Source organism: Lotus japonicus, chromosome 1, assembly GCF_012489685.1.
Source record: "Lotus japonicus ecotype B-129 chromosome 1, LjGifu_v1.2".
In the NCBI taxonomy this organism is placed as follows: Eukaryota; Viridiplantae; Streptophyta; class Magnoliopsida; order Fabales; family Fabaceae; genus Lotus; species Lotus japonicus.
The window spans coordinates 78,748,170-78,889,336 of NC_080041.1; the positions used below are offsets into that span (position 1 = coordinate 78,748,170).

At 37.3% G+C, this 141,167-nt stretch overlaps 13 protein-coding genes, 1 long non-coding RNA gene and 1 other non-coding gene across 22 annotated transcripts; 9 read left to right on the forward strand and 6 right to left on the reverse strand.

Annotated features, from left to right (window-relative positions):
- The first annotated feature begins 2,741 nt into the window (after nucleotides 1-2,741).
- Nucleotides 2,742-3,380, forward strand: LOC130747394 (uncharacterized). The gene has a single exon (XM_057600335.1). The coding sequence runs from the start codon at nucleotides 2,742-2,744 to the stop codon at nucleotides 3,378-3,380; it is 639 nt and encodes a 212-aa protein (XP_057456318.1).
- A 14,912-nt stretch (nucleotides 3,381-18,292) lies between these two features.
- Nucleotides 18,293-24,921, forward strand: LOC130715946 (ribonuclease TUDOR 1-like). Of its 2 annotated transcripts, XM_057566118.1 has the most exons (18): nucleotides 18,293-18,561; nucleotides 18,860-19,038; nucleotides 19,198-19,272; nucleotides 19,380-19,493; nucleotides 19,595-19,699; nucleotides 20,065-20,271; nucleotides 20,347-20,556; nucleotides 20,629-20,736; nucleotides 21,380-21,550; nucleotides 21,636-21,833; nucleotides 21,914-22,276; nucleotides 22,369-22,599; nucleotides 22,673-22,861; nucleotides 22,943-23,020; nucleotides 23,105-23,299; nucleotides 23,919-24,296; nucleotides 24,395-24,602; nucleotides 24,740-24,921. In XM_057566118.1, the coding sequence occupies exons 2-17, from the start codon at nucleotides 18,880-18,882 to the stop codon at nucleotides 24,584-24,586; spliced, it is 2,973 nt and encodes a 990-aa protein (XP_057422101.1). In that variant the 5' UTR covers nucleotides 18,293-18,561; nucleotides 18,860-18,879; the 3' UTR covers nucleotides 24,587-24,602; nucleotides 24,740-24,921. The 2 variants fall into 2 exon arrangements, with proteins under 2 accessions (XP_057422101.1, XP_057422094.1); XM_057566111.1 differs by having other exon boundaries at nucleotides 24,395-24,921.
- Nucleotides 24,922-34,205: 9,284 nt separating this feature from the next.
- LOC130715966 (ribonuclease TUDOR 1-like) lies at nucleotides 34,206-40,926 on the forward strand. The gene is made up of 17 exons (XM_057566135.1): nucleotides 34,206-34,596; nucleotides 34,856-35,034; nucleotides 35,185-35,259; nucleotides 35,364-35,477; nucleotides 35,575-35,679; nucleotides 36,095-36,301; nucleotides 36,376-36,585; nucleotides 36,660-36,767; nucleotides 37,389-37,559; nucleotides 37,645-37,842; nucleotides 37,923-38,285; nucleotides 38,378-38,608; nucleotides 38,682-38,870; nucleotides 38,951-39,028; nucleotides 39,113-39,307; nucleotides 39,953-40,330; nucleotides 40,429-40,926. Exons 2-17 carry the CDS (start codon nucleotides 34,876-34,878, stop codon nucleotides 40,618-40,620), a joined length of 2,973 nt encoding a protein of 990 aa, XP_057422118.1. The 5' UTR covers nucleotides 34,206-34,596; nucleotides 34,856-34,875; the 3' UTR covers nucleotides 40,621-40,926.
- Nucleotides 40,927-43,118: 2,192 nt separating this feature from the next.
- On the forward strand, nucleotides 43,119-44,087 carry LOC130747404 (protein MAINTENANCE OF MERISTEMS-like). The gene is made up of 2 exons (XM_057600346.1): nucleotides 43,119-43,802; nucleotides 43,890-44,087. The coding sequence occupies exons 1-2, from the start codon at nucleotides 43,119-43,121 to the stop codon at nucleotides 44,085-44,087; spliced, it is 882 nt and encodes a 293-aa protein (XP_057456329.1).
- Nucleotides 44,088-47,296: 3,209 nt separating this feature from the next.
- Nucleotides 47,297-54,075, forward strand: LOC130715974 (ribonuclease TUDOR 1-like). Of its 2 annotated transcripts, XM_057566155.1 has the most exons (18): nucleotides 47,297-47,499; nucleotides 47,766-47,954; nucleotides 48,095-48,169; nucleotides 48,273-48,386; nucleotides 48,488-48,592; nucleotides 49,003-49,209; nucleotides 49,285-49,494; nucleotides 49,578-49,685; nucleotides 50,299-50,469; nucleotides 50,555-50,752; nucleotides 50,833-51,195; nucleotides 51,288-51,518; nucleotides 51,591-51,779; nucleotides 51,860-51,937; nucleotides 52,029-52,223; nucleotides 52,870-53,247; nucleotides 53,492-53,696; nucleotides 53,835-54,075. In XM_057566155.1, the coding sequence occupies exons 2-17, from the start codon at nucleotides 47,796-47,798 to the stop codon at nucleotides 53,678-53,680; spliced, it is 2,970 nt and encodes a 989-aa protein (XP_057422138.1). In that variant the 5' UTR covers nucleotides 47,297-47,499; nucleotides 47,766-47,795; the 3' UTR covers nucleotides 53,681-53,696; nucleotides 53,835-54,075. The 2 variants fall into 2 exon arrangements, with proteins under 2 accessions (XP_057422138.1, XP_057422132.1); XM_057566149.1 differs by having other exon boundaries at nucleotides 53,492-54,075.
- A 4,547-nt stretch (nucleotides 54,076-58,622) lies between these two features.
- On the reverse strand, nucleotides 58,623-61,960 carry LOC130715997 (calnexin homolog). The gene is made up of 6 exons (XM_057566174.1): nucleotides 61,703-61,960; nucleotides 61,552-61,621; nucleotides 59,527-60,656; nucleotides 59,350-59,421; nucleotides 59,130-59,246; nucleotides 58,623-59,015 (listed from the first exon to the last, which is right to left on the reverse strand). The coding sequence occupies exons 1-6, from the start codon at nucleotides 61,814-61,816 to the stop codon at nucleotides 58,881-58,883; spliced, it is 1,638 nt and encodes a 545-aa protein (XP_057422157.1). The 5' UTR covers nucleotides 61,817-61,960; the 3' UTR covers nucleotides 58,623-58,880.
- Nucleotides 61,961-64,383: 2,423 nt separating this feature from the next.
- Nucleotides 64,384-64,465, reverse strand: TRNAS-AGA (transfer RNA serine (anticodon AGA)). Its single transcript has one exon. It is a non-coding gene; the product is annotated as a tRNA-Ser (tRNA).
- A 1,696-nt stretch (nucleotides 64,466-66,161) lies between these two features.
- LOC130716015 (uncharacterized) lies at nucleotides 66,162-68,102 on the reverse strand. Its single transcript, XR_009011838.1, has 2 exons — nucleotides 67,337-68,102; nucleotides 66,162-67,239 (listed from the first exon to the last, which is right to left on the reverse strand). It is a non-coding gene; the product is annotated as an uncharacterized LOC130716015 (long non-coding RNA).
- A 1,178-nt stretch (nucleotides 68,103-69,280) lies between these two features.
- LOC130716024 (calcium-dependent mitochondrial ATP-magnesium/phosphate carrier protein 3-like) lies at nucleotides 69,281-73,615 on the reverse strand. Of its 3 annotated transcripts, none has more exons than XM_057566204.1 (5): nucleotides 73,413-73,615; nucleotides 72,632-73,130; nucleotides 70,835-71,617; nucleotides 70,612-70,702; nucleotides 69,281-70,207 (listed from the first exon to the last, which is right to left on the reverse strand). In XM_057566204.1, the coding sequence occupies exons 2-5, from the start codon at nucleotides 73,005-73,007 to the stop codon at nucleotides 70,015-70,017; spliced, it is 1,443 nt and encodes a 480-aa protein (XP_057422187.1). In that variant the 5' UTR covers nucleotides 73,008-73,130; nucleotides 73,413-73,615; the 3' UTR covers nucleotides 69,281-70,014. The 3 variants fall into 3 exon arrangements, with proteins under 3 accessions (XP_057422187.1, XP_057422182.1, XP_057422195.1); XM_057566199.1 differs by having other exon boundaries at nucleotides 72,632-73,326; XM_057566212.1 differs by lacking the exon at nucleotides 73,413-73,615 and having other exon boundaries at nucleotides 70,835-71,631; nucleotides 72,632-72,770.
- A 6,650-nt stretch (nucleotides 73,616-80,265) lies between these two features.
- On the reverse strand, nucleotides 80,266-81,128 carry LOC130732079 (uncharacterized). Its single transcript, XM_057584202.1, has 2 exons — nucleotides 80,745-81,128; nucleotides 80,266-80,566 (listed from the first exon to the last, which is right to left on the reverse strand). The coding sequence occupies exons 1-2, from the start codon at nucleotides 81,064-81,066 to the stop codon at nucleotides 80,421-80,423; spliced, it is 468 nt and encodes a 155-aa protein (XP_057440185.1). The 5' UTR covers nucleotides 81,067-81,128; the 3' UTR covers nucleotides 80,266-80,420.
- Nucleotides 81,129-91,190: 10,062 nt separating this feature from the next.
- Nucleotides 91,191-93,409, forward strand: LOC130716081 (succinate dehydrogenase assembly factor 2, mitochondrial). Its single transcript, XM_057566272.1, has 5 exons — nucleotides 91,191-91,385; nucleotides 91,474-91,575; nucleotides 91,675-91,801; nucleotides 92,852-92,920; nucleotides 93,032-93,409. The coding sequence occupies exons 1-5, from the start codon at nucleotides 91,291-91,293 to the stop codon at nucleotides 93,176-93,178; spliced, it is 540 nt and encodes a 179-aa protein (XP_057422255.1). The 5' UTR covers nucleotides 91,191-91,290; the 3' UTR covers nucleotides 93,179-93,409.
- A 1,900-nt stretch (nucleotides 93,410-95,309) lies between these two features.
- LOC130716122 (uncharacterized protein At4g14100-like) lies at nucleotides 95,310-97,294 on the forward strand. Its single transcript, XM_057566322.1, has 2 exons — nucleotides 95,310-95,918; nucleotides 96,750-97,294. Exons 1-2 carry the CDS (start codon nucleotides 95,432-95,434, stop codon nucleotides 96,935-96,937), a joined length of 675 nt encoding a protein of 224 aa, XP_057422305.1. The 5' UTR covers nucleotides 95,310-95,431; the 3' UTR covers nucleotides 96,938-97,294.
- A 1,346-nt stretch (nucleotides 97,295-98,640) lies between these two features.
- LOC130716097 (chromophore lyase CRL, chloroplastic) lies at nucleotides 98,641-102,382 on the forward strand. 4 transcript variants are annotated; one of them, XM_057566290.1, is made up of 9 exons: nucleotides 98,641-99,108; nucleotides 99,178-99,227; nucleotides 99,353-99,413; nucleotides 99,568-99,603; nucleotides 99,701-99,751; nucleotides 100,516-100,611; nucleotides 101,712-101,816; nucleotides 101,906-102,001; nucleotides 102,118-102,382. In XM_057566290.1, exons 1-9 carry the CDS (start codon nucleotides 98,941-98,943, stop codon nucleotides 102,256-102,258), a joined length of 804 nt encoding a protein of 267 aa, XP_057422273.1. In that variant the 5' UTR covers nucleotides 98,641-98,940; the 3' UTR covers nucleotides 102,259-102,382. The 4 variants fall into 4 exon arrangements, with proteins under 4 accessions (XP_057422273.1, XP_057422286.1, XP_057422278.1 ...); XM_057566303.1 differs by having other exon boundaries at nucleotides 101,909-102,001; XM_057566295.1 differs by having other exon boundaries at nucleotides 100,519-100,611.
- A 522-nt stretch (nucleotides 102,383-102,904) lies between these two features.
- LOC130716132 (uncharacterized) lies at nucleotides 102,905-104,635 on the reverse strand. The gene is made up of 4 exons (XM_057566334.1): nucleotides 104,302-104,635; nucleotides 104,120-104,178; nucleotides 103,286-103,403; nucleotides 102,905-103,172 (listed from the first exon to the last, which is right to left on the reverse strand). The coding sequence occupies exons 1-4, from the start codon at nucleotides 104,526-104,528 to the stop codon at nucleotides 103,094-103,096; spliced, it is 483 nt and encodes a 160-aa protein (XP_057422317.1). The 5' UTR covers nucleotides 104,529-104,635; the 3' UTR covers nucleotides 102,905-103,093.
- Nucleotides 104,636-126,398: 21,763 nt separating this feature from the next.
- Nucleotides 126,399-128,027, forward strand: LOC130716182 (uncharacterized). Its single transcript, XM_057566387.1, has one exon. It carries the CDS (start codon nucleotides 126,514-126,516, stop codon nucleotides 127,888-127,890), a length of 1,377 nt encoding a protein of 458 aa, XP_057422370.1. The 5' UTR covers nucleotides 126,399-126,513; the 3' UTR covers nucleotides 127,891-128,027.
- Nucleotides 128,028-141,167: the final 13,140 nt, after the last annotated feature.

Consider the following 141,167-nt stretch of genomic DNA (forward strand, 5'->3'; position numbering starts at 1 on the left):
GCGATGAAAAGGAAAAAGCGATTCAACAAGAGGTTAACAAATTGCTGGCGGCAGACTTTATGTGAGAACCCTTCCAACATGGCAGTGGAACTAGACTTGTTATCTGAAACGCGAGACGAGGCTCGTATCAGAGAGGCTGCAATGAAGCAGCGAGCTGTAGCGAAATATGACACAAAAGTTCGCCCAAGGGCGATGCAGGAGGGGGATCTGGTGCTTAAGAAACGAACCGGGAACACGGGAAACAAGTTAAACTCGATCTGGGAAGGCCCTTACAGGATTTTGAAGGTATTAGGGAAGGGGGCCTATCACGAAGCTTAGATGGGAGGCGGGTGCCACGGTCTTGAAATGTGGCGAGTTTGAGGTACTATTATAGTTGAAGCTTAAGGAAGAGCCCAGCTTGGCATGAGGGCGAGCAGCTAAGTGCGACTCACAAAGACTGACGGATTAAAAACAAAGACATGTTCTTGTTCTCCATCTCGGGAGTTTGTTGGAAAATAACGCCTGAATAGTAAAAACAAAGACACGTTCTTGTTCTCAATCTCGGGAGTTTGTTGACTATAACGTCTGATTGAAAATACAAAAATTGTATCCAGCCATTTCAATCACACTGAATTGCGGCAAGAGCTAGGTGGGAAAAATACCCTGAAGGTGGCGATCCCAACACGACCTTGATGTCTGGGGATCGCTCCGGAAAGGCCGACGCAACTTGCCGTCACTCGTCGGCGATGTGTGCGGATAAGCTTCTTATCCATACAAACTCCCCGAAATATGGGCGAGCGAACCTAACTAGGCTAAGTCTCTGGCAACCTATATGGCCATTGGGACCCGAGCGACTGTATGTCCTCGCCAAGCAAAGCTGGCCAGGCCACACCTGATCTTACGAGAAATATGGTGTAAACAAAGTCTCAATTCAAAAACTGAGCAAAAGTCCTAGTTAAACCCAGCACACCACCAATGTCGTTGAACGTAATTCAGAAACAAAGAAACTAAAAGGGGGTGCGGAAGAGAGCGAGAAAAAACGTTGGGAAGCGTTAAAACAGACATAGGAAGTAAAACTTAACTGATTAATTAAAAGATGAAAGTACGACGATAACGATCAAACAAAGTAAAAAGAAGTAACATTACAATTATTCAAAGTAAATTAACACATTATATCTTCTTCTCTTGTTCCACAGCATCCCCGAGATCAACGTCAGCAACTTCCGGTGGGTCTTGCGGACCCTCTAACCCAGCAGGAGTAACCCTTTTAAAAGCACCCAAGGGGTCAAGGTTGATAGTAGGATGAAGGTGCTTGACTTGTGCTTTGGCGATCAAGGAGCCGCGAACACGCTCCTTGGCGGCCGCATGGGCGGCTTCACTCCTTATCTTCTCTTTCAGGGTGGCGGCTTGAGCCTCGTAGTCAGCCAAAAGTTTACACTTGAATGTCAGATCCGATTGGGCCTCAGCAAGTGCCTCATTCTGGCCCTCCAGTTCCTCACGCAAATCAGCAATCTCCTTGTCTTTGGCGGCGAGGAATTTTTCCTGAGAGGCAACAGTGATCTCCTTTGCATCAAGGTCCCGCTGGAGCTCCTCGACCTAGGCCTCAAGTTTTTCTTCCTTCTCGTTCGCCTTTATCATCTCAAGTTTTGCATCCTTAAGCTTCTGTCGCATCTTCTCTGTCTTACTCTCCTCCGCCGCCAACTGGTTGGACAGCTTGGAGCAGGTGTCATTGGCCCGAAGGTTATCAGAACGCAGCTTCTCTACCTCTTGGCGAAGTCCGACAATTCCAGTAAGAGGTCGCACCTGCCAAGCCACCTGAGCGAACAGGCAGCCGGCGCGAAGGAGATTTAACACAGCTTCCTGAGCAACGTCTTGTGGGTTCTGGCTGGGAGCCCCCTTTAATTTTTCAAGATAAGGGTGGGAGAGGAGAAAGGAAAAAGGATATGGGGGAGAGCTGCTGGAAGGACCCGTGGGCTGGGCTGCAGAGAGATTCTCCCCCTCGCCACCAACCCCGGGAGAATTAGGGGCCGATGGACCGAGGGTCACCTTGACAGGCGAAGGAATCGGCGGGCGGATAGAAGAGGGTGATCGCTGACCTTCCGCCAAAGTCACGGGGCGAGGAGCATCTGGCGTCTGGGAAGCATTAACCTCGCTAGGATGGTCGGACGCCAAGGGGTCGCAAGCGCTATCCGTGACAACAGGGTCAGGCGCGACGAACCCTCCGCCTGTGCCGGTCAAAGGAGTGGTTTGGGGGTCTGGCTCGCCCACTTTGCTCCTCTTGGGTGAGCAGGCGCTCACTGGTGAACTCTGTCTTTTTCCTCCAACTTCAGCAACTCGTGGTTTAACAGACATCTTCGTGCGCACGACCCCTCATCAGATAATAAGACATTGCGCGTTTCACCCTGAGACTGTATGCGCTTCTTCTCCAAAGAGTCCATCTCCACAGTGCTTCCCTATAGTCTGTACCCCTGTTCAGGAACCGTTTTATGCACCTGAGAATCCAGAAGAGAAGAAATCACCAAAAACAAATTCCTCCAAGAAGAGTTCTCAGCGGGGACGCCCAAAGGGAAGTAAAAACAAACCTATCCCTCTTCCGACAGGTTTTTTAGAGCCCGTGCAGGGGGAAGATAAAGTGACAACCAGAGCTCAGAGAACTTGGCTACTTGGCAAACAACTGGGTTTGAAACCACGAGGGTCGGAGGCTTTAATGCTACGTGGATTAGATGCTCAAATCCGTCAAAATCACCCCCATCTCAACTAATATGTCTGGACCTTGGTTAACTTGGAATGTCCGCGGGCTAGGAGGTTCAACAAAACGTGAGGCAGTGAAAAAATCAGTGATGCAATTGAAACCGGAACTTTTGCTGATACAGGAAACAAAACTGAATGAGCAACAACAACGTACAATAACTCTATGGACTCAAAGTTTTAATATGCAGCATGTTGAGTCTTATTCTGTGGGAATAGCAGGTGGATTGATGTGTTTATGGAGGGAGAGCTCTTTGCAGGTCCTGACAGCGGCTGTAGAAACCTGGTTTATTCTTCTGACTGTGAAACTTCCTAATCTGAATCAGTCATTTCTAGTAGGCAATGTATATGGTCCTCATTCGGAGGCTGATCGCAGACTATGTTTTGAAGCTTTGAAGAATCGTGTTATGCGCTATGGTGGCTTGGTGAGTCTTGGGGGTGATTTTAACGCAGTCCTGCTTGGTTCAGAACGATCCTCAGGAGGAGTCTTACATGTGGGTGATTTATCGTGTCAGCAGTTTGTGCAGGACAACAATTTAGTGGAGCTGCCTTTGAACAACGGTGATTTTACTTGGTTTTCAAGCCGTAATGAAGGTCTGTGGAGTCGTCTGGATCGCTGGTTGGTGTCTGATGAGAAGCTGTTTGGGCCATGAAAGTGCTTGGAATTTTGTTCTGCTCATTTAAATATTCAGAATCATTATTAATGTGGGGCATGATTGCTTGTTCAGTTGCAGAATGGCTTTCCCATGTTGGTGGTACTCTTTTTCCTTGCTAGGTTTTTATCCCATTGGATTTTTCCTAACAAGGTTTTAATGAGGCTCCTTCATGGGATTCGTTTAGCGGCCATTCTGTGGGTTGGTGGTGGGTTTAGTGCACTTCTCAGCTTTGCACTTTGTTCTCATTTTTATTTCTTGGTCAGTTTGTACTATACTGAAGTATTTTGGCTCAGACTTCCATATTAATAATATTCATTTCGTGTTTAAAAAAAATATTTTTATAATTTCTGAATAATATTTTAGTAATACAATCATATAGTAATATTTTAACATTTATAATTAGTTTGACATGAAGAAACTTTCATATTTCAATTAATTCTATTATGAAAATAATCTAAATATAGAGTTTTCAATATATGGTTCAGCATTGAACAAAATTTATGGTTTTTAATATCATTTCTATAAAGTAGAATGTCATATTAGATAATATCACCCGATGCATCACACTGGTGTATACACTTGTTTTAATATGTATTTGTTGCTTACTTTTTGTCATGTTGGTAACTTACTACTAATGATTAGTATAACTTTAGTATTTAATATTTATAATAAACGTATTAATAGTATAAAATAAAATTAATTTAAATTATTTTAACTTTGGTCATATTTAATTCTTTATCTAGTAACTTTTCCTAATTTTATCATTAATTTTAATAATTTAAAGCATATTTATAAATTAATTTGAAATAAAAATTAACTATTTTTAATTATTATTTTAACATTATCATAAATAGGTTTTTTAAAACTTTTTTATAATATTACTGTTATACAAAAGAATTTGTATATCACATTTTGATTTATAGTTTAAAGTGTCATTTAATTATTTTCAAGTATTATTTTTCAATTTTAACTTTCCAATTTATTTTAATATTTGACATTTCAATCATATATACAATCAGATTTATATTTGTTTGTCAAAGAGTCTTATTAGCAAGGACAAGACTACATTAAGTGCAAATGGGGCAATCACCCCTAAAGAGAAAGAAATTATTAATAGAGTAATATTTCCGCCCCCTTGATATTTTTTCCGATACATCATTTAATTAGTGAATGTTGACTTTGTTGAAATATGGTAAATCTTGCCCTGTTATCATTTTTTCCTTGTTTTGTTTTATTTATTAGCATAAAATATCATTAAATGTTAATATTATTTTCATTATAAATATAGCTCGGTAAAACTCAAATTTGTATTCTAGCCAGCAAAATATATTGATTCTCAAACTTACTCTATTCTTAGGCGTACGATGGCAAGAGCTTCATTTCTGTTTCTTTGCTTTGCAGTTTTATTTCTCATAGTATCTGAACCAGGTATTCCCCTCTATTGTTTGTTTCTCACACAAAACCAAATTAAAATATCACTTAAGATTGTGTACAATGAGTATTTGCTTTCATAAAATGAACATCATTTAAGATTTTGACAAGGGGATGAATTTTGCAGGTTTTAAGGCACAAGTCAATGCATCACTCAACTGCAACTCTAATAAAGATTGTGCTTATTTAGGTTGCTTAGAGCCTCTCTTTGCGATTTGCTTATTTGGAAAGTGTGGTTGCCATTCTCCACCCAGTAAATTTTGATAAAAAGTAAAGGAAAATAAAAGTTAAATTGAGGCTGATTTTATGGCTCGAAATAAGAATTCAATGCCACTAGGATTGTTTATTTGTAATAAGAGATTGAAATCATGAGATAAATAAATATCATCAACAACATTTTTGTCTTAATATTTGAGTTTTTCTTTATCTTTTTAAGTGTTTTTATTTAAATCGTAGATTTTCCTCATCAATACGAGAAATGAAAGTATGAATGAGGGAAAGAAACGTGATTTTAGTGTCAAATAATTCAACTCTAATAGTTGAACTGTAAATTGTGAAGACATGAATATAAATCCAAATTCATAATTTGAAGTTAAATATTGAATGAAAAACTATGAAATTTTTTAACTGGTCTTTCTTTTAATTTATTTTATTTGTTTTGATTCATATTACCAACAACACCAAAAACTAAGAAGCTTATTTAATCTTATAAAAAACTATTTAACTCGATTTACTTATTAATTTTTTATTTTGGAAAGGCTTAATCCTCAAATTAGTCCCTGTTTTTGTGTCGTCGTCTGAACTAGGTCCCTCACCGGAAAAATTTGTGTAAATGATCCTCTTCTTTATAAATCGTTTGGAGCAGGTCCTCGCCGGAGCTCCGGGGCTCCGGCGAGGGATGAAATGGTCTGCTGACTGTGTAAATGGTGGCCACATGGAATTTAAAAAAAAATTAAAAATTACACATCAGGAAAATAAATCAATTAAAATATCCAAAGTTAATTAAAAAAAAAAACTCACTTTCCACCATAAATTTATTAAAGTTAAAAAAACAAAAAATATTAAGCTAAAAATTATAACTGTAATTAAACACAACCAAACTTGAACCCAGAATAATTAATCATCTTCCCTTACATTCTTCATGTTCTTCAACAAACAACTAAACCTAGAAATCAAGATCTACCCTTCAATTAACATTTTCCAAAACAACGACCAACCCACATAATAAAACCCCAGAATCCATAAAATCAGAAAAATATGAACTTAAATCAGCAAGCACAGTATTCCCAAAACCCCATCTGCTTCATCTCCTCCCCCTTCATCTTCTTCTTCTTCTCCAACCAACCCACACCTGCAATCGGAACCCCAACCCCACCCCACTTGCAACTGAAGGTTCAGAGCGTCCAGAACCATAGCGTGCGATGGAGATGACGATGGAGCAAGGGCGTGGGCTCGAAGGAGATCCCCAACTCAGATCTCCATCGATCTGCTCCTTTCCAGTTTGAGAGAAGACCCATTGTGCTTTCGGAAGTGGTGGTGGTGGCCAAGCCGTGAGTGGTGGTGGTGGCCATGGAAGAAGAAACTGAGGAGATTGAGACCCATAAGTGGTGGTACTACGTCGATCCCCTATTTCTGCGTGGTACTGCGTCGATCCCCCTGTTTTTCTCTCGCCCAACTCTCTGTTTCTTCCTGAATTGTTTCTCTTTGTGAAATCTGAAAAATCTAGGTTTGGGTTTTTTCTTCTTGTGGGATGAAAGGAAATAGAATTAGGGTTCTTTGTGATGGAGATGTTGAAAGGGTTTGTGAAAGGATCAAAGGAGCAGCCTCATCGTCAAAATTAAGGCCCTGAGTATGAAGAAGAAGCAAAGGAAGTAGCTATCTGGAGCAATCAGAACGTGGAGGAGCAATGGGGAAATTGGGGAAAAATGATAATTTTTCCAATAAAATGATTTTTGTGATCTTTTTTCTCTAATTGGTTTTAGTTTTTTAATTCAATTAAAATTTATGATGTATAATTTTTAATTTTTTTTTAAATTCCACGTGGGCACATTGACACAGTCAGCATGCCATTTCATCACTCGCCGGAGCTTCGGGCTCCGGCGAGGACCTGCTCCAAACGATTTATAAAGAAGAGGATCATTTACACAAAATTTTCCGATGAGGGACCTAGTTCAGACGGCGACATAAAGACAAGGACCAATTTGAGGATTAAGCCTTTTGGAAAATAATAAAAATGAATCATGTGAATTTATTATATAGTCTATCATCAAAGGTATCCAAATCACTTTTGGTAGCATGTACAACTTTACTAATTTTTTATGATATGAGAAATAAAAGATAAAAATTTACAAATTAATTGGTGGAAAAATAATAATAATAAATCTTAATTGACATCTTCGTTACACTGACACTGAAGAGATAGAAAGAGAAGTAAGTTAAATGAGATATACGATTTGTGATGTGATATCTCTAGGATACCAGTATATTCTTCATGCCTATTTTCACTTATCACTTATCTCTTGATTCTCCATTTTAAATATTTATAAATTAAAAATTAATCATGATATGAAAAATTGATGGATTCTAATTGCATGACAGTGTAATTTTTTTACATTATTAGTGTATTGTAACTAAAATCTGATTAAAATTCGTGTACAATAACTCAAAAATTGATAAACGTGTAAGAGCATGACTACAGTCGTCCCCTATGTAGGTCGAGTTAAGGCTGGGTGGATAACGTATGAGTCGATTTGTATACTGAAACGATCTTCATTACAACCGGACCGACCAAAGGTCTGGTTTTTAGTCTGACCGACCACACTGGTTTTAAGAGCAATGCTCTCTCTCTCTCTCTCTCTCTCTCTCTCTCTCTCTCTCTCTCTCCTCTCTCTCTCTCTCTCTCTCTCTCTCTCTCTCTCTCTCTCTCTCTCTCTCTCTCTCTCTCTCTCTCTCTCTCTCTCTCTCTCTCTCTCTCTCTCTCTCTCTCTCTCTCTCTCTCTCTCTCTCTCTCAGTAAGTTTTTTAACTCTCATCTCCTTACCAAAAAGTATTTCCTTTTAATATATTATCTTTGTTTGGGGGGGGAGGGTAGCTCTCTTGGTGAGCTAAGGGAATGAAGGGATTTGCAGGGTGAAGGGTCAGGGTTCGAATTCTGGTGAAGGAACTAATTTACTAACAATTAACAACTAACATTGGCCTATAAAAAAAAATATATTATCTTTGTTTTAAAATAATTGTCCACTTAGAAAGAAAAAAAATAATTCCATGATAACTGTCCACATATATTTTCAAGGGAGCAATAATTGATGTTTTTCCATATAATGCTCATATGAGAAGCAAAAATGAGGAGAGATAACATACATTCTAAAGCGTAAAATAGAAAAAATAAAGGCTTAATTGCACTTTTCATCCCTGATCTATACCCCTTGTGCAATTTCGGTCCCCTTTGTTTAAAAGGAGCAATTTTAGTACACAAAATATCAAATTGTGGCAATTGAGTCCTTTCCGTCAATTTTCCGTTAAATTGTTAACGTCGTTAGCTCAGCTGGACAAAATAAGTGACCTGGAATTACAATTTGCACCCTAAGAGAAAATTAAAATAGTAAAAACATATTATTCATGTTTTTCTTCATCAGGTACCCCTCCTCTCACCTGTTTCTCATCGTCATCTTCTTCATTTCCATGCCCACCATCCCCATCATCTTACCACCACCACTACCATTCTCTTCTCAACCCCGCTTCTTGTTATTCTTCATAACGATTGGTTAGTACCCATAAATCAACAAACAAACAATACCTATATATAGAAGAACCATTCCCAATCCATCAAAAACCACAAATCGAACACTGTCTGGTTGATTAAACAAGAACAAAACCCCATCTTCAAATAACAAAACCCTACCTTCAAACCCCCAATTTCAATTCAAACACTGTATGGGATCGAATTTTTTAAGCAAAGGGAAAGCATGTTGGACAACCCCACCCAAATCATGCTGTTCACGGCGCCATCTTCTCATGCAACCAAGAAGCAATTTTGGGTTTCTAGTAAGATAATGGGTTTGAGCTTCCTCTTTTCCCCTTTCTTTTGATTGTTTCAGATCTGGGGTTTCTGGAAAGATTTGCAATTTTGGGTTTCTGGGAAAGATAATGGGTTTTTGAAATTCAGGGTTCCTGTGTGGGTTGAAAGAAGAAGAAGGTGAAGGTGGGAAGGAGGGATCGGTGATAGTGAATGAAAATCTGGATGGTTCTATTCATCTCCTTTCATGGCTGATTTGGATGTTGGGTCGGTGGCGTAAGTGTTTTCGGTGGGGTTGAAAAAGGAATGGTGAGTCGGAAGAAAAAGAGAGTGTGGCGGTGAGATGATTGAGTGGAGGTGGTGCGGTGGAGAAAGGAGGAGAAGAAGAAGAAGGGGTGGCGGGGTGGTGGTGATATCGAAGATGAAGAACGACCATTGTCATCTTTTTTTTTAAATTCCAACTTTTTTTAATTACGTGGATGCCTATCTGGAATCTTAGTGGCAGTAGTGTCAGTGGCACGTCATTAATAAACGACACGTATGCCAATTTAGACGGAGAATTGACGGAAGGACATGATTGTCACATCCCGATCCTTGGTGTACCAAAATTGCTCCTTTTAAACAAAGGGGATCAAAATTGCACAATAGGTATAGATCAGGGATGAAAAATGCAATTAAGCCAAAAATAAAATGACATGTTCTAAAAAGTTAACAATAATTTTTTTTTGGTACATAAAAAGTTAACAATAATAATTGCATTTCTTAATATATGTTTCTTCTCTTTTTGGATAATTATTTTGAAATAGGGGAAAGTACTTAATTTCTCTATCTGTATACTTTTACTGCTATTTTAAGTAATGGCGGTTTGATTACAACTCCATTTTTTAAAAGAGAGCAATAATGAAGAGAGATAGTGGACTAACGATTTGACTGGTGGTATGGTAGTAATGTTGGTGCTGGCTTGTCATGTGTTGATGGAAGGGTAAATTTTTTCTTGTAATTAAGCTTTTATGGTATTGATCCTGCTCAACCATTTAAATTAAATAATAATATATCCAAAAAGGTTTAATGAAATTGGATTATGCGATCCCTTAAGCAAATGAAGGGACTCGCTCAGGAAGCAAGTAGGTTTATGACATATTTGTTGGCGGAGCAGGGCGTTCTTTATCAGGGCAGTTGTGGCTATGGTGAGAGGAGAAACCTATCTGGCAGATCAAGCGACGCACACTTCACTAAGGGGCAGACGAGAAAATGTGAGCTCAAACTATGTATGGACCCTTTTATGGTTTTGAGCACCCACTACAAAAGAGAAGGTCTAATCTTATATAGATGTCTTTATCACCATTTTACATATAGCGTCTATACTATTACAAGATCCAACTTCCGCTAGGATTTTGGATCTACATCATTCTCATTGCTCACTAAGTGTGAACATAAATTATCTCATGTAAATAACTTTTTTTAGTTTCATAATTTTATATCAGACAACATTCGTCCACACAAGTGTCAGTTTTAGGCGTAAAAGTAGTTGTTTGAATTTTTAAACTAATAGTTTGATTTTTATAAGCCGCGTTTTAGATAGAAATTTAATATTCAAGACACCTGAATCAAAATTGTGAGAGCCTAAACCTACCTAGAAAGATAACCAATCTTATTTATTTTGCAAATTCTGAGGGAATGGTGAAGATGTTAAGTTCGAACGCTAGTTATATCATTTATCATATTTTGAATGATAATAATTTCAATGGTATGAGTGTAACAGTTAAAAATTTCATATGAATTGCATTTCAGAAAATATCACTTATGAATTATGCCTTCTACTGTCTGATGATAAATGCAAGACAAAGCTACAAGACAGTCTACACCAGAGAAGAATGGTCAAAACTACAAAGACAGTTGTTGGTCAATCTGCAAGTGTAAAGAATCCGCCCGATTTTAAATATCGAATCCACATGGTTTGTGAGTGAGAATCGTTGGATTAAGCCTAAAGCTTGTGAGTTTGGAAATCAATTGAAATTCAGTTTTAGAGTTGATTGTTTATGACAAGACAATGTCAACGTAGCAATGGTGATAACGTGAAATAGATCAATTATAAAGGTGATTTGGGTTGTCGGTCATCTGTTCCATCTTAGTAAACCTATCCTATGCATGCGAAACCTTGAATTTCTCTTTGATGCTATAGCCTAACCAATTACCTATCGATGTCTCGTATAAGCAATTCTTTCAAACTAAAAGATAAGCTCAATTCCTTGCGTACTTAAACATTCATTTGAAGCATTAAGCATGTTATATTCAGGCCAACAAAACCCAACCCTTCCTCTATTCCTAGTAGCAAGCCTAAAATGGTTAATCTCAATTCAAGTCCCTAAGCTACAATGTAACTTCCGTTATGATTATAGCCTAGCCTTTAGCAAACGTGCACTCAAGCTAATCATGCAATACAAAATTAAGACTCAAAGACAAGTACACATGCATAGAGATATGATTAACAACTAAGACTTCATAGAATCACTTAAACTCAAAGCAAAAGAAAACTAGCCAAGCATGGCTAGAGAATTCATACACACAAAGTAAAAGAACCTGAGATTACAAGGTGGAAGCCTCTTACAAGTCCCAAAGTTCCTTCTCAGCTCCAATACTTAGACAAAATATGAAAAATCACAAGTGTTTTCCAAATCTCATGAAATCTCTTGATCCAAGCTTCTGTTGATGGTGGCGCTCAGGCGCCAATTAGGGGGGCTTGAGCTCTAATTGTACGCCTTAAACCCCCTTGAAATTCATCTTTACTCCACTTCAATGCAGCTTTTAAGCCTCCAAGTTCCTTGGCTTTCCCTCTTCAGTTGTTTTCACCTGATTTCTTGAACAACAAGACTAGGAAAATATCTAGAAACTCAAAGGTCAAATTGCACAAAGGCCCCAAAACAAGTGGAAATTCTAAAAGACTCCTATACTTAACTAAAATGCAATAAAAGACCCTATAAAGACACAAAATTACCTAACTAATGCAAATGCATAAATAAAAGTACAAATGCATGAAAATGCATGAAACACTACATGAGACAAAGAAAAAGACTCAAAATTAGCAAAGAAATGACCCTAAAAACTAGAACAAGAAGAGGGTCATCAACAGTCTGCACAAGAGAAGAACAGTCAAAACTGCTAGATCGTTTGTGTGACTCCCCGACTTTCAAGGGTCACACTTAGTAACCTGCTAAAGTATATTTTTTTCTTTTCAAAGTATTTAGAAAACATGTAATTCATACTCCTAACTACAAATAGATTCACGTCCAGCTTTGAACCAGGCAAGTACCTGAAGGTAGGGACGAAAGAATACAACATACAAAACCTAACAATTAGAGTCATATTCAACAAATAACCTATTATCCAAGGACACCATAAATCCGATATACTCCCTACGATTTTCACATCGGGGAACAGCAGGAAAGCAATGTACCAGAACCTACCTGAAACCTCAATATAAATTTATAAGATCATTATGCAAGCTTTAACCAATAATGTAAGCTCTCTTTCCCAAGGTTCTAGCCTTACACTCGACTCTACTCTTTGAGTCTTCCATTGTTTTTCAAGTTCTCATCTCTGACTCGTACATAGGTCGAGCTTCATCGAAGATTATCCATCGCCTAATAGCTTTAAGCGCCCAAACAACAAGTAGCAAAATAGAAAGGGATAACTCTATGCAATTACTTCACATAAAGGAAAAGCATGTCATTCAATTCCAAATACCTTACATGTTAGATCAGCTAACAACTTAATTCATGATAGATAACAACATATATCCAACAACATGAAATCAAACCAAATTCAATATAAGTGCCCTGTAGTGCGACTTAACGCTACTACTAAGATGGGCCGATCAAGAACGTCCTTAAGATGGGGCAATCACGTGGGACAACACCACCTCATCGCCACTTTATAACATCTCGAAAGACGGGAAAATCACGTGAGACAACACCACCTCATTGCCACTTTAAGTAATCCAAAGAATTTCGATAAATAAGCAAACAATATAAGCCAAAATAGATATCAACACAATCAACACATAGAATCAAAACAGATATCAACAAAATTAACAAATAGAATCAAATCAGATATCCACAAAATCAAATGTTAGTGCCCTATAATGCGACTATATGCTGCTACCAAGATGGATCGATCAGTAACGTCTCGCAAGATGGGACAATCAGGTGGGACAACACCACCTCATTGCCACTTTATGACGTCTCAAAAGATGGGACAGTCACGTGGGACAAAACCACCTCATTGCCACTTTAGGACGCCGTGAAAGACGGGAGAATCACGTGGGACAAAACCACATCATTGCCACTTTATTACGTCTCGAAAGACGGGAAAATCACGTGGGACAAAGCTACTTCATTGTCACTTTAGGACACCTCCAAAGACGGGACCATCACGTGGGACAAAACCACCTCATTGCCACTTTATACGTCTCGAAAGACGGGCAATCACGTGGGACAAAACCACCTCATTTCCACTTTATGTTCAATCCCTATATGCCACGGTTAATCAACAATTTCAAATCCAATAATCAATGTCAGGATAATCACATGTTATTCCAAATTTCAACAACATACTTCAAATCAAATATGCTTAAGAATTCATCAAATCAATATTAATCACAAATAGATTCTCATATAATTCACAACAAGTAAATTATTGAGCAGTTCGTGTTATATACACAACAACAAAAAATTAAGCCACAATATTACCCAAGAACCCAGCAAATATATAACATAGTAAAGCATGCCAAATTCATTATCAAACGACAATCAACTGAACACCTTCATCTCAAACGCAAGAAGTTCAATTAAAGCATGAAACACTCAATGACATTTCTATACTGAGTTACCCTTACCTTCGTGAGTAGTAGTTAAAACAAGTTCTACAAGAAGCAACCAAACCCCAACCTCCAAACTCAACTTAGTTCATGCATCAATTCTAAGGTTTCGCGAAAAGGATTTTCTCCCCTCACACTATGGGTTCTCACAGCCACCAGCCCAAAAATAGGGTTCCCGAACTTTTTCTTCGATCGAATTTAATTCATAGGTATTTTTAAGTGATATCTAGGGTAGGAAAGCATTCAGAACAATTACAGGACCGAAAACTAGAATAAGAGCATTTTGGTCCACTTTAACAGTTCAAAAACTCAAAGTTCATTTTTTCGAAACGAGTTTTGAATAGCTATAAACAAGACATTTACCAACAACAAATCCTACATGCGCTAAGCAAGGTCAAGACTTTAAGTGTTAAAAAGCAACGGTTGATTAAATATGGGTTTATGGCTCATATTTCATATCTACGACACCACGGCGAGAATATAAGTGCATGGATCATGAATATGAAATGTATAGAAGGTATATAAGATATTTGAAAGAAGAAACGAAGCTAATCTGACATTTATCTAAAAGCTCCAAAATTTGAGCACAGAAAGACATGAGATAGTAGAAGAGGTTGCAAGGATGGTGATCCTTACCTCTGTGCCTATCCAATGCAACTAAAATCACGTCAATCGGTTGAGGAACGGACGAACGGGCGTGAACACCTCCTCTACCTCTCTCTAGCTTGCGACTTCTCTCTCTAATTGTGAGGGGAATAATGTTTTCCCTTCCTTTTATAAGGGAGGAAAAAGAAGAAAAAGAAAGATTTTGCGGGTCCGGTTGTTTTGGTACATTCATCTGTTCATTTAAAGTAAGTATTCGGCGAAAGAATATCGAAACTTATTTTAGAGCTCATTTAAAATGAGAAAATGACTTAAACACAGTTTGCTTAAAAAACGCCGCAAAACTACTTTTTGCAATTGACATCGGATGAGAAAACTTCCTTCACAAGAAAGATTCCTAGCAGCGAAAGAAGCTACGAATGGAAAAACCTTTTAAACAAGGTCTCGCTTGAGTCCCTACGGAGATAAAGTCTAACTGTATCGAGTTTCCGGAAAGCGAAAACTATCGACCTTACAGTCGAAAGTTATGTATTGGAACACTAGTCATCAGAAAAATACCCTAAGGGCCCGTTTGGTGACCAGGACAGGATAGGATAAGACAGGATAATAATCATATCCTGTTGTTATCTGTTGTTTGTTGCGCCAGCAGGATATGATAACACTATCCTGTCTCCTATCCTATCCTGTCAATCATGTGTAAAAGTTATCCTGAGGGGGGAGCTAGGATAGAGCAGGATAGGATACCAGTTATATATTTTCTTTCAGTATCCTAACTCCAAATTAATTTATTTTAATATTATATAATTTATAATTTATAATAATATTAATTAATAAATATAAAAATATTAATTTAACTAAAATAAAAATAAATAAAATTATTATTCATAAATAGTAAAATAGACTACTCACTTACAAATATTGATTTATTAATAATAATAGATTAATTTAATATTTTCATATCCTATTATCTAAAAATTATTTATCTACTTATATAATAATTTAAATATAAATTATTTTTGAAATAATAATATTTTTAATTTAGTTAATTTTTATTGTTTATCACGTGTCACAACTAAGTGAAAAACATTGATTACAAATATTGATTTTTTAATAGTAATAGATTAATTTTTTATTTTCATCTCCTATTATTTAAAACTACTTATCTACTTATATAATAATTTATAATTCAAATATAAAGTACTTTTGAAATAATAATATTCTTAATTTAGTTAACTTTTATTGTTAATTATCACGTGTCACAACTAAGTGAAAACCAATCGGTTAACTGCATAATTTTATTTAACATATAGGGCATCTTCAAAACAATAAAATAGGCTAATTAATAAAATTTAAATTAATTTTATTTATTTTAAAATATAGACTCATTCACGAAAATGTAAAGAAATTAAATTTAATAGAATGATCAATTTTAAATGTATTTTTTATTCAAATATAAATCTGATTCATTTTTCCTTATCATATCCTGTTCTTATCATGTGCACCTCAAACACAGGATATGATAAGATTCTATCCTGCTCTTATCCTATCTTGTTGATATCCTATTCACATATCATATCCTATCATATCCTATCCTGACCACCAAACGGGCCCTAAGGGTCTAATCTTTCTACCAATTTGAAATATAACTTAAACAGTGTTCTAGGAGTGGAAATGGCATTTTTCAGACACTCCTAACCATATTCGGGTGCGAAAATGACTCGTGCTAACATTCAAACTGACTATAGTGGCATAATCAAACATATTCTGAAATCAATTATCATTTAAATAATATCCATGACTCGCAATTAAATTCGAGTCAGGAATATAACATAGAAATAATATAATATAAACATTCAATTGATTAATACAATGAAAATAAATAATTAAGCTAGTTATTGATTTCAGGGTCTTACAGTTTACCCAAGAGAAGACTACACTGTCTAAATGCATCCGACGTCTATCTCAAAGCTGACCAATAAAAGTGTTGTCCAGAGAATGAGCGTCATCTTTAAATTGAAAAACATCTCTGACATTCTTGGAGAGAAAGTCAAGCGAAAAAGGATCACGTGATACTCTAGAAGCACACTGACTAAGGAAACAAGTACAATGTTGTCACATTCGAGTTTCCTCTTTCTCTCTCTCTAAAGGAATGGAGCAAAGCTCAAGTGCTACCTACCAGATGACAAGATACATATTGTGGTAACAAGTCTCAATCAAAGGGTACAATGTATTTAATGCACCTAACGAAAGGACTGTTTGATCAAACAACTAGAATTTGTTGTGCTCTACATTCTCCAACGGCTTGTTGTAGAAGCTTCTACGTGTATTTCTGGAAATATATCAAGTGAAATCAAATCTGCTGAAGAAGATTTGATTTGGTTTAAATTGTAGAAGATCATATATTTTTGTGTCCAAATCTTATTTCATAAGATTTGTTACTGGTTTAAAAGATTTGTTCCAGATTTGTTTTATGGACTCAGTATTCGTTCAAGCCCATTGAAGATCAAGGCCCGCATAAGAGCGACTATTTAATGAGTTTTTACCCTAGTTGTAGGGTGTGCGTTGGGCACCAAATAATTGTGTTTTTAGGGTTGTATGTTGTGAGTCCTTATTGTGTTATTTATACACCACTCTACTGCCACCATTGATCATCATGAGGCATAGAGTTGGCTTGTTTTAGTTGAGTTGTAATCTCTTCAATCTCTTATCGTTATTGTAATGCTTCAATCACTATGGCAGTGATTGAGAGAAAGCGAGAAGGGCTCTCATACTTAGGGGGATTAAGTATAAAACACTGGGTAGTATTAGGTAGGAAGGCTTTGAACAAGGGGCTTGTTCATCTAAGACCGGGTGTACCAATATTACTATTAGTGGATTTACTTTCTCGAGTGAAAACCCCCCAGATGTAGGTGACGTTGCATCGAACTGGGTTACCAATTCTTTGTGTTCTTCTTTATTGATTTTACTGTTTTTACTGTGTTATTCGTGGTGGCTTAATTTTCATGTACATTGAACACATTGTCCGGGACATTGTGTAGAACATTTATCTAGCGAGAACAAGAATTTCAATAAACATTTTGATGTTTGCTTCCATGCGAAACAGGCTAGGACTTATTTTGTTCTTAGTGACAATAGAGCAAGTTTCATTTTTGAACGGGTTCACTGTGATTTGTGGGGTCCTTTTTGAACTGCAACTTTTTGTGGTGTTATCTATTTTTTACTATTGCTGATGATTGTTCTCTTGCTATTTGCGTTTACTTATTGAAAGAGAAATATGAAGTGCCTCAACTTCTCAAGATTTTTTTTTCATTGACTGAACGACAATTTGGAAAACAAGTAAAAACAATTCGTAGTGATAGTGATACTGAATTTACTTGTCTTGCTAAGTTTTTTAAGGAAAATGAAGCAACCTACAATGTCTCGTTTCTCCGCAGAAGCTGAGTATCGCTCTATGGCCACTACCACTTGTGAGTTAAAATGACTCAGAGGGATCTTGCTAGAACTTGGTGTGTCTCATTCTACTCCTATGTGCTTATTTTGTGATAGTTAGTATGCTCTTTATATTGCTAATAATTCGGTTTTTCATGAACGTACTAAGCACATTGAGATTTATTGTTATCACTTTGTTCAGGATGAGACCATTCGAGGAAAAATTTAATCAAGTTATGTTCATACTTCTGATCAGCTGGCCGACATTCTTAGCAAGTTGTGCATATCGAATCTACATGTTGAGAGGGGGTAATTATTAGCGATTACCGATTGTGAATATTTATTGTATATTTCATTCTTATTTAGTTAGTATATTTTAGGTAATAAGATAAGTGTAGGATAGCTTTTCCTTATTTAAGATATTTCATTCTTTATTTGGTAAGTCTTTTATGTAAAAGTGATTTCTTCCTTATTAGGTAATTACAATTTACAATTGATTGGGGATTTGGAGAATATTTCCTTTCCCTCATAACTAGTATAAATATGTGATGAGATCAATGGAATCAGGCAGGTTACACGGTTGTGTCTCGTGTCTCTTATCTCTTTCTCTTTTGCGTTCTGTTACACTTCCACTACCACGTGTTTCGGAACCTCCGCCGCAACTGTTACACTGAAAACTCTTGCTCCGCCGCGCTCGTGTTCCGGCGACGGATCAATCTCGCGTAACACAAGAACCCTAAAAACCTCGTTAGAATTGTCCTGTTTTCCACATTCGGATTCAACTGGTTATTGATCAAGTAGATCCGAACTGAGAACCGTTTCAAGGTACCGCCGCTGAAACTCGATTGCATTCCTATTTGATTATCCGATCCGTTTCATTCCGATAATTCCATTCAGTTTTGCCAGAATCTCAAGTTTTCATGGATCTGAGTTTTTATACAGAGATTTTTGAATTTGAATTTCCTTCACCGTGTTTTGCATTCCGTTTTGCACCGGTTGCATGACGTCAATTCCTGAAATCGTGTTGTGTTTGTCTTTTTTAATTTAATGGCGCTTTGAATTGCGTTGAAGTTTGCTGAATCATTTTCGGTTCGTGTTTGGTATTGGTTTGACTTTGTTGCAGATCGTGCGGTGCGGTGAAGAATGGCATCGGCTGCGACTGGAGCTACAGGATGGTACAGGGGAAGGGTGAAGGCGGTTCCTTCAGGGGATTGCTTGGTCATTGTGGCCGTTGCTAGCTCCAAGCCTGGTCCTCTGCCTGAGAAATCAATCACTCTGTCTTCTCTTATTGCTCCTCGGCTGGTAATTTCACTCATTTCTCTGTTTTCGATTTGGTTATGAGGTTGTGAGCTAGAACTTTGAATGAAGATTTTGAGACTCTGTGCTGAGTAGTTGCATTTCTCTGTTTTGATTTTAATTGCATTGGTGTTCTGTTGTTTGGATTTGTGGGAATTTCGCTAGGCGCGGAGAGGCGGTGTGGATGAACCATTTGCATGGGAAAGCAGAGAGTATCTGAGGAAGCTCTGCATAGGGAAGGTGGGAAGCATTGAGTTGGTGCTTACTATGATAATTTGATTGACGGTTGCTCTGGTTTTGTCTTCTTCTGACTGTGTGTTTGGCGTGATGTGTTGTTATGTGAACAGGAGGTAACTTTTAGAGTTGATTACAGTGTGGCATCCATCAATCGAGACTTTGGAACTGTTTTTCTTGGTGACAAGAATGTTGGGGTGTTGGTTGTTTCTCAAGGGTGGGCAAAGGTTGAAATTTGATACCGTGTGATTTCCCATTTAGATGTTCCGCATTTGATTACTTTATGCTTTGCTTAATTGCATTGTTAATTGTGAACTTGTTCATGCAGGTCAGAGAACAGGGGCAGCAGAAAGGAGAAGTGAGTCCATACCTGGCAGAATTGTTGCGGTTAGAAGAGCAAGCTAAACAAGAAGGTCTTGGTCGCTGGAGCAAGGTTTGTTTGGGTTTTATTCTCTTTAAGTATAAAAAGATTGTAATTAAGGTGTGTGCTTTTTCAAACATACTGCTATTACTGTGATGCAGTACCTCAATTCTGCAGTTTCATCACATGATGCAATCCCCAATTTGAATCTAGAAATCCCTATTGTCATTATATCAAAATCGTCCTGATTACATGTGACATTTAATAATTCTCTTTTCTATTGCTGAGATCACCATTTGAATTTACTTTCATATTTCAAATTAACATGTAATAGAGAATGTAATTGATCGAAAATGGACACTTGTAGTTACTACTTCCTGTTTATTTTATTGTAGTACCTCATGAGTGTAGCATATATGATTTTATGGTTATTGCAGGTTCCTGGTGCTGCTGAGGCATCCATCAGAAATCTACCACCTTCTGCCATTGGTGACGCTAGTAACTTCGATGCTATGGGTTTATTGGCTGCAAACAAGGGATCGCCTATGGAGGCAATTGTTGAGCAGGTTCGTGATGGCAGTACTCTTCGAGTCTACTTGCTCCCAGAGTTTCAGTTTGTCCAAGTTTTTGTTGCTGGAATTCAGGTATGTTACATCAATTCTGCTGCTATTGCTACCATTTATTTATACATGCCACTCATTGTTTTCTCTTCACACTAGTCCCCACAAATGGGAAGAAGAGCTGCACCTGAAACGGTAGTTGAAACAGAGTTAACAGTTGATGACAATGGTGGAGATGTTCCTGGGGAACCTAGACCTCCACTTACATCTGCCCAAAGACTTGCTGTTACAACGACTACTGAAACTGCAGCTGATCCTTTTGGACCTGATGCAAAATTTTTCACTGAGATGCGTGTATTGAATCGAGATGTAAGTGACATATTTCTGTAAGTATTCCTTGTGAATTTGTGAAAATTTTAATAATTCCAAACTGATATGCAGGTTCGGATTGTTCTAGAAGGCGTGGATAAGTTTAGCAATTTGATTGGGTCTGTGTATTATCCTGATGGGGAATCAGCTAAAGACCTGGCACTGGAACTTGTGGAAAACGTATGTCACTGACCTCTGTTGGGTGATCTTGCCATGATTTATTTCGTCTTAATCAATTCTTGATGAGCCTGACTTGTTTGCTTCCATTGTTTTATACTGTAGCATTGCCTCACTGGTTTATTTGAGATTGAATCAAATTTGTATTCTTTTATTTTTGTGCTTAATTTCAGGGGATCCATTGAGGGGGCATTGTCATTACTTGGGAGTATATTATAATATTAAATATATGACTAGCATGATACAATACAATTTGTATGGAAATTCCAATTGAGTATTTAATTAAGTAACCAAGTACCAGCTAAATAGATTTGAAAAGGGAAACATTGTACTTGTTATCCCTGTTGGCTTTATTTGCTTGAGTGGACTATCATATCCAAACATCGGTGATTCTTTTTCTTTTGACAAAAAGAGTAGACACAATAATGTATGAAGGTTTTATGATTCAACAACTGTTATTTGTTGTATTATTTTGTATCCTAGGTTTACGCAATATCTATATTGCACGACATTTACTGAGTATGAATTCCCTGGTCTCTCTTCATGGACATATAGAATGTTTATTCATTCAATGTCTTTTAATCTGATGAAATATCAGTCAAAATATTATTAAACATATTTCTCAATATTTTTTCCCGTTATATAGGGTTATGCTAAATATGTTGAATGGAGTGCAAATATGATGGAAGAAGAGGCAAAGCGGAGGCTGAAGACTGCTGAGCTCGAGGCTAAGAAAAGCAGGTTAAGAATGTGGACAAACTATGTACCACCAGCTTCAAATTCAAAGGCAATTCATAACCAGAATTTTACTGGAAAGGTGAAATATTCTTCAATCATTTGTTCGTGACAAAATGGTCAATCTTCAGTTATACAAGCATATCAACTTAACTTGATTTTTACAGGTGGTTGAGGTTGTTAGTGGAGATTGCATCATTGTCGCTGATGATTCCATTCCGTATGGCAGCCCACTAGCTGAGAGGCGAGTTAACCTTTCAAGTATTAGGTGTCCGAAAGTAGGCAATCCTCGTCGAGATGAAAAACCAGCTCCCTATGCCCGTGAAGCAAAGGAGTTCCTAAGAACACGCCTCCTTGGTCGTCAAGTATGAAAATATCTTAAGTACCTTCTTTTAATATCATTACTGAGTTCATTATAATTTATTACTTCTGTTATGTTTCTCAGGTGAATGTAGAAATGGAATATTCTAGAAAGATTGTTCCTACAGATGGATCTGCAGTTCCTTCCCCAGCTGCTGATTCCAGAGTAATGGATTTTGGATCAGTCTTCTTATTGTCTGCTACGAAAGCTGACAGTGATGATACCCCTTCATCTGTTCCTTCAGCTGGAAGTCAGCCAACTGGTGTCAATGTTGGTGAATTGGTTGTTGGTCGTGGCTTTGGAACTGTCATTAGACATCGTGACTTTGAAGAGAGATCTAACTACTATGATGCCCTTCTTACTGCTGAATCGCGTGCCCTTTCTGGAAGGAAAGGGATCCATTCTGCCAAGGATCCTCCAGTGATGCATATAACTGACTTGACCACCGTGAGAAAATTTATAATTATGCTATAATTTCTTTTTACTCAAAGGTTCGTAAAATTTAACTCCATAATAACTTCTCTGTTGATTCATATCAGACATCAGCCAAGAAAGCCAAAGACTTCTTGCCTTTCCTACATCGAAGTAGAAGGGTTCCTGCTGTTGTGGAATATGTCCTCAGTGGCCATCGTTTCAAGTTGTTAATTCCAAAAGAAACTTGCAGCATTGCTTTTGCACTCTCTGGTGTCAGGTGTCCTGGTCGTGGTGAGCCTTATTCTGAAGAAGCAATTGCACTGATGAGGCGAAAGATAATGCAGAGAGATGTAGAGGTAATTCAGTTGCTTAATGAACTTAAGGTTCCTTAATATTGCCTTCCTTTGTTAAATGTTTTAATTCTTGCAGATTGAGGTGGAAACTGTTGATAGAAATGGAACGTTCTTGGGATCCTTATGGGAGTCAAGAACAAATGTGGCACTCACACTTCTTGAAGCTGGTCTTGCAAAACTTCAGACTTCCTTTGGCAGCGACAGAATTCCTGAATTTCACCTTTTGGATCGAGCTGAACAATCTGCTAAGAAGCAAAAACTTAAAGTAAGAATAGGGTCCCAATAATGTTTGTAATTACCACTTTTCTTTCCCGGTTATCTGTTCTAAAGTTAAACTGTTTTCCAGATCTGGGAGAACTTCGTTGAAGGAGAGGAAGTATCCAATGGCGCAAATGTTGAAAGCAAACAGCAAGAAGTACTTAAGGTGCTTAGGACAATATCTTACTATGACACATTTCTTTGTTTAAAATTGTGTGGAATGACTTATCCCATTTTCATGCTTCCACAGGTAATTGTTACAGAAGTCTTGGGTGGTGGTAAATTCTATGTCCAGACAGTTGGTGATCAAAAGATAGCATCCATTCAGCAACAGCTTGCTGCTTTGAACCTGAAGGAAGCTCCTGTGCTTGGTGCATTTAGTCCGAAGAAGGGTGACATAGTCCTTTGTTATTTTCATGCTGATAAGTCCTGGTACCGGGCAATGGTGAGTTCCAACCTGAAATCTTTCTTTTGTTTTCTTTTGTCTTTTCACCCTTGCTGGTGTAGGTATTGCATTCCATGGCTGAAAACATGTTGCTATTGATGATTAAGTCACAGTGACCTGTTTCTTTGATATCTTTCCTCCTTTTTTCTGGATCTTTTGGTGTCCCCGCCCCCAATCGAAGCCTTTGTTATTGATCTTCTATCCCTTAATATGTTTTGAAGTTTAAATCAGTCTGTTTATAAACCCTTTTGCACATGTGAAGCAAGCTGCTTGAGTTTTAATTTAAGCTCATGATATTAATGTGTAGTTTCAATCTCTTTAAACCAGGTAGTTTTGTATAAATATGATTTCTTTTCATTCCATAAAATGATTGACCTGAGATGATTTGATATTTCATTATATGCGCCAACACCTTATGCACCCCTTCTTTATGACTACTTGTTGCAATTTCCGGTATTGTAAATTTTAGGGTCAGAGTTTATGAGATGCTAAATAGGCAGTGCATCACTTGTAAATTACCTTGTCTGTTTCCATACTTATTTCTTTTTCTTTATGAAACGATGTGTGCTGCAACATTCCCTCGTTTTGTTTATGCTGATCATTCATAAATGATTTGTAGGTTGTCAATACACCTCGAGGACCAGTTGAATCTCCTGAGGACATATTTGAAGTATTCTACATTGACTATGGAAATCAAGAACAAGTAGCTTACAGTCAGTTACGCCCTCTTGATCCGTCCGTGTCTGCTGCACCTGGTCTTGCTCAATTGTGCAGTCTAGCATACATTAAGAGTCCAAACGTGGAAGAGGATTTCGGCCAAGAAGCTGCCGAGTATTTGTGTGAGCTCACTTTAAACAGTGGGAAAGAGTTCAGAGCCCAGGTTGAGGAGAGAGATACTTCCGGAGGAAAATTGAAAGGGCAGGGAACTGGGACAATTCTTGCAGTAACTCTTGTCGCTGTGGATGCTGAGATCAGCGTTAACGCTGCCATGCTACAGGTGATTATTCCTGCTCACTTTTGCTTCAAATACTCTCATAGTTTGGTTCCCTGTGCAGACACTTCTCTGAACTTTTTGTTTTCATGTGGAATTTTCAGGAAGGACTTGCCAGGATGGAAAAAAGGAACCGGTGGGACAGAAAAGAAAGAAAGGTGGGTCTTGATAGTCTGGAAAAATTCCAGGACGATGCACGCAAGGAACGGCGTGGAATGTGGCAGTATGGAGATGTCGAGTCAGATGATGAGGACAATGCTCCTCCGGCGAGAAAAGCCGGTGCTGGCCGCAGATGAGTGTAACAGACAGGAGGTAAATTATGTTATAGACATCATGAGAGAATGGTTCAAGTTATAGGCATGAGTTGGAGAGAAATAGAAGGAAATGCCGTGCATATTCCTTTGTAAGTTTTGTTTTATTTAATCTTTGTTTTAACATTTTTGTGTTAGGTTTATGGACAATTGTTTTCTCTAGATGTCACAATAAGGCGCATGCGGCAGGGTTCTTTGTTACAATTAGGACAGAAGAGACGTTTTGGTTTTTTTAAGAAATTCTCTTACCTTTTCCCCTATGGTGTGTTTGGTTTCGGATTGAAGATTTTTTATAATAAGAATACCCGGGGTTAGATCCAGTCCCTACTAACAATAAGATTTTTCATTATGAAATCACAAGTAAGTGTATTTTTTAACTCAAGCCCATTCAAACTTTTCAACCAGTACTCTTTCTCAATCTCAAATACAACTAAAGATAAAATGGTATACTATAATGATAAACAACTCACAACACTCAGAATGGATAACCTTTTAGTTTATAACTAAAAATCCCTTCAAATGATGTGGAACCACTGGAAAAAAAAAAAATTGGAGGACTAGTTTGAGTAGAAAATAATGGACATCATTTTGTTAAATGATCGCTTTGCAACACTTCAACTTACTGCGCACATCATTTTGTTATCCTTTCTTTTTGTACTTGAATTTTAAGGGAATTAGTCGTTAGAAGACCATTGGGTTGTTTTAAGGAAGTTTCAGAGCCTTTTTTGCACGTATCAGTTTTTTTTTTGCACGTGTCCGTTTTAGAGTTTACATTTATCATTTTCTTTCTAGGATTTGACGAAATGCATCTTTTGAAAGTCTTAGATAATTTAAGCTTGACATATTTTAAGGTTATTCGCTTCTAATGTGGATCTTTGTCCATGATTACTATCCTTAGAAATCACTTGACTATCCAATCAAGCTTGGTAGAATGTGATCCTGCTTAGCTTCACCCTTCTCATGGGCTTCTTTTTTTTTTTTTTTTTGAAAGAGGGCTTCTTGATCTTCTAAGTTCTTATTTTTTGGGGTTCGCCTTGTTTTTTTAATCCTAACGTGTTCTCAACTGCAAACATCTCGGTTTTTTAACACTTGTTGTAGGACATAAAATTTGATCATAAAGTTTGTTGTCATTAAAACATGTACTTAAGAGAATTTTGGTGTTAAAAACCTCCACAATCCACATCCAACAAACATTTGCTCATGAAAAAATTAAGGCTTCATCAGTAGACTTAGTGCTTGTTTGGATAGTCACCAAACGCACATTCAGAAGCTTTGGAAATCGGGATCCCGATTTCCTTTGCAGCAAACGTGAAAGGGGAAAAAAGCTTCGATAACGTTGGGCTGAAAGTAACCAAAAAAACAAAGAGAGCTTTACACACTATTATATATGTCCATTATGATTGTCAACATCCTAAGCTATAAATACATATACGGGGAAAAAATATTTACAATGTCGCAAGTACTTCACAGCTCACTATGTCACATTTATAGACTAGACGGGAACAAACAAAAAGCTTCCATAAATATGAATTCCTATATTATGCATGGCAATGTTACTCAAATGCGATGTACTATAGCAACTAGTTAGGTTACTTTTTTGGGTACAAGCAACTAGTTAGCTTATTATGATATCTTTTGGAAATAGTAATATTTTTCAATATAAACTAATATCAAATAGCTACAAAGAAGTGCTACTATTTGAGGAATATCAATCCCACACACTAGTGACACTACCATCTTTCTAATATTAATGTCCAACAAAGTACTTGGGACTTTACTTCTTATATCTTAATTAAAGGAACTTACAGAACTCAAGAATAATCCATCCAATATATAATAGAAAAGATAAAAAGAGCACCGACGTCACAATTTACAACCGTTCACCTATTTATAGAAAAACCGTTCTAGTTAGTAGTTAATAGTTACACTGGTTTTCACCAATTTTACTGCATGTTATAGATACGTACTGACACTGCGATCTAATAAACAGCTTGGACATGTCCTATACATAACCTGTCTTTATCAGACCAGTTCAAATGGAGTAATCTTGAAAGGCATACATGCCACGAAAGTACATGTGATGATGACACTTGCGGAAATTTCAGTTTAAAGCTCGGAGAGATGAAACTGAGTGTTCGTTAATGAATTAATAAATTTATAAATAACAAATAATTATTTTAAATATTTAGTCATTTATATTAAATATTTTAAATATCATTGAATCATTAACCTTGAATAAAGTTGGGAAGTGCTATTTGTTAGGAAATAACACAGCTGAAGAAGTAAAATAAACAAGGAACACAATCAACAACACAAGAATATAACGTGGAAACTCCAAAACCGGAGAAAAAATCACGGTCGTTGTCAAAACCGACAACCAAAGAATAAACACTATGTGAAAATTGTTACAACACATAGACTTCACTCTCAACCACCCCATGACCCCAGTACACCCACACTCTCCAAAGTGAATATTTGAACTACATCTCACAATACTCTAAAACAAGAGCATAAGAGAATAAGAAAACACAAATATAAACTTAAAATGTTTTCAGGTGCTACTACATGGTGTTTTTGGTGTGTTGAAACAAGGAGCTTGAGATCCCTATATATAGTCTTGGACCTTCCCACCCCTCACTAATCTAGGCGATGTGAGACTTCTCCAAGATGCATAACTTGATCTTTTTTTCTCCTTTATTAGCAATGTGGGACTTACACTTCAATTAACCCCAACACTATTGGCCACAACCCAAACACCCATCCTTAAAGTTGACAAGCTCATCAAGTTCTTTAAGGTATGTTTGATTTCTATTTTCAATCAGCAAATACAGCTGAAAACACGTTTTTCTAATATTTAGAAAATAGTTTCTTTGAAAATATGTTTTCTAAAGTATGACCAAAATAGAAAAAAAAAAAGTCGCAAAATTGAAAACGAGTTATCATTGCCGCCACCACCATCGCTGCCTCTACCACCACCGTTGTCGCCGCCATCACCACTGACACTACCACCACCACCTAGTGAGATGAAAAAGGTAATGGTGAAAGTTGTTGTGGTGGTGATGTTGGTGGTGGCAACGACGGTGGAGGCGGAGGAGGTGGTGGGTGGGGAAGACGTGAAGGTGGTGGCATGGATGAAGTTGGTGTTGGTAGTAGCTATGGTGGTGGTGGCGACGGCGGTGAATGTGGTTGCGGCAACGATGGCAACAACGAAAATAAAAACAGAAAGTCAAAACAAACATATTTTCTAAATTTAAAGATGAAAACTATTTCCTTGCTATTTTTAAACCAAACAGGCCCTTAACTACTGCATATTTCCTTGCTGGTTCACTAACGAGAAGTCCATGATCATCATGCCCCTCACACTTAGCATGCTTCCAGACACCTATAAACCAAATTGAAAATAAAAAAATTGATCAAATTTTTAGGGATAAAACTACCTATCTTACCACCAGGGGATGTAATTTGGGTCTTTGTAGCTAGCAAGAGGTGTTAAGTTTAAACCTACAAGTTCATTGTACCAGCAACAAGAAAAAGAGGACAAATATGTTTTGCTTACCGTGGGTCAGTTTTAAAAGTGGATCACGGTGATCCTCTTTTGAAAATTGATTTATAGCCCTTAAATATAATATTTAAATACGTAATTGCTCAGGTCAATTGGTGTTCAAAATAGTTATTTATTGAAATACCCTTTTTTTATGTTCCATACTCCACCACCATAAGTCCTTCGACGTCGTCCTCCTCCACACATCTACATCGCCGACCAATGTCACCACCACAAACGACGAAGCAACCGCTTGAAGTCACTACCCGCTTCTGGATGTTGCAGACGACTGACATCTAGATCTTTGTGACCAGCTTCTCTATGATAATTGATTTTGTTGCAGATATCTCCTCCTCACATCTACATCGCCAACCACCGTCGCCACCACAGACGACGAAGCAACCGCCTGAAGCCACTACCAGCTTCTCCATGATCATCGATTCTGTTGCATACCTCATATTTGGATCTTCGTGACCAGCTACTCCTCCTTGCATCAACATCGTCGACGAACAACGTGAAGCAGGCAACACGGCGACGCTTCTGTACTCGTCTACGACCTCGGGTGTAAGCAAGAGCGTGATGTTGACCCACATGAACTTCATCACCGTCAAAGGAGTACTTCATCATCGCTGCTACCTCACGCTTTTCCCGGCCAAAAGCGATCAATCAATTGGAGGAATTAATATAGACCAAATGCATTCATCTTTGCTTAGCTTGGTTGAATAAATACAAGGCTTTCGATGCTAACCAGGACCACCACCTTTTCCCAGCCGCAATCTAACTAAACAAGGCCCTCTCAAACACCATGCCCAAACAAAGCAATAATATGGAGAAGATGAACAATATTTAGGGCTAAGGACATTTGTGTAAAATTATAATTGAAGCAAGGACATTGCAGTATTGTCTTTTTTTAAAAGAAAGAAAAATAATCTCATATAAATCAGGCTGGCATAGAAGCCAAAACATCATCCAACAACAAAGGAAATAAACCGGCGGACCATCCTCAACCCAAACCTCATTAGTTAAGGTAGAGGCGTTTCGCGCTAAATAGTCAGCCCTGCATGATTGCCCTCGCGGTGAACAAAAAAAAGATCAACAAAATCAAAAAAATTACAAAAACGAAAGCAATCCTAAATAACAATAAATGGATAAGAAGCACCAGAAGTCTTCAATAAATAAATAAATAAATAGGTAAAATGTACCGTGATGGACCAGTTTTTTACCAACCCACCGTAGGCGCAGACACAAAAGTATACTCTACTAGTATTTTTACCCGTGCGATGCACGGGGTTATTTTGTGTTTTTTATGTTTATTAAAATAAAATTTATTATGAATTAAAAGAATAAAATTAATTTTAGACATCAAACATAAATTTGTATCTTTTCAAGTGATGAATGTATTGTTTTTATTTTGTAGAAGCAATATAATTTTATTTTTTTATGGTTTTTGTACTTACTTATTTTTGTATGAGTTTTGATTAAAAATGTACTCACAACTACGTTGCATAATAAGTCTTTGTTTATATAAAATACCATCACTACTTAAATACTCTCAGGTTTCTTTCCAAACAAATTATGCCCTTAAAAGCTGATATGATAAGAGTAAAGTAGCAAAAAGTCTTCTAAGATTGTTTGCAGTACTGCAATTCAAAGCTTCTATTACTTCATCAATGTATTATTTATCATCGTTTAGTAAACTCATTGTATAGCACACATCCTTGAATGTGTCATATGTAACTTCATATACTTTTCTTATGTCTGAAAATTAATGAGCCCTTATGTAAAATTTAGCAATAACCTCAGATAATATTCGTTTTTTATAGCCTATAATTTCTCAAAATCTTTGTTATTTTTGTTACTTTTATCAAAATAAATTTTAAGAATTAAAATCATAAAATTAAATCTAGATAGAGGAAATCATAATTTTGAAAGTTTTTTTTACCGTGAAAAAAAAAACATGAAATAAAAAACCAATTTGTAGACCAAGGAAGATGTCGAGTATAAAAAGTAGGATTGAATCAAGAGGAAATCATTACAAAATTAAAGAGAAATTATAGCACATTTAGACATTCTAAGCTAAAACATCAATATCTAATCTCCGGTGTATATGTAGCTGAGTTTGAGCCTTAATTCAATGCAAATACGTCAACTCACGCTATATGAAGTGCACAATTTGAATGAGCGGTGTTACTAATTTATATAGTTGTAGGGATGGTTAGTGGAAAATTTATTTTTTGGAGTGATGTCATATTTAGTATTAAAACCACCACATTTAACTTTTATGTATTAATATTAATATTAATTAATAACTAATTAATAATTCTCTAGACCAAAACATATTAATTGTGTCCTATGGAATTCTCTAAATTATATGAACTAAATAATAATGAGCTAAATAATAATAAACTCATTTGCAGAAAATTTGAGGTAAATAATTAAAGTTTTAATAGAATTAAAAACTATTTACTTCATTACTTATATAGTTGTAGGGAAAAAAGATAATGAGAAGGTTATCTTCTGCATTAATATAATATTAAATCCACCACCATCTTTATCTTTTATGAATTAATATTAAAATTAATTATTATTTAACTAATAATTCAATAACCTAAAACTAACTTTGTGTGCCCTATGGAATTTCCTAACTCATATGAACCAAATCATGATAAACACTTTTTTTTATATTTTTGAGGTAAATAGAAGAAAGATATAGCATGCCATTAATAAGAGGATTGAAACTGTCAAGTAGAATTTCAATGGGAAGTGATAGTGACAAGGTTATTTTTTTGAAACGATACATATTTAATATTAAAATCACCTCCTTCAACTTTTAAGGATTAATATTAATATTAGTTTTTATTTAATTAATTATTCTATAAATTAAAACTAATTATGTGTGTCTCAGTGTATGTGACACCCTTAGTGTATGTGTCGCTCTTGGTCTTGGTTCTAGGTCTTCCGCTTTGCTTCCTTGAGTTCTTTCTTTCATATAAGGTGGTTTTTTGTTGTTTTCTTTTTTTAGGGTGATTAAGCGATTGTGTAGTCTTGTGGATGGTTACGGTTTTTTTGTTTTTGTTATTCCCTCTGTCTTTCCGAGCTTAGTCTCTTCACTCTCATCACTCTTTTTTATTTGGTGTGTAACTAATGTTAACTATGATCTTACAAACAAAGTTTGGTGAAAGTGAAAGGTTATTCCTATGTTTATTTTGGCATTCATATCAAATTTAATGCTGAAACTCCTACCTTTAATTATTAAAGATTAATATTAATACTAATTAAAATATTCAACAAATAAAATTGTATTTACCATGTCTCATGGAATTCTATAACTAATGTTAACTTATTTTATTTAGTGTGTAATTAATATTAAATAAAAATAAAATAAAATAAAAAATATGTAGGTGAATAGGCCTTGAATTTTTAAATATTAATTTTAGTTTTATTTATAAATTAAATTTTTATTTATAAACTATTTTATTCTTGAATTTAATATTTTTTTAATTTATAAAAAAATAAGTACGATGTAAAGAATATTAAACAACATGTATATAATAGTAAGAATATGTGAATGGAATCATAGAAGTACAAAAGTCTGTAGAGTAAACTCTCTATTTTTGTGTTATCATTAGACACTTTAAAGTGAGATTTGAATTAAATTAATCTTTAAAGTTTGAATTTTCTTACTCCTTTATAACCCCGAAAGTATATTAATGAGTTTTCTTCATATTCACCTTTGTTTTTCTCCCACATGCTTAAGATTTTACTTTTGAATGTTTTATTGGATAGTAGTTGCTTTTTTTTTTGAAAAGGATAGTAGTTGGTGATAGTGACTAAGAATTTCAATGAAACATTTTTCAATAATAAACACAATCATCTTATTCAATTTTTATTTGTAATTATAAGAAATCAACCCTAAAAAGAAAATAAGCCAAATATTCTTCAATTTTTGGTCTAGAAAATTTCGTTAATAAAAAATTGTAAATAATAAATCACTTATTATGAAAATCTAACTTGAAATTAGAAATTCTTTTGTCATATAATCATTCAAACAAAAATGCCTTCATGATAGATCTACATTCTAAGTGGACTTTTCCAAAAGCATAAATTTTTATTCATTAAGAAGATAAAAATTGAGGAACAATTTTTCTTAATTTGACAAAAAAAGCTAAAATATGACATAAAAATATATCTATCACGCTGAACATACCTTCACAATTGACAAAGAAAGTCAAATAAAAGGGATGCCGACCTACAAAACAATCTTTAAAAAATTATCCAATGATAATTTAGATGTTAAATGATATATGGATGAATAATTGGGCCACTGAAAAGCAATTTTGCAGGTGCTTCCAGCCTCTAGAGGATGTCCACAAAAGCTTCTCCATGCCATATACCAAATTTCTTAAGGATGATAAATATACAATGGAAAGACTGAATCAAACTAAGAATAATGATATAAAGAAACTATATAAAAGATGAGAGTTCATAAACTTTAATTAGTTGGCTACCTTGAGATGTACAACTTTTTAATAGCTAAAACCAAGCCTAGGATGAGAAACTTCACATTGGTTACATTATAGCTTCAAGAGGATATTGACTTAACATCTTGGATTAGTTTTTGAACCAAGAAGAATGCATATTAGAAACATATTGACACGAAGATAGAAAAATAAATCACACAAAAATGAAATCGATAAACATGAACTTCTCCTATTTTCTATGGTCGTAACATTAAAGATTTCAAGGTTTCAACCAAATTTAAGTCATTGTTCAGAAAATATTGACATCTTACATCCTTATAGAAAAATCTAGAAAAAATAAAGAACAAAACAGAACATGAACACTACCTAAAAACCGCATTGATGTTCTGTACATGATTTACAAAACTTGAAACCTAAAACATAAGCTAGTAGCTCACCAATTTCACAGCAACAAAACAAACCCTGCATTGTGTTATGATTTTCTGTCACTGACAACTCTGGAGCTAAAAAATGTAGATGAAATTAAAGAAAAGATGCAGACAAACCAAATAGATGAAGAATATTTATACCTAGAGACTAAACCATGAAGGATATGAAAAGCCTCAAAAATTATCTTCCTCGTTCCATTCATTGAATATTATTCATTTTAGAATTAATTGAAATTGGGAATATGAGTTTTGGACAATGAAAAGTCATGAATAATTCATTTAGAAAAGTTGAAACAATTAGAATATTGAAAGGTCAAGAATTTTTTTAAAGTCATAAAATCATTAGTGTTATCAAATTTTAAAATCAATTTCATAAGAGATGAATTAAAAATATATTTTTTTAGAAAATGTATAAAAATATAAATAAATATTTAATTAGACAAATGGAGAAATTGGAATGGAAAAAATACATAAATTATAAAAATTTAGAATAAATAAAAAACTATGTGCTAATAAAATAACATATTTATATAACTACCAAAAATCACATAATAATTAAAAATATTTTTTTAAAATTAGTATGCATGCTTGTTAAAATTCACACATGTGTTTCATTCTGATTATTCTAATGGAATAGGAAAAATCAATGTTATTAAAATTCACACATTAATTAATATTTAAATTTAAAACGTTAAATTTATTAGGAATATAAACATTTATTACATTAAAGTAGTATGATAAATTTAATGAGATGGAATGCCAAAAATCACCTATGTGTAGATATAATAATTTGAAGAGTGTTCAAAACTTGTGGCCAAGATTGAAAGAGGATGCTAAGTTCAAAACCAACGAACGGTCCTGATTGATTTCTAATTTAACAAGAAACATAATTACACTAATGACCATGAAAAAAAATACAACAATGTGTAATAATAAAGTGAATTACAAAATTACCCTCTAGACTGCAAAAACTTCTCTTTTATATATATATTATATATTATATATTATATTATTATATTATTATATTATATTATATATATATTATATATTATAGATAGATAGATTATAGATTATAGATAGATTGGCTTCAAATTCTAGGAAGCTATTGTCTCTCACTCTCTCTTTTTCTTTTTTCTTTTTTCTTTTTTTGAAAAGGTCTCTCTTCTTACTCTTTGCTAAATCTAGGATGATGGAGAATTAGATATGGGTGTGACCGTGTGACTTGTTTAGTTGTCTTAAGGATTCTCATTTCTCAGGGGCATTTATCGTAATTACTCTACAAAACGAGGGGTACAATCTCAACCAGCATTCAACAGTTTATACAAAAACCCGTTTCCTCCGAGTTCCACTTTCTTCCACGACCACCACCGTGTTTCGCAACCTCCGCCTCGTAACTGTAACACTGAAAACTCTTGCTCCGCCGCATCGTGTTCCGGCGACGGATCCATTTCGCATAACACAAGAACCCTAAAAAACTCGTGAGAATTGTTCTGTTTTTCACATTCGGATTCAGCTAAGCAGATCCGAACTGAGAACCATTTCAAGGTACCGCCGCTGAAACTCGATCGCATTTCCTATATGATTATCCGATCCGTTTCATTCCGATAATTCCATGCAGTTTTTCCAAAATCTCAAGTTTTCATGGATCTGAGTTTTGATTTTCTTCACTGTTTTTTGCATTCCGTTTTGCACCGGTTGCATGACGTTATTACCTGAAATTGCGTTTGTCTTTTTGTATTTAATGGCTTTGAATTACATTGAAGTTTGCTGAATCGTGTTTGGTATTGGTTTGACTTTGTTGCAGATCGTGCGGTGCGGTGAAGAATGGCATCGGCTGCGACTGGAGCTACAGGATGGTACAGGGGAAGGGTGAAGGCGGTTCCTTCAGGGGATTGCTTGGTCATTGTGGCCGTTGCTAGCTCCAAGCCTGGTCCTCTGCCTGAAAAATCAATCACTCTGGCTTCTCTTATTACTCCTAGACTGGTAATTTCACAATATTTCAATAAATTATGAGATTGAAAACTAGAACCGTCAATGAAGATCTTGAGACTCTGTGCTGAGTAATTGCATTTCTCTGTTTTGATTTTAATTGCATTGGTGTTCTGTTGTTTGGATATTTGGGAATTTCGCTAGGCGCGGAGAGGCGGTGTGGATGAACCATTTGCATGGGAAAGCAGAGAGTATCTGAGGAAGCTCTGCATAGGGAAGGTGGGAAGCCTAGAGTTGCGCTCTAGTGTGATAACTTGGTTGAGTGCTCTGGTTTTGTCTTCTTCTGACTGTGTGTTTGGCGTGATGTGTTGTTATTTCAACAGGAGGTGACTTTTAGAGTTGATTACAATGTGGCGTCCATCAATCGAGACTTTGGAACCGTTTTTCTTGGTGAGAAGAATGTTGGGGTGTTGGTTGTTTCTCAAGGATGGGCAAAGGTTGAAATTGAATTGTGATTTCCCATTTAGATGTGCTGTGTTTGGATTACATTCTACTTTTTGAATTGCATTGTTGATTGTGAACTTGTTCATGCAGGTCAGAGAACAGGGCCAGCAGAAAGGAGAAGTGAGTCCCTACCTGGCAGAATTGTTACGGCTTGAAGAGCAAGCTAAACAGGAAGGCCTTGGTCGTTGGAGCAAGGTTTGTTTGGGTTTTCCTCTATAAACTAAAATGAATTTTCAAAAAGCTGTAATTAAGGTGTGCTTTTTCAAACACACTGCTATTACTGTGTGATGCAGTACCTCAATACTGCAGTTCCATCACATGATGCGATCCCCAATTTGAATCTAGAAATCCCTATTGTCATTATATCAAAATCGTCCTGATTACATGTGACATTTAATAATTCACTTTTCTATTGCTGAAATGACCATTTGAATTTTCTTTCATATTTCAAATTAACATGTAATATAGAATGAACTCGTGCTTGCTTATATTTTATAGATATCATCTTCTACTCCCATTTAAATTGATCGAAAATGGACAGATGTAGTTGCTAATTCACGTTTACCGTGACCTCATGAGTGTAGCATATATGATTTTATGGTTATTCCAGGTTCCTGGTGCTGCTGAGGCATCCATCAGAAATCTACCACCTTCTGCCATTGGTGATGCTAGTAACTTTGATGCTATGGGTTTATTGGCTGCAAACAAGGGATCTCCGATGGAGGCAATTGTTGAGCAGGTTCGTGATGGCAGTACTCTCCGAGTCTACTTGCTCCCGGAGTTTCAGTTTGTCCAAGTTTTTGTTGCTGGAATTCAGGTATGTTACATAAATGTGTTGCTATTGCTACCGTTTATTTATACACGCCACTAATTGTTTTCCCTTCACACTAGTCCCCACAAATGGGAAGAAGAGCTGCACCCGAAACTGTAGTTGAAACAGAGTTAACAGCTGATGAAAATGATGGAGATGTTCCTGGGGAACCTCGACCCCCGCTTACATCTGCTCAAAGACTTGCGGTTTCATCTTCTACTGAAACTGCAGCTGATCCTTTCGGACCTGATGCAAAATTTTTCACTGAGATGCGTGTATTGAATCGAGATGTAAGTAACATGTTTCTGTAAGTTATATTCCTTGTGCATTTATCAAAATTTTAATAATTCAAATGGGTATGCAGGTTCGGATTGTTCTAGAAGGCGTGGATAAGTTCAGCAATTTGATCGGGTCGGTGTATTATCCTGATGGCGAATCAGCCAAAGACCTGGCACTGGAACTTGTGGAAAACGTACGTCACTCACCTCTGTAGAGTGAGCCATGACTTTTTTTGTCTTAATCTATTCTTGATGAACCTGACTTGTTTGGTTCCATTGTTTTATACTGTAGAACTGCCTGACTGGTTTATGTGAGATTGAATTAAGTTTGTATTCGTTTGTATTTGTGCTTAATTTCAGGGGATCCAGTGAGGGGGCATTGTCAATACTTGGGAGTATATTATATATATGATTAGCATGATACACAATTTGTATTAAAATTCCAATTGAGTATTTAATTAAGTAACCAAATACCAGCTAAATAGATTTGAAAAGCGAAACATTGTACTTGCTATCACTGCTGGCTTTATTTGCTTGAGTGGACTATCATATGAAAATATTGGTGATTCTTTTTCTTTTGACAAAAAGAGTAGACCTACTAATTATGAAGGTTTTATGATTCATCAATTGTTATTCATTGTTTTATTGTGTATCCTAGGTTTACGCAATATCTATATTGCATGACATTTACTGATTTCCCTGGTCTCTCTTCATGGACATTTAGAATGTTTATTCATTCCATGTCTTTTAATCTGATGAAATATCAGTCAAAATATTCTTAAAAATATTTCTCAATATTTTTTCCTGTTATATAGGGTTATGCTAAATATGTTGAATGGAGTGCAAATATGATGGAAGAAGAGGCAAAGCGGAGGCTGAAGACTGCAGAGCTCGAGGCTAAGAAAAGCAGGCTAAGAATGTGGACAAACTATGTACCACCAGCTTCAAATTCAAAGGCAATTCATAACCAGAATTTTACTGGAAAGGTGAAATATTCTTCAATCATTTGTTCGTGACAACATGGTCAATCTTCAGTTATACAAGCATATCAATTTAACTTGATTTTTACAGGTGGTTGAGGTTGTGAGTGGAGATTGCATCATTGTCGCTGATGATTCCATTCCGTATGGCAGCCCACTAGCTGAGAGGCGAGTTAACCTTTCAAGTATTAGGTGTCCGAAAGTAGGCAATCCTCGTCGAGATGAAAAACCAGCTCCCTATGCCCGTGAAGCAAAGGAGTTCCTAAGAACACGCCTCCTTGGTCGTCAAGTATGAAAATATCTTAAGTACCTTCTTTTAATATCATTACTGAGTTCATTATAATTTATTAGTTCTGTTATGTTTCTCAGGTGAATGTAGAAATGGAATATTCTAGAAAGATTGTTCCTACAGATGGATCTGCAGTTCCTTCACCAGCTGCTGATTCCAGAGTAATGGATTTTGGGTCAGTCTTCTTATTGTCTGCTACGAAAGCTGACAGTGATGATACCCCTTCATCTATTCCTTCAGCTGGAAGTCAGCCAACTGGTGTCAATGTTGGTGAATTGGTTGTTGGCCGTGGCTTTGGAACTGTCATTAGACATCGTGACTTTGAAGAGAGATCTAACTACTATGATGCCCTTCTTACTGCTGAATCGCGTGCCCTTTCTGGAAGGAAAGGGATCCATTCTGCCAAGGATCCTCCAGTGATGCATATAACTGACTTGACCACCGTGAGAAAATTTATAATTATGCTTTAATTTCTTTTTACTCAGAAGTTCGTAAAATTTAACTCGATAATATATTCCCGGTTGATTCATATCAGACATCAGCGAAGAAAGCCAAAGACTTCTTGCCTTTCCTACATCGAAGTAGAAGGATTCCTGCTGTTGTGGAATATGTCCTCAGTGGCCATCGTTTCAAGTTGTTAATTCCAAAAGAAACTTGCAGCATTGCTTTCGCACTCTCTGGTGTCAGGTGTCCTGGTCGTGGTGAGCCTTATTCTGAAGAAGCAATTGCACTGATGAGGCGAAAGATAATGCAGAGAGATGTAGAGGTAATTCAGTTGTTTAATGAACTTAAGGTTCCTTAATATTGCCTTGTTTTGTTAAATGTTTTAATTCTTGCAGATTGAGGTGGAAACTGTTGATAGAAATGGAACGTTCTTGGGATCGTTATGGGAGTCAAGAACAAATGTGGCACTCACACTTCTTGAAGCTGGTCTTGCAAAACTTCAGACTTCCTTTGGCAGCGACAGAATTCCTGAATTTCATCTTTTGGATCGAGCTGAACAATCTGCTAAAAAGCAAAAACTGAAAGTAAAATAGGATCCCAATAATGTTTGAAATTATCGCTTTTATTTCCCTGTTAACTTTTCTAAAGTTAAACTCTTTTGCAGATCTGGGAGAACTTCGTTGAAGGAGAGGAAGTATCAAATGGCGCAAATGTTGAAAGCAAACAGCAAGAAGTACTTAAGGTGAGGGACACTATCTTACTAATGACACATCTTTTTTGTTTAAAACTGTGTGGAATGACTTATCCCATTTTCGTGCTTCCACAGGTAATTGTTACAGAAGTCTTGGGTGGTGGTAAATTCTATGTCCAGACAGTTGGTGATCAAAAGATAGCATCCATTCAGCAACAGCTTGCTGCTTTGAACCTGAAAGAAGCTCCTGTGCTTGGTGCATTTAGTCCTAAGAAGGGTGACATAGTCCTTTGTTATTTTCATGCTGATAAGTCCTGGTACCGGGCAATGGTGAGTTCCAACCTGAAATCTTTCTTTTCTTTTGTCCTTTCACCCTTACTGGTGTAGGCATTGCATTCCATGGCTGAAAACATGTTGCCATTGGATAAGGGCTGATGAAAAATATATGACTTGATGATTAAGTCACAGTGACCTGTTTCTTTAATATCTTTCCTCCTTTTTTCTGGATCTTTTAGTGCCCCCGCCCCGATCGACAACTTTGTTATTGATCTTTTATCCCTTAATCTGGTTTGAAGTTTACATCAGTCTGTTTATAAACCCTTTTTGCATATATGATGCAAACCTGCTTGTGTTTTAAGCTAATAATATTAATGTGACGTAGTTTCAGTCTCCTTAAACCAGGTATTTTTATATAAATATTATTCCTTTTCTTTCATGAATATGATTGACCTGAGATGATTTGATATTTCATTATATGGGCCAACTCCATATGCATCTCTTCTTTATGACTTCTTTTTGTAATTTCCTATACTGTAATTTGAGGGTCAGAGTTCATGAGATGCTAAATATGAAGTGCATTACTTATATTTCACCTTCTCTGTTTCCACTCTAATTTCCTTTTTCCTTATGAAATGATGTATGGTGCCACATGCCTTTGTTTTCGTTATGCTGATAATTCATAATTGAATGTTGTAGGTTGTCAATACACCTCGAGGACCAGTTGAATCTCCTAAGGACATATTTGAAGTATTCTACATTGACTATGGAAATCAAGAACAAGTAGCTTACAGTCAGCTACGGCCTCTTGATCAGTCCGTGTCTGCCGCACCCGGTCTTGCTCAATTGTGCAGTCTTGCATACATTAAGAGTCCAAGCTTGGAAGAGGATTTCGGCCAAGAAGCAGCTGAATATTTGAGTGAACTCACTTTAAGCAGTGGAAAAGAGTTCAGAGCCCAGGTTGAGGAGCGAGATACTTCCGGAGGAAAAGTGAAAGGGCAGGGAACTGGGACAATTCTTGCAGTAACTCTTGTTGCCGTGGATGCTGAGATCAGCGTTAACGCTGCCATGCTACAGGTGATTATAGTTGCTCACTTTTTGCTTGAATATTCTCATAGTTTGATTCCCTGTGCAAACACTTCTCTGAACTTTTTATTTTCTTGTGGAATTTTCAGGAAGGACTTGCCAGGATGGAAAAAAGGAACCGGTGGGACAGAAAAGAAAGAAAGGTGGGTCTTGATAGTCTGCAAAAATTCCAGGACGATGCACGCAAGGAACGGCGTGGAATGTGGCAGTATGGAGATGTCGAGTCAGATGATGAGGACACTGCTCCTCCGGCGAGAAAAGCCGGTGCTGGCCGCAGATGAGTGTAACAGACAGGAAGTAAATTATATGTTATAGACATCATGAGGGAAGGTTTAAATTATAGGCATGAGTTAGAGAGAAAAAGAAGGAAATGCCGTGCTTATTCCTTTGTAAGTTTTGTTTGATTTAATCTTTGTTTTAAAAATTTTGTGTTAGGTTGATGGGACAATTGTTTTCTCTAGATGTCACAATAAGGTGCTTGCGGCAGGGTTAAGAACCCTCCTCAACTCATGTCATCAACTCTTACTACTTGAGGTGTCATTCGGGACTAAGTAATAATTTATGTTATTGTAATTTTATATTCTTTACTTTTATATTTAATAAAAAATAATTTTATCATATAATATTAATAAGCTATTCACTATTCACAAATATAACATATATTGTCTAATAATATATGTAATGTATCATCTAAATTACCACGGTCGGACCTGGTTCAACCGCTCGACATCACTACATACGAGATATTTTGGCCACGACCTTCATGACTGATGCTAAACTTGTTACAATCCAATGGTGACTGCATGTTCACTTGTCCCTTAGTGTGATACCTCCACTAGCAACGTCACCTTATACATCAAACTTGCTGGTTCTCTCCAATATTTGAGTCTCACTAGGTCACACATTTCATTCTATGTAAACAAGTTGTCTCAACACTGGCAGAGGAATTAAGATATCCATATAAAAGCTTTGAAACATATCCTTCGTTACCTTAGATGAATCGTGAGTCATGGTCTCGATCTAACTCGGGAGCCCAAACTCACTCTTACAACATTCTGTGACTCCTTAGGTTGGGGAAACTGGTGATCGTTGATCCACCTATGTGTATATTTTCTATGTTGCGTCCAATCACCAATGTGAGATCATGCTATTGTCTCTTGTTGACCTACTCATTAAACCGATATTGAAACCTCCACTCATGCCAAGTTGAATGTCATATACTTTTCCTTTTCCTTGTGGAGGTGAGTTGGTGTATTAACTTAATCATATATTATTTCCCTTTTTTAGGAAGATTTTTCTACACAATTTGATTACTCTTTTGATTTTGATTTACAAATTAATCACAATCATTACAACTTTATTTATAAATAAATAAATATATATATATATGTGTGTGTGCACGCGCGCATAATCTTGTACATGATAAGCTAAGAAAATCAACATTTCAATTCTTTTTACCGTATACAGTTTTTAATATAGAATTGCACAAATTATACAATTTTACCACTATTACGTCACAGAATAAAATAAGGAAGAAATGAAAAACTTGACAATGAAACTCTGAATGTGGTTCATATTTAAAAATGCAGACGTTATCAAGTTAGTTTCACAACAAACATGAATCCATCTGATAAGACCGTGAGTTATCTTGTATGATCGTTTCTCTTTTTCATCTCCCCATCATTACAAGGACCTAAAAAAAGTGCTATGATTGATTTTAGGGTATTGTATTCAGACCCCCCGACCCCTATTCAGACCCCTTAAAATTGGCGAATTGTCCAAAATGCCCCTGTTAAAAAAAAATTCCCACTTTCCCCACTAACTCCCCCCCTCCCACTTCTCCCACTTTTTCAAACTTCTGAAACCCCCCCCCCAAACACATTTCTCTCATTCAAAATCTCCCTCCCTCTCTCACGCATATCCTCCGCTGCCTCCGCCGGCCGTCGTCATCGCCAGCTACACCGCAACCGTGTGGAGTCGCCGCCACCCCCATCGCCACCTTCTGCTGCCAACAGCCCAACATTCTTCCCGGAACCCAGGTTCGTTACGCGACCCGACCCATTATGTTATGGTTTTGATCGCACCTTGTAGACGCGTATGCGTCGCATCTTGAAGGTGCGTGTTCAGAATGCACGCACCTTAAGGATGCGCTTGATACGCACCCTTAAGGAGCGACACAGACGCACCCTGAGAGTGCGTCATAGACCCTTATATGTCAAAGCTTCAATGCTATGTTTTTGTTCTGTTTTGAGTCTTATGTTTCCAATGTTGGTTCAGATATGGCAAGAACAAAGAATTTGAGTGTGCCACCGGCCAACGAAGGGAGAATTCCCCCCACGACATCGGTACGTAAGGCTCGTGAAGCCGCTGCCCTACGAAAGAAAGAAGAAGCACGTAAAAGGCGTGACGAGGCAACCCGTAAAAGGCGTGCAAGTAGTGCAACGACTGCTGCCAGTGCAGTATAGGAGCCTGAACCAGAAGAAGTACAGGAGCCTGAACCTGAAGATGATGATATGGTTGATGTAGAACAGGGTTCTGGTCAAGGAGAGGATGAAAGTTCTGGTGAAGAAGAGGAGGAGGGTTTTACTGAGGAGGAGAAGGAGGAAGAGGAGGAGGAAGAGGATGGCGGGCATACACAAGCAGATCAAGGTGAGGAAGATGATGATGATGATATATTCTTTCCTTGGGGCCTTATGACAATACCTTGCTGAAGAGCTTCAAGCAACATATATCACTGGAGGTGTGGAAGCATTACAAGAAACCTGCTGAAGTGCTTGATATGAGTGTCTTGAAAACCTACCACCATGGGAATGTTATGCTTGGGAATGATAAGAAGAAGAATAAGGATGTGTTAAAATGCTTTTCGACTTATGTAAAGGGAAGAGTTGTGGCTGCTGGTCTATTGCCTTTGTTGACATGCAACATTCCCTCTGTTGACAAGACCATGCTAACATCGTTTGTGGAGAGATGGCAGCCGAAAACATCCTCTTTCCATATGCCATTTGGGGAGATGACCATCACACTGGATGATGTTAGTTCTTTGCTACACATTCTTGTGAAGGGCAAATTCTTCACTCTCCCAGCCCTGACTCGTGAGGAAGCAGCCACTGTATTGCATAAACAGCTTGGTGTTACACAAGCAGATGCTGAAGAGGAGATCCGAAAGTCCTTAGGACCTAATGCTCGTTATACATGGTTGTTGAAGATGGTTGAGGACATGGCTAAGGAAGGGAAGACCAAGAAAGCTGCTAGAGCCTTCTTGCTGCGTTTGGTGGGCATGACGATCTTCTGTGGGAAGACAAACAACAAGGTGGATGTTGCATATTTGGGGATGTTCATGGATTTGGAAAAGATTGGGGAGTATGCATGGGGCGCCATGGCATTGGCTTTCCTTTATGACCAGCTAAAGGACGCCACCAAGGTCTGCACCACTAGTCTTGGAGGATACTTAAATCTGTTTCAGGTATGATTCTACAACTCTTATTTTAGTTAAATTGTAATTAACGTAATTTAAGGTATCTCATCTTGATGTATGATTATTTGATTACAGGCATGGATATTTGAGCACTTCCCTGCTTCATTGTTTGATAGAAACCTGAACAGGAAATACAGTGAGAAAGACCCGCGAGCTTGCAAATGGGTCACCAAGAAGGGGACTGTGGACCTGCATGCGAAGAGGCTAATCCTAGATGACCTTAGGGATAACAATGTTATATGGACTCCATATGACGGGCATAGAGTGGATTGACCCTTTCAGCAGGAGTGTCTTTACAGTGGGTGGATTCGGCATTCAGGCATCATCCGGCCATATCTGCCAGAGCGTGTGTTGAGGCAGTTCTATATGCTCCAGGATCAACCCAAATTACCACCGGCAAACATTCCCCCTATTGAGGATATTGATGAGAGATTTGAGAACATGTCTCATTGCTTGGCTGCTCAACATACTGACACTCCAACGACAACGCCTCGCTACTTTGAGTGGTACAAGACAATCTCACACCGCTTTGTGGTCCCTCCTGAAACAAGAGGTCCTGTGGCAGTAACTCTTGTGGTAAGGATCAATAATTTAATGACTAGTTTGATTTTGTTTATATTACAATTTATGATTATGTTTCATTGTTGCTTGTAGGATGTTCTCGAACAATTACGGGAGTTGAGTGATATCACAGTTGACCCCAGTGAGACCCCTCAGCGGATCCTCGAGGCAAACTAGCGTATGCGGGATATCATAATGCAGCACTTGGAGTATGGAGGTGATGATGATGACAGTGGCGGTGGCAATGGAGTTGCACCTCATGGTGGTGGTGGCCCTGACAGAAAGAAGAAAGGAAAAGCAAAAGCATCTACCTCGAAGACTAGTTAGGTCTAGTGTTTTAGGATTAATTAAAGGATGACTGTATTGAACACAAATTACTTTTCACGTAGGTTGTGTTTTAAAGACAAGTTATGTTGTGTTGTGATTAATTTTTCCTTAATTTAGTCTTCAATTGTTCTGTTTTGGTAACATGTAACATTTACTGTTCTCATCGCACACTCATGGTGCGTCTCAATCGCATCCTTAAGATGCGTCTAAGACGCACCATGAGAGTGCGACATGTAACACCCAAACAATGTTCCATGCCAGGGTCCCTGTACACGACACAAGTTCTGAATTAATCGCACTCCCAGGGTGCGTGTTAGACGCTTCTACATGGTGCGACGCAGACGCTCCTTGGAGCAGCGTCGACGACGCACCCTGAGAGTGCAATTTACAACTCGAAACCAGAACTAGATATGAAACAGAAACAGAAACATGCTGAAACAAATAAGTACTTTATTCATAATTTTTTGATGATAAATTACAAAATTTTCGAACATACAAGTACAATGACCCCTAGACCCTAAGTCCTAACCCTAGTACTTGACATATACAAGTACAATGACCCCCCACATAGGATACAATCAGGAGGGAGTCTTCTTCTTCTTCAGGTCCTCTTTCTTGGCTTCTGAGGTCCCCTTCCTTGTCTTCTCCTCCTCGGCATCCCGGATAGATCCAGTGCAACCACCTGAACCTGGGTGAGCCTTGATGTTTCCATCACAAAAAGGAGACTCCGGAGGGCATTTTCTACTAGAGCTTGGACCTATTCTATTTAGCAACTTTGAGTACTTTGAACAAGCAAGGATGAGCAAGGATGGTTGCCCCTACATTAGCAACTTTGGCACTCTGAATTTGAAATTTCACTTTCAAAGTACTCAAAGTTGCTAATGTTGGGGATAACATCCACATAACCCCAACCACTCAAAACCCCCTAAACCAAAAGAATAACATTAAAAAGAAGACATAAGAAAAGCATAGAAGAGGAGGAGAGGAAGAAGAGAGGTGTTGTGTGAAAAATGAAGGATTGGGAAGCCCTTTTTATAGAGCTGCGATGACCTAGGTTGTAACGACGCACTTAATGACTCATTTAATGAGTTTTACCGGTTGTTGACTCATGGTCAATGGCCGGTGCGTTTTAAACGCACTCTCAAAGTGCGTCACAATCGCACCCTCAGTGTGCGTCTGTTTCGCACTCGGAAAATAAGGTTCAAACTGCGACCATCACGCAAGTTAAAGGTGCGTTCGAAAGGGGTAATTTCGGGTTTCAGAAATTTCCTCCGGTCTAAATAGGAGTGGGGGGGGGGGTCTGAATAACAATTCCCTTGATTTTATATTTCCACTTCATTTAACCTGACAATGAAACTGAAACTCTGAATGTAGTTCATATTTAAAAATTCATACGTTATCAAGTTAGATTCACAGCAAACATGAACCTATATAATAAGACAGAGAGCTATCTTGTATGATCGTCTCTCTCTTTCATCTCACGTCATCATTACGGGGACCTAAAAAGAGATTTATGATTGATTTTACACTTCATTTTCATTTAGATCTCAATTTCTATCTATCTGTAAATTATTTCACTCATCATATATTTTATATTCTTGTTTTTCTTCTTATCTCTCTTCTCTCCACTTCATTTACACTTAAAATAAAGTGTGAACAAAACTTTATCATAAAAAAACATAACATTTTTTCACTTTGGTTTTCTACAAGTATGTCCAAGCTCAATGAGCTTATGACTTTATTTAGTGCAAGTTTAGAAAATGCGTGATACACATATTTATGACAGTAATCGTGTATTTTAAAAATGAATATTAATTACTTTTGATATGCAATACACAGTTTTCACCGCACAAGACACAATGCATATGAGAGAAGGAAATAATGAATGCGCATCCTCAAATCATTTTAGAAAATGAAATTATCTTTAAATTTATTCTATATATTCCTTTATTTAAAAAATAATTGTTCTTAATTATTTTAACGCATCAAAGATACTAATTTCTCCAAATATCGCCAACCTTAAAAAGCTTATCGCTTTATTAAGTGCGGGTTTAGAAAATGTATACTACGCAGACCCACGACCATAATCTGTATTTCAGAAACGGATATTGGTAGCTTTAGATAGAAGATACAAAAACGGATAATGATAGCTTTAGATAGAAGATACACGATTCTGACACCACAAGACATGAAACGTATATGAAGTAAGGAAAAAATTAATGTACGTTCTTATATTTGACGTACATTCTTATCTTTGAAGTTGTTTTAAATTATTTTTCAATTGTAAAAAAAACTCATTTAAAAAATCGTTGTAATTTTTATGCATTCATTGATACCGTTTTAACTTTTAAGGATTAACAAAAAATTATTCTGAAAAAAACATTTTAAAAGTAGGAAGCTAAATTCTAGGGAGCTATTGTCTCTCCCTTTTCTTTGCTAAATCTAGGATGATGGATAATTGGATATGGCTGTGACGTGTTTAGTTGTCTTAAGGATTCTCATTTCTCAGGGGCATTTATCGTAATTACTTTACAAAACGAGGGTGCAATCTCAACCAGCATTCAACTGTTTATATAAAAACCCGTTTTCCTACAACCTCCATTTTCTTCAACATCCACCACCGTGTTTCGCAACCTCCGCCGTAACTGTTACACTGAAAACTCCTGCTCCGCCGCGCTCGTGTTCCGGCGACGGATCCATTTCGTGTAACATAAGAACCCTAAAAAACTCGTTAGAATTGTTCTGTTTTTCACATTCGGATTCAGCTAAGCAGATCCGAACTGAGAACCATTTCAAGGTACCGTCGCTGAAACTCGATTGCATTCCTATTTGATTATCCGATCCGTTTCATTCCGATAATTCCATGCAGTTTTGCAAAAATCTCAAGTTTTCATGGATCTGAGTTTTTATGCAGAGAATTCGAATTTCGTTTTTTGCATTCCGTTTTGCACCGGTTGCATGACGTTATTTCCTGAAATCGTGTTTGTTTTTTTGTATTTAATGGCTTTGAATTGCATTGAAGTTTGCTGAATCGTGTTTGGTATTGGTTTGACTTTGTTGCAGATCGTACGGTGCGGTGGTAGCTGTTGAAGAATGGCATCGGCAGCGACTGGAGCTACAGGATGGTACAGGGGAAGGGTGAAGGCGGTTCCCTCAGGGGATTGCTTGGTCATTGTGGCCGTTGCTAGCTCCAAGCCTGGTCCTCTGCCTGAGAAATCAATCACTCTGTCTTCTCTTATTGCTCCTCGGCTGGTAATTTCATTCAATTCACTGTTTTCGATTTGATTATGAGGTTGTGAGCTAGAATCTTGAATGAAGATTTTGAGACTCTGTCTGTTTTGATTTTAATTGCATTGGTGTTCTGTTGTTTGGATTTGTGGGAATTTCGCTAGGCGCGGAGAGGCGGTGTGGATGAACCATTTGCATGGGAAAGCAGAGAGTATCTGAGGAAGCTCTGCATAGGGAAGGTGGGAAGCTTATACTTACTGCTACTCTAATAATTTGGTTGAGTGCTCTGGTTTTGTCTTCTTCTGACTGTGTGTTTGGCGTGATGTGTTGTTATGTGAACAGGAGGTGACTTTTAGAGTTGATTACAGTGTGGCATCCATCAATCGAGACTTTGGAACTGTTTTTCTTGGTGACAAGAATGTTGGGGTGTTGGTTGTTTCTCAAGGATGGGCAAAGGTTGAAATTTGATACCGTGTGATTTCCCATTTAGATGTTCCGCGTTTGATTACATTCTGCTTTGCTTAATTGAGATGTTAATTGTGAACTTGTTCATGCAGGTCAGAGAACAGGGGCAGCAGAAAGGAGAAGTGAGTCCATACCTGGCAGAATTGTTACGGCTTGAAGAGCAAGCTAAACAGGAAGGCCTTGGTCGTTGGAGCAAGGTTTGTTTGGGTTTTTTCCTCTTTAGTATAAAATGAATTTCAAAAAAGCTTGTAATTAAGGTGTGCTTTTTCAAACACACTGCTATTATTGTGATGCAGTACCTCAATATTGCAGTTCCATCATATGATGCGATCCCCAATTTGAATCTATAAATCCCTATTGTAATTATATAAAAATTGTCCTGATTACATGTGAAATTTAATAATTCACTTTTCTATTGCTGAAATGACCATTTGAATTTACTTTCATATTTCAAATTAACATGCAATACAGAATGAACTCATGTTTGCTTATATTTTACAGATATCATCTTCTACTCTTATTTAAATTAATCGAAAATGGACACATGTAGTTGCAAATTCTTGTTTATTTTATGAGTGTAGCATTTATGATTTTATGGTTATTGCAGGTTCCTGGTGCTGCTGAGGCATCCATCAGAAATCTACCACCTTCTGCCATTGGTGACGCCAGTAACTTCGATGCTATGGGTTTATTGGCTGCAAACAAGGGATCTCCGATGGAGGCAATTGTTGAGCAGGTTCGTGATGGCAGTACTCTCCGAGTCTACTTGCTCCCGGAGTTTCAGTTTGTCCAAGTTTTTGTCGCTGGAATTCAGGTATGTTTCATAATTTCTGTTACTATTACGACGGTTTATTTATACACGCCACTAATTGTTTTCCCTTCACACTAGTCCCCACAAATGGGAAGAAGAGCTGCACCTGAAACTGTAGTTGAAACAGAGTTACCAGCTGATGAAAATAATGGAGATGTTCCTGGGGAACCTCGACCACCGCTTACATCTGCTCAAAGACTTGCGGTTTCATCATCTACTGAAACTGCAGCTGATCCTTTTGGACCTGATGCAAAATTTTACACTGAGATGCGTGTATTGAATCGAGATGTAAGTAACATGTTTCTCAGTTTCTGTAAGTTATATTCCTTGTGCACTTATCAAAATTTTAATAATTCGAAACGGGTATGCAGGTTCGGATTGTTCTAGAAGGCGTGGATAAGTTTAGCAATTTGATCGGGTCGGTGTATTATCCGGATGGCGAATCAGCCAAAGACCTGGCACTGGAACTTGTGGAAAACGTATGTCACTCACCTCTGTAGAGTGATCTTGCCATGACTTTTTTTGTCTTAATCAATTCTTGATGAACCTGACTTTTTTGCTTCCATTGTTTTATACGGTAGAACTGCCTAACTGGTTTATTTGAGATTGAATTAAGTTTGTATTTGTGCTTAATTTCAGGGGATCCAGTGAGGGGGTATTGTCATTACTTGGGAGTATATTATATATATGATTAGCATGATACACAATTTGTATTAAAATTTCAATTGAGTATTTAATTAAGTAACCAAGTACCAGCTAAATAAATCTGAAAAGCGAAGCATTGCACTTGCTATCACTGCTGTGGCTTTATTTGCTCGAGTGGACTATATCATATGCAACTATTGGTGATTCTTTTTCGTTTGAGAAAAAGAGTAGACACAGTAATTATGAAGGTTTTGCATCCACTGTTATTCATTGTATTATTTTGTATCCTAGGTTTACGCAATATCTATATTCCATGGCATTTACTTATTTCCCTGGTCTATCTTCCATGGACATTTAGAATGTTTATCCATTCCATGTCTTTTAATGTGATGAAGTATCAGTCAAAATATTCTTAAAAATATCTCAATATTTTTTCCTGTTATATAGGGTTATGCTAAATATGTCGAATGGAGTGCAAATATGATGGAAGAAGAGGCAAAGCGGAGGCTGAAGACTGCAGAGCTCGAGGCTAAGAAAATCAGGTTAAGAATGTGGACAAACTATGTACCACCAGCTTCAAATTCAAAGGCAATTCATAACCAGAATTTTACTGGAAAGGTGAAATACTCTTCAATCATTTGTTCGTGACAAAATGGTCAATCTTCAGTTATACAAGCATATCAACTTAACTTGATTTTTACAGGTGGTTGAGGTTGTTAGTGGAGATTGCATCATTGTCGCTGATGATTCCATTCCGTATGGCAGCCCACTAGCTGAGAGGCGAGTTAACCTTTCAAGTATTAGGTGTCCGAAAGTAGGCAATCCTCGTCGAGATGAAAAACCAGCTCCCTATGCCCGTGAAGCAAAGGAGTTCCTAAGAACACGCCTCCTTGGTCGTCAAGTATGAAAATATCTTAAGTACCTTCTTTTAATATAATTACTGAGTTCATTATAATTTATTACTTCTGTTATGTTTCTCAGGTGAATGTAGAAATGGAATATTCTAGAAAGATTGTTCCTACAGATGGATCTGCAGTTCCTTCACCAGCTGCTGATTCCAGAGTAATGGATTTTGGATCAGTCTTCTTATTGTCTGCTACGAAAGCTGACAGTGATGATACCCCTTCATCTATTCCTTCAGCTGGAAGTCAGCCAACTGGTGTCAATGTTGGTGAATTGGTTGTTGGCCGTGGCTTTGGAACTGTCATTAGACATCGTGACTTTGAAGAGAGATCTAACTACTATGATGCCCTTCTTACTGCTGAATCGCGTGCCCTTTCTGGAAGGAAAGGGATCCATTCTGCCAAGGATCCTCCAGTGATGCATATAACTGACTTGACCACCGTGAGAAAATTTATAATTATGCTTTAATTTCTTTTTACTCAGAAGTTCGTAAAATTTAACTCGATAATATATTCCCGGTTGATTCATATCAGACATCAGCCAAGAAAGCCAAAGACTTCTTGCCTTTCCTACAACGAAGTAGAAGGGTTCCTGCTGTTGTGGAATATGTCCTCAGTGGCCATCGTTTCAAGTTGTTAATTCCAAAAGAAACTTGCAGCATTGCTTTCGCACTCTCTGGTGTCAGGTGTCCTGGTCGTGGTGAGCCTTATTCTGAAGAAGCAATAGCACTGATGAGGCGAAAGATAATGCAGAGAGATGTAGAGGTAATTCAGTTGCTTAATGAACTTAAGGTTCCTGAATATTCCTTTTTTTATTAAATGTTTTAATTCTTGCAGTTTGAGGTGGAAACTGTTGATAGAAATGGAACATTCTTGGGATCCTTATGGGAGTCAAGAACAAATGTTGCACTCACACTACTTGAAGCCGGTCTTGCAAAACTTCAGACTTCCTTTGGCAGCGATAGAATTCCTGAATTTCACCTTTTGGATCGAGCTGAACAATCTGCTAAGAAGCAAAAACTGAAAGTAAAATAGGGTCCCAATAATGTTTGAAATTACCGCTTTTATTTCCCTGTTAACTTTTCTAAAGTTAAAATGTTTTGCAGATCTGGGAGAACTTCGTTGAAGGAGAGGAAGTATCCAATGGGGCAAATGTTGAAAGCAAACAACAAGAAGTACTTAAGGTGCTTAGGATAATATATTGCTAATGATACATCTTTTTTGTTTAAAACTGTGGATTCAGGAATTACTTATTCCATTGTCATGCTTCCACAGGTAATTGTTACCGAAGTCTTGGGTGGTGATAAATTTTATGTCCAGACCGTTGGTGATCAAAAGATAGCATCCATCCAGCAACAGCTTGCTTCTTTGAACCTGAAGGAAGCTCCTGTGCTTGGTGCATTTAGTCCTAAGAAGGGTGACACAGTCCTTTGTTATTTTCATGGCGATAAGTCCTGGTACCGGGCAATGGTGAGTTCAAACCTGAACCTGAAATATTTCTTTTGTTTTGTCCTTTCCCCCTGACTGGTGTCGGCATTGCATTCCATGGCTAAAACCATGTGCCCATTGACTAAGGGATGATGAAAAATATATGAATTGATGATTAAGTCACAGTGACCTGTTTCTTTAATATCTTTCCTCTTTTTTTCTGGACTTTTTCGCCCCCCCCCCCCAACCGATGGCTTTGTAATTGATGTTTTATCCTTTAATATATTTTGAAGTTTACATCAGTCTGTTTATAAACCCTTTTGCATATATGAAGCAAGCTGCTTGAGTTTTAAGCTCATAATTTTAATGTGTAGTTTCAATCTCTTTAAACCAGGTATTTTGGTATAAATATGATTTCTTTTCTTGCCAGAAAATGATTGACCTTAGATGATTTAATATTTCATTATATGCGCCAACACCATATGCATCCCTTCTTTATGACTCGTTGCAATTTCGTGTATTGTAATTTTAGGGTTAGAGTTCATGAGATGCGCTAAGTAGGCAGTGCATCACTTGTAAATTACCTTGTCTGTTTCCACTCTTATTTCTTTAATTCCTTATGAAACTATTTGTGCTGCAACAATCCTTTGTTTTTTTTGCGCTGATCATCCATACATGAGTTTCGTAGGTTGTGAATACACCTCGAGGACCAGTTGAATCTCCTCAGGACATATTTGAAGTATTCTACATTGACTATGGAAATCAAGAACAAGTAGCTTACAGTCAGTTACGACCTCTTGATCAGTCCGTGTCTGCCGCACCCGGTCTTGCTCAATTGTGCAGTCTTGCATACATTAAAAGTCCAAGCTTGGAAGAGGATTTCGGCCAAGAAGCAGCTGAATATTTGAGTGAACTCACTTTAAGCAGTGGAAAAGAGTTCAGAGCCCAGGTTGAGGAGAGAGATACTTCTGGAGGAAAAGCAAAAGGGCAGGGAACTGGGACAATTCTTGCTGTAACTCTTGTTGCTGTGGATGCTGAGATCAGCGTTAACGCAGCCATGCTACAGGTGCTTATAGCTGCTCACTTTTACTTGATATAATTTCATTGTGTTTGGATTTCCGTTAAACTCAACGTGGATTCACGTCGAGTTCAACGTGGCAAATTCTAGCTTCTTCGTTGATACCTTTAGATACGTGAAATCCTGTTTGTGTTTGCACCAACGCCAGACCAAAGATACACTCAAAGTCTTATAGTTTGATTCTCTATACAAACACTTCTCTGAACATTCTGTTTTCTTGTGGAATTTTCAGGAAGGACTAGCCAGGATGGAAAAAAGGAATCGGTGGGACAGAAAAGAAAGAAAGGCGGGTCTTGATAGTCTGGAAAAATTCCAGGACGAGGCACGCACCAAACGGCGTGGGATGTGGCAGTATGGAGATGTTGAGTCAGATGAGGAGGACGGTCCTCCGGCGAGAAAAGCTGGTACTGGCCGCAAATGAGTGTAACAGACAGGAGGTAAATCATATGTTATAGACATCATGAGAGAATGGTTCAATTTATAGGCATGAGTTAGAGAGAAAAAGAAGGAAATGCCGTGCTTATTCCTTTGTAAGTTTTGTTTTATTAATCTTTGTTTTAACATTTTTGTGTTAGGTTGATGGGACAATTGTTTTCTATAGATGTCATAATAAGGTGCATGCGGCAGGGTTCTTTGTTACTATGAGAACAGAAGAGGCGTTTTGGTCTTTTTTAAGAACTTCTCTTACATTTTCCCCTATGGTTTGGTTTGGTTTTGGATTGAAGACTTTTCTTAATAAGTTAACCTGGGTTAGATCCAGTCCCTACAGACAATAAGATTTTTCATTATGAAATCACAAGTACATGTATTCTTTAACTCAAGCCCATTCAAACTTTTCAGCCAGTACTCTTTCTAAAAAGCTTTTGCAGAAATACAACTCTCCTTTATAACTTAGCTTGGGAGGAATACAACTGAAGATGGAATAGTATACTATAATGTTAAACAACTCACAACACTCAAAGAATGTATAACCGTTTAGTTTATAACTAAAAGTCACTCCAAATGATGTGGAACTATTGCAAAAACAAATTGGAGGGTAGTTTGAGTAGGAAATAATGGAGATCATTTTGTTGAATAATTGTGTTCTTGTCTTAGGACAAGAGAACCCTAAGAGAAAACCCTAGTAGAGGGAGGTAAGAGAAATTAAAGTCTTGTGTCATAATGAAAGGGTTCCTTTTACAATGGATGACCTCTCCTTTTATAGTGATATGATCCAAAACCCTAATGCTAGCCTATTTGGGCTCTTGGGCCTCATAAATCCTCGGCTTAAGATTACTTACTAGAGAACACTCTTAGTTTGATACCTATGGGAATCACCTATTCTCTTTACAAGGGTCAGGTCACCCTAATCTAACTAAAGATGTGACCGGTTGCCCTAAGGAGGCCTCGCCTAGTCTTTCTGTAGTCACGCCGAGCTTTGACTGTGGGCCGGTCCTATCACGACAGGTCCTGCCCAGCCCAAATTGCTTTGCACCACTTCAACTTACTGCTCACATATCATTTTGTAGTTGAATTTTGAGGAAACTAGCCGTTGAACATGAACTTTAGAGGACTTTGGTTTTAACAGCCTCCACATCCAACATTTGTTTAAGGAATTAAGGCTTCATCAGTAGACTTCTATCCTTGAGGTTTACACATTGTATATATTCCAATATGATTGTCAACATCCTAAGCTATAAATACATATACGGGTGAACAAATATTTACTATATGTGGCAAGTTCTTCACAGCTCACTCTTGTCACACTTCTAGACTAGACGGGGAACAATCAAATAGCTTTCATAAATTTAAATACATATACGGGTGAACAAATATTTACTATCTTTACTCAAATGTGAAGTACCATAGCAACTAGTTAGCTTATTAGGATATCTTTTGGAAATAGTAATATTTACACAAAATAGACTCATGTCTGGACACTACAAAGAAGTGCTAATATTCAAGGAATATTATTCCCGAACAAGACCATCTTTCTAATATTAGTGTTTAAGAAAGAACAAGGAACTTTGCTTCATAAGGAATACATACAATACAACTCAAGAATAATACAATACACATAGAAAGACAAAAAAAGGAAACAAGATGTAAATATACTGATCGGGGAGCGACCAAACTACCCGTGAAGCAAGGGTAGGAAGAAGGTGAGGGGCACGGTAACGTTGAGCGGTTGATGAAGGTCCCGGGAGGGACTCCTGCAAGGGACTCCAATGCCGAAGTAAGAGGTTGAACAAGGGTGAGTAAGTGAGTAATGAGATGAAGAGATGAGTTACCTTACCAAAGGGGGGAGGGAACCCCCTTATATACCTGTCTTGGCTCTAGGGTTGAGCCATGCGACGTCATGCATGGCCTGCGTCTTGACTCTTCCCAGCCGTAGGATCCTCTGCTATTCCTCCGGCGCCAGAGGGATCTTACGGTCCAGGCTTCTCGTGACATGTGTCTAATCCCTAGTTCCCTAGGGTGGTTGAGGGAAGTCAACCCTACGTTGTGGGGCCCGCTATTGTCCTTTGTGGAAATGTGGGACCAATCCTAGCCACTTTACAAGTTCCCAGAACAGTAGTCCCCCAGCTCTGGCCCAATGATTCAGTGGGGCGTGAGCTTAGAAGTAACCCCCTTTTACTCTGTGTCCTGTGATGCGAGTCCATAATTACGTAGTTGACCGGTCGGGGTGAGGAGGCAACATGATCGACCCGGGGGTGCCCGGCTGGAGCGTCTCCTAGAACAGTAGTCCCCTAGCTCTGGTCCACAAGAAATGTGGAGCTTGAGCTAATAGAGTCGGAAGTAATTACATGGTTGGTCGGTCGGGGTTGGTCCTCACATGATCGACCCGGGGAGTGACCGGCTGGAGCATCTCCCAGTACATATATGAAAACTAAAGTTACTTCTTTCTTTAATTTCCTCTTTCACATTCCTTTTAGTTTTCTTTTCTTTCTTCTGCTTAGTTTTATTATAGAGAAGAGCCAGCGTCTGCCACCAACAAGAACAGAGAAGAACGTGGTAAATGGCTGCCACGGTGGAAGATGGGTTCAAGTTAGGGTGGCAAAATGATCCATGAGTCCATATCCATCCAGTCTATTCACGACAAAATGCATCTATATCCATCTACATAGAAAATTAATTTAAATGGATGGATTACAATCAATTCATTTAATCCATTGGAAATCCATAACCCATCCGTTTAAAATTAAAATTCATTGGATGGTGGATATATTGAAAAATGACGAATAGTGATGGACCAACTTAGAATCCTACTGAATTGCAAAAATGTATTAAATGAATTGTAAATAAAAAAATAGAAGGATTAAATAATTAAAAACAACATGGATTGTCAGAAAAGCCCAATGGATTTCAAACAACAAAAACAAAAAGATTCGAATCCTAAAATCGACATGAACGAGTCAAGATAACTAAAATCGACTCTAATAACTAAAATCGACCCCAAGCCCAAAAGTCGACCCCAAAACCCCAAAAACCGTCCTAAACTCTAAAATCGACGATAGATTCCAAAATAGAACTTAACACTAAAACCAGCTTTAAAATCTAAATCCAACCAACCCAAAAATCAGCCTTTATCCCTAAAATCAGTCCTCAAGCCCTAAAATCAACTCTAAACGTTAAAGTTGACCTTAAACCCTCAAATCGACGCCGAACCCCTTAAACACCAAAATCGACCCAAAACTCTAAAATTCAGTCCCAAACTCTAAATTCAACCCCTAAGCCCCCAAATTGGCCCCAGATCCTAAATTTGACACTGAACGCAAAACTGACCTTGAAACCGACCCTAAAATTTTTGGTCGAGTGGTCGCGCATCGGGTCATGAGGGTCGGAGAAAGGTCATTTGGGTCTTCGCCGGGATGAACGAGTTGGGCCATGGGGGTTGTCACCTTGAATCGGTCGACATTAGCGTCGTATCGAGAAAGTCATCATCGGGTCATAACATGTTGGACGATTTTGTTGAGTCGAGCGAGTCGTTATTGGGTAGGGGCAATTAGTGTTAGTTTTTGTGTTTAGGGTTTGGGTTGGATTTTATGATTTATGCCTGATTTTAGGGTTTAGGGCCGATTTTAGTGTTTAGGGTCGATGTTAGAGTTTGAGGTTGATTTTAGCATTAAGGGTTGACTTTAGGGTTTGGGGCTAATTTTATTGTTAAGGTCGATTTTAGTGTTTAGGATGATAATAGGGTTTGGGGTCGATTTAAGGGTTAGGGATCAATTTTAGGGTTTGGCGACCAATTTTAGGGTTTTGAGTCATTTTTGTGTTTGGGGCCGATTTTACGGTTTAGGGTCAATTTTAGGGTTTGGGACAGATGATAGTTTTTGGGAGCGATTTTAGAGAAATGAATTTTTTATAAACCTTTTTGTCAAATTTTTTTTTATAAAAATTCCATAAAAAATCGAAGTTATTGGATGGATTGGATTTTCATCCATTAAAAATTCACTAATAAATGGATTGGATGGATTTTTTAAAACAATTTTAGTGGATGCTTAATGGATAATGGATTGTTTTGTATCCATCTGTCACAATCCATATCCATCTAATTTATTCATTTGCCACGCCTACTTCAAGCTAACAATGGGAGTAGTCAGAACAAAGTGTCTTTGCTTGTAACCAAATGAATAGATGGGTTAGTGACTTCTCATTATTGACAAGCAAACAAAAGCATTTTTAAATCGTTCATGAGAGTGATTTAAGACTATCAAGTCTAGGGTTCGATCTTGGGCTGTGCGAATGGAGAAACATTTGTTAGGAGAGATCTACCCACTTAATGAGATCTTAGAGCCTCAGAACATCATTTGTTTTCACCAATTTTGCTGTGACTGATACTATGATCTCATAAACAGCTTGGACTGGTCATATAAGGTTCATAAACAGCTTGGACTGGTCATATAAGGTTCAACTGGTCAATTCTTATACCTATTCTTGAAATGCATGATATAACACAAATGTATTCTTACAGGGGTGGGGGATTCTTATACTTTCAAGCAACCAGTCCCAAAAAATTTATGATATTGGGTAAGACCACATTAAATGGTTTTATATTATTATTTCTAACAATATTAATGACACTTGCGGAAGTTTTCAGTTTATAGCTTGGAGAGATGAAATTGAGCGTGTTCATAGAATGTCAGAATGTGTTGAAACTAAATCTTAGAGCAAGAGTCTTCCACTTAGCAACAAAGCAAGACTTCGAAAAGAGAAAGCATGTGGCAAATGAGAGAAGCAATTTATAATGAGGAAGATGTAGGGCATACGTGTAACTATTTTAAGCGACAATACAAATTTAACCGTGCCAAAATTAGCTTGTTTTAAATCTTAGAATAAGTTTTACTTGAAATATATTGAAGCAGGGTTTTCGTTTAATCGGGTTTTCGTTTACTTGAAAAAGCAGAATCCATTGCTAGAAAAACAAATACAAAAGTTAATTGTACAACTTCAATTAGCAAAACACTAAAGTCCCCAAAAAGGAGAACATCTACATTCCTTAAGCATATAATCTTTTTTTTTCTTCAAGAAAAAGAGAAGAATGAATGTAAACCAAGTGCACCTACAAAATCCAACTAAGCACAAAATTTATCTGTGGTGAGAATAATAGGTCGCCCCTTTCAAGTTGTGCGTGCAACCATTCAAGTGTCTCGCCTTGTCCTTCTACGCGGAGCGTTAGATGTATCCTCCTTCTCTTTGTTTTCGTCATTCTCTCCACTAGCTTGGTTAGTGGAAGCTTCTGGGCGTTCTGTTTTCTTCTTCTCCACCACCTTTGGCTGCACCAGAAGAAGAGACTTGGTTATAAGATTAACATAAAGTCATAAATACCTCCATGAAAGAAAAACAAATAATCAATGGACAAGATTCACTATTCAGTAGTCAATACTCACAGCAGGTTTCTTCCCACCAAAAATGAGCCTGAAGAAAATGGTCAGGAAGACGACCACAATGGCTACAATAGCTCCAATAGTTAGATTTGGTTGCTTCTCGGCCTTTTCAATGAGATCCTGTATAGAAGCATAAAGTTAGCTCATATTCCACTAACTGAAATATAATTGATACCAAAAGAGAGGAGATGTAAATTTTAGAGTTTGAGACTTCGGTACTTACATATATCTTAGGTCTGTGTTCACTGAGGAAGGGAATGTCTGCAATCTTGTACAAGAGGTCAAATACCTTCTTCTGCAAGGTCAAAATTAGGATCATAATTAGAAAGAAGATTTTGATCGAAAAGTGCAACAGGAGTGAAATAGAGTTAAGGCAAAGGCTGCAAAATTCTTGCATTACCTGGAGTCCTGCAATACCATCTGATGCGGTTTCCGCGGACTCTTCAGCCTTTTGTTTCTCTTTCTCAATGGTAAACTTGGGCTTCCATGTTGTCTCCCGATAGGACTCTGCGATCTTATCATCTTTAACTATCAGAATATTGTCAAATAGTATGCCATCTTGCATTGTCCAAATCTCAATGCCAATAGCAGCAATAGGCTCAAAATCAGGTTTCTCAAGTTCAAAGTATTCAGGGTTTGGAATCTCTTGAGGCTTCCAAATACCCTTATAACTGGGATTATCAATGAGGGGAGCGCTCCATTTTCCCTTATAAGCTGGATTCCTCTTGGTTGGTCTCTTCCACTCACCACAACCAGGGGCTGCTTCACACTTTGGGTTATCAATCTTTGGGGCTTCCCATTCACCATCCTCTTCCTCATCCCAATCTTCTGGTTTTGTTGCATCTGGGTCATCTACTTCCTCTGGCTCATCATCTAACCATCCTTCAGGTTTCTCCGCTTCTTCATCTTCAATTTCCATGGGTGCATCCTCATCCCAGTCCTCTGGCTTCACAGCATCTGGGTCGGGAATTTTGGCTCTCTCATCCCAGTCCTCAGGTTTCTTGTCATCAGGATCTGGGATTGTCTTGGAAGGGATTAGAGAAGGCTCAAAATCCTCAGAAGATAAGATATTTGCCTTTTTCTTCTCCTCCCCGTCAATCAAAATGCTCAACTCATTATCAGGCTTCAGAATAGCAGTGTACACGTGAGATAGTTTGTCCAATGGGACAGAAGGGGGGAACTTGAGATGGTGTTCAACATACTTTCCAGTCTTTGGATTCTTATGCCTGAAAATGAAATGCACTTTGTTTGTAGCCCCACACTTATCAGGACCAAACATGATAGAATATGGAGATTCATTATCGAATTCCTTGGCTTTCCACCCGCTATCCTGGGTTTGAAGATATTTAATATAAGCACCACCACATTCTAGTCCATTCTGGAGGCGAGTCTCAAACTGAAGAACAACTACTCCATCCTTAAAGTTGACAGGTGCATCAAGTTCTTTAACTATAGCATATTTCTTTGCTGGTTCGCTAACGAGAAGTCCATGATCATCATGCCCCTCACTCTTAGCATGCTTCCAGACACCTAAAACCCAAATTACAAAAAAAAAACAATTAATCTAATGTTGGGGATTAAAATATCTATCTGACCATGAGGGGATATGGGTCTGGGTAGATTGCAAGAGGTGTTAAGTTCAAACCTACAAGTTTATTGTACCAGCAACAAAAATATACTCTATGGCTTCAAATATGCACCAAGAATGAAGAATTAAAATAAAACAAAGAATGTAATGGAAAAATATCAATAACTCAATTTTAATGGCTTTGTGTAACAAGACATTTAAATCTAATAATCTAATAATATAAATAAGTGAACACATTTTCACATTTTATCATATCAAAGTACTATACTAGGATACTACCAACCGAGCAATTTAAAATATTTATCCATTCCTCTACAATATGGTTGGACACTACTAGAAGTAGTAATGAATCAACTCCTAATCATCGCAAACTAAATCCTGGTTAGCAACTGCAAAAACATTCCAGGGTTATGTGATTAATAACCCTTTTGCTTAATCCACGAGCACAGATGAAACACAGGAGTCAAACGTTTATCTAACAGATTTCCATACTATATGTACAGCATTAATTACATCCTTAATTAATTATAATCTGCTGAAACACTAACACATTCACTAATAACAGATTCGATTACTTCACTAAATTACTATATTTACATCCTTAATTAATGACTGTATAATAGTAACTGATGAATCTGTCAATTCAATACCAATTACATTGTCAACAGATCCTCAACATTGCAACCGTAATCATTCTAATTTCTACACAGTTAGCAATACCAATTACATCAACGTTAACACAGTTATGAAGCAAAACAAGAATCAAACAGGAAACTACACCATTGATCTACGCGTGCATGAACAGAATTGAGACAAAATGTTAGATTGATTATATACCTTGGTACTCATCCTTGTTTGACACAATCCAACGCCCGTCAAAATCCTCATCAAACGACTCGTAGAAGATCTAAACAAAACAAGCATTCACGAATCAGAGATCCATCAATCAATCACAGAAAAACAAAATTGAAATCAAAACAAAAATTACCGCGTCTACGGCATCATCGGAAGCGCGAACGAACTGCAAAGAAGAAGAAGCAATGAAGACGAAGAAGAGAACGAGAAGCGATGAAGCTACAGGGAAACCGTTTCGTTCTCCCATTGCGATTTTCGCTTTCGCTCTGAAACCCTAACCGTTTTGGTGAAGTGAAATCTGAAATGGTTTGTTGAGTTGTGAGATCTATATAGAGCTTCTCGCTCTTGGAAGAAGAGTGTGTGACACCATCGTTTCCTTTTTCTCTGTGCAGATCTACAACTTCGACCTGTTTCCACCAATGACATTGCGCGCCACGTGACAGAACCCAATCAGTGTTTGCCACGTTGCGGTTTTGCGTCATTTCCCTCTCATACCGTACGTGTAATGTCCAAATCGACTCAATTTGACTGGGCTTTTTTCAGGCCCATGGGCCCTTTGATGTTAACTACGTGCAATGGTATCTCATCAGCGACAAAAAAAAGTCTCTTATCAATATTAGTTTCTTTTTCTTATTACCTTTTATTTGTTGATACTTGTGGATGTGTTAGTCCTCCTCATATTCACATGATCATATATTAAGGTAAATAATTACCAAAAAAAATATATTAAGGTAAATGATTCGACTAATCCGGTCAAATCACCCAACAGGATGTTGAATAAGGAGAAAACAGTTGAACTCTGGCTGGAATGGAGGTGAGAGACCTTTAGTAGAGGGGTAATTGTAGTTGTCCATCTTGTCCAAGCCTAGGAGGGGTCTTTGTAAAGACACTTCAATACCTAAGTCAGTGATCAGAGGAGTTAAGACTTAGGTTAAGATTATCGTACCTCCTTCAAGGTTGAGTTTTTCCTTTTACACACGTGTGAACGTGAGTGGACCTTCGTAGATGATAATGAGTGCTTAGCTTCTGAATGAATCTTGACCATTCATTCTTTCGCTGTCCCCAAAGACTGATGGCCAAGGGTTCCTCGGAAACGAGAATTGGGTCTTGAGCTCCTTGCCTACGCATGTAGCTAGGTTAAGGGGGCTCTTGATGGGAAATGATGAGGTGAATTGTATCTTGAGAGTGGTCCCAAGGAGGGAGCGATCGCGCAAGAATTTTTCTAGGGTGACCATGATTCGAGGGGTGGTTGATCCGAGGCGGATCTCACTCGTTAAGAGAATGGTCGTTATTGACTTAATCGCCAGAGGTATGGCGTAGGAAGGTTAACTGGGTCAATGAGCTAATTGAGTCATCCCCCGGAACAATAGTCGAGAGGTAGAGTGTTGCTTCCCAATGAAAAAGTGGTCGTCATTGACTTGATCGTTAGAAGGGTGGTCATCGGAGGGTTGACTGGGTCAATATGTTGGCGAAGTCATCCCATAATAGTCAGCATTGAATGATGTATTATGTACTCCCTCCGGTCCTATTTATAAGCAGCAAAAAAAAAATCTCATAGTTTAAGAAATGTAGTTAAACTAGATAAAATGCATTAAATATGTCTTGAATCAAAATAAACTTCCAAAATTACCCTTTGTTATTAGTGTTGGAAAGTGGGAAAGAGAGAGAATAATTAATGAGACACATTTTACAAGCTAGAATTAATAAGGGCATCATTGGAAAAAAATAATTAATATAGCTCAAACTTTCATTTGGTTCTTATAAAAAGGACCAAGATTTTTCTTCTCTTTCATGCTTATAAATAGGACCGGAGGGAGTACCATATATGTATGTCTCGGTGAGCGGTGTAAAGAAATAATTGTTCTCTTTATATTCATGTGTGTTTCTTAAATACTCCATCCGTTCCTATTTATAAGAACCAAACTAACATTTCACGCCACTTAAGAAAGTGGTTGGTAGTATTAAAACTACTTATCATTAATGAGTTGCATAGTGGAAAGAAAGAGAAACCTCTATTAAATGAGGGTATTGTTGCCAAAAAATAATTAATGCATCTTGAAATTTGAATTGGTTCTTATAAAAAGGACAAAGCTACACCCTTCATTTGGTTCTTATAAATAGGAACGGAGGGAGTATAAAGTACAAGAACAAGAGTCACACTTAATATGATTATAATGGAAGAAATAAATGCTAGAATAAAACTAATTAAAAAATAAAATAAATAAAACAATCAAATCCTATAATTATATGATATCATATTAATTATAAAATAAGAATTAAAGGGATATGCACTCAGTGTAAACACATTTTACACAGTCATTCAATTGAATTCTGCCACATCATAAAATATATCTTTGTTTTAATTAAAATTTAGAATAAAAGTTTTTATTCCTCCTACGTGGCATGTTGTGATTGGTTGTCAGTGTAAAACTGTTTTACACCGAGAGTGCATATCCATTAAACTCATAAAATAATTAAAAAGGTAATAAATCAAAAAAAAATTAAAATCAATAATTTGATGTCGATAAAAGTAGTGGTCTAAAGGAGTGATATTTAATCTAAGCATCGTGTCTTTTTTTTATGGCAAAAATTGAAAACCGCAAATATATCCGCTAATAAAGTTGAATTGACAAAAATGGGGAATCATCCCACCCACCACCAACAGGTATTAGAATCCTAAAGACTAAAGAGGTTAACAAGTATTGCCCCCCTCTAGCATCACCTTATGCTGAATAAAGACAGAAAATGGATCATATTAAAGACAGAAAATAATTTGCCTATGCCTTTAGAAAATTAATAAATTAAAAATCAAAACGTGGACGGCAGGATTCGAACCTGCGCGGGCAAAGCCCACATGATTTCTAGTCATGCCCGATAACCACTCCGGCACGTCCACCTTTTTGTTGTTATTTTCTCTAACGAGAATCTATTTAAAGTAAACTATATGCATGTCAAATAAGGTTTTTATTTATCCACATTATATTGAATGTAATAAAATCATAAACCTCGAGCATTAAAATAATAATCTTAATCTTCATTAATTTATTTTATAAGAACCGATTTTTCCCTTGCCTATTTTAAGAAATAAACTATTTAAATGTTAGCTTTTTAATTTAAAATGTCAATATTTCTTACTTTCTTTTCATCCACCCCGTATTGTTTAATTACATTTCTATTCTTTTTTAAATTAAAAAATACAAAAAAATATTATCATCAAAGATAAATATCTAACAAATTTCAAGAAAAGGGTAAAACATAGTAATAAGAACAAGAAAATTGATTTTTGCGCAACTACCGGTAAATTTTACCACAATATTCTTATAAACTCACTCAAATTAACTGTAGCCTATTCAACTTGCAACACATCAAAATCGAAACCTAGTTGGACAATTGCAGTTGTGGTTGTGTGTTATTTCCTACCCATCAAAACTGAAACCTTTGGTTAAAATTCGCATGAACCCGACTAATGGACACCCCTAGCCACACCACGGGGTTTACATGAAGTCATGAACACAAAAAGCAGGTAAAGTTTCCTTGTTAAAGAAACGCTAGCAACATGAGAACGTGCCTGAAATAGTAATTGCAATTCTTCTCATTTTCAATTCTTAAGTGAAGTAACAATTAGGAACAACTTTTTGGTTGAAGTCCATACTAGATAAGGTATTATGAAGATTTCCCATCAAAATTGTTATAAAAAAGGACTTACCTTATTTGGCTCCATAGTGGAAGAAAGTTGTAGGGGTGACAGCTTCACGAACACCAAGCTCATAAGGCTTCGCGACGAGGATGACTACTTCCAACGATAGTGGCTTCCTCGCAGTGCGGCCAGTAGAGGCGTTTAGAGAGAGTGAAGGTTGAATCATGAATGGGTGTCTAAAAAGATGAGCACGGGGGATTTGAGGGAGAGGAGAGGAAGAGCTGAGGGACGAGGATGAGGAAGGTTTGGGGGCAACACGAATGACAATGAAAGAGAGAGTGAGGTTGGGGACGACCTTAAACCTCAGCAAATTGATTTGCAGGTCACGGATGGCACTTCTAGTGTCCGTCAAGCCGACTCAACATTATAAATCGTTTGACGTCTGCCATTTGAGTGGACTTAGTCGACACTACATTTAAGTCATATGAAACATTATTTTTAAACTTTATGACGACTTTGTGTCTGCTAAGTCAATGTTAGTTAGCGTCGATATCGCGTCGGCATTAAGTGTTGCAACTTAAAACACGCTTTCTTATAGATGAATGCAGATTTTTATTTGCACGCCCTTGCTCATCCACATGCAGTGGAAGACAGAGGCCATGGGCCTGAATCGTCTTTTTGAACCATCGCACATCTCGCACAATGGTGTGCTCTTATCGCTGAGGTCATATTTATGGTGGTTGGTGGTCCGTAGGGTTAAATTATGGTTTAGTCAATGACAAAGTGAGATTATGCAATTGGATTTGTGAATGGTCCGTTCGCATATGGTATCACCCAATTATAGGTTTGTGATTGTTTTGTTGGTGAGAGATGTCGCTACATATGATCCAAATTGGGAAGATCATGTAATATTCTTCTATGATTTTTGATTGAACAGAAGGTAAAATGAAATAAATTTGATTTTGAAATTTGTAGGTTGCTTTAGAAATTTATGGAAGTCTCTGTCAAAGATTTAAAATTACATGAACCATGTGTGTTAAAAGAAACATAACATAGACAATCACAAGCATTCAACAATAACACATACTGTAGCAGTACTTATTTGAGACTAAAGAACAAACTGGGTAACATGCACCATGTGAATGACCGACTTCACGAGCAGCTCGATGAATTGAATCTGGAAGAAAGGCGTTACCTTCCCTTTGCCATCATGACTTGCCTTCTTTTCCTGCATCGATCTCTCTTCGAATCAGGTAACAAGAAGCGAGTAGCATAGTTTGCAAAAATAAGTGCACTTCGTTACATCTTCATCTTCATTCCCTTCTTTCTCCATATCGATCCTGATCACTGTTAGCTTATAGATGGATTGCACTGAGAAGGCAAAGACACTTGGTTGGAATACCTTCCATTAATTTTCAATATATAATGGTTATAAAAGCACATCAAAGATCAACAAAGATTAGAAGAATTAAGGCTTAAATAAGTTTTTGGTCCCTGACCTTTAGTAAATACTTGGTTTTCGTCCCTCGCCGGAGTAAAGGTGGGTATTAGTCCCTAACCTTTGTCAAAATGTTTGGTTTTGGTCCCTCCGGAGCTCTGGGTCAACGCCGGAGCTCCAGTGGCTCATGTGGCATGACCACGTGGGATTAATGAGGCCATGTGGATTTTTTTATTTATTTTTCATTTAAATTCTTAAAAAAAGGAAATTAACCTCTGTAATTAAAACCTAATTTACTAATTTAATCCCTCACCTAATTATTAATTATAAATCTCTTCATGTCCACATCTTTCATCAAAAACCCAGATTTTGTTCTTCATCCATCTCTTCCTTCTTTTCTTCATCTTCCCTTTCACATACCTACACAAACCCACTCACCTAATTGAACACAGATTGAAACAAGAAACACTGAACTGAACAAGGTTACCCAGAAATTTTCCAAATTTTTGTTGTGTTTGCTTTGTTTTTATAATCAATTGATTATCCATCAACAAAGGTGCACAACCTTTGAATCCTCCAATTTGAATCCTACCACCTGCTCTCACAACAAGCATCACAACCATCAGTACAAGCCACGTACAAGCCAAGAGAACTGATGAGAAAACCTACATCTGAAAATCCAGCCTACCAACCTTCTTCATAGACATATCAAAGTACCACCACGACCTTTGGGGAAAATGACGAGATCTGGAGCGGCGGCGGCGAGATCTCAATTCCCCAGATCCCTTAACCTTTTCTCCTCCTTCTGCATCTGGCGCCGGCGACGACGAGATATGATGGAGCGACAATTCTTTCTCACGTGAAGGCTATGAATTGCATAAATCCATCAAAGGAACCACCTTGATACCATGAGAGGCCCATATTTTTCAAGATCTGTTTGAATTTTTTAGTGAGGGTGAGGGGGTTTTAGTGAGTTGTAGATCTGGAGGAAGGAATCGTCGTCGATCTGGTCTCCGAAGGAACCATCTTCGATCTGGAGAGTGCTCGCTGTTGGAGCTTCTGGAGGAAACATATTCAATTTCTCGTGATGCTTTCCTGTGCTGACTGGACGAGAGAAAGTTAGAGGTTCAGGTTAGAATTTTGATGGGGTTGAGAATGGAGCTTTGGATTTTGATGGAGGGTGTTGAAGAAAAGGTTATGAGAAGTTTGTGGTTTCAGAGTTTCATGGGGGAGAAGAAGATGTTGGTGATGGTGAACGGTGATGAAGCTTTAGAAAATTAAGATAAAGAATAAAAGAAATCCTTGGATGATTAATTAATATCTGTTTTATAAATTAAGATTTATATTATAATTTAAATGAAAAATAAATAAAAAAATCCACCTGGCCTCATTAATCCCACGTGGTCATGCCACATGAGCCACCGGAGCTTCGGCGTTGACTCAGAGCTCCAGAGGGACCAAAACCAAACATTTTGACAAAGGTTAGGGACTAAAACCCACCTTTACTCCGGCGAGGGACGAAAACCAAGCATTTAGTAAAGGTTAGGGACCAAAAACTTATTTAAGCCAAGAATTAATTCACATTGAATTTTTCAAATGGTCCCCTCCTCACCACAAAGTAACTTGACATATATATGCTTAAGCTTATCCACTAATGGTTCTTCCATATTATTCTTCTTCTGCTTTAGACTAAATTAAAACAGAACAATATTATTCTATAAGAAAGAGTAAGGGAGCCTCGTCACTCCACGTGTAAAAAGGTGGACCCTTGGTAAAAGAAGTCATGTAAGTAGATGATATAATAGTGAAAAGAAAGTCAAATAAGTTAGAGCAACAAACAATGGCAGGTGTAAAGATAGAACTGGGAGGTAGATAAGCACTTGCAATTTATATAATGGCGAGGAGTAATGATATTTACACACCTCATTTTTTAAACACTTCATTTTCACCTCTTTTTGTTTCTATCTCTCTCATCTTATCATCTATCACATCTCATACTTCCTCTCTCTTACTTTTTCTTTTCTTCCTATCTCTCTCTTCATTCCACCTCTTCCACCTCAAATGAGAGGTGTGTAAGTAACATTATTGAATGGCGAGATGTGATAGGGATTAGCATCTCTTATGTCATGTTATAATATCAGGCTATCAGCTGAAATATGGTGTCAATTTCTTTCTTCATATATTCTTTTGTTTTTATGTTTAGACGCATGTTGTATATCGTTATCCGTTCGGGAAACATTTACATGTCTTTTCCAATGTCCTAAAATGATAGCTCAAGTGGTAAGAGCTAGAGACATAAGGGTTGAGTGAGATGAAAGATAAAAGGTCCAGGGTTCGAATTCTGAGGATGACTAATTTACTAACATTACTAACAACTAACATTTGCCTATAAAAAAACATGTCTCTTCCAATAAATATATTTTCTTGAATTTAAACTTGTGTTTGCATCCTTATAAGGATCTAGTTTGCTTACCACTAAACTATCACTTTGTTGGTTCTTTCTTCAAATATTCAGAAAATTCTCACAATTTAATAATTGTTAACAGAGAAATAAATATAAAATTTTAATAATATAATAGTGTTATGCTAGATCCAGTTAAGTTTGATACCATTAATTTAATACTTGTGAATGGGAATGATGTAATAATAGTTTATTTATCATTAATATTAGGTTCTAATCGTGCCAAGTTGGTTCAAATGGTGTTTTGAAATACAAACCAATCAAACAACCTTGGGCTAGGTTGGTTCAATTTTCTTGTTTTTTACTTGGACCCTGGGTGGAATTGTTGATTTTTCTGTAACCATCTTCATATGGGTCGATCATAGACTGGAAACTGGACAAGTCCCTCATGTTTGACGATTCACATACAATCTAAGAATGATACAAAGCTAATTCCTCAACATTTGTTATTTCTCAACGTTTATTATTTCTCATCCCTCTTTCCGAAGCACACAAAACCGAAGTTAAACCCAACTCAACCCTGTTGTTCTGTCTTTTAAATATCGGTCCTGTGTCCTACAACTATAATACAAACAGACTCTAAGTTTCTGACAGGAAAAATGTGTTTTAAGGCTCAGAAAGAATGAGTATTTGTCATATTGCCTACTGGACTAATAACATTTTTATTGTCACATTGACAATTCAAGACTTACCAAAGTATTTGCATTAGCTCAATTGCCTCAGCAAAGAACAATAATAACTCATCCATGAGGTATGCTCTACTAAGCTCCGGAAATACTTTATCTGCAATGTAGATCTATTCAAAACTCTTCAGAAGTACCTTGTCTCAGGGCTAAGCCAACACTTGAAGCGGCTACAAGGGTTGGTGGTGGAAACACCTAGGGACATCCAACCATAGATATTTAAACTCTATTCTAGCTCTAGATTCTTTTTCATATTTTCATAGACCATATAAGTAATGCTGGCAGCAGGCACAACTTTGAGTAGATTTGGAAGGATTCCTTTGTAGAAACCTCTAAAGCCTTCGCGCTGAAATGTTTTCCAAAATGCATCAGACATCCCCTTGTAAGCACTGGTATCGTTCGAAGGTTGTGCCTGCAGTCTAAAAAGGATGATAAATGTCAGCAAAGAACATCCATAACATAACAATGAGAAAACCATGTCTGAAATGTAATGTCAGCAAAGACCACAAATGAGACACTATCCTCCACTCCCATAATTTCTTTCGTGGTGGAAAGAGTGCAGAAACAAGAGTAATGTGAATGTTTGGATACACGGTAGATTTTCACTTTGAAAGGAGAAGCTGCTCCTCGGGCATGTTTGGATACACCACGGTGGATCCAAAATCACGATGGACAGCCACAAAAGCTAAGGAAAATTGCTTATGTCCACTGTGGTTTTTCACCGTGTATCCAAACATACACCTAGAAGCTTTTGTGGTAGCTGAATTGATTCTGGAAGATTTGAACGTGATTCCAAACATGCTGAATACAGATAACATTATACCTTGTACGAATAACCTGCAGTGGATAGACACAAGTGGCTCCAAGAGCTCCAGAAATAGTCCCACATCCTAGTTGCACGAGAGGACCAGGTTCTGTGTAGGAGAAAAAATAATAAAAGGGTTCACTCTTCAAGGGAAAATTTTCAAGAGAGTCAATCAACTAAACAAATCAGTTACTCAGAACACATAAATTCAGCAAGTTTAGCGGCTGCATGAGTAACTTACCAGTATCTTTAAGAATATATGTCCTGGATAAATCTTTCAAGGTATCATAAGCAGTGAGATCAATGCCTGCATAAGGAATCATACCAATCAGAGATGGAAGAAGCCCTCTGTAAAAAGCACGAGGTCCTTCGTGAACCCATATATTCTTTGTAAGGGTTCCCAGGTTAGGAGCCCTTCCCCCTTCAGAGGCGCAAGTTTGTAACCTAGTTTTGATAAGATCCAGTGGATAGATAGCAGCCTGTGCAATTCCACCAGCCATTCCACCCGCAAGAAGCCTCCCAGAAGTACCAATATCTGACTTGCTTCCTTGAGCATCCCCGATCACATTTTTCAGCATTTCAAAGGCGTAAAATTTGATGGCACTTTCTGGTGCTACCTTCACAATATTCAATCCATTACCGCGGTAAAACCCTAATAAACCATCTTGCTTCCATATCTTCATCACTCCCGGCACAATAGAAGCGCGTGCGGTCTGAACTTGTAAGACTACCTTCAGACGATCAAGAGGAGCGGTTACAGTGCGAGAAGTAGCACCTGCTATCCCTCCGGCAAGAAAATATTTGCTCCGGTCCACATGCTTGCTGATGCCTTCAGGAATCACAGCTTGCTCTCCGATGTCTACAAGGCACACCCTCTCCCAATGGTGATATATATTTTCGATTGTTGCTTCATGAGGATATAGTAGAAGAAAATCTCTCCATTCTTCAAAAGTGATAATCCCATTGTTATCCTTATCAACATGCTCCACAAAGTGAGCAAGCTCCTCATCATCCATTTCAATCCCTGCAGCATTGAAGCTGCAATAGCTTATGATATGGAAAAGCAAAACAATTTAATGGAAAAAGCCTCCACAAAAAAAGATAAAAGAATACCATCTTCAATATTCACTAAATGGGCAGAGGCCAGATAGATTATTGCACACAAGAAACTAAGCAAGCAAAAGAATAACAAAAACAATACAGCATCCACCATCAAAGGTTCAACCGGGCTTCTCAAATCCCAAGCATCATGTAGTTTCAAAGAAATAACCCCAAACAAAAAATTATACAAAAAATGCAACAATACATCAGCAAAATAGACACATATCAAGAAGAGTTCACTAAAATTGTGCAGGAATATAAGATATCTGAAGGTGAAAAAACTTTCAGAGCTGGCTACAAAGTCCTATTAAAAGTGAAAAAACCTTCTCCAAACTGTAGATTCCACAAACCTGTTTATAGTGATCCTATTAAATATTTTGAAAAGCTAAAAAGTTTAAACAAAAAAAAATGTCTTGCTAAGAAAACACAATGATTAAGATTTACATTAAATATTTTTAATTACTTAAAGAATAATTCTTAAATGATTGCTTCTTAAAACTTATGGACCAGTCTGATCAAAATAAGTGTAGACCAGTCTAATCAAAATAACTTAAAATTTAAACTTTTCCTTCAATTTCTATATAGATAGAATTAATAATCCACCTAAGTTAGGATTGTTTAACCTTGGGATAGGATAGACAGCCACTCGCATAAAACAACTTTTTGATGAGAAAGCAGGGATGGCTAACTGAGAACCACTATTTTTCATTAAATGATTACTATTTCTAAAACTTCAACCAATCTCCTATTTACAAGTAAACAATTAAGGTGACCAGTTACTTGGAAATAAAATGATCCTGCACAAACATGAAGGCAATCACTGCTATGAGGATAACTAAAAAGTTGATGTAGCAGGAGAAAATAACAAAACTATGAACAAGTAGCCTATAGCAAGGAACAGAGATATGTAAATTGGAGAAAGAGTAGAATACACCACCAGCTTTAACAAGTGCATCCCAGAGCTCTTCAGGGAGAATGCTGCCACTATGCTCAACATCAATGGCTTGAAAGATGCGGTAAAGCTCCAATTCCTTATCATCCATGTACCTGCGGAACTCATGATAAGTCACCCTGCCATCACTATTGGAATCACACACCTTGAAAAGCTCCCTCGCATACTTGTACTCTGGTGGGATTTTCAGTGCTGACAACCCTGATTCTATCTGGCCATAATCCAAATACTCCTTGTTCTTCCCATCGAAGAAATTGAACAAGCTGCGGATTCGAACATCTCTCTCTTCTCTCGTTTCCCCCAATGCCAGAAGAACATGATCCATCGTGTGGTTCTTGTTGTTGTTGTTGCCACTACCCATGCTATTCAATATTCACCTTCGATCTTTAAACAATCCCAATGAATTCTGAGATACCCATTTGGAGCATTGAATTTAAAAGCTCGAAAGTTTCTAACTTTGCCTTCAGATCTGAAGTAAAACTCTCTGAACAAACATGGGTCAGAATCAGAATCTCAATGACAAAAATGGGTAAATGCAACGCTTTTTCTTCTTCTTCTTCTTCTTGTTCTATCTACCTTCACTCTTACTACTCCAGGATGAGAAATGAATGTTCAAGAGAGGACTAAGAACAGTGGAGGAAGATCGAGAAACAGATGGAGAAGAAGAAGAGTACCTGAAACTGAAACAAGAACATGTGATTGAGACGGTTTCAACAACATTTGGATTCTATTTTTGCATAATGTAATAAATAATAATGACACGCACCAAAATTGATGAAACTTTTCACGTTTTGTCGCAGGATCTTGGGTTCAAAGTGTGAGGATTTGGTAAGGGAAGGAACACGAGAGTAGCAAAAAAGAGGAACCTTATTGGATATTCCTCTCAATCAACCTCTCCTGCATCTGGCAATGTTCTGCTTTTTGTTGCTTCTCCTCTTCCACTCAAGGCATTTTGATTTTCTCTAATTTGTGATGCGATTTTTTTTTTCCTTTGCAATATTCTCAATCAATCAATCAAAATTTATTTTAAATTAAATAAATCCAATGCTAACATTAATTTGTAGTATAATAAATAGTAGGTTTAATTATATTTTTAGTCCCTGTGTTTTTTAAAATGTGTGAATTTGATTCTTATATTTTCAATTGCTTAAACTAACCTCACTTACTCTTAGAAGAAATAAACAAATTTTGTCTACAGGTAAATAATGGAAAAATTTGACATATATCACAATTTATTATGTTGAAAGTGACATAAATCTTCTTAAAATATCAATAGCATAAAAAGAAGTATGCCTCACATCAACTTTTTTTCATTAAATGTTGGATGTTAAGATAATGTGCGGACCAAATTTAATTAATTTCAAAAGTAGGGAACTTAATTTGAGTAATTAAACTATAAGAACCAAAATCATGCATTCATGAAACTATATGGATCAAAAGTGTAATTAATCCTAAATAGTAATAGAATTGATGGGAGTGGTCATAGTATGTTGGTTTTTTTTTTACATCGAAAAGATAAATTGTACTCGCCAGGAATCGATCCATGGACCTCCCCCCTACCCAACTCATATGTCCTCCAGCTCCTTCCACTTGAGCTATCCTATACGGACATAGTATGTTGGTTTGTATGCTTTATATTTATATTTTTTAGTTATAAAAATATTTGTATTAAATATTTATTTTTAAAATGTTGAACACAAAATATTTAAAAAGCAAAAATTATTTTCTTTCTATATAAAACTGTAAGTAGTTGCTTATTTGTATAAAATCAGAAGTTACTTACGGAGTAGAAAAACAAACAGTACAAACCAAACTAGTCTGTCACATTTTATCTATGCTTTGTAGCGTGTTAGTTTCTCTCAAAATCGTAGTTGCTTATGGAGTAGAAAAGCAAATAGTACAAATCAATCCAGTCTATCACATTTTATCTATGCTTGGTAGCGTGTTAGTTTCTCTTAAAATCGCGTAATATGTGTAAAAGCTATTCATAATGCATGTATTTCCTTTTGTGTTTTTGCACGTAAAGTCGAGTATACGGCGGAAAAGCTACGAGATGTAGCTTCTAGTTTATGCTATTATGATACTTGCACAATTTTACTGAATAACTCATACATGCACTTACAATAACATATGACAATACACAATTAAAAGGTGGCGTTGTTCTTCTAAACAGAGTACTTGACTAGTTTGAAGTATGATATGCTACAAACCTAATTTAAGAAACCCTGATTAGAGTAGTTATTATTATTATTATTATTATTATTATTATTACTTTAAATGTTGAACACAGAGCAATAAAAATAATGAAAACTATTTTCTTTCTGATTGATGTAATTGCTTACCAACCAAATCTTATCACATTTTACTTGTGTATGGTTTGTGTTAGTTTGTCTCAGAATCGCGTAATATGTGAAACGTTTACTCAAAGCATATGCACTTTTGGGTTTTTTCACATTAAAATCGTGTATATGGTGGAAAAGCTATGTGATGTAGCTTGTAATTTACTAATTTTGAAGCTTGCTTGTGGTTGTTCAAAACAAGCTATTTGATTGGTTCGAAGAATGATAAGTTACAAGCCTAATTCAATAAGTCTCAATTAGGGTTATTCATTTAATTTTAAAATGTCGAATACAAAAAAAATGAAAAGTTTTTCTTTTTATATAAAACTTTAAGTAATTTCTTACCGAGCAAATCTTATCACATTTTACCAATGTTTGGTTTCGTGTTAATTTATCTCAAAATCGTGTAATATGTGAAAGAGTTACTCATAGTGTACTCACTTTTGTGTTTTTCACATTAATGTCACATATATGGTGGAAAAGCTTTGAGATGTAGCTTATAATTTACGCAATTTCAAAGCTTGCACCATGTCATCAAATAAATCCCGAACATGCACTCACAAGAGCATTTAACAATACACAATTAAAAAGTGACGTGATTGTTCTAAATAGGCTATTTGTCTGGTTTGAAGTATAAATGCTCCAAACCTAATTCAACAAGTCTCAGTTAAGTAATTGGTTGGTTGGCGCGTTAGTTAAGATACTTATACTGATGGTGATCAATTTAGTTTTTATTTTCAATTATATGATTAATTTCTTAAGAAACGTTTTATATATATTTTTATGCAAGATGATGATAAGCTTCAAATAAAAAACAAATCAAATAAAAAAGAAAACATAAGATGTTTACTCCCAAACAAAAGGCGCACCTAATTAAAGCATCGACTCGCAACAAGGACTTTAACACAACATGAGTCTCCTAATCAATAACAAACTCAATAGATCGCTAAACACTCATTTTTTGCTAGGAAAATTGCACAAGTGTTGCTATATCTGCTGCAGTATATCTTTTGCTTTTATAAAAAAATCAATAAAATTCAAAATATTACAATTAATCTATAGTCTATAAAAAAAATTAAAAACTAAGATTATATTAAATAAATTCATTGGAAGATGTTAAATAATTAAAACTTAATTTAAAAAATTAAAAATTGATCTAATGATATTAATAGGGGTAAATATGTTTTTGGTCATTGACTTATACACTCAAATCTAAAATGGTCTTTGAAAAAAAGGTTTTCTCTTTTGAAATATTTTTACACTACTACAAAAAGGGGCTTGGGTAGCGGTTACATTACACATTGGGTAGCGGTTCCACGGGCGATGCTAAACTGAGCGTTGCTAAAAGATGGGCAGCGGTTCTGTGAACCGCAACGCATGGTATCAGATGGGCAGCGGTTTTCAACCGCTACGCATAAAGGAAAAAACCGCTACCTTACACTAGAAAAAAAAACACAGAACCGCTGCCTAACTATTTTTTTAAACAGCAACCTAATGAATCAGAATATGGCCAAATGAACATTTGATAAAGACCCAATATGAATCATAACAGTAAAAACAAAAATAAAATAAAGAACAACTCAATATCCATATAATTTTTTTCAGAAAGCTAAATTTATTGAATAAGACTAACACCATTACAAACAAAGCATTGGGGTAAAAGTTCAGACCCCACGCACAAAAAGCAACAGAAGGATACAGGAAGAGAAACTAAACAAAACAGAACACAATAACAAGAAAAAAACAGAACCAGTAGCAAAGCAAAAGCTAGAGATAACAGTGCAGCAAAATAAAACAGAGAACATAACAGCAGCTGGGAAGGGTGGCAGCTGCAAGACAGACCCTCAACCTCCAGCCTCTAAGAGAGATTCACGGCAGCACAAAGACACTCCGACAGTGGTGAAGGCCGGTCACACCCTTGTTTGTCCAGATTATCTGCATCTATATTTCCTTCCATGAAGACATGAAATACACCTAGACAATCTACTTCGATCATGAGGCGATCAATTGAGTTGAGGTCGCTTCCACAACCAACGGCAAGTGTGGAATCACTTTCCACAATCACATGACGAAATCCATGTTTTTTGCAGAAAAGAAGGGCAGTAAGGATCGCCTTAATCTCAGCAACATAAGCCCAAGTAGAACCCACTGCTAATGAGAAACAACTCACAACGAGACCATTTGCATCTCTCAGAATCCCCCGACTCCACTAGCACCCGGGTTACCACGCGAGGACCCATCCACATTAAACTTGATTGTGCCTGCAGGGGGAGGAAACCAATCTCAATATCCATATAATTGGGCTGAAACAAAACAAAAATTGTGCACCAAAATAACAGATCTATTCTGATATCCAAAAAGAATAAATTCAGCACTAATTCAACATAGTTCAAAACACGTATTCTATGTATTTTACTAAAACAATTGTACAATTTCCAGAGTTCTCATTGCAAAGTACATCTTTGATGTTCTCCTGTGAAGTTCCCTCCAAGGTACCAATAATACTTCTGCATCAAAAAATAAAGTGATACTCATGAAGATGAAGATGTCAACTAAATATCACTTAAGGTAAAGTAAAATAAGTAACACACATAGGGAAACTGTAAAACATATGGAGGACAAAGACAAAATAACATGCACAACAACACTAATCCCACATCTAGTATGAGCTTCATGAAAGTTCACTTTCTTTTTGCAAAACATACACAATTATGTAATTCTGAATCCTGCCTGAAAATCATATGTGTTGTTGTACACACCACCAAGAATATGACAATAAAAAAGCATCTAACTTGTAGATTATTAAAATTATGAATTGATATCAACCCAAGACCCACATGTATCCAATGTGAGTAAATGCAGGGCTATCAGGTAGATCAAACATCCTTAAGGCTTCAGTTCATAATCTGATATTTATGTCTATTAGATTGTTATATTATTTGCTTCTGTTCTGACAATGAAAAAAAGAACACATTGATCCCACATTGCAAACTAGTCAAGACCCAAAACTAAATAGTAAATGCAACTACTATAGTAAAGAGTAACATATACCTCAAACGATGAATATCTTACATTTCATTTGATAGCTTCGTCCTATTTTCTCTGCCAAGGAAGAAAAATGCATTAAAATGAAATTAGTGGTGGTTGGTAAAACAATCCTCTAATGCATATAATTTAGAACTTCCAAGTTCCAATCACAATTCATTTGATAGTTGTTACAAACAAAAATAATGTAAACCCCAATACCATGTGAAAAACTATCAGAAACCATATTTGGTATGCATGTTATAACAGTATAACTTATAAGGGTGCACTGACAGAAGGTGTTTTAAGTGGAACTTGCTGCAAAAAATTCACAAGGAAAATTAAACTCATATATGAGTAAGTGACATTACAGCATGACTTCATAATTATCTGGGTGTTTGTATTTGTGTTTAAATTGACTAAAAATACATCCACTCGAATGGCACAAGAGATCATAATTGTTCAAAAACACATTCATACTGTCTTGAAACATGCTCTGATGGAAATTTTCAATTGTGCTTCTTGTTCATGCTATAATATTAACAAGCAATATGTCATGGAAATCCCTAAAATTTTGCATGGAATTGTTAATCTAAGTCACATCCTATAGGAGTAGTAGCCTGCAGAGGTTTCTGATAAGAGTTACACACTTACACCACCTGCTGTGGCCCTTCAATTTCTCCAATTTCAACAAACTTTCTTTCTAAAATATCTCATATTTCAAAAATATATATCCAACCTTGCTTACAACTTGCTAACAAGTTACAGTACAAAAAACATCCAAAGTAAACCATAAAGATAACAACAATCATCAATATAGCAGCAACCTATGTAACCTGAAACTCAGCTTCCTTTACCTTCTTAAGAAAAAGTGGCAGAGTGGCACTTCCACATCTTCTAAGAAGTGTCACTCTTCAAATTGCACTCCCCCACCCTAGATAAGAGTTTTCAAGTCTCATTCAAATTTCAAAGCCTTAAAGACAAGTCGAGTTGGCTAATATCCTCCTGAACATGTTCAGAAGTTGTGTACCCCTTGAACTATAGCTGAGAAATATAAAAAATAGTAGAATTTAATTAGGTCAAAATAGTAAAGTAACAAAAGCAAATCAGGCACAAAACATTTCAGGAAATAAAAAGAAGGGACCTTCTTTGAGCGTCTGCTCCCCAAACCCTAATCTAACGGTCATACAGAACGGTCTTCGGCGCCGTCAACTCCTCGTCGTCGCGTCCAAACCTAACGAAAGCCAAAACGAAATGAAATCAAAATCAGAGGAGATGGACACTTATAATCTAGTTGAAGGCAAAGGAAGAGAATAAGGGTTTCTCAAGAAAGGGATAGTGAAACCCTCGAATGGCCTGAGCAAGAACTACCATGAGAGTCCGCAACTTCGTCCAGAACCGGAGCTCCCCTGAGCAAGCTCTTCGTCCAGAACCAGAGCTGCCATGGCCTGAACAAGGGCTTCTGTGGCAAGAGCCCACTATCGCTGCCCGACGGCCAGATGAATGGAGAACCGTATAGAGGGGGAAGGGGAAAAAGTTGGGGTTTGGGCTTCTGTGGTGAGGGTTTCGGCAAGAACGGTTAGGGTTTGGGGTGTGAGACGTGGGATCGAGAATGGCAAGCGAGAGTGAGAGAGTGAGTCGTGAGAGAACAATAGAGGGGGAAGGGGAAAAAGTATGTCACTGTTTGTGAATTTGAGCCAAAAAAAAAAACTTTTGGGTAGCAGTTTCCCGAACCGGTGCCTTGCACCGAAAAATTTAAGTTTAGTAGCGTTTCCTTTATGAGATACTTAACTTTATTATTTTTTTTCATTTTTAAAACACTTGGGCAGCAGTTAATATGAACCGCTGCTGCAAAGGCGCTGCCCATCTCACTTTTTGTGGTAGTGTTATCCAATCATCAGGTCACCTTGAAATCCTAGTCAATATAGTTATTCAGGTTTAATTTTTACATCAATTTTAGTCCTTTGAATTTCTCTTTTATCATTTTTGGTCCTTCTCTCTTTTTTAAATATATTCTTTAAATATTTAAATATATAAATAATAAATGTTAAACATTAAAAATTACCATTTTAAAATATTGCAAATAAACTTGTCAGCATAGAAATATTATGTTTAGTTTGGTGATTTCATTAGTTTGGTCATATAGATAAGTGACAATTTCATTTTAAGATGAAGAATCATATTTAGATATGGAAAATATAAAGTAATTCAAATGAATCCAAGAGAAAGAAACACATAAAGAAAATTAGTCTTTAATATTTCTTATTGATTTTACTTAAGTCAAACCGTGTAATTACAAACCAAAAGAGGAAAAACAAATGAATAAAGAGACATGCCATGTATGTTTATATGGCTATGATATAGGCAGGTGGCGAGGTAGTAAAAGCTGCATGCGTCTTGAATGATGTAGTTCATATCATTGGAGAAGGGGCAGGAGCAGGAGAATGATGATGATGATGATGATGATGATGGTGATGATGATGATGATGATGATGATGATGATGATGATGATGATGATGATGATGATGATGATGATGAGGATGAGGAACAATATAACCTGAATAAGCAATGTGATTAACAATATTAGAGATCTTAATATTAAGATCATATATACAAGAAATTGAAATAAAATATATATATGAAAGATTTAACATGTACGTTATTACTCTGTTGGAAGGGCAAATAGTATATTCACATGCATACATAATATCAAACAAGAGGATTTGAAAGCTTACTTCCACATTTAGTTCCAGCAGGAACTTTGGCTCCACAAGTCTTGAACACATAGATGGCTTTCTTGACATTTATCACACTCTCAATATCCTTTGTAACATATTTGCAGAGGCAAGGGATATCAGCATCATTTATGACCTCACAACATGCTTTTGATGGTGGAATTATTGGCCCAAAAATTCCAGTGTACTCTTGACATTGAGAAGCTATGGCTCCTAAGTCGCCTTTGCATTCAAATTGTGCTGAGATGCCTGTCAGGTTTCCTAAAATTAGGATGGTTGCAGCAAGCACCAACATTCCAAAGGTTAGGTGTCTAATTGTCATGATGTTGACACTATATAATTCAGCCTATGTTTTGCGTGATAGTGTCTCTGCTTTTGTCCATACTTTTGCGCATCAAATTGTAAGGCAACAAGAAAGAACAAGGGTCGAATTTTCGTCCTCACCTGTGTGTGGCTCCGAAACTTCTGGTGTGGCTTAGAACTCGTCCTCTTTGCCTCTTACACATGTTGTGCTTCTCCTTCTTCGATGGCTCTTGAGGTGGTGATCTCTCCTCAAACATACTTTTCCACGAAAAGTTCTCAACGGGGACAGCCAAAAGGTAGCAAAAATAAGCCAAAACCACTACCTTTTGATTTTTTAGAACCAGTTCAAGGGGGAGATGGTGTTACGACGTACGCGCAGCGAACTTGGTTGGTTGGAAAACAATTGGGTTTGAAGCCAAGAGGTTTAGAGGCCTTGATGATCAAGGGTTTGGAGGCTCAAATTCGTATAAATCATCCACATCTCAGTTGACATGTCTAGTCTTTGGCTCACTTGGAATGTACGTGGTTTGGGAGGATCAACGAAACGAGAGGCAGTGAAGAAGATTGTTTTGTTGTGGAAGACAGAGCTTTTGTTGTTGCAGGAGACAAAGTTAAATGAACAACTGCGTCGTATTATAGAGTCATGGACTCCAGGTTTGCACATGCGTCATGTGAGGCACATTCTGCTAGATCGGCAGAGGGACTTATGTGTTTATGGCGGGAAAATTCTTTAGAGGTGTTAAATGTGGTTTTTGACCAGTTTTTGATTTTACTGTTTGTAAAAATTCCCAATATTAATCGTAATGTGTACCAAAGAAATTGCCTTTTTTTCTCAGTATTTTTGCAACACTACTCCGACTATGAACGAAAATTAAAATTCAAAAACTTATCTTTTAGTGTTTGATGTGAAAAACCAATTGGGTGACTCTGGATTTTGTTATTTTTCATGGAGGGTGCTTAAAAAATAAATTCATATTTTAAATAAAAATTATAAATTTAAGATTAATGATTTAATAACAATTTTATTTCTCTCGCATCTCGTTTTTATTCATTTCTTATTTTTGTGTATTACTAATTTCTCTCGGTTCTCTTCATATTTATCAAGATGAACGTGAAATAGAGATGCTTATAAGACATTATTCATTAATTAATTTAAGTGTTATTTTGTATTTTATCTTATATTCATCTATATTTTCCTCATCTTGTCTTCAGTAAACTGTACCACGGTGGTTCAGTTGAATGACAACCATCAGATATAATAGTTTAAAATTAAATGGTTGAGATTAATTTTGGTTGAATCTTGAATTTATTAAAATGTCCTTTACCCCAATATCAATCTACCACCATCCTCAACAGCGGGAATTGGGTTTGGGGCCCCCCCTATGAGGCTCCGCGCCCCACTTAAAGTGGGGAAATTACTGGAAAGCTCCCCTTTAATAGAATACAGAAAATTAAATTTCGTATTCAATCCGGAAGATAAATTTCCGTATTATATTAGTATGTAAACGACATGAGTTTTTTCAAACCCATTTCAGCGCTCTCCAAACCCATTCTCCCCATTCTCAACCCTTGCTCTTCAATCTTCGAGACCGACGCTCTCCTTGCTTCAATCATCATCTGGAAAGGGTTCCATCATCTCCATCAAAGCTATTCATCAAACCCATTCTCCCCATTCATTGCATTGAAAACTAGAGGTAAGTAAGTTTGTATTTTCACCATTTAACTTGAAATTATGTGAATCTTTCAACCCTAGGGTAGTCGATTGATGCTTAGGTAGAGGTTATGTTGGCTGAAATGGTATAAATTGGCTTTGGGGCGAGTTCCGATTCAGCAATGGTGTTAATGGAGGTTCAGGTTCAATACGGAAAATGATTTTCCGTATTCGATATGGAACATCATTTTCCGTATTCGATATGGAACTTCATTTTCCGTATTTGGGGTCTATTTAGTCTTTAAGCAAAAATATAATTAGCTTGATTAATTTAGAAAATGTTTTTAAATTGATAATTAAGATAGTGAATTATTTAGTGAATTTATTTAGAGATTTAACTGAGAGATTTAGTAATTGAGAGACTATAATTTATTTATTGAATTTATTTAGAAAATGTTTGCTCTGAATATATAGTGAGAATGAAGAACAGAAAGAGGTCTCGAGCTAGTGAGGATGTGGGGGCTACTGAGGATAGACACCGGCGCTTACATGCTTCTAGCTGGCGCGGCGATCATGCTGCAACCTCTCAGGCGGTGGAGGCTTCAGCTCCAGTTGATTCTATGCAGTCGCCCATGGTAGAGTCTTCGGCTCCAGTTGACCCTACTGATCCAGTTCCTACTCCGCCGTCTCCCATGGTTGAGTTATCTCGCCATGAGTCACCAGGCGAGGAGTCATCAGGCGAGGAGTCATCCGGCGAGGAGTCATCCGACGAGGATTGTATTCCTCCTCCTGATGTTGATGCTGATGTCGTGCCAGAGGCACAGGGTGGCCAGGAGGACCTGATCCAGAGGTTGCCGCCGTTTCCGGGGGGGCTTGTTGAGCTGTCGCTTCTCACGCATTATGCTGATCACAAGGCTCCCTGGACGTGGCATGCACTCCTACGCACAGACGAGCGGTATGCGGACCGTCGACACTTGAAGGTGGCCACAGCTGGGGGGAAGGTTTGGAACCTTGCTTGTGATGGTGATTCAGACAGTCACAGGCGGGTTCGAGAGTTGATTGAGCAGACGGGTCTTCATCAGCTACCCTGATGCAGCTACCCGGAGACAGATGCAAGCCTCATTTTGGCCCTTGTGGAGCGATGGCATGAGGAGACTAGTAGCTTCCACATGTCGTTCGGGGAGATGACTATCACCCTGGACGACGTGTCGGCTCTTCTCCATCTCCCCATGGGGTCGAGGTTCTATACGCATGGGAGGGGGGAGAGGGACGAGTGTGCAGCGCTCTGTGCTGAGTTGATGGGAGGATCTGCTGTTCGTTATCATGCTGAGTTTGATACGAACAGGAGCCATACTATTCGCTTTGGGGTCTTGAAGACCCTGTATGATGCTGCGTTGGAGGGTATGTATTAATTATTACTTGATTAAATTGTATTGTTATAAACTGTTAACTCAATTCATTTCATTGTAGATCACCGATACGAGGATGCTGCGCGGATTTGGCTGGTGAACCAGCTAGGCGCGACGCTCTTTGCTAGCAAGAGCGGAGGCTACCACACGACCGTGTACTGGATAGAGATGTTGCAGGATCTTGGTCGAGTGTCCGAGTACGCGTGGGGCGCGATTGCGCTCGCTACGTTGTACGACCAGCTTGATCGAGCGTCCAGGAGGGGGACGGCCCAGATGGGAGGTTTCAGCTCGCTCCTGCTAGGATGGGCCTACGAGTACCTTTCTGACCGCGTCATTATCCGGAGGGCGGATCCGGACTACTTGCAGGACCAGCCTAGGGCGCGGCGGTGGGTTACGTCCCGGGTCGGGCATGCAGGCCTCGATGAGAGGCGAGTCATGCTCGATGAGCTGACGGTGGATGACATTATATGGACCCCATTTGAGGACCATCGGGCTCATCGACCACAGGATCCGAGGGCCATATATTCTGGCTACATCCGTACGCCATTTGGTCGTGCTGTTCGACGACATCTACCAGAGAGGGTTCTGCGCCAGTTTGGCTACACACAGGATGTCCCTCGACACCCCTCTGAGATCCAGACGACTGGGTCCCTTGCTGAGACCGCAGATGCTGCCTATGCTAACTTTGTGCCGCACCTGCGCCCTCAGGGGATCCCTGCTACTTATTCGGGAGAGGCTGTGGAGGATTACATGAGGTGGTATAGCGGTGTGTCTCATCGGTTCATCATCCCTGATGATAGGAGGGAGGAGTTCAGTGCTGTGGTAATTTGAATTTTATTTTCCATTCAATTGTGATTTTTTGTTCATGATATTTTATTTGTAACTAAACATGTATGTACATTATTTTTGCAGACGGTTGTGCGTCGGGTCGTGGACTTGTTGGAGCAGTCACTGGAGGTGCCAGATGCTCTTGCAGTGGGCACGCATGCCCGATCCCTCACTGAGAGGGCGCTATCCAGCGCCTTCATTGGTACCCAGGGAGTAGCCTTTGCTGCTGTCTGAGGAGCTGGAGCTGTGGGAGGCAGAGCGCGTGGAGGCAGAGCGCGTGGAGGCAGAGCCCGTGAAGAGGGTGCTCCTGTAGAGGGTGCTCGTGGAGGCAGAGCCCATGGACCTAGAGGTCGTAGGGGGGCCGGTAGGGGTCGGGGCGAGTGATTGACTGTATATTTGTATATTTTTTGTGTATTTTTATATTATGACATGTGACTCTTTGTATTATGACTCTCTTTATATTAATCATGCTTTCTATTTCCACTAATTATATTTAGACTCTTATATTGAAAAAAACCTGTATAACTACACCGTAAATAATCAAAGGCAGGATAAGTAACATAAATAATCCATGGCAAGCAGTTCAAAGGGTACACGAAATTATTCAGAAGCAACACGAAAACAAAATTAATCCTCAGTGATATCGATGAAGTCGTAGGGTCCGTTATCCTGTGGAAATACTTTGACTACGTTGGGCAACGTTATATTCAGATAACGAACAAATTTACTCAGTGCAAACACAGCAACCTGCAAGTAAATTGCAGATTTAAAACCCACCATGCGTACTTGTTCAAAGGAAGCAAGATTAATGTTTAGGTAATAGATGATAGACCTTTTGGAGAACGAGAACAGATCCAACAGTTATGGCATTCCCAAATTCGCCGCCAGTGAAGGCCTTGCGATGGATGCTAGCGTCAACGGTGCCCGTAGGGTCCTAAATCGATGCAATCGTGAGAGAAAAGGAGGCAAAAAATGTACAGTTAAAGAAGCTGGACAAAAGCGAGGAAATACCTTGAGGGTAACTTTGGCATCTCCGAAACCATTGGGAGTGCATGATTTAATAACAGCAACAACACTCTCTACTCTCTCAACATTCGTTGTGATTGTGCCCATCGGAGTGGCAGATTCCACCAATTGCAGGGCTGAAAGCCAAGCATTTGAATTGAAATCAGGATCAGTTTCGGTTGATCTGTCTTCGAGCGTACGCCTCACAATTTCTTGGGTCGGAATGAGTAGTGTGTTATTGTTGGATCTACGGGCATACATGGCAGCCTGGACGGCGCCAGCTGGGCCAGGAATGAGAGGACGAGAGGTGCTAGGAGTGTTGCCTTGACGTTTGCAAGGGCGGACGAATGCATTCAGGTCCTGTTCCATTGTATGTTTTTTTATCTTCGTTGCAAGACAGGAAGAAAAGGATGAAGAAGAAGAATAGAGAAACCAGAGAGATTTATAGAAGAATGGTCAAAAGATTTATGGTGTTTGGTGGATAGTACAAGTGTGGTTGGGGTAAGTTGGTGGTAGAGAGTAATGTCAGGTTTCAAGTTCGTCATTTAGTGGATGAAAATGACAAGACTCTGATGATGGAGTAGTTGGAAATGACAGGACTCTGATGATGGAGTGGTTGGAAATGACAGGACTCTGATGAAAATGTCAGGTTGTCTATGTTAATTATCCCTGATGCTGTTTCAATCAACTGCTGTTTAATATAAAATGTCCATCAAAATAATAAGGCCCATCAATATAACAATGATCATCAAATTAATATTATTAAAAGCAGCAAATGAACAACATAAGGGGAAGGCCCATCAGATTAATATTACAGAGCGTTTACAAATGAATATTACACAAAGTGTGGTATCAATCTGAGGTGATGTCTACATAGCTTTGATGACTAAGAGGAACACCAAAAGTAACAAGCCAAGCTTCGAATTCTGATGTGAACCTGCGTAAACGTGCATCATATGGGACGCACCAGCTTACTGATGTAGGATCAACATACCGTTCCCACTGGAGAGCAATTGGCGGCATAGAATGTCCAGGAGTTAGATGAAGCTACATTATGGAGAATAACAATAAAATTAGATAACTTGCAAAAACAACAAATTAATTCACCAATTGGATATTAGTGTACTCAATCAAAAAATACATGTACAAAGTGATTTATCACATGACCAACAGCTATAACATGATGTACATCCGGTGGACCTTCTCTTCTTAGTGGAAGGTATGACCAACAACTCTTGGAGGAGATGGATATGAAAACCACTTGGAACCTGGTTGCTACAAGGTATCCCATCTCTGACAGTTTCATCCATTTATCCTCGGTAGCCGGATGACCAGGAGGAAGAGTGAGTCGGGAATGTAAGGCATTAACCACATGTCTGGACCACATTTCATCACACAACCCTCTGTGTCGTTCAAGTTCTTCTATCAACGCTGCCCTAACCCATGACCAACTTTCCTCACCTGATGGTAGTCCTAGTAATGCAGCAATGGCTCTATAGCCACAGTTACCATCATCCTCAACATTCTGAACTGTGTGTATATATGGGTGGAAAAAGGATGGAAAATTACCCATGAAATAGCTTGTATCAGACTTCTTCACACGCTTCTTCTTCTTTGGTGGTTGTGAAGCCTTCTTTGCCTCTTTGATCTCCCTTTCAACATGTTCAAAACCTGAAGGATCACGAGTCAAGGATCCTATTGCTTTAACCTTGTGTGGTTTTCTCTCATTCGCCTTAAGAGTGCGCTTGGACCTTATCTGAACCTCAGGAGTACAAAGTGAACTGCTTTCAGGACAATAGATCGCTTGAAGCTTCCTCCTTACCATACTCTGCCCTCCAGTATCCAAAGAACTGAAATAATGTGTCAATGCCTCAACTTCTGGTTGCATATCTCCATGGTTCATGCCGCAAATATGGTTGCTGATAGTATCTGCAACAGGTTCAGGTACATGCTCCCAACTCAGTCTCTTCCAGAATGGATGAATTGCCTCATATGGAATTCTTTCATAACCTGCAAGTTCGCAAAAGTGTTTCTTTCAATAACAAATAGAATTAATTGACAAGAGAGTGGTTGACCGGTGACCTGCAAGTTCACAACCGCAAGGTAGTCCATGAGTCTCTCTCAACAAGCAATCGAATCCGCCGTAGGACTTCATTCTTATATGTTCAGCATCAAGGAGCTGCAGGCATTTGTTTGACACAAATCCTCTAATATTTGTGTAAAATGGGCACATGAAAATGTGATCAATTCTGTGAATACTGCGCTCAAACCATGCTAATATTTCAGTATGTCGATTACATGTCAAACTATGCGACGCATCCCAGGAAGTGGCCAGGTCACCCTTGCAATCCCACAACATCTTCTTCAAACTGGCATGTGCACCCTCAGCCCTGCAAACAACAAATAGATATCTTATTAACTCTCCACTGTAAACAATCTATCAAATGAAAAACATATAACAAGGCATAAATTAAGCTCATACAATTTTTGTACCTGTTACTTGTTGTTGTTCCAAAGTGCATCACATGATTTGTCCATGCCTTGGAAAATTTCTCCTTGTGGACCAACCATATAGTAGAACAATAGGAGGTAAAGTTGTTGTATTTGTCCTTGCACATATTAAACAATTGCATCCATTTAACTTCAAATTCTTCAACTGTTGCAGCATCCACCACCTCTGCCCACTTCCCCATAACCAATTCAGCAAAATCATCTGTGCCAACATAGAGTTTGCACTTTGCCAAAACACACTTGTTGATGTGTCACAAGCATAATAAATGGGTAGTGTTGGGAAGGCTTTGCTTAGCAGCACTCAATAAGGCAAGATCCCTGTCAGTAACAATCACCTTAGGCAACATGGCTTGATCAGCTAATAGAGACTTCATACACTCCAGTGCCCAAACGTAGTCATTTGTGCCCTCATTAACAATGTAGCAAAAGGCTATGGAGTATGTCTTATCTGTGGAAGTCAGTCCAACAATCTCAAGCAAGGGAATTTTATATTTGTTTGTCTTGTATGTGCAATCCATAATCACTACATACGGGAATGCGTTGAACAGTTTGATAGCATTTGGATGAGCCCAAAATACATCTCTAATGACTTCCGATCCAGGCTCATGTCTTTCAAAGTGGACGTACTTGTCACCGTCCAACTTCTTCAACAAGTGTTGCATTTCTGTCAATGACCCGCGGAGGGATTTTCTTAACCTCTTGCAAGCACCATAAATCTGAGATATGATAGTCAAGTTTAAAGGATTGTTTTCCTTCAAAGTCAACAGCATCTTTCTCGGTGGAACCCAACTCTTTGTCATTTTTTCCACTTGCTCCTTCTCTTCGGAATTTAGACGACCAACAAAATTGTGGCCAAGTAGTGACCTAGCTGGTTCATGGTTGTGTATACCTTCCATCACCTTTAGCCGCCAATCTCTATCTATGCCATTTTTCATAGGTCGTCCTTTTAGTCTAAAAGGTCAATCTGTCTTTTGTGTTCCGGTTCCTTGAACAAGGTCAAGGTCTCTGTAGGGAACATACTTACCATGCTTCTCGCACCCCAACATGACATAAGCTTTTCTGCTTCCATTCCCACCGCTATCTGACTTTGTGATCAACGCAACATATCCATTTTCAATCGCAATTCCATGAACCCAATTGATAAGATCATCACGGGTAGGGAAAATCTGTTCAATGACACACACAAACAAGGCATAAACAAGGGTGATCAAGACATAATAAGAATTGATATATTACACTTTCAAAACAATGCAAAAATCTGTTCAAAGAATACCTGATCAGTTGCAAATAAATGCGAGACATCTATACTTATACACGGGGGTACAAATGCTGGTGGTGGCACCTCTGTAGTGGCCTCTTCAGGTTGACCATTGTGCAATCCAACTTCAATCGATTGTGATTCACGAAAGAAAAATGATTCTGTCATCCCTGGAAGAGAATACAGAACTTTATTATCCATATTGGATACGAAACTTTAGAATCCGTAGTGAATACGGAATTTTACAATCCATATTAAATACGGAATATCAATTTCCGTATTGACTACGAAACTTTATATTCCGTATTTTATCACGTCTCAGAATTCAAAAAATCATCCCCCTAACTACTTAAACTACTTAATCGAACTACTTAAACTACTTAATCTAACCACTTCAACTACTTAAACTTACAACATAACAACAAACAACCAACAACACTTACCTCAAATGCTATCTTGTTGCATCCAATGGTGGAGAGCTTGCTAATGAAGGAGTTGGTGGTGATGGTAGGAAGAATGAAAGTGAGGTAGGAGAGGGTGAGAGAGAGGGTGGTCTGGAGGAATTGAGGGGGTTAAGGGGGCTGGTGAGGGGTTGGTGACAGAGGAGTAATGGTGTAGGGGTTGGTGGAGGGAGGAGTAATGGTGGAAAAGGTGATGTCTGTCAGATTAACTTCCGTATTCTATTTTAGTGAATACGGAAGTTTAAATTCCGTAGGGCATTTTTGGGTTTAAAAAAAACAGGTGGGGCGCGGAGCCCCATAGGGAGGGCCCCAAACCCAATTCCCCTCAACAGCTCTCTCCTCCGCCCCTCACCTCCGACCGGCCACCACCACCACCGCACAACGGGACCAGATGTACTCCTTCATAGATTCGTAACCACAAAAACTTCCAGATCTTATATTTCCAGATTCCTTCAACGAATTTCTCCTTTTCTTTGTTGAGCCTTATGAACATGAGTAAATCTTGGTTCCATATCTCCTCCCTCAAAATTTTGAGTGCAGTGCAGATGAACAATAAAAAGGTCTCAGTGCGATGGTGGATGGGGTGGTAGTTCGGAGGGATCAAAGGGGAGGTGGGAGAGGAAGAGGCGGCGGCGGGAGCAAAGGTCGTAGGCGGCGAGGATAAACAGAGCAGAACACAACCCTAATTCTCAAATTAAGAATATGCAATTGATAGCCTAGAAAAGGTGATGGATCTGGAAAAATTGAGCAAACCTTGAAGGAAGTGGTGAATTAGTGGTAGAAGGAGAAAGATTGAAAATTTTGCCAAATTGATATGACATATTGAGTCGAAAACCTTGAAAATCCAATTGCTGTTGATGTTCACATGGGTCTGATTTCGTTTCAGGTGAGGGGAGAGGTGGTGCAAGAAAAGGAGAAGGATGTAAAGTAAAAAGAAAGAATGGACAATTTTGTAATTATCATGTGAAATAGTGATTGCACCATGTTTAACTGACCCACCAAAGACGTCGTCATCTATTCGGCGTACCAAACACGTCAGAATTTCCCTCTTCCAAACCATTTTCAGCCTTCGTGTTCATTTCCCACCCAAACACACAGAAAACAACAACCAGAGGTTCCAATGGCGAGTCTGAGAAGAGCCGCGATCAACATCCACAGAGTCATCAACGCTAACAAACGCAACATCACCGCCTCCACAACCCCCCTCACATCAAGGTTTCATCTGCACTTCATCTTCATCCATTCACCTTTTCTTTCCCCTTTCATTGATATCTAAACAAAAGGGTTTTGTTCTTTTTTGCAGACCACTTTATGGCTATTCCAAGATTTCCCCCTTCACCTCATACCCTCAATCTTACGAAATTGATTTGTCCACAGAAGAATCCAAAAGGCGCTCGTTGAACAGGTTCCATCTTGTTTTTGGCTTTTTCCCCAATTTTGTTTTGATTTGTATTCTAGGGTAAGGTTGAGTAATTTTTTGTTTGATTGGTGAATAAACGAATAGGTTATTGTATAGAAGCAAACAACGAGGGTTCCTGGAACTTGACCTGGTTCTTGGCAAATGGGTTGAGGACAATATTCACTCATTGGATGAAAATCGAATCAAATCTCTCATTCATGTTCTTGACCTGGTAATTTTTATTATTCTTTGATAATGAATGTGCCCCCTTTCATTTTTTCGCCTGATTTCTCTGTTCCTTCATTTGGAATTGAGCTTGTATTGGTTGGTTATATGGCTAGTAGCTGTAGGACAAGTTTCATTTTAACTTGTTAGAGGGATGAAGTGACTCAATTGACTTGAGTTCGTAAGAGAGAAGAAGCTTCTTTAGGTAGGCATGGAAGATGATAGCTAGATATTTCATAATAGAGGTAAATGAAAGGTGTCAATTTTATAAGAACGAGTGCGTTTGGGTAAGTAACTTAATTAAGCGCTTATGGTGATAAGCGTTTATCCCATAAGCGCTTATTCATAAGCTAATTTGAGAAACTTGTTGAAATAAGTTGAAGATAGGTTACGGTTAAAGCATAAGCTCTTATTCATAAGTTAATTTGAACAATTTATGAAAATAAGCTCAAAACAGCTTATAGGTAGGCCACAAGCTATTTACACAAGCTCTCCAAGAACTTGCATAAGCGCCTATACTATAAGATAAGTTTAAATAATAAACTCCAAGTGAAGCATTGAATTCAGGTTATTTTTGCTTGTTAACCATTGATATCAACCACCTCAAGGAGGTTTATAGTCTTTTGGATGGAAAATGAAGCACCTTCCACTCTTTAGATGTGTGTTGTGAAGGAGAATGAAATGACGATTTGCATCATTGCTAGTTCTTCAGAGTACATCACAATTAGCGCAACTGGAGCTTATAAACTCCATAACTCTGGTCCAAACTAGAACTGACTCTTTGCCATGTTGTCTTTAAAGGATTTACTTTGCCATGTTCTGAGTGAAAATGAAAATATGAGATAGCAACTAGATGCTAAGGTGATGATTGGATACCAGTTAGCACCAGTGCAAACGGACGTTAACACTTATTTTGAGATAAAAAGTAAACAAAACTCTTATAGATTGAGTTGAAAGTCCTTTAAGTTCACTCAACTAGTATCCAAACACACTAAGAGTTTGAGGCAGTTTTTTTTATTGACATGAGTTAATTCAAATTTCTATTTCTGGTCTTCAGGAAAATCCAGATTTATGGAAGTGGCTATCAGGACAGGAGCAACCCCCAGAATCAATTAGTGCAAACCCAGTGAGTTTCATTTTAGTATTATTTAAACAATGAAATTCCAGTTTTATTATTTGGTTGGTTTTATTTTTCTTTGGGTACAATTCTCATGCAAGCCAGTCATCTGCTGCTTAGGTCTTTGCTGCAATCAAGGAAAAATTAATGAAAAACCTTGATAGTCATGCTGCTCCTGAAGTAAGAGCAATGCCTGGGCAGCCATGGGTGCGAGGCTGGGATGATATTAAGAAAGGGCCGGGTGGTCCTGTAACTGGAAATCAGTAGCTTGAGAGTGTATGATCTTGTCATCTGTATTCTATAACAATGAATTAAATCTGGTCCACCATTTATAACTAACTAAAATAAGGGCTGGGTAACTGCTGCTGAAAGGTTTGTATTTGGTATAAGAGATCTGTAAAAGCGGGAAAAACTATAAAACGATTATGATTTTCTGGGAATCTTTATCTATATTGTGTATAATTCATTGTTTAGTGATGACTTACTATTATGTTGTAATTTTTTTTCCTATTGGCCATGGAAAATATGTTGTAGTTTTTCTTCTGGTCACAGTTCGGGTGGAACTTAGTTGACCTGATCTTTGGCTCAGTGCATGTTTGGATGTGTATCGGGGCACACTCCAAAACGCGTTAGCGGAGAAGCTCTACGTTGTAGCTTATAGTTTAACGTGATTCTTCTCCACGTTGTAGCTTTTGGTTTAATGTGATTTTAAAGTCCAACGTGAAACCAAACATGCACTCAGTCCTTTGCCACATTCAAGCCACATTCAAAAAGTTGAACTGATGACCTAACCCCATGATCTGAATATAAACATTGTCATTGTGTTTATGCACAAAAAACATTGAATATAAACAATGTCATGTGTCCAAGGAAGTTTAGCCCATCTTTCTCCTGCTAACCCGAGCCAAGGTTGAGATTCTCCCCGGTACTTTGGTCCTATTACCCCAGTCCCCCCCCCCCCCCCCACATAGGAATTCCATCATCTGAAGGAAAATTGTAAAAAACCAAGCAATAAGAAATCTGCTGCCGCATTCGCATTACGCCTCACAAGAAGGATCACAATATAAGAAAGAGCTGGCTAGAAGTTTACGATTTACAACGCCTCCAAACGTTGAACAAGGAGCTATATCATAGTCTAAACATGACCATCTTGAAGCAAAGTTGATGCGAGAGATTGATTGCCCAACGAAACGACAAAGCCTTAGCAAGAGAGACGTCCAAGGAGGGCTCATTTTTATGACACATAACTAGGCTAGAGGCTTCCCGCACAACCATACCAAAACCCACATCCTTTGATTGCAAAATTGATGCATCAAAGTTCACTTCATACTTATTGTCAGTGGGATGAGTGAGACTAAGTGCCCGTTTCACATCCCGTTAGAAACGTGATGTTTGAATTAACGTGATTTTGTTCAAATGATTTTGAGTAGAATTGTGTTTAAATAAAGTAGCAGGAATGTTTACACCAAATTTTGGTAAAAACAAACAGAGAATCTAAAGATCAATCTGGGGACTGAATTCGAGTCCTCTTGGGTTCTTTGGTGAAAATATCTTGAGTATTAACTGATAAAACTAAGAAAACTTGATAAGAAATGTAAATGAAACAAGTAAATTCAACTGAAGTAAATGAACAAATATTGAAATTTTTTGTATAACAAATGAATCTTAAAATACAAGAGTTGCACGAAGTCCCTACTTTTTTCCTCTAAGTTTGCTTGTAGTCATTGCGTTCGACTGTAAGCGTTTTGAGTACATTTGAGTAGATAAATTCGTGAACCTCTATTCTATGTAAAAATCTGCTATTTATAGACCCAAAATACAACTGTCTTCCAACGGTCAATTAACGAGACAATCACAAGTGTCTTCTAGGCATCTTCTCGTCTTACACGTGTCCTTTCGTCTTGCACGTGTCCTTCTTACGTCATATTCCTGATACCTGGCTTTTAATAACATGTCTTCTTGTATTTTGAAATACAAATGTTAGGTCGAAAGTACAATTGTCGACCACACCTGACACTTAACAATTTTATATATACAAATTCTCATATATTCGACTTCCATACATCATAATCGAATCATACTCTTTAAGTCGAAATTATTTTAAACTTGTATTTAACAAGGAGTCCTCAAACCTCACTGGTTCTATAGTAGTCACGCTTGGTCTCCTCCAATTAGAATCAGATTTTACTATGTACTAACTTTCATCCAATCCGATTAAAATCTATCAATTTGTCATGTCATAATTAAATTTGAACTTTAAAATATTAAAAAATAAAAAAATGAAGAGATGTGATTAGACACACGTATACAACTTTTTCTAGTGTAAGAATTGCATATAAATTAAATCCATTTTAGAATTTTCTTATATTCACAGCTAAATTAATTTTTCCATGTAATATTTTTTTTGCGAGGTTCTGTGTCCTGAATCCTGAATTGGAAATTCGACCTTACAATACAATACCATTACACTCTTCTTATCTCATTTCCCTTCCCCTTCACGAGGAGCAAAACAAAACAGCCATGGCTTCTTCTGCAATTGCTGCAACGAAACGCACATTCTCTGTATTCACATTCCTCATTCTTCTCCTCTCATCTTCAAATTCACTGACCCCGGCGACACCAGTTCCCGCCGATTGGCCGGAGCAGTTCCACTCGGTGATGTTCATGAACAGAAGCGACTCTCTCCAGAAACTGGACTTGTGGTACGACTGGCCCAACGGCCGCAACTTCAACATCATCCAGGACCAGCTCAACCCCGTCGTCACCTACGACCTTGAGTGGACCAACGGCACCTCCTTCGTCTACACGCTCCACCCTTCTGACCAGAGTTGTGAGGTTCTCGACGTCCCTGTGGGGATTCTCCGCCCTAATTGGCTTGACGGTGCGACCTATTTGGGTCAGGAAACAGTTGATAATTTTCTCTGCAATGTTTGGGAGAAAGTTGAATTTATAACGTATTATGAGGATGTGCTTACTCGAAGACCTGTTAAGTGGGTCTTCTACTCAGGTTCTGTGCTTGCTCTGAAACCCTTGCTCTTTAAAATTTTATAATTTTAGCATTTTGGGTGTTTTGTTTGTGCTATAGTATGTATGCTTGAAAGTGGGATAGATTGAAAAGGAGTAATATGAAAAGGACATATCTTTGCTTACCTTAGTTGGAGTAAAATTTCTATTATGTTTATTGACAAGTTAATGGAATAATAATCAAATTAGGCCCTGTTTGGAACAACATATTTGAGCTTGTCTTATACTACAAACGCTTATGCAAGTGTTTTTGAGAGTTTAGCTCATGAGTTATGACTTACCTATAAGTTGTTTTGAGTTTATTTTCATAAGCTGTTCAGATTAGCTTATAAATAAGAACTTATTTTTACCTATAACATATTTTCAACTAAACTCAATGAGTTTCTCAAATCAACAAGCGTTTATCGCCTTAATTAAGATGTTCATCCAAAAGCGCCCTTAATGAATATGAGTTAGAGTATGTTAGGGTACTCGTTGATACCCGTGCAAACGGAATACTCTCTATGGATTAAGTAAAAAGTACTTTCACTTTACGTTTAATGTGTATCCAATCACACACATAGGTTATACGTAGATTTTCACCTTAGGGGAAGCTGTGATTGTGGGAAAAAGCTATTGTGGGGAGAGAAGTAATTCTGAAAGGTTTAACTGTGAAACCAAATATGCTAAAGGGAAAGAAAAGTATTTTCATCTCACGGTGCAACAATTAGTAAATAGTTCATCCGATTTGAGTTACTTTATTTCAGTTTTTTTTATCAATTCAATGATATTATTTGAAATTTGAAGTTTCTGGACATTATGTTGGTGAGTGCAGGGTATACTGCTCACGTGATGACATTTGAGGTTGGTGCAGTGCTTGAGGATCCGAATTGGCAGGCTCCTGTGTACTGTTTTAATGGGAGTGAGAAGGAAAGGAGTCTCTCTCTATTGGGACCTGCTGTTCATGGTGATTCTTTTGGGAGGTTGATGAGAGGGGTAGTCAGTACTGCAGAGGCGTTGTAGTTATGAAATGGCTTATGCATGGATTACGTCTGTTGTATGAGTCTACTGTCTGTCAGATTTGGGGATATCTAATAATTGTATGAGCCAAATGTTTACATGAGTTCTCAATCACAATCTTATTGGATGCTGTTGTGAGCTAACCTTTGGTTTCATAAAGGTAGATAGATCAAATTATGGCCATCTTAGACATTTGGGAAATAATGAACTGCAATTGTCCTTCAGAGCTTGAGTAGAAGGAGCAGGTTTGTGTGTGAGATATAAATAATTGTTATTCGTTACATATGGTCATCGTAGATAAGCATCAAGAAATTTTGTAAATGTGTAGGGTGGAATAATGGAATGTTTTGTTAGTCTTAACAGTAACACTTGTAAGAGAAGATCAATTAGCTGGCCGATTATGCTAGTGGTAACTATGCTCGTGAATTGTGATCCATATCGAACTAAGTGGACTTTTTCCTTTTGAATGAGGTTTTGGATCTCTGTATTGTGAATGTGAATGGTAAAAGATAAGTGTTGGAGGGCTTGCTACCAAAAATAAGTTTACCTAAATCAACTTGGACCAGTCAGAGACTAATGGGTTTGCTGCTCAGGTCTTCGATGCAATGTGGGAAAAATTATGAAAATCCTTGACATGTATTCTCCTTCAGAAGCAATTATGGGTGGGAGGCTGAGATGATACATGCAAATCAGCAGTTTCTCTATCTTTTTTTTTTTAAAATCAAATTTATCAGTAGATTGAGATTCAAAGATCTGGTCATTTTTTAATAACAACATGAATCTGGTCCATTTTTCATGTTGCTATGCTATGGATGGATAACTAAAAGAGTTGGACTAGCAACACCCAATTTTATGTTAACAACTCTTGAAAAGATTTGGATTGGACAAAGGTGAGGGTCTACACCACTAAGGTGCTCGTGACAAACTGGCTACCATTGGGCACTTCGTTTCGCTTATGATCTTGGTTTCAAGGATGTTGTTCTTGAGACATTGTTTGATTGTTCCTCATACATGTCGTCTCTGATCCAGGATTGTCTTTCTCTTTCAAGAGCTTTCAGTTCTTGCTCTTCAATTCATGCTAAGAGTAATTGTAATGCACTAGCTGATCATCTTACTCGAATGGTTATTTCATTTATGATTTCATTTATCACCTTCATTTTTGTTGGTACATGAGAAAAGTAAACGAAAGACTAAAGCGCGAAAGAGTCCCTAGCTAAAAGCGGAACCACAACATCTGGAGGATCACCTAACACAGTGAGATCACACTGTAATCAGCCACCCTACCCAGCAAGGCAATCTTCCAGTCCATTCGCCTCCCGAGGAACATGTCTTATACGAAACTCCCTGTTCCGACAAAGAAGGAGGTGAAGTTCTTGCAGCTCATTAGCGAGGACATGAAAATAGTGCTTCCCTCCATCAAACGCCTCAACAAGTTCCAAACAGTCGAACTCACAATAAACCTTCATCATATTTCTATCCCGTAGGAGTTGGAGCCCGTCCTCATTTGATTCATTGCAAAACTCTATTTAACTTTAAAAATATTGAACTCTAAAAAATTATAGATTAGAATTTATTTTTGTTGCATAGGAAAAAGGATTAGAAAATATTTGAATATTACTAAAGAAATTTAAAAAGTGTAATATCTTTTAATTTTAAATATAAAAAATTGATATACATCATTAGGGGTGTTTTTTATAACAATATTTTCAGGGGTGTTGAACCAAAAAGGGTAGAACAAGAAGCTGCGCTCTCACACGCGATTCAGTGTCCAGAGTCGACGAAAAAGACAGAGGAAGAACAACGAGAGGCACCTGAACCTCTCTACACTTCCCTCCTCCAACTTCACCTTCTACTTCTTCTTCTTCTTCTCTGCAATTCTGGTGGTGGTGGTGGTGGTGGTGGTCGCTTTCTACTGAGATTCCTCCCAATTGATTCCATGGTTGGTCACAATTATCCATTTCTGCTCTAAACACAAACAAACAAGGACAAGAACAAGATAGAGAAAGATGAGTAGCGACGACGGGTCGGATTCCAATGGATGGAACCGTGCTCGAGGGTTGGCGGTGAAGACTCTGCTACTCATCGGCGGTGCTCTTCTCGTCAAACGCCTCCGCAAGTCCACCACCCGCTGGGACCATGCTCGTTTCGTCTCTAACTCCCTCACCGGCGAAAAGGTTCACTCACAATTCTTCTCACTTTCTTTTATTTTAATTAATTTTTTGAAATTAATGTTCTTGGTGTAGTATTCAAAGGAGCAAGCTTCCAGAGACCCAGAAAACTATTTCAACATTAGGTACTTTGTTTTTGTCATGGCTATCTGCATCATACTTGAACACACTCAAATTGGGGTTTTAATTGGTGTATAAAAGATAGTATTTTTTAGACATGCAACATCACACTTAGATTGTGTCTTTGCAGAATGCTTACATGCCCAGCAGCAGAGTTAGTAGATGGTTCTAAGGTCCTGTATTTTGAGCAGGTCAGAATTTGTGTCCTATCAATCAGTTTGGATACAAATTAAAGAGCACTTATTGGAGCTTATCTAGTAGATTAGCTCAATCAGTTTGAAGTCTTCTATCTATTATGTATGATCTTAATTGTTAGCTCAATGATGATTTTCTTTATGCTTGTAGGCTTTTTGGAGGAGTCCACAAAAACCCTTTCGGCAGGTAGACTAACATGTCTTGTGAGAGTACTTGTTTCCATTTTTTTTTGTTTTTCCTTCTAATTCTTATTTGCATTTGTCATCTTTCGTCTTTTTTGCAGAGGTTTTATATGGTGAAACCTTGTCCAAAAGAGTTGAAATGTGATGTTGAGGTATGTCTTTAGTCACTTTGAAGACGCAAATGACCTGTTCTTCTAGCATTGATTTGTATGAAATGTGGTTTAATGATTGTCATCAGTTTTCTCTTGGAGGCATTTGCATTTGCGACACTGCCCTTTCCTAGTTTACCATGATTTGTGTTCATCAATGATATTGATGCCTCTTCTTCCTGATATCTTTAGCTTCATGAAACAGTATTGAGATCTTCTTTAAAAGGAAATTACCGTTGCTTTTCTATTGTATGGCATTTTAAAAATGTATACTATGCCTTCGGTATTAATGGGATTTTGTTCTGAAACCGTTTTTAAAACTCCCATCTTAATTTTGTACTGGTTTTATGTATCCGTAGTGATACAGGACATATGGGATCAATTATAATTAGATGCCAGGTTGCTATTTGGGATTTGGTAGATGAGTACTCAGACTACAGTTTTGTGGATTCTTCTATGATATTCCAAACAGTACCCAGCATGTACGTATAATTATTCCAACCATTGTCCTATATTACATGGATACTTGTTCTTATATGTTTACAGCCCGTTTGAATGCGGATTTATTAGAGCTTATTGGAGCTTATCTACAAGAAAAAGGACTAAGTAAGTTCCAATAAGTGCTATTTGGTTTGCATCCAAACGGTTACTCTGATTTCTAGAAGCATGATTTCAATAAGTATATTATATTTTCCCCCTTGCTGCAAGTGGATATTATTTTGTTTAAACTTGGAACATAAATACTAATACTAACTTCTGCTTAATAGCAGTTAAGTACATATGCCATTAGAGACATGGAGGAATACAAGAATTTCTGTGATCGACCAAAGGATCAGCGTCCACAACCAGAAGAAGTCATTGGGGTAAGCATTCAATTATGTTCCGTAGTTCATACTGTGATCTTAGCTTAAGGAATCTTCTCTTTAGACATTTGCCATTTTTTTAGGGAGAAGTGGGTTAGTAAAAAGATTGATGTGGGAAGAAGGTCTTCAGATGCTAAAAAATCTGTGGAGGAAAAGTGACGAAAATAGAGAAAAACGGGAGAGAAAGAAATGTATGGTGAAGAACAGAATGAAAAACAAGGCTGAAAAGAGACTGACAAAAAAGAAGTAAAATCTTTGGATATTTTCAAAATTAGTTTATAGTAGGCTAGTAGCTGTAGATAGATCAGTTGATACACCAGAGCTGCATAGAAAACCACAGCAGCACTGCTTAAGGGGATAAAACATGTCTCAGATTGAATACTGCAAAATGTATTAATGATTGAGGATTATATTACAAAGAGCCATAGATGCCGAGAATCTAATTGACCTGTGGTTTATAGGTTGATATATGCAGTGAGTGAGTTAAATACATCTTAGTATTAGCTGTCACTCTTAGATGATGATTGATTAAATGAAGAAACATTCCGGTTTGGTGAGGAGGTAAAGCTGTCATTCCCCCTTTATTTTGTTTATAGGGTGATACTATGATAATTCTTTGACTCACTAAGGTAGGATGTAGAGGCACTGCTATCTTCTTAAATCCATTACCTACCCAAAATGTGGGGTTATCAATGAATTTCTTTCATGAAATACTAACATTTTAATTAGCAGAAATAGTGAAATACCCTCCACTGATTGAAGTGTCACTTCTTGTATCTAATCATATTTCTGTCTCACATTTATTTCATGCTTTGCCTGCGTGTATGTTGTTGTGGCTTTTCTTTGAGTGTGATTATTTTTGTTTACATCTTGAAAGAGGTAACTACATCAATGAAATAATCATTTCGGAAATTCTGGACCAATTTTTTTTATGATTGGCAGCTTCTTAGGTAATTGCTTTAGCATGTTTTTAATTGGACCTGTGATAAGTTCTGTTTGTGTATTTGAATACCTTGAGATCTTCAATGATCAAACAAAGTGCAATATATCTATTTATTCTAGTATCTGATTTCCCTGAATACATATACTGTGATCTGCAGGATATTGCAGAACATTTGACAACAATACATCTCAAGCGTTGCCCACGTGGAAAACGCTGCTTATATGAAGGTTCAACCCCACCTGGCGGATTTCCTAATTCATGGGTAATTTTCAGTTCTAGCTACTCTTAATATCCTTCTCCCTTTCCTTCATACTATTACCACTTTCATAGTATCTTCACTCTTTCCTATAGCAGAATGGAGCAACCTACTGTACATCAGAACTTGCAGTTCTGAAGAACAATGAGATACATACCTGGGATAGAGGTTTTGATGATGACGGAAATCAAGTTAGTTTTCTTGGTCTCTATGTTATTGGCTTGACTAATGAATTGCTTTACCTGTTACTGTAAATTTAGACAACAGACTAAAACAGAAACATGAATTATTTCGTATTTGATTGCAGGTTTGGGGACAAAAAGATGGCCCTTACGAGTTCAAGCCTGCACCAACCTCCTGTTTTAATGATATGTTATCCCCCTTGAATTTCCCCCCTCCACCATCAATGGATAGAAGAATAGAGGGTTCATTCATTTTGCAAGATTGAAATTATTTTGCATATCCACAATGTGTAATTCTGCCACTTAGCTTTCTGTCTATATTGTCAATATTTGATTTCAACCAAAATATTAAAAGCAATGGCCATTAAAGAGCTAGCTTATTATCTTTTATTTTCGCGATCAAGTTGGATGAATATTCTTGGCATATATAGGAAAAGATACAGGTTAGCTGTGTTGAAGATGAAGCTTAGTATTGATAGAAGTGGCAAGAGAATGCATAATTTGCGCCTAAACGATTTCCATGCCATCCGAAGATTGATCTTATGGAAGATACATTACTAAAGTCACCAACTTAGTCGGGGAAGACATTTTTGACCTTGATGCTTAAATAATGAAACTCCTCTGCATATGCTTGCTTAGCCAATTCTCAGCCCGAGTAAAGGAAGAAAGTTGTTGTGTTAGGCATTCGTGAGCTAACATAAACCTGGCCTACGTCTTTAATATGGCCTAAACGTTGTGTTTTCTGCTTTGCTCTGTACAATTTTGAAAATACCAAATGCCCTTTATCATTGTATTAGTGGTGAATGTTTGATATTTTTTCTCCTGGCAATGTTTACATTTAACTTCATAAGCATGACAAAACTTCTCGATCAAGATAATAGTACCATTTAAGTTACAGTCATATATGACAGATGAACTTGAATTCACTTTCTGGTATTCCTATTTTCTGTTCAGTTTAACTTCTGTGAACATACAAGGGCTCTAACTATTGGAAATCAAACAGAAGGAACAATATGGAATGTTGAATGAACTAAATAAACAATAGATAAAATGTCCGTTTTTCGGACTTAGAGGGTAGTGCAACCATACATCCACCTAAAGCTACTTGTTCAGATAGAAGTAGTATAATGCTGCTGCAAGCACTGCAATTCCCACGGCAACTGCAATAGGAAGTGCCTTCCTGTTCAAAGTCAATTACATAAATAATGATGTCAGAACAAAAAATGATGCTAGGAAGTGAACATTAATATTATGCTATGCTGGGTAAAAAGATAAGGATGGATTATTGCTCACCCAATTGATTCTTCTTTTTGGAGTTCTGCTTTTCTTTCCTTTCTAACATCTGTAGAATTTGCATTTTTTGTTACAGCTGGAGCATAGGTCCTAAACCTTCGTTTTGGAGCACCACAAACTGCAAAACACCATTTTAAGGCAAATGAAGAAGTTATAATGCATTCTATATGTTCAGTGCATATCTGAAAATCCTTCATCAATTTATTTCAAAGTCAAAATCAATTCTAAGCATAAGCTTCCGTAAATAATTTCTGTGTCAGAATGATTATTACGAAATAGAAACTGATCCAAATATGCTATCAACTCTTCTCCCATTTGCTTCTTATGAGAAGTTCCTAACTATTAACCAATCCAAACCCCCTTTTTCGGTTTTTCCTATCTTTAGTATAATTATGGGAGTTCATTCAACTTAGTGGGGGAAGAAATGAGACCAATCTTTGGGTCCCACTAAGAACCATTCCTTGATTTCCTTCCATTGTAATCCACACATCCTGTGGATATGCCTGATTTGTAATCTATACACTCTGAAACAGCAGGGTTTGGGAATTGGTATCTCCTTAAATCAATCAAGATTGCTATGATCACAATAAAATTGCATTGCTTCTGCTAGACAACCAAAGCAAATCAATCAACTTATTTTATCTCAGAATCAACCAATTTTACTCATAAAAGTTTACTCCATTAATTGATTTCGGCTTTAGAATCAATCATAAAAAGGTTTGCAAACATGCTGTAATAAGAATTTGACAATTTATGTTACATGGAAAGCATAAATGCAAAATATTGTTTTGAATTGAAGTTCCTTCCCCTATATGTAAAAAAGAAATGAATTACCAGGGCAGAAGTATTTATCAGGTAACTTCTCAAAGGGGGTCCTCTCATTGTAAATGTACCTGCATCATCATCATCATCATCATCATCATCATCATCATCATCATCATCAACAGAAGCATATAAGAAATGAGCACAATGATTTCATTCATGTAGTTAAAGTGAAAAGAAGAAAGGAATTAAACCCGCAATCACGACAGATATAGGCTTGTTTGGAAGCCACACGCATGGAAATCCTGGGAGCTGGAGAAGTAACCAGACGGTTTTGATTAGGATGAAGCAAGAGAGAACCAGAGAAGAAAGATGACTTCAAAGCAAAAGGATTGAACACTGGTCGCAAGCCAGCATTATTGCCATTAGGGGCTAAGGACCTTGCAGTGTGAAGAGTGGTTGAGGGTGTTTGCAGTGCCATTTTCCCTTAACTCCTTCTCTGTATCACAGAGATTCTGAGTTAAGGAAGTAAGAAGGGACAAGAAGATAAGAAAATGGTTTTGAGTCTGTAAATGTGTAATTGGGTGGGTTGTGTCTGAAGCCTACGTGGAGAGCGTGGCATTCATTCTCCCACACAAGCCTCTTCTCACTTTTTTGATTATTTTTTTGGGTCATTTGGCCACCGGAAGAAATGCACATTCGCCACTTGTGCTACTCATTGTAGTTCACTTTTTTAATTATTGTGATGTGATTGATTGATTTTTTAAAAAAGTTTTAAAATAAAAATATATTTACTTTTTTTTAAAAAATGTTTAAAGAATAAATAAATAATAACAAATATATTGGAGTGTGCTCATTTAAACTTGCTAGCAATTTTTCTTTCTTTCATGAAAGCACCAAGTATCAATGAATGCATGCTATAGACCAACACTTCACAATACAATACAGTAGAATCTCTTTAAATTAATACTCGGTAAATTAATAAACTCTTTAAAATAATAAATTTGTTCGGTCTCGACTTGGGCCAATGTAAAAAATTGAAAAACTCGACAAAATAATAAGATAATAATTTTTCGGGAGATTCCTTTATAATTTTCGGTCCCAAGAAAATCATAAATTAATAATTCATAGAAACTGAAAAAAATATATTACACTCTATTGAAATATGATTCAATAGTTGTATGTTTTCCTTTAAAGTTCAATTCATTTGGAGCTCATTTCTAACTTTTCTTATTGCATGCAATAGCATTCAAAAGTCATTATTGATTTCCAATGCATATGAACACAGTAGTTACTAATTTACGTTGAGTCCCAAGGTTCGCTGCAATGTAATTCTAAGAGGCATAGACTAATTTGCCTTTTTGTTTGGTATGTACAGTATAATTACTTAAAAACTCTTTAAATTAATAATTATTAATTTATTGATAAATTAATAACTCTCTAAATTAATAAATTTCTCCGGTCCTGACATTATTAATTTAAAGAGTTTCTACTATATGTAACTTTTAAGCCTTTTTTCTTAGACAAAATCAAAGAAGAAGAAAAGAGGACCACAAATGAGAGGGAAATGCAAATTGCTCTTGACATTTGGCTCCCGTGCGATTTAGACCCTAAACTTTTAAAATGTGCATTTTTCTCCCTCGAACTTACTAAAATGTGTAAAATAACTCTTCTGTCGACTTTTCTTTTAAGTTTTAATAGTCTTTTATCACTTTACATTTCCCCCCCTAAAATATCCCTTCAAAATTATCCTCCTTATCCCCTAATCCTGATATTTAAAACGTTCCAAATTTTTTTAGTAAACCAAATTAAAACACATTTTAATATTTAAAATTATTTTATCAACAATAAAATAAATAAACATATACAAAGTGTTATTATCTATAAAACTATATAAACACATGTGTTGAATAAGGGCTGAAAACGAGTAGAAAATATGAAATGAATGAATATAAATGAAAAATGAGGTAAATTTTTTACTTTTACCGCTATGTTTCTAGGCTTATTTGTTCATTTGTTGACATTGTTTCTTGTACTTGGGTTTTGTCTTGTATGGTTGTTTTGGGCAGTTGGGTTGTTCGAACATCAAATTGGGGAGCCTTACGTGTGTCATGAGATTTCTTAAAATTATTTTAGGTTGGGTTGTTTCTTTGAAGTTTGTTGCCAGTGTTAGGTGTTTAAATTCTTTGTATCTGGAGGTTTTTGTGTAGTTTTGGTCGGAAGCGTTTCACCTAAAACTCATATGATTGAGTTATTCTCATAAGTTTACAATAAACATTATACTTTGTTTACAAAAATTATTTTACTGCGAATTATATTTTACGCATATCAATTTTCATAATTTTTTATAGAAAGCAAAAGATATTGTATTCAAAGGAGTCGAGATACAAATCCTCTCGACAAAGGATTTAGTACAACGCCAACAATGCGCGCAAATAGCGAAAAATAATAATATGCATCGTGATAAAAAAACGTAAAACCGAACCAGAAACCCATACGAAAACAAAAAAAGATCCAAAACGCAAAACCGAACCAAAATCGTAACAAAAGACCTAATCTTAAAGCCATAGTTTCAGGCGCAACAACAACAACTCCATGGCCAACTCCAACAGTAACGACCACTAGAGGACCACACGCAAGCTCGATCTCGGACGGACCAGTCTCCCATATAACGAGATCTGAGTAAGAGTCGTTGCTTTCACAACTTAGAAACCCATGGTCGGAGCACCACTCGAAGACCCATGCATCTTCCTATATAGAGTCAAATGAACCCTGGAATTCCACCGCCCCATCTGCATCTTCAGACCCACCACAAACACCAACATTTACCATCCTTATCCTTTTTCTCGATCATGTGTACCTTCAACCAAATTGAGACATGAAGCCCAAATTAAAAACACAATAAAATAGAAACATAAACAAACCAAAAGATCAATATTGTGCATTTCAGTGGGCTATATGGATGTTGTGCTAGGTCCAATCATGTGTATTTCAGCGGGCTATATGTATGTTATACGAGGAAGAGGGATGACAACGACGGCGGCGACGAGTAGGAGGATACTCCAAGGATTTATGTTTTTGAGCAATACCGCTGAGATGACGACAAACAACCCGAGAAACATAGAGAATAACCTTCATGCTACTCATAACAATAAAAGGAGCCTCACTTCATTCTTGCTAAGGTTGGAAATATAGAAGACGAAAACCGTGAGAGAGAAGAGACAGTGGTGCCACAACTGCTGGCGGTGCGATTTCGGAGAGGGGATGAGCGATGGTGGCGCCGCGGGCTTAACAATGGCAGTGACGAAGAAACACGTCGGAGAGGGAGGAAGAGCGACATTGGCCTCGGATCAGGAAAAGAAGGTGGCTGCAGTAGCCGGTTCCCATGGACTGGGGTAGTGGCGTGTGATCCAGATCTGGAAAAAGGGAGGTGGAGCGACGACAGCGCGACTCAGAAGAATGAAGATGACAGTGGCGACACGACCAGAGAGAGGGGATATATGTTGAGATGTGAAGGCGATGTTGAGTGTTCTAGATCGAGAGGAAGAGGTAGTAGTGGTTTGAAATGGAGGAGGAGAATGGTGGTGCGGTTTAGTTGAAGAGGAGAAACGAGGATGTGAAAAGGAAGAGAAAGGAGGTGGTGGCGGGCTGGCGGCGACTTTTTTACTTGGTTAGTGTAATTTGAAAACAAAATTACCAAACTAGTGTAACTTTTGATTTAATTACACAATTAGTGTAAATCGCCACTTTCAATGGCGATATATTTTTTTTTTATAGAAATCGCCACTAGCAGTGGCGACACCCAATTTTTTTTTTTTGAATTTCATTTTTAGTGACAGAAGAAATCCGTCACAAAATCCTAGCGTATTATAATATGAAAGGTATTAGTGACGGAAGGTAAAGAGAGAATACATCCGTCGCAAATTGTTTAGCGACACAATTTTGTTTGCGACGAAGTTATTCGTCACAAAATCCTAGTGAATAATGACAAACAATATTTGCGACGGATATTAGAGTGTAGATATTTCCGTCGCAAAATTATTAGCGACGGAACTTTGTCCGTCACTAACGAGCAGAGTCAAAAAAAAAATTATTATGGTGTCGCCACTGCAAGTGGCGATTTTATAAAAAAAAAATTAAAAAATAAAGAGGTATCGCCACTTTAAGTGGCGATTTACACCAATTGTGTAATTAAATCAAAAGTTGCACTAGTTTGGTAATTTTTTTTAAAAATTACACCAGCCAAGTAAAAAAGTCGCTGGCGGCGTGCCATGAGAGAGAGATGGCTGGCGACAACGAGTTTTATAGAGGAAGGAGAAAAGCTTCTGCTAGGATTAGGGCCTACATGTTAGAGGTAGTTATATTATCATAGTTTCTTTAAAGAGAAAATATTATTATTAATAAAAAAACAACCCAAAACTTGAGAACAACCCTCTGAGGCTCTCATGTAGGAAATAAAAAAAGTAACAGGCTAATTACCAATTAATACTTAAATTTGAATCAACAATAAATTTTGAAAACATAATGGGAGTTTAGAATACATGAAAATTTTAATGAGGAGTTATATTTCATTGGTTATGATTTCATTTAATTAATTATATATTTTATTATTAGTTGTTTTGTTAAAATAAGAATAAGAATTAGAGTTATTTTTATAATTCATATGCCACAATTTCTTATAATTTAACAATAACTATTTTGCCTATTATAACAATTATTAATGTAGAGAAAGGGGTGGGTGTTGCACTAAAAATATACCCGCATAAACTAGAGCAAGTGCACTATACCACTTAAATAATATAGGAATTAAAGTCAGAGTTATCAAACCCAAAAGACAAGGTGGACAAATAAGCCAAGGAGGTGATTCATAGTTTTATAAAATCAATATTGAAGACAGTAGAAGTTGCGTGAGCATGTAAAAAAATCTATATACATATGTAAAGGAGACTTGAGTATTTTGCATTAAATACATCAAGTAATTCCTACCTCTACATTAAAATACATTAAAAATAAAGAATTTCATTTGCAATAAATATATTAGATAATAAAATTAAAACTGAATATATTGTAATGTCAAAAACTATTCAACTACCAACATTAAATAATATATTTATAAACTTATTTATCTTCATTTTTATAATTATTTATATATTAATTATAAAATTTCCTATACATTTAAGTAAAAGCTAAATATAATGTGATAAAAAAATTTAAACATATGTACTTAAAATATTAATTATTCACCTCAAGTTGAGAAAAAAATTAATTTATACACAGTAATATATTTTATATAAAATAAATATATGAAATATCAGAAATAGTCAATGAATAAATGCTTTTTCGTAAAGATATATTTATAATTTTTTTTAATAGTTACATGTGTTGTTTAATATAGATTATAATTTTTTTTGTGTTATTTTATAAAATAATTTTACATACATAAAAAATTAATATATTATAATTATTTAAGTCTTTTAGAATAATCTTTTTATATACATTAAAAAGTGTATAGAGTATACACAAGATGATATTTAGAATAAAATTTTATTAAATAATATTTTTATATGGAAACATTATTTATAATTAAAATTAATTAATTTTATTAATTAAAAATTAGCAAATAGTTTTAAAATTAAAAAGCGCAGCAATAATTTATTAATAAATAATTTATAAAAATATTTTTAAAATTAACATTATTAAGTATGACGTGGATGTAAAAAAGTATGACGTGTGTGTATTTTTTTCATAAATTTATTCAATTATAAATTTTGATCTATTATGTATTAGTAAAAAAGATCAACTAAAAGAAGTACAACAGGGAAAAATAATTAAGGCTAAAATTAAAAAAATAATTAATTTACTAAATAATATTTTAGAATATTAAAATTAAAATTTATTGTAATTATCAAAGTTAAAGCTAATTAATTGTTGATAAAAATTATAAGAAAATGTTGATATAATTTATTTGGTGATATTAAAACCTATTAATTGATTTAAAATATTTGAAATGCACTTTATAATTTATTGTATGTTTAAATAAATACATTTTTAAATTGTTAAAATTATTTCAATGGTAATTATTAAATTTGAATAGTATTAATTATTTACACAAAGAAAACTCTAATACTCATAATGAAATGTTTTAACACAATTATTTTTATTTTATAATAATTTATAAGTAAAAAATATTTAATATATATTTAATATTTTTATTTAAACTATAATAAATTTTATATAATAATGATAAAATTGTAAAAACACCCGTGCAACGCACGGGTTTTATATCTAGTCAAATAGTATAGATAGATAGATAGTATAAGAAAGCCTCGATACTGCAATGCAATTGTATCATCTCCTGCCATTATTATGTTACAACGCTAAGTTAATTTTAATTTCATGTCGTACCTACTTACAAGCAAACCATCATTGTAAGGTAATCTGTGAAAATTGGCATGAAGAATATATAGGTGTACGTCCGAGAGATATCACATCACGAATCATATATCTCATGCTTGCTTCTTTTTCTATCTCTCGGTGCAAGTAATTGAGATGTCAATTAAGATTTACAATTGTTTTTCAACTATTAATTTTTAAATTTATTATTTTTCAACTAATTCCTTTGAGGTTTTTAATTATTTTGTTTCCCATGTCAAAAAAATATTGGTAAAGTTGTACATGTGACCAAAATTGATTTGAATACCTTTGATAATTAAATATATATAATAAACTAGTATTTTTTTCCCGTGTGTTGCACGGGGAATATGTCTATTGTATTTGATATATCAATTAATAATGAATGTGATTATGCATGTTTGTTTAAATATTAGATAATTAGGGAAATAAATCAAAAATAAATTAAGATAAAATCAAGAAATAAACAACCTAAATCATAATCAAATCTAAATTTAAAAATGTATTTTTTTTTATGAGAATTAACCTGAGAATGACACGTCACTAAGAATTAACGTGAGAATGACACATCACTAAATCAGCTTGATAAAAGTTCATCTTTTCTAATATATATATTGATATTGATATTGATTCACATAATTGTTTTTATTATTTTCCAAAATAAAAAATTAGCTAGTATATCGAGTTAAATCATATAAGAACTTAATAAGCTTCTTAATTTTTGGTGTTGATTGTAATATGAATCAAAACAATCAAATGAATTAAAAGAAATACCAATAAAAAAAATTCTATAGTTTTAATATTCAACTTCAAATTTTTCGCTGTACCAAAAAAAAAAATATTCAACTTCAAATTATGAATTTGGATTTATATTCATGTCTTCACAACTATTAGAACTAAATTATTTGAGACCAGATTCATGGTTTTTTCCCTCAATCTTACTTTCATTTCTCATATTGATGAGGAAAATCAATCAATAAATCAAATATTAAGATAAAGAAAAACTCAAATATTAAGATGAAAATATTGTTGAGGATGTTATATATTTATCTCAAGATTTCAACCTCTTAATACACATCAACAATCCTAGAGGCTATGAATGATTATTTTGAACTATAAAATCAGCCTCAACTAAACTTTTATTTTCCTACTTTTCATCAAAGATTGACAAGCGCACCTTCCCTGTAAGCAAACCTTAGAATAAGGCGCTATGCAACCTAACCAACCACAGTCATTAACAGTGTTGCACTTGAGCGATGAATAGATGACATTTGCCTTAACACCTGCAAAATTCATACCCCTTGTCAAAACTTTAAATGATGTTCATTTTATGAGAGCAAATATTCATTGCCCACATATTTACATAGCATCAATCAAGCCAATTAATGTATACGTGATATTTTAATTTGGCTTAGCTATTTGTATAAGAAACAAACGATGGAGAGGAATACCTAGTTCAGATGTTATGAGAAATAAAATTGTGAAGCAAAGAAAAAGAAGTGAAGCTCTTGCCATCGTATGCCAGAGAACAGAGTAATATTAAGAATCAATATATTTTGCTAGCTAGAGTACAAAGTTGAGTTTAAACTAGCTATATTTATAATGAAAGTAGCATTAATATTTAACGATATTTTATGCAAATAAGCGGAGCAAAACAAGGGAAAATGATAAGTGGGCAAGATTTAACATATATATATTCAACAAAGTCAAAATTAACTAATCAAATAATGTACTAAAAAAAAATCAGGAATATCATTCTATTAAAAAAATTCCTTTTTGGGGTGACGACCTTATTTTCACTCAATGTAGCCTCGTCCCTGCTAATTAACAAGAATCTTTAACGTTATATTTTTGTTTTGAAAAAACAATAAATAAGATCATTTTATTGAGAATTATATTTTATGCATATCAATTGTCATAATTACCAATTAATAATTAATTTGGAATCAATAAATTTCAAAACCATAACAGGAAATGAAATATCGGTGTAAAAACTTGAGATTACATGAAAATTTGAATGAGGCGTTATATTTTATTGACTTTGATTTCATTTAATTAATTATTTATATATATATATATATTAATTTAGAATTTAATTATTAGTTTCTTTGTTAAAATAATAATAAGAATAAGAATTATTTTTATAATTTATATCCCACGATTTCTCATAATTTTAACAATAATTATTTTTCCTATGATACGGTGATACCAATTATTAACGTTAATTTAAATATTACAATTATAATTTATGATAATATTTTTTTTTGAGAGCAAAAGATGTTATTAATAGTAAAGATAAAACATGAGAACAATCCTCTCATGTAGATTGGATGACAGAAAATATAATCGAGAAAATACAATCAACCCCCTCACAGGCAAACAAAGCAAAATATTATAACCAGTATAACTATTATTTATGCTTCATGCATGGTACGCTAAGGGAGGTGTGGAGGTTATAGAAGTTTCAAATGTCGGAGGTTTGAGAAAGTGTATTTTTGGATACAAGCTTATTTTTTGCCAATCAATATGAAAACTAAAGCAGCGGAGAAATCTGTTTGAGGCTTCTTGTGTGTTATAACATAAAGATCCAATGATGGTTAAAATAAAATATAAATGATTGGATAATTTATGTTCCGCTTTTAGTTTCCTGGAGCATGTTATAAAGGATTTTGATGCAAGGGAAGGATGCATGGGCATGATGAGGGAGATGACGTAAATACTTATCATTTTAGTTTGTGGCTTAGAGCATCAAAACTGAAATCAATCACAGCTTCTATAGTCAAAGGGGAGGTGAGTTTCAACAAATATCTCTGTTGGGAAGTAGGGTGTAACGCCCTGATTTCTCGAGTGTCACACAAAAACCAATTAATCCAATTTTCGTGAAGAATTTTCGTCGATTCAATTATTAATCTTTGATTAATGACAAATGTTCATCAATTGCGAAACTCTTGAATGATTAACCTTTACTAATCTCGCGAAAGTAAACATCATCCCAAAACTTTTGAATTAAATAAAATAAGCATGAAACATACGTCTAAAACCAAAGTAAATTACATCAACTTTATTTATCCAAATGAAAACAAAATAATTGTTCAATGCTACCCGAACTCGGTACTCTCAACCCGAAAGAAAAATGGATGTCTCTCAACCCAACCATATCCTTGGCCCCTTCCTCTTTATCTTCCTCCTCTTCATCAGAAGTGTAGTCGTCATCCGGTAGTGGCTCGTCACGGAGTATCAGCTCCCAAGAATGAGTCGTCGCCGTTATCTTCACGATCATCTACCCCCCCCAAATAAACACATAAACAAGTAGTGCAAGGGTCAGGTTCCACAACAAATCATGCATAAACATAATCACATCTCATATAAACTTTCATCATATGAACATAACCACCTGTCATAACTTCTCTTGTATTAATAGCACTAATTGAGTTAGTAACCTACTTCTCAGTTAGACTAACGTTTCCTCACATCACACAACCCACCAAGACTCCTTGGCCAATCACATACATCCGAAGATGTATAAATCACGTGAAGCCGCAATGCTTCACAAAAGTCTCACGGTGACCGTAGTCAACCAAAGTTTCTCCCTCGCGTGCAAGCTACCGTTGTCTCTAACGGCACCATCATTCTCATGGTACATAGCCTCACCTAGACCTATGTTCCATTAATCACATTCTCATCACATAATACTTGCAAGCGATTATTCTCAATCTCATAATTTAAGGCTCTAAAGTCAGTCTTAGAGTCTTATGTTAACGTCGATTCAGAAATAAACGACAACATACAAAACACAATGGAAGGGATTACAACTGGATGAGCGACCTTCCAAAATCTTCACAAGTCATGCTTTACATATAGACAATCATGAACATGTTCACAAGCTTAATCACATATAATTCATAGCATCTCAAAATCACATGTTCCTAAACAAAAACTTCAAACATTTTCGCAACTTAGTTTTTGACAGCAGGGACAACATTCATTGAAATTGGTCTACAGAATGCATCTTCCAACAAAATATCACGTATGATACCTTTCTGAAAAGCTATTTTAAAGATCTACAACTATCTAGTTAAACACTTTTTCATCCGAGATCCATAAACGGGTGATAATAGGCCCTGAAGTCCGCTGTCCAGTACAGAAAACTGGCAGAGAAACTTCCGCCTCTAAATTAGTTTATAACCCAATTAAGCACAAGGTTTTAAGCTATATTCCAACAACAAAAATCCAGTTAACATGTGTCTCATAAGACCATTTACAATGAGGGTGTTGAGAGGGGGGGTTGAGTTTTGTTGAGATAGTGTAGTGGTTTGTTGAGTTTTGTTGAAGATGATGCGGAGGAGAGAGGTGTTGAGAGAGTTCAACATGTTGAACCTGAAAAGGGAGGGACACTTGGCATCATGCGATTGGCTGTCTGGATTTTTTTCATCTTAATCTTTTGAACTCAATTATTTCATTGCAAAAAAATTATTTTGGAAATTTGTTTTTAACCAAAATTCATGATTTCTTTTCCTCTATAAATAGAGACTTGGTTCGTTTGATTAGGACACCGAAAAAAAAACCAAGTTTTTCACTATCTTAATATTATTATCTTTCTATTAGCCTTTGTTTTGAAAAAATAAATTATTGTGTGCTTAGTTTGTTGTCTTGCATTTTAAGTTAAGAAAATAAAATAAACTAGTGTTTTTTACCCGCGCGTTGCACGAGAAATATGTCTATTGTATTTGATACATTAATTAATACTTTGATTATTAAAAATATACTCCCTCCGTCCCTAATTATAAGCTAAAGTTGTAAAAATCACACTTATTAAGAAAGCCTTAATTGATGCATTGGTTTTCAAAAAAAATGTACAACTTTCTATGTTTACCCCGTTATGATAACACTTTTTCATCATTGTACTACTAATGGTGGTGCTCCACTACCAATAAATGCAAGGGTGAATATGGAAAGAAATATTAACTTTTGCAAGGTTGGCTTATATTTAGTGACACAAAAAAAGTCTCAATGTTAGCTTATAATTAGGGACGGAGGGAGTATTAAACAACGAATGAAATAGAAAAGTTAGAATTGATGAGTAAAGTGGACATAAAGACTTCTCTTCTAAGCCCGATTGAGACCAAGAGGAACTCGTTTCACATTCTTCGTCAATATGAAGATGATAACACAAATCATAAATATAAGGAATTATCAACATATTAATCTTAAAAAAAATTAATGTGATAGTAGCACAAATCAGGATTGTGTAAGATATATCATAAAGTATAACATTATTGTGTTTATTCCAATTAAGTACGGATGACAATGGGTAGGTACTATAGTACCATCTCCATACCCGCGTTTTTAAAAATTACATGTACCCGTCTCCATACTCACGTGGGTAGCAACTCGAAACTCTCCACCTTTAGACAATTCAATGTCATTACAGGAAGCTATCCATCTTTGCCAAAATCTAAATCTATGGATGACAATGGGTCTCAAAATCATAGGGTACCCGCAAAAAATACCCACTATGGGTAGGGTAAAAAACCGCTAAATGGGTATGAGATTGAATATAGATAATTACCCGCAAAAAATAGAGGGTATGGGTGCGGGTATGGGCACTATAGTACCCAACCGGCCCATATCCGCACACACAAGTTATTATTATTATTATTATTATTATTATTATTATTTGAGAATATATTAATAAATTAACTTAAGCTATAACTTTCAAACTCACTCTTTTTAAAAAAAAGTTTGGGATATATTAATTAATACTCTAAAAATAAATAATAAATAAATAAAGATAAAATCAAGAAATAAACCACCTAAATCCTAATCAAATCTAAAATTTGAAAATGTATTTTTTTACTTTAAAAATAAATCAAAAATAAATTAAGATAAAATAAAGAAATAAACAACATAAATCCTAATCAAATCTAAAATTTTAAAATATATTTTTTTATGAGAATTAATCTGAGAATGACACGTGTTATTGTTTTTTTCCAATTAGTGAATATTCTGCACCCTAGAAGATTTTTTTTCCTCAATCCTTTTGCTTTTGATTAAGAAGAGAAAAGCAGGAATCCTTGAAGCATATGACATCTTACAATTAGTTGAAGAACAAAATCAATTCATGAAGAAGATTGAAACATAAACCCAAAATGAAGTCTTGAAGAACAAAATACCCCTCCTTCACCAATTTGAAAGGACTGTGGTGAAAGAATTGTATTTAGTGTATTTGTGAATCTTGGGGTGGAACCCTTGTGAAACAAAAAATCAAAGGAACATTTTAGTCAAGAGAAACAAAAAATGGTGTATTGTCTCATACGTGCGCACCCCAGCAAATTATCTATATATGTGAGAAAAAAAAACAAAATAATTCTCCTACCCAAAATAATTGTGGTTACTTCACCAATAAACTTATACTAACAATCAATTTAAATTGAACTTAAGAAAATATATAGAGTAAAGTAAGATAAGTCACTGATAAAGTTGTAAACCCAAAAGCTAATAGAAGCCATAGCAAAGAGTAAAGGTTTACATTGTAAAAAGTTAATTGAACATTACAAAGACATTGATACTTATACACAAGACTAACTCTTCTAACTAACTAGGAAGTATTTGAAGATTTGGTCCTTGCACTCTAGCTATATTCTAATATCCCCGCAAGCTTGGAAGTGGTTAATATTAACACTACCAAGCTTGAGAACATAACTATCCAATACACAACAGAGCTGAAATACAAGGAACAAAAGTACTAAAAAAAAAAAACACTACACAGCTGGAAGTAGCAGAGAACTATTGTGATCGCAGCACAAGTAACAATGAGTATGACGAGTTTATGTACCAAGGCTGCTCTGGTATCTGCCAGGGGATTTTGCTTGTCTCCACAAGATCCTAGATCACCTTTTTTTTAAAATCAATGTGACCACCAACAAACACAAGTGGAACTGAGATGCCAAACCATAAGAAAACAAGGCTGAATCTACTCAGAGCTAGCTTTTGGATCCCTTGTAGCTCCAGAAGAACAAGCCCAGCATGAATGCTTACCTACGTGAGACAACCAGAACCAATAACAATGCAAGTACAGCAGGAAAGAGAACTCTGACTTCCTTGCACTCTAGCTAAACTGATAGAATTTCCTAGTGCAATCCTCAATGGCTAAACAACAGAACTTGTAACTGGTCCTTTTGCTAAAAAAAAAAAACAAGGCCAAACAGCTTCCCAGAAGAGATCCAGGGAGAAGAGGCTTGCACTCTTGGCTGATTCAGTTCAGTTTCCACTCCCTTGCATGAGGCAATATCTATCTCACTTGTGTTAGATTCTGAATTCTCACAACCAAAACGGTTACCTGGTACTCTCTATGCAAACTTTGAGGATAAACATCTTGTAAGAGAAAAGGAAATTCAGAATCTTCATCGAGTGAAATCTTGGATTCTTTCAGGCAAAAAATAACGTGCAGCAATCTGTGATTACAACTTTGTTGCCTTGTGCACCACTGTCATTCATATATCTGAGGACTGCATCAATACCACATGTAACAGTAATGAAGTTACATAGTTCATCATCTACAACAATGTTCTTGAAGGTGATACATGTGAAAACCAGATCAGGGGAGCTAAGTCCTGGATGCAGAAGATCTACAATGGCTTCTACAATCCCAATCTCAGAAGATTTCCTTGCATAGACATATACTTCCAAAGTAACAACTCTATTATCATCAGGTGTTGATAAAGCAGGAACAATAACATATACATCGTGAATTCCAGTGGCATTATCATAACCAACTTGTGAACAACAGAAAACCCCTCTAATATCAAACTGAACTTTCATGAAAAAATTCTCTAAAAACTTTTCACAGACATCTTGTGAACAAAGCCAAAATCCTCCAGGATCAAACACCAATATCAAAACAATCGGCCAAACAAGAAAATGATTCCATAATCCAAACCAGAGTTTCACAAATTGATGAATTTCAGTCATTAAAAATGAACATTCAGTCTTGAAAATTGTTACCTCCACAACTTGTGAAACAGTGTGATCATAGACAATCTCAGGCTGAACAACAATGGCAGAGGGTTGATGCACAAACCATGAATCTGTGTGCAGAAGAGACGATGCCGAAAATGAAGAAGAATCCAAGAAGCCCTTTCTGAAGGAGCCAAGCAACGAAAGGATCGATCGGAATCTCATATGGACACCGGGAAGAGACTTCAACCGAAGAAGGAGATGACTCCGGTGAAGTTGAGAATCGGAGAAGTTGATGACTCCGATGAAGTTCATGTTGCAGTGGTCGGAGAAGAAGATGACTCCATTGAAGAACCTGTGCAGATCGAACTGATGAACCGTAGAACCAGTCAACGGTGATGATGACGGATAGCCGCCATGGAAGCTCAACACTCGAGCTTGAAAATAAAAAACCATGCATTCTCCAGAATCGCAATAGGAATTTGATGAAAGATCGAAAGATCTTGGTTGAAGCTTCAAGAATCGAGATGGATACTCTAAAATGGAATCCAATCTGAGACTTGAACGCTGATGATCGATAATCGAAGGTGGCGATTCAGAAATCGCAAAAACCAACCGAAATCGAGAAAAGAATGCAATAGGCAATGTTGAATCAATCAAAGAACTGAAAGATTGAAAACCTTGATTGTGAATATGGTGCCGGAACGGTGACGGAATCCTAGGAGCCGCCATGGATGAATGCACAGAAATCAAGAATCTGAAATTCAATCTTGCAGGCAGTGATGAAGAATCGCAAATTTGAAGCATGCGACAAAGAAGACGAACTCAGAAGCTCAACCACCGAAGCTTGAAGAAGCAATCGCAGTGAAGCTCACAGATTGATCGAAGAAAAGTAGAAAACCCCAAAATCAAACCCTCTGTGAATGAGAGAAGAAGGCTCGAATCGATGATGAAGATGAACTGAGATCGATGACAGTGGCGGTGGTTTCCGCTGATTGAACGCTGTAGATCGAAGGCGATGACGGTGGCGATGGTGAATCGGAGGTTTCCGCCATGAAATCGTCAAGAAACGAGCTTGAAGATTAGGAAACAGAGTAATGATTCTGGAAATCACAAGGAACTAGAACGAAATCGAAACGGAAACTGGAATCAAAAGCAAAGATCAATTGCAGTGAGCAATTGATAAAATCAGTCAAAAAGATTATCAATTGCAGTGGGCAATTGATGAAATCAGTGAAAGAGATGCGGAAATTTGTCTACTGATACCATGATAAAGTTGTAAACCCAAAAGCTAATAGAAGCCATAGCAAAGAGTAAAGGTTTACATTGTAAAAAGTTAATTGAACAATACAAAGACATTGATACTTATACACAAGACTAACTCTTCTAACTAACTAGGAAGTATTTAAAGATTTGGTCCTTGCACTCTAGCTATATTCTAATAGTCACCCAATTGACATACTAAAACATGAGTATATGCAAAACTAATGAGTTTGAGGAAAACATGAACCAACCTTAAGAATGGGCTAACCATACTCATGAAGATTAAATGTGAGCTTTTCATATGCTTTCATCAATTTGACTGACCTGTGCATCATTAAAAAAAAAATTAGTAAGTTGTGCATCATTCACATACAGTGCAAATAGTATGCTTATACACACAGCTCAAACATGATGAATAAAAACGTTCAAAATTTGAGAAATGAATATAAATTCAGGCTATCCTAAGTTTCATAAATTTCTATAAATTATACCAAAATCAAGTTTAGAATGGCTTCACACGCATGGATTTCTACAAACTATACTAAAATCTGGTTTAAAAAAATACAAAAGCGGAAGAAGAACAATAGAAAAAACATTACATCAGAATCAAAACATTACGTCTTCAACAATGGTTCATTAAAGGGTCTATGCAAAAATTTGTAAACTTTTGGATCAAAACACACAAAATATGTGAAATTTAAGAATCCAGGATTGAATTACGAACAAAGGATAAACTGAAATGACACAAACCATCAATCACAACATGATAAACTCTTCTTCACGTAACATCATCTTACGGCATACCTCAGTCCTGATCGCGACATGTGGCAGAGGTAGAAATAATAGCTATCAAATCTCTGCGTGTCCATGGTACCTTTGTGGACCCTCAGCACCAAATCAACTCCCTTTTCTTAGAATTAGCATTAAATAAATAATAAGATAAATTAAGATAAAATCAAGAAATAAACAACCTAAATTCTAATCAAATCTAAACTTTAAAAAGGTACTAAATAAAGATAGATAAAAACTACCAAAATCTAGGAAATCACAATAAAAAACTCATAAAATCCTGAATTAAATAAAAATATGAAAATTCAATAAAAATACCATAAAAATTCATTTATACTCTAAATGTAACTCAAAAATAAAATAAAATATTTCATGTAATTTAAATTAAATAAATAATAAATAAGGATAGATAAAAACTATCTAAATCTAGCAAATCACAATAAAAACTCATAAAATACTGCATCAATTAAAAATCCGAAAATTCTATAAAAATTAATTATTATACTCTATAAATAAATGTAAAATAAAATAAAATATTTCCTAGAAATAAATTAAATAAATAATAAGATAAAATTAAGAAATAAACAACCTAAATTCTAATCAAATCTAAAATTTAAAAAGGTACTAAATAAAGATAGATAAAAACTACCAATTCTAGCAAATCACAATAAAAACTCATAAAATCCTGAATTAATTAAAAATCCGAAAATTTAAGAAAATTTAATTAATATACTCTAAAAGTAAATCTAAAATAAAATAAAGTATTTTCTGGAATAAAAATAAATAATAAGACAAATTAAAATAAAATTAAGAAATAAACAACCTAAATCCCAATCAAATCTAATATTAAAAATGGTATTAAATAAAGATAGATAAAAACTAACAAAATCTAGCAAATCACAATAAAAACTCATAAAATCCCAAATTAATAAAAAATTTCGAAAATTCAATAAAAATTAATCAATATATTCTAAAAATAAATTTAAAATAAATTAAAAGACCAAATCTTATCTTTTAAAATAATATCAATCAATTATTTTAGAATATATAAAATTAAAACATATATCAATTGAAAATTATATCTTCTAAAATAGTATCAATTAATTAGGTTAAAATATATAAAATTAAAACATATATCAATTGAAAATTATATCATCTAACAAATTGACACGTGAAATAATTTTTATGAGAATTAATCTGGTGCTGACACGTCACTAAGAATTAATCTGGTGCTGACACGTCACTATGGAAGTTCTTCTTTTCTAATAATATATATTGATTATTGTCTATATTTTTTTTTAAAAAAAATTTAAATTGTTAAGTGTTTATTGTTTTAATTTAATTTAAATCGATAATTGTAATTTTATGTAATCATAAAAACAAAAATATAAAATTAAATAAAAATATGAAATAAAATAAAAATATGAAATAAAAAAGTGGTGGGGTAGGGTGTTGAATGAAAAACCATTGGAGTGAGTAAAAGTTGAATGAGTGTTGAATTAGAGAGAGAAAATGATGTGTAGTGTTGGGAAGATGAAAAGTGGAGTTGAAGGTTGAAAACCATTGTAAATGGTCTAACATGCTTTAGTTTCGAGAACCAACAACACTCAACAAGATTTCATAAAAGTATGCGAAGAATCACAATATCACAAAACAATCATGATAAAGCCCTAACTCTACCCTTTTCCTAAGAACAAGCCCTTACCTTGCTAAAACCTTGATGAAAGAAGAATTCTTTGCTGTAAAAAGAACCCAACAGCTGCTGTCCAATCCCTTTTTTTCTTCTCCGCTCGATCTCTCCCTCTCGTTCCCTCGATCTCTCTCTCTCTCTCGCGCGGCTTCCCTTCTTCGTGCGTGCGGCGGCCGGCGATGCTAGGGTGCAAGGAGGTGGCGGCGGCTCTAGATCAAACTCTAGGGCTGCTGCTGCCTTCTCTTCAAGTTTCCTCTCCTTTTCTTTCCCTCTCTCTCGGCTGCTCCCTCTCTTCTTCTCCCTCCCTTACTCGATTCTCTCTCTCGACCTCTCCCTTCTTTCTCTCTTCTTTCTTTTCTTTTCTTCTCTTCTGTTTTTCTTACGTGAGTGCAGCACTTCTAATTCTGCACGAGGAGGAAAAATAAGGGTTTCTTTTTCCCCCCTCACCCCTTATCACTTGCGACCACACTCTAGATGGGCTAAGGTTTTGATTTTTCTTCTTTTCAAGCCCAAAACAAGCAAACCCTGAACCCAAATGATTACCCACTTAAACAGGCCTGAATCAAAAGAAAACCCAATCACTTTTTATTAAAAACCAGATTAAAACCGGAATTAAAAGGAAAATTAACCAATTAATCCGCTGGCATTGTACAGCCAAGACCATCGTCACTAAAACTAGGATATCTCGAGCTACCGATGTCAAAATGACCTGCAACCACTTGGAGAATTTTCTTAACTTAACGGGATACAACTATCATGAAGGAAGTTTTCCCAAATGAGGTCGTTAGGACCCTCTAAAAATTCGCACAAGGTGATAGCCAGAATCTGTCAAAACTCAAACCTTGTCAAAACCTTCATTTTTATTTAATAAATCACTTAAACATACATAAGTAAGTTTAGGGTCTTACATAGGGGAGCTCATGGGCCGAGGAGGAAGAGACATTGACGCTACATCTTATCCCAAAACCTTAAGGCTTTAGGTTTTTGGGTCACATCTCTTATAAAGTCTCATCTCCTCTCCAATACTTAACCAATGTGGGATTCCAACTCCGCACTTGAATTCTCAACAATCTCCAGCTCAAGTGCGAGTCACCACCACGTTCTCATGCCCCCCCTCCATGGAAGCATATCTACCTTTGTATCGCAGTTCGCACCATGGTCCAACCATGTGCAACCGGATGCTCCACACTGATCACGCCGTCAGGGAGACTTTCGAAATAATGAGTCATTTCCATGGTCTCACGAATCATTGGTTCTAATACCACTTGTTGGGGGAGACAGGGGAGCCCATGGGCCGGGGAGCAAAAGACTTCGACGCCACATTTTAACCCGGCCAAAACCTTAAGGATTTTGGTTTATGGATCACATCTCTTATAAAGTCTTCTCCTCTTCCATACTTAACCCACGTAGGACTCCAACTCCGCACTTAAATTCTCAACAATCTCTTTATGTAAAAGACATAAAAGGAGATGTTGAAGAATAATGGCTTAAAGGGGATGTAGGACAGTGCAAGTGGTGTAGAGAAGGGGGTGGTTGTTGCACTAAAAGTACAATCGTTCAAACTAGAGTAAATGCACTCTATCGCTTAAGTAATATATGAATGAAAGTCTAAGTTATCAAACCCAAGAGACAAGGTGGACAAATAAGCCAAGGAGGTGATTCATAGTTTAAGAAAATCAATATTAAAGATAATTGAAGTTGTCTGAGCAGGAAAAAAATTAAATTGTAGAGATAGAGAAATAGGATAAGAAAGCCTCGACACTGCAATTCAATTGGATAATATCCTTCTGCAGTTATATCATCTTAATTGTCTATTGTTACAGCCATACCCTCCTTATATAATTAACTCAACGCTAAGACCATATACAATGGTTGTTTAATTTTGATGTTGAAGAGTGTTGAACATTGTTGAAGTGATGCAATGGTTGTTGAGGAGTGTTTAGAGGAGAGAGAACCGGCTGAATTGTTGAAGAAATTCAACAATGTTGAGAGGAGAGAGGGACGCCACGTGGCGCCCTCTGAATGGCTCGGTCAGGCGCGTGTAATACACGCGCCGACAGGGCGCGTGAGTGGCAGGTCCGGAGAGAGAAAACGTGATGGTGGATGATGGTCCTGACACGTGTCATTCTCTGATTGGTTTCCCGGATTTTCTTTTACCCTTATCTTTTGAGCTCAATTATCTGATAAAAAGAAATAATCTGGAAAAAAAAAATTATACCAAAATTCGTGATATTTTTTTCTCTATAAATAGAGACTTGGTTTGTTTGATTTGGACACAGAAAAAAAAATCAAGTTTTCACCATCTTATTATCTCTCTCACCATCTTATTTATCTATCAATTAGCATTTGTTTTGAAATGGATCCCAACAATCCCCATTTCAACACCCAGAATTCTTCAAACAACCCATTTTACAACCAAAATCCCAACAACTATAAAGATCCAAATCAAATTTCTTACCAATGTCCTCAAAATCCAAACTATTATCAAGTCCCACATCAAATCTCCAACCAACGTCCTCAAAATCCAAACTATTATCAAGTCCCACATCAAATCTCCAACCAACGTCCTCAAAATCCAAACTATTATCCAGATCCAAATCAATATTCGTACCAACCTCCTCAAAACATACAAAATTTTAACCAGTCATCAATTGCTCCAAACTCTCATCCATCTTATGGATCTGTGAGATATTCATCTCAAACACCCCAGTCTAGTGGTTATATGCCAGTGGTTCCTGAAAATTTTCCGAGTGTTGATGTGTCGGAATTTCCGGAATTTTCAACACAAGTCAATCTTGGTGGCGGGTCAGCTGATAATGAAGTCAATGAAGTCACTCCTAAGAGCAAAAAAACCGTTTCACCCGCATGGAACACTGCACAAAATCTAGTGCTAATTAGTGGGTGGATTAATTGTGGAACAAGCAGTGTTGTCGGAAGAAACCAGAAAGGAGAAACATTTTGGAGAGATATTGCTGAGTATTGTAATGAGCATTGCTCATTCGATCCTCCGCGCGATTGGGTTGCCTGCCGAAACCGTTGGAATTATATGAACGCAAGACTGGGTAAATGGATTGGCGCTTATGATAGCGCTAAGCGTGAGCAACGAAGCGGTTGGTCGGAGGATGATGTTATCGCAAAAGCGCAGGAATTATTCGCAAGTGGGAAGATTGGTCAATTTACTTTCATGGAAGAATGGCGCGCTCTCCGTGATCAACCACGTTTTTGTAGTCAGGTAGGAGGAAATAGTGGCTCGAGAAGTAGTGGATCTAAGAGATCACACGACAGTGATGCAAGTGACTCAAACTCTATAGGATCAATTCCTCGTCCAATGGGTAGGGAGGCAGCTAAAAAAAAGAGTAAAAAGAAAATTAGAGAAGATGCTGACGAGGTGGTGGACAAAGAGTGGGATTCTTATATCCATTTCAAGGAGAAAGAGCTTGAAAAATTGGAAAAGATAGCATCGGTGCAAGCAGAGACTAACGAATTGATGAAAGAGAAGACTAATGCGATGAAAGAGAAGACTAATGCTAAGAAAGTTAGTATGTATCTAAAGCTAACTTCGGAAGAGCATCTCAGTGACCGTAAGAAAGAGTTGTTAGAGCAGTTGTCCAAAGAGCTATTTGGAAATTAATTTCAAGCGAGTCTTTGTCTGTAATCGGTCAAACTTGTCAGTGGTGTGAAGTCTGTAGTGTTTGCTTTAATGTTTGCTTTAATAATTTTCAAGTGGTGACAGCTATGTAATGTTTGCTTTAATGTATGGGTAACTGTGTTTGAATATGTACCATTCAATTCGAATCTTGTCCTTTTCCGATAACTTATTTCAAATCCACCAGTGGTGTCAAGTCTGTAGTGTCTGCTTTAATAATTTGCCCGTGGTGTTAGGTTAGTAGTGTTTGGCTTTTATGATTCTCGGGTAACTGTGTTTGAATTTGTGCCACTCAATTCGAATCTTGTCCTTTTCCGATAATTAACTCTGGTTGATAACTTATTTCAAATCCACCAGTGGTGTCAAGTCTGTAGTATTTGCTTTAATAATTTGCCCGTGGTGTTAGGTCAGTAGTGTTTGGCTTTTATGATTCTCGGGTAACTGTGTTTGAATATGTGTCACTCAATTCGAATCTTGTCCTTTTCCGATAATTAACTCTGGTTGATAACTTATTTCAAATCCACCAGTGGTGTCAAGTCTGTAGTATTTGCTTTAATAATTTGCCCGTGGTGTTAGGTCAATAGTGTTTGGCTTTTATGATTCTCGGGTAACTGTGTTTGAATATGTGCCACTCAATTCGAATCTTGTCCTTTTCCGATAATTAACTCTGGTTGATAACTTATTTCAAATCCGGCACTCAACCACCATTCAATGTACCTACTTATATGGACTCATAGCTCCATTGATGTACCAATATCCCAAATCTCTTCCAATCTACTTCAAATTTCACAAAAAATGGATCCATCTGAGTGTCCTTTTGATCTTGCAGCATACATTCAAAATAGTCAAATTGAAGAAGCTTATGTACTCAACCGATTTAGAGAGCGTCGAAGAAAAATTCGAGAAGATGCTGCACCTCGTAGTAGAAAATATCTCGGTAGAGATCATACAGCGGCAAACCAGATGCTAATTGGCGACTACTTTGCCAATGAGCCTACATATGACGATGCAATGTTTCGTCGTCGGTACCGGATGCAAAAGCATCTTTTCCTTCGAATCGTTGATGACCTTTCAAGTAGTGATAACTACTTCACCCAACGCGTTGATGCAGCCAATAAACAAGGTATATCACCCTTAGCAAAATGTACCACAGCAATGCGAATGTTAGCATATGGTGTGGCAGCAGACGCGGTCGATGAGTACATCAAAATTGGAGGTACTACAGCATTGGAGTGTTTACGTAGATTCTGTAAAGGAATCATACGATTGTATGAGCAACAGTACCTGAGAGCACCAACCCAAGAAGACCTGCAAAGGATATTACATGCTAATGACATGCGGGGGTTCCCAGGCATGATCGGGAGTATTGACTGCATGCACTGGGAGTGGAAAAATTGTCCTAAAGCATGGGAAGGTCAATTTACTAGAGGGGATAAGGGAACCACAACAGTTATTCTTGAAGCAGTTGCAACTTATGACCTATGGATCTGGCATGCCTTTTTTGGATGTCCTGGAACGTTGAACGACATAAACGTTCTAGATCGGTCACCAGTGTTTGATGACGTGGAACAGGGAAAGACTCCAGCCGTGAATTTCGTTGTGAATCAACGTCCCTATAATATGGCATACTATCTAGCCGATGGTATCTATCCTTCTTATCCAACTTTCGTCAAAACGATTAGACTTCCTCAAAGTGAACCCGATAAGTTATTTGCAAAAGTTCAGGAGGGATGTCGGAAGGACATCGAACGTGCATTTGGAGTTCTTCAAGCTCGTTTTAAAATCATCCGTGAACCAGCTCGCTTGTGGGACATAGATGACTTGAGTATCATTATGAGGTCATGCATCATATTACATAATATGATTGTCGAGGATGAACGAGATACATATGCTCAACGTTGGACCGATTTTGAGCAATCTGGGGAAGGTGGATCTAGTACACAGCAACCATACTCGACCGAGGTTTTACCCGCTTTTGCAAATCATGTGCGTGCTAGATCCGAGTTGCGTGATTCAAATGTTCATCATGAACTGCAAGCAGATCTAGTGAAGCACATCTGGGCAAAGTTTGGAATGTCTCAGGATTGAAGATGATTTGTATCGTACTATTTACGTTATTTGTGTGTTGTGTGCTTAGTTTTTCCTTGTCTTGCATTTTAAGATATTGTGTGCTTAGTTTGTTGTCTTGCATTTTATTTTAAGAAAATAAAATAAATTCTTGTATGCTTAGTTTGTTGTCTTGCGTTTTAAGTTAAGAAAAAAAAAATTATAGTCTATATTTTAAAAAAAAAGTCTATATTTAAAAAAAATAAAATCGTTAAGTGTTTATTGTTTTAATTTAATTTAAATCGATAATTGTAATTTTATGTAATTATAAAAACAAAAATATAAAATTAAATAAAAATGTGAAATAAAAAAGTGGTGGGGTAGGGTGAGTGGTGAGTGGTGGGGTAGGGTGTTGAGAGTTAAACAAAACCATTGGAGTGGGTAATTGTTGAAAGTTTGTTGAATTGGAGAGAGAAGATGATGTGGAGTGTTGGGAAGAGAAAAAGTGGGGTAGAAAAGGGTTAAACAAAACATTTTTTGTTTAACCATTGTGGATGGTCTAAGTTATTTTTAATTGTCTTATTGTACTACACTACTTATGAACAAACCATCATTGTAAGGTGATAAGTGAAAATAGCATGAAAAAGATACATATGTCCTAGAGATATAACATCACGAATTATATATCTCATTTAGCTCACTTCTCTTTCTATCTCTATCGGTGTAAGCGTAATTGAGATGTCAATTAAGATTTATTATTATTTCCTAACCAGTTACTTTCCAAATTTTTCTTCTTTTGTTTCCCGTGTCAGAAAAAGTTAGTCAAGTTGTCCATGTGACCAAAAGTAATTTGGATACTTTGATGGTTGCCTATATAATAAATTCACAAGATTTATTTTTATTATTTTTCCAAAATTAAATTTCATGTTCATTTTTACCTTGGTCATATTTCCATTTCTCATATTGATGATAAAAAATCAATGATTTAAATAAGGGTTAACCATCATATTAGTCCATGTATTTGTGTTGCCGTTTGACCCAGGTCCCTCCCCAGAAAAATTATTGGAAAAGATAATCTTCTATGTAAAACGTTTGGAGCAAATCCTTGCCGGAGCCCGGAGTTCCGGCGAGTCATGAAGTGTCACGCTGACGGGGATAAAAATGCTGTGGATTTTAAAAATAAATTACACATCAGAAAATTAAATTAAATTAAATTAATAAAATTAAAAATCCAAATTACCCCAAATTAATTAATTAAAATTAAACTTATTAAGTAAAATATTAAAAATCCATATTTCATTGGTTTCTGGATAGGGGAAAGGGTGTTGGTCACTGGTGAAGTCTTCAAAGGAGGTGAAATTAGGTCCTGGGATGGAGGAATGATGATAGAAGAGGATGAAGGTTTTTGTGTGAAAGGGAAAAAATGGGAGGAAGAAGTTGTTCTCTCTATTGTTTCGGCCCTCTTTATAGAGATATGGAGGATAGCAGAAAAAACTTTCTCACTTTCCTCTTCTGTTTTGATTTTCTCCGTTCATATGCAACATCTGCCCATATCTTCTTAATTTAGTACTCCACATTACTTACTTTTTGTCATTTTATGAGTTTCAAAACTACCAAAGTACATCACACTACCTGCGTGTCTCTTCTTTTTCATTTTCTTGGTTTTCCTTTTTATTTGTTGTTGATGATGTGATCAATTTCTCTCTCTCGACCTGAGTGTCAGGTTCCGTTTGAAGATGGTGGAGTTGATCAACATCAGCTCTTTGATGTGACAGTGGGTTTGGTTGCGCCGTCCTTGGATGCCTCTGTTCCTGATGTTTCTCTTCCTCGTAGGAGAGGGCGTCTAAAAAAGCTCAAGCGAAGCCGTAAGCCCCGTCATGTGCCCTTAACGACTTGTGTGGGTTCGGCTGCGGTTGATGTGGGATCCTGCCTTCGGTTTGTCCTGCTCCGCTGGATCCAGGGAGCACTGCAGGTGGTCGTTACTGGACGCAAGCCACGAAGGCGTGAATGGTGGGCCAGCTTGTGGGTTGTACTTTTGACGGTGGGGATGAGGCGGTTATCCGCGGCCTAGCACAGGAAATGAAGGAGTGGTGGCCGCCCTGAGTGATGATATTGGTCTTGGTGTTGTCTTTGGTTTTAGTTTAAGTCTCTAGTGTGCTTCCGTTGGTTTTTCTGATCTCTTTTGTTCAGGGAGGTTATTTTGTTCAGATTTCTTATGGGGGTTAAGCGTTTGTGTATTTCTATGGATGGTTGAGGACTTTTGTTTTTGTTATCCTCACTATCTTATTATCGAGCTTAACCTCTTCCTTCTTTACGATAATTAATATAATTGATCTTTCAAAACAAAAATTTGCAAGACCAAGAAGAACCCAAACCAAACAACCACCAGAGAAAGAGGTTGAAGGCTCTGTAACGGTGCGAGGATGAAGAGAAGAGATTGAGGGCTCTGTAAATTTAGATTTGTGTTTCAACTACAGGTGGAGTGGGATTGTGTTGCTTGCATCCTGTAGATGCGTCTACGTGCTCCGTCTCCTCACCCCAAGTTCCTTCCATGCCAGGGATTTTATTGTTGAGGATGGTGGGTTGTAGAACGTGGGTTTCCATTGTTCATGTGTTTGTGACAATAATGAAGAAGAAGAATGAAATATGATGTACAGATGATGATAATTTTTGACAGAATTGAAACAAGAATTCGGAGAATTAGGGAAATCAGGGTTTATAAAAAAAATTGGGATTTTTAATTTTTTACTTAATACATTTAATTTTAATTAATTAACTTAGGGGTAATTTGGGTATTTAATTTAATTTTCTGACGTGTAATTTATTTTTAAAATCCACATAAGTATTTTTATCCCAGTCAACGTGACACTTCATCACTCGCTAGAGCTCCGAGCTCCGGCAAAGACTTGCTCCAAACGTTTTACAAAGAAGAGGACATTTTCCAATAATTTTTCCAGGGAGGGACTTAGGTCAGACGGCGACACAAAGACATGGACTAATATGATGGTTAACCCTTTAAATTAAAACACTTAAAAAGATAAAGAAAAACTCAAATATTAAGATGAAAATGTTGTTGAGGATGTTATTTTTATCTCATGATTTCAACCTCTTATTACATATCAACAATCCTAGAGAGATTGAATTATTATTTTGAATTATAAAATCAGCCTCAATTTAACTTTTATTTTCCCTTACTTTTTATCAAATATTTACTGGGTGGAGAATAGCAACTGCACTTTCCATGTAAGCAAACCAAAGAATAAGGCGCTAAGCAATATAGATAACCACAGTCTTTAACAGAGTTGCACTTGAGCAATGCATTGACTTGTACCTTAAAACCTGCAAAATTTATTCCCCTTGACAAAATTTTAAAATGTGAGAGCAAATACTCATTGCACACAGTCTTACATAGCATCAACCGAGCTAAGTAATGTATATAGAATATTTTAGTTTGGCTAGGCTATTTGTATGAGAAACAAACAATAGATAAGAATACCTAGTTCAGATGTCATGATAAATAAAATTGTGAAGCAAAGAAACAAAAATGAAACTCTTGCCATCGTACGTTTGTGAATAGAGTAATTTTGAGAATTAATATATTTGGCTAGCTAGATTACAAAGTTGAGTTTAACCAAGCTATATTTATAATGAAGATAACTTTAACTTTAATGATAATTTACGCTAATAAGCAGGACAAAACAAGGAAAAAATAATAAAGGGACAAGATTTAATATTCAACAAAGCCATCATTGATTGATTATATGGTGTACTGAAAAAAATTAGGGTGGGGGAGAAATATCATTCTGTTAATATTTTTTTCCATTTGGGGATGGAGAAAAAGGATGATGCACCGACCGTCAACCAATAGATTTTAAGGATGTGTCACGTCATTTAATGAAATTAAATAAAAAGAGATTTTCTCACATCCTTGAAATCTGATTGGTTGACAATGTAAAAAGACTTTACACCGTCAGTGCATAGAAATTAAACTCAATTATTTTGTATAGTAGTAATATTATAATTAAGTTTTAAAATTTATTAATGATAATTTTAAAATAGTGACTTAAAAATAGATAATTTTTTATTTTGAATTAATTTATTCATATGCTTTAAATTATTAAAATTTATGATAAAATTAGAAAAAGTTATTGGATAAAAGATTAATTATGACCAAAGTTAAATAATTTAAATTTATTTTATTTTATATTATTAACATATTTTTTTATAGGTATCAAATATTAAAGTTACACTATCTCATAACGTAATTGTAAGTTAGTAACTTGACAAAAAAGGTTAGAAAAAAAACTTGACAAAAAAAGGCGATGCTCGAGATAATATTATCTTTTATGACTTTATCTTTTATAGAAATGAAATTAAAAACATTAATTTTGTTCAATGCTGAACCAAATATAGAAAACTATGCAAAATATCACAATAGAGTTAATTGAAATATGAAAGTGGCTTGATATCTCAAACTGATCATAAATGTGAAAATATTACTATAGGCTTATATTACTAAAAAATATCCGATAATCATAAAAAAAACTATACACTAAAATTTTAAATTAACTAAAAAAAACTAAAACAATGTTTCTTCTCATAATTCGTATTTTTAACACACTCTTTGATTAAGGTCTATCAGTTTTATCCTTTTTAAACTGTCATCCAATTGAACTCTGGCAAATAAAAAAATTGTTTTGACTAAAACTTAAAATGAAACGAAAGTAATAATTTATCTTGCGTGGCATGTTGTAATTAATTATAAGTGTAAAACTGTTTTACACTAACACTACATATATATCTACTAAACTCTTAATAAATTTTTTGTTCCTTTTTGGTTACAAAATTGTTTGTTCTTTGTGTTAAATTTATACTTCATAAAATTTATAGCAATCATATTATATGAATATTGTTTAAAAAAATAATTATATGAATATTAACTTATTTTCATCTTAGTACCTCTTTTTTCATTATTAGTGTATTATATATAAATATAAATTAATTGTCAAAATTGTTAGACCTAAAATTACCTTTTTCTTCTAAAAAATAAAAATCCTAATACACCAAAATAAAAAATTGTCCCTTATCATGTGTTATATTTTACTTTGTATTTTTTTTTCTAGTACTTGGGTTGGGTTATATGTAGTTATTCTTTTTTATTTTCATGAAACAAATGTTTACTCCTAAATTATGGGTTGTTAATTGAGCGATAGAGACATAGAGTAGTTTGGTCAAGAACTTATAAGAGGTACTTTTGAATTGAAAATGATAACAATCAATAAGTTTTACTGTTCAGGATTTCTTTCTATCTTCTCAATTCTAGGTGGTTATTACTTAGCAGAGCCTTGTCGTTGCTGGTGTTGGACTGGGCGAGGCCCCAGGGTCCCTCGCCCAGGGGCGCTAGCCCAGGGCGACGCACAGGCCAGAGACTTGGGCTTGTCCCGGAGGCCCAATTGGCCCATTAAGAGAAGTTAGGGGCACTAAGCCCAACCCCAAATCTATAAATAGGGGACGGTTACCAATTGTAGGGGACTTTTTAGCTCATTTGAGAAATAACAAGATTGAAATTCAGTTACTTTCTCTCTCTAAACGGTTACACTCTTGATTCTCTCTAGAATTCTCACATCACGATCCTTGCACTCTAGGTACTATACCTCACTTCTATGTTCTTGGATAGAACATTTGGCGCCGTCTGTGGGGATCGGTAGATTTCGATTCCGGACTACGTGGATTGTGATTTGGTTGAGAGAAGTTTGATTTTCCGTGCAATTCTCTTCGGTTTTTAATTCTTTGGCTGAATTCTCGGTCCGCTACTAGATCCTGATGAAGCCGCATCGCCAAAGGCGCAACGAGGAACTGGAGCAGAGGCACGACTCTTCACCGCGCAGCGAAAGGATAGGGAGACCGCGCCGCGAAGAAGCGCGACAGGCGCTAGGTGGCGACTTAAGACTGCAAAATGATTGTCTGCAGTTGGAATTGGAGTATTATCGCCTCAGGCAGTGGAATGAAGAGGAGAAGGAGGCCGAAGCCGCTGTGAAAGTCAATCCATTCTCAGCTGCAGTGAGAGAGGTGACCATACCGGATGGTATGAGAAGCCTTGTGTTGGAAACGTACAATGGGCAAACCGATCCGAAGGATCATTTGCTTCGTTTCAATGTGAATATGGCGATGAGCGCGGTTTCTGACGCGGTAAAGTGCAGGATGCTTCCATCCACATTTCAGGGTGCGGAAATGGCCTGGTTTATGACCCTGCCTAAGGGATCCATAGCGAAGTTCCGTGACCTCTCGTCAAAATCCTCGTCCAATTCTCTACAAGCAAGGTTGAAGATCTGTTCGAAATTCGACAGAGAGAGCGAGAAACCTTGAAGCAATACATGGAGCGGTACAGTGCTGCGTCCGCGAAATTCGAGGAGTCAGAGCCTCGGACATGCGTGTGCGCTTTCAAAAATGGATTGTCTCCGGGAAAGCTAAACTGCGAGTTGAGTAGGAAACCAACGCCCGAGCAAGTGCCTACATCCTGGAAGAGGAGGACGACGCATTTAAGAGGAAACGTGTGAGGGCAGAAAAGGTAAGCAACCAAAGGAATGTGTCACTGGCGAGAGAGCGGATACATGATAAGGAAGCAAATAATATGCGAAAGTTTAAGGAGGTCGAGCAATTCGTTGAGAAATTCAAAGGAAAGCAACTCTGTTCGAGAAAAGAGAACATTGGGCGTCAACGCCCTCGGCAGACGACCGACCCTCGCCGACGACGGAAGCCGGAGAAGTGCTCGAATGAGGAGTTGACAAAGTTTCTCCAGGAAGAAGAGGTGACGCCAACAGGCGAAGATGGCAAATGCGAAATCGATTCCCGGCGAGAGGTAAAGGGCCGGTCAAAGTGGTGTGAATATCACAACTTGGAAGGCCATGACACCAGTGACTGTTTCATGTTGAAGAGCCAAGTTAGAAGGTTGATCAAGGCGAGGCGACCACGAGTAACAGATTGCGGACCAGACAGGAGCCAACAGGACAACCGACGACGAACGCCAATAGCAAGTAAGGGGGAGACGAGTGCGGCGAGGAGGAAAGGAGCTGAGGAAACTTTCAACGACGAAATTAGGACATCAATCGAAACAACCAACACAATCACAGAGGGCTTCAACAAGGGAGACAACACATCGACGGTGAGACGAAAGCGAGTGAAGGCGATAACATCGGTACAAGAGTATCCAGCTCCATTTGGGTGCCAGCACCCAGATATAGTGATATCGTCGGCAGATTTCAAGGGAATTGAAACGCACAAAGATGATCCGGTGGTAGTGATGTTAAGAATCAATGGTTTTAATGTACAGAGGGTGCTTTTGGACCAGGGCGGCTCTGCAGATATCATCTATGGAGATGCATTTGATCAGTTGGGGTTAACGGACAAGGATTTGATGTCGTATACAGGAAGCCTGGTAGGTTTCTCGGGGAAGCAGGTTCGGGTGCGTGGTTATGTGGATTTGGTCACGGTTTTCGGGGTTGGAGAGGACGCTGAGCTTCTACAGATAAGGTATCTGGTCTTGCAGGTTGTGGCGGTGTACAACGTCATTATAGGGCGGAACACGTTGAACCGCCTTTGCGCCGTGATATCAACAGCCCACTTGGCAGTAAAATATCCACTACTCTGCGGAAGGATAGGGAAAATAGCGGTAGATCAGCGTGGGGCGAAGGAATGCTACAACAACTGCCTTAGCTTGTATGGTAAGAAAAGAGTTAGCGATGGACACAGATGTCATGATATTAAGGTCGCTAAGGGCGGACGCGAGCATTTGGCTACGCGAAACCAGAACAACGCGAGTAGGAGAGAGCGGCGGGTCAGCGAAAACATAAATAGGTCAAGGAAAGAACGAAGTCAGGGCGAAGAATACCAAGAGGTAGGGTGGAACAGACCATTTACTTGTGCCATTGATGAGGGGCGTTGGGAGAACTGGGATATGGACGCAACCAGTAGGGGCATGCTGGCAATTGAACCCAGACTCACCGCTGAGCAGGAGGGGCGCCTAGATCAGTTGGTGGCAGACAACGTTGACCTTTTTAGCTGGGAGCAAAAGGAAGCAACTCCCTGGGGGTCGCCTGCATTCAACAAGCCTGCACAGTGGGCAAGAGGGAATGTGAAGGGAGAAGGTAACCAGTCACAGTGTCGTCAGGATAAGAGGAAGAATAAGAGGAAGTGCGAGAAACCAACAGAAGTTGAGAATGGGGGGCTGGCAAAGGCGGCCCGACACGCCGGGCGAGGGAAGGAGCAAGGAAAATTCCCTTTTTACTACAGGGTTGTCGAACAGGGCAACGGAACGAAGGATGAGGTGCTGGACGTGGTACTCTGATCAAGGGAATCGGCTGCGGAGCAAGGACACGACGAAGAAGCTAAAAGGCTAGGACAAAAATAAAGATGCACTCTTTTTCTCCATCACGGAAGTTTTTTAACGAGGCATCCCTCAAATGTAAAATCTTTTTACAAATCAAATATACAAGGATATTCTCAGCAATACTCCTAACGTTCAACTGAATTGAGACAGCATCTTGGTGGGAAAAATTCCCTGAAGGTGGCGATCCCAACACGACCTTGATGTCTGGGGATCGCTCCGGAAAGTCCGGCGCTGACCGTAGCCACCCGTTGGCGACGTGTGCGGATAAGCTTTTTATCCAAAGAACCTCCCCGAAATATAGGCGAGTCAAGTCTTCCCGAAACGCGGGCGAGCATTTTTAACTAGGCTAAAGCCTCGGGTAACCTAATGGCCATTTGGGTCCCGAGCAACGATAAGTCCTCGCCTAATAAGGCTGGCGGGGCCACACCTGATCTTACGGGAAATATGCGTGTGAATAAATCCTCAGTCCAAAACTGAGCGAAAGTCCTAGTTATACCCAGCACACTCTCAAGGTTATACACGCAAAACTCGGAATCAAGCATTGAAGACACGTGCTAAACGACGACGTAACGTAAGGCGAGACGCATGGCGGGTCGCCCGATCCACTCATTTATTTATTTATTCACTCACTCACTCGATTCGTTTATCCGTTCATTATTTATTTGCTCGCGCATTCACATTAACACACACTCGGAAACATTCAGAAAACAAAACTTTTTTATTCATGTCATTTGTGTTACACCTTAAAATGGGGGATTCTTCCTTTTAGCTTTACATTGTCGACGCATCTCTACCTTATCAAGCTCCAGACGATGCTGCTGGTACTCCAAGCGAACCAAGCTCTGGCGAACCTCCTGCTTCTCCTCTTCAGAAAACTCGGTCATGGCCTCGAGCGACGCCTCCACTGCACGAATCTCTGCATAGTTGTCCAACTCTCGCTGGAAAAGGTCTTGTAGTTCCTCCAAAAACTCGAAGAACCCTCGGAGCGTGGTGTCCAATTCTAGACTCAGTTTCATGCCTAGCAACTGATTGATCAGTTGATGGATGCTCGGACTCTTTAGGTGCCTCACGTTGAAGAATAAATCTTCCTCAAAGGCTTTGATCCTAAGCTCTCTAATGCAACTCTCAGAAGAAGCCATTGCAGTATTTGTTACTAGAAGCGGATGGTGTTGTGAAGACAGTTATGGAATCGCTGCTATTTATGCTCAAGTGCAGTCTCCAGAAGTTATTGCTGAAGCAGTTTCTCGAGGTGTTTCTTTAAAAACAATGCAAGTCATTAAATTTCCTGGCCGGTGGTAAACGATAATCCTCTGTTGAGATTGAGGAGCAAGGCATTTTGGGATTGGAAGATAGGATTATGTGGAAAGGTTGACTTGCACGACTCACAGTCCAAGGGTTTCCACAGTGTGTTACATATGCCTTACCCGAGCGAGGTCACCAGGGCTTACGATAGGCATGGCGTCGGCGGAGAAGGAAGACCTGAACTCAGTTGGAGTTGAAATTTTACAAAAAAAAAAAAAGGAAAAGAAACATAACGAGGCAACATGCAAAATGAGCCCGAAGTTTTCATTAAAATAGGATGTTGTTACATGATTGACTTAAAAACCCCCCATCTGGCGAAGATCAATTAGGGGATGGAGGTGTTGAACTTGGGTTTTGGCAAGAAAGAAACTGCGGCCGCGCTCGAAGACGGCGGCAGCAACGACATCTGTCCTCATCTTTTCTTCTAAGGCCTTCGCGTCAGACCGAGCCTTGGCCTTTGCTGCAACAGAGCCTCGTCTTTCTTCGCCAGTTCAGCGCGAAGAGTTTCAAGTTCCGCGCCCATTGAGGAGATGTCTTGATCCTTGGAGGCCACCAGATCCGCCTTAGCGTCGGACTCCAACTACGCCTCCTACTGGAGTTTCGCAAGGGCCCCTTCTAGTTCTGAAATCTTCTTGTCTCGAAATTCCAGGCTAACTGCAGAACGACTTATCTGCTCGGCCAGCTCTTTGGAGAAGGAGGCTTCTTGGGAAGCTAGTTTGGCAAAAAGCACCTTACGCTCCTCAATGAAACCAACGTTGAGGGCGCGAAGACGTGTCACCTCACATCGTAGCGCCTCAGCATCCTTGGCAGACCACGTGTAACGATGAAAGACATGGAGCACTGTCGCCAAAGCGCCCTATGCCACTCTGTCCAAACCCTGCTGATGGACCACTTCATCCATCCTCACGACTTGCGCTGGCGTCAAAGATAGGGAATATGGCAATCCCTGATTTGCAGAACCTCAAGGCGGGGCCGGATTATGACTCAAAGGAGGCGGTGGCGGGAAACTGGCAGATGGCATTGAGCTTTGACCAGCCAATGGGGGATAACCGTCGTATTGGGGGGCGATCTACCAACAGGATCGCTCCAAGCGTTGGGTGAAGAAACTAGAGTCATCTTTGGGGGACCGCCGGGCTGGGTCGCCTCGGGAGTCTCCTCAGACCCATGGACGAATGCGGAGGTAACAAGGGCACTCTCCTCGCCAGAGGGAGATGCAGCGGTCAAAAGGTGCGGTTTATTAGGGGAAGGACGAGAGGTTTCCTCGCTGAGGGGCAGTTTCCCACTCGCTAGGACCTTCGACGAGGACGTCTTGTCGCCCTTCAGATTAACCTGAGGAGGAAACGAGATATTTCTTTTCTTCTTAAAGGCGGCCAGAAGGCTCTCGCTAGAGAAATTCATCTTTCCTGAAGCAAAGAGCAGCAAGGAAGAGTTAGCGAGAGATAAAGAATACAAAGTCAAACAAGGGGAAAGGTTTACCGATCACGCGAGCACAGTCTAAGACCGGGAGTTTGGCCAGGAAGCTGATAACGACTTTATCCTCAGGTGGGTCAACTACCTGGAGCACCTCTTGGGTCCAGTAGAAGGGAAATCGGGCGGTACCGTCTCTTTAGGTAAAAATCTCGGGGTATTCATGAGATACCACGACCCTGAAGTACCTTCGGGCGAGGTCGACAGTGATGTTGGACCAAAAAGGGTTGAAGCGTTGCCGTCCGGGTCTAGCTTCTAAGGAGACCTAGCTGCGTAGCGGCGATGGCTGGACGGACACGCGATAGAAATAAAAGAAGTGAGAGGGATCAGGCTCTTGCTGGATCGCGTCGCAGAGGATTTCGAAGCATCGAAGGAAAACCCAACTGTTGGGGTGAAGTTGACACGGAGCGACATTGATACTATGAAGCACGAAGCAAACAAAGGGAGAGAGGGGAAACCTGATTCCCAAACTTGTGAACATGTACCCGTACACATAGAAGAAGTGAGGGTCACTCACGTGGTTGCTCGGAAGGCTAAGCTAGGGGCGCTCGGAGGCTGAGCAAGCACTGTAGTACAGAAGATTGTCAAGAGGTTTCTCATGACAAAACCCACCGGATTCCGAAGAAAGCTCGCAAATGGACGACCACTGCTCTAAGCTGGACGGTTGGTTAGGGATCGTCCCGGCCGGGAGAGCCCTTACCGCAGGAACTGGCAAGGATTCCCAAGACCTAGTTCGGAAGGCGACAATGTCTTTCTCTTCGAGCGGAGCTCCCCTAGGGGGGTGGGTTAACTGGAGGAACGTACCGTAAGAGGGTGGCAACGGTGACATTGCGGTTGGAGTTCTTGGTTCGACGTCCTGATGTCATTAGGAAAGAGGGCGCAAGAAGTAAAAGCTACTTTGAAGTTGTGAAGACTCACAGGAAAGAAGGGCGGCGCGTGGGGTGCTATGAAAACTGGGGCGATGATCTGCGGAAGGGGATTCACGCGTGAAAAGGGTGGCTAGGAGTCGTGGTTGTGAAAGGAGTAGGGGGTGGGGGAACAACGTCTTTATAGGTAGGGGGTGATGATTGAAGGGAAACGTGTGGAGAGGTGTTGAGGACAGTTGTTGAGAAACGTGGAGGAAAGGTGGAAGATCGTGCCCCATATCGACGGAAAAATGGTTGCAATTGCGAAAATCTTGGGAAGTGGGAATGTCGCAGTAAATGGAAATTGCAACAGTTGAAGATAATTGGTTCAAATTCAAACTGGCAGGCTTTATGGGGATTTGAGGGGACGTTTCAGGGAGGCAGTTGAGATTCTGCAGACCTCAGCTGCCACGTGTCACAGGCCCAACGCATGTCAAACCACTACGATTCAGGACGCGCGCATAACTGCAGCAGGGCGAGGAAGACAAGCCCCACCGCCCACCTTTTCCGCAAGCACACTTGTGGACTCGAATAGCTGAGGGAACATAGTTAGAAAACCAAAAATGCTAATCTTAAGCCTTAGTCAGCAAGCCATGTTGGAGATTATCTTTGGTTGTTAGACTTTAGGTGGAAACGCCTCAGCTTTCTTCTTAAAGACACACTCAGCTCTCATGCTTCAAGCTCGATGTCTTGTGGACTTGTGGACTGGGCGAGTCCCCAGGGTCCCTCGCCCAGGGGCGCTAGCCCAAGGCGACACACAGGCCAGAGACTTGGGCCTGTCCCGGAGGCCCAACTGGCCTATTAAGAGAAGTTAGGGGCACTAAGCCCAACCCCAAATCTATAAATAGGGGACGAATACCAATTGTAAGGGACTCTTAGCTCATTTGAGAAATAACAAGATTGAAATTCAGTTACTTTCTCTCTCTCTAAGCGGTTACACTCTTGATTCTCTCTAGAATTCTCACATCACAATCCTTGCACTCTAGGTACTATATCTCACTTCTATGTTCTTGGATAGAACAAGTGTAATTAAGTGGGATCGATATTGGTTGAATTCACAGTTCACGCCCCTAAAGTATCACAAACGCACATAGCCACATACACAAAGGAATAAAGATGCTTTAACACTTCAATATACTCACATCTCACCCAATGAGATATAGAATCAAAAATAGAGAAGTAAAATATATAATATGTGATTTGTTAGAAAAATAAGAACATTAAATGAGTGAAATTGAGACAGAAAATGGTTTATAGTA

Excerpts from the sequence above, each read along its gene's own strand:
- LOC130747394 (XM_057600335.1), top strand. The coding sequence starts at position 2,742 with ATGTCTGGACCTTGGTTAACTTGGAATGTCCGCGGGCTAGGAGGTTCA.
- LOC130715946 (XM_057566111.1), top strand. The coding sequence starts at position 18,880 with ATGGCATCGGCTGCGACTGGAGCTACAGGATGGTACAGGGGAAGGGTG. Across the intron at positions 19,273-19,379 it reads GGAAGCTCTGCATAGGGAAG|GAGGTAACTTTTAGAGTTGA; the intron begins GTGGGAAGCATT and ends TTATGTGAACAG. Across the intron at positions 24,297-24,394 it reads TTAACGCTGCCATGCTACAG|GAAGGACTTGCCAGGATGGA; the intron begins GTGATTATTCCT and ends TGGAATTTTCAG.
- LOC130715966 (XM_057566135.1), top strand. The coding sequence starts at position 34,876 with ATGGCATCGGCTGCGACTGGAGCTACAGGATGGTACAGGGGAAGGGTG. Across the intron at positions 37,560-37,644 it reads ACCAGAATTTTACTGGAAAG|GTGGTTGAGGTTGTGAGTGG; the intron begins GTGAAATATTCT and ends TGATTTTTACAG. Across the intron at positions 39,029-39,112 it reads AACAGCAAGAAGTACTTAAG|GTAATTGTTACAGAAGTCTT; the intron begins GTGAGGGACACT and ends GTGCTTCCACAG.
- LOC130747404 (XM_057600346.1), top strand. The coding sequence starts at position 43,119 with ATGAGTGTCTTGAAAACCTACCACCATGGGAATGTTATGCTTGGGAAT. Across the intron at positions 43,803-43,889 it reads GATACTTAAATCTGTTTCAG|GCATGGATATTTGAGCACTT; the intron begins GTATGATTCTAC and ends ATTTGATTACAG.
- LOC130715974 (XM_057566149.1), top strand. The coding sequence starts at position 47,796 with ATGGCATCGGCAGCGACTGGAGCTACAGGATGGTACAGGGGAAGGGTG. Across the intron at positions 48,593-49,002 it reads GCCTTGGTCGTTGGAGCAAG|GTTCCTGGTGCTGCTGAGGC; the intron begins GTTTGTTTGGGT and ends TGGTTATTGCAG. Across the intron at positions 51,780-51,859 it reads CTAAGAAGCAAAAACTGAAA|ATCTGGGAGAACTTCGTTGA; the intron begins GTAAAATAGGGT and ends AATGTTTTGCAG.
- LOC130715997 (XM_057566174.1), bottom strand. The coding sequence starts at position 61,816 with ATGGGAGAACGAAACGGTTTCCCTGTAGCTTCATCGCTTCTCGTTCTC. Across the intron at positions 61,622-61,702 it reads CCGATGATGCCGTAGACGCG|ATCTTCTACGAGTCGTTTGA; the intron begins GTAATTTTTGTT and ends TGTTTTGTTTAG. Across the intron at positions 59,247-59,349 it reads AACACAGACCTAAGATATAT|GATCTCATTGAAAAGGCCGA; the intron begins GTAAGTACCGAA and ends GCTTCTATACAG.
- LOC130716024 (XM_057566204.1), bottom strand. The coding sequence starts at position 73,007 with ATGGGTAGTGGCAACAACAACAACAAGAACCACACGATGGATCATGTT. Across the intron at positions 71,618-72,631 it reads GGATGCACTTGTTAAAGCTG|GGATTGAAATGGATGATGAG; the intron begins GTGGTGTATTCT and ends TCAATGCTGCAG. Across the intron at positions 70,208-70,611 it reads CTGCAGGTTATTCGTACAAG|ACTGCAGGCACAACCTTCGA; the intron begins GTATAATGTTAT and ends CATCCTTTTTAG.
- LOC130732079 (XM_057584202.1), bottom strand. The coding sequence starts at position 81,066 with ATGACAATTAGACACCTAACCTTTGGAATGTTGGTGCTTGCTGCAACC. Across the intron at positions 80,567-80,744 it reads TGCTGGAACTAAATGTGGAA|GTTATATTGTTCCTCATCCT; the intron begins GTAAGCTTTCAA and ends TTGCTTATTCAG.
- LOC130716081 (XM_057566272.1), top strand. The coding sequence starts at position 91,291 with ATGGCGAGTCTGAGAAGAGCCGCGATCAACATCCACAGAGTCATCAAC. Across the intron at positions 91,386-91,473 it reads ACAACCCCCCTCACATCAAG|ACCACTTTATGGCTATTCCA; the intron begins GTTTCATCTGCA and ends TCTTTTTTGCAG. Across the intron at positions 91,576-91,674 it reads AAAAGGCGCTCGTTGAACAG|GTTATTGTATAGAAGCAAAC; the intron begins GTTCCATCTTGT and ends ATAAACGAATAG.
- LOC130716122 (XM_057566322.1), top strand. The coding sequence starts at position 95,432 with ATGGCTTCTTCTGCAATTGCTGCAACGAAACGCACATTCTCTGTATTC. Across the intron at positions 95,919-96,749 it reads TAAGTGGGTCTTCTACTCAG|GGTATACTGCTCACGTGATG; the intron begins GTTCTGTGCTTG and ends TGGTGAGTGCAG.
- LOC130716097 (XM_057566290.1), top strand. The coding sequence starts at position 98,941 with ATGAGTAGCGACGACGGGTCGGATTCCAATGGATGGAACCGTGCTCGA. Across the intron at positions 99,109-99,177 it reads ACTCCCTCACCGGCGAAAAG|TATTCAAAGGAGCAAGCTTC; the intron begins GTTCACTCACAA and ends TTCTTGGTGTAG. Across the intron at positions 99,414-99,567 it reads AGGTCCTGTATTTTGAGCAG|GCTTTTTGGAGGAGTCCACA; the intron begins GTCAGAATTTGT and ends TTATGCTTGTAG.
- LOC130716132 (XM_057566334.1), bottom strand. The coding sequence starts at position 104,528 with ATGGCACTGCAAACACCCTCAACCACTCTTCACACTGCAAGGTCCTTA. Across the intron at positions 104,179-104,301 it reads TATATCTGTCGTGATTGCGG|GTACATTTACAATGAGAGGA; the intron begins GTTTAATTCCTT and ends ATGATGATGCAG. Across the intron at positions 103,404-104,119 it reads TGATAAATACTTCTGCCCTG|TTTGTGGTGCTCCAAAACGA; the intron begins GTAATTCATTTC and ends GGTGTTTTGCAG.
- LOC130716182 (XM_057566387.1), top strand. The coding sequence starts at position 126,514 with ATGTACCTACTTATATGGACTCATAGCTCCATTGATGTACCAATATCC.